The 121896-nt window shown below is 40.5% G+C and overlaps 1 protein-coding gene across 7 annotated transcripts; it reads left to right on the plus strand.

Moving 5' to 3' along the window:
* The first annotated feature begins 19879 nt into the window (after window positions 1-19879).
* A1cf (APOBEC1 complementation factor) lies at window positions 19880-112996 on the plus strand. Of its 7 annotated transcripts, XM_087603131.1 has the most exons (13): window positions 19921-20020; window positions 46322-46465; window positions 49868-50012; window positions 62271-62405; window positions 67919-68049; window positions 75196-75434; window positions 77934-78098; window positions 84382-84479; window positions 89375-89645; window positions 91617-91798; window positions 95919-96055; window positions 96762-96913; window positions 105856-112996. In XM_087603131.1, the coding sequence occupies exons 3-13, from the start codon at window positions 49992-49994 to the stop codon at window positions 106005-106007; spliced, it is 1683 nt and encodes a 560-aa protein (XP_087459257.1). In that variant the 5' UTR covers window positions 19921-20020; window positions 46322-46465; window positions 49868-49991; the 3' UTR covers window positions 106008-112996.
* Window positions 112997-121896: the final 8900 nt, after the last annotated feature.

Genomic DNA, 121896 nt, shown 5'->3' on the forward strand with positions numbered 1-121896 from the left:
ATTGTATTAGATAGTGGCTTGATTCTTCTTAAGAGAACTTCCAAAAGCTAAGGACCTTCCAAATGCTTACTTAATCAAGATTTTTGGTTTTTCAGCCCACAAAACTTCAAGCTGAGGAAAAACCAAGTTGCTGTGTAAAGGCATTAAGATGAGGAAAATAAATCCTAGAAATTATTTTTGGCCTGTCTGACATAGGATCAACATTACTACCTACAGCCCAGCTAGAATACATTTTGAAGCTCTTGAAGCTACTCAAGTACAGATGTTTTTACTCAGAAGTGATGAATAGACACTTCCTACAGAGAGCGTTAGAAGGAATCATGTCCTCCCTGACCTTCTGTCCCCTCTCCTTGTGCTGTCCTGATGTTCTGGCTGCCTCCCAGGCTACCTGATTTAATCAGAACCTAAATTTGTCACTGACCTCTTTTTACACCACTGCTGGAGTCAGCTACTGTGAGTCTAGTGCCCTGTGAGGGGGGGTGGTGTGTGAAACCAGTTTAGCCTATTCTTCTTTTCACATCCGAACTTTGTGAATGGTGGCCTGTGCTTCTAGTTACTGCCAGAGATGGCAACAGCCTATAATGTAAGCTTGAAGGAAAACTATGAGAGAGTCAAGATACTTTTCTGTGAATGTCTTCAAAACCATGCTACTCCAGATTCCTGCTGAGGGCACAGTAGGCTGAGAACAACCGGAAAATATAGAATAGACCTAATTCCATTCAATGCTTCTGAAATATCAGCACTATACTGATGAGGACAAGTTTTGCCACAGCTGGAATATTATTCTGATATCTTCTGACTGAGATTCAATGCCTAGAATTCTAGAACAAGGATACAAATAAAAGCATATATTAGTTCTTAGCCTCAGGTTAAGAAATGGTCTGGTAGAAAGGGAACAATTGAGCATATTTATAAGATGGATCAATAAATGCTATGATGGGGACCAGTCTATGTGTTTTAGGAGTCAGACAACTGGGCGTCCCATCCAAATAGTTGGGCTTAAGAGCTAAGAGGGAGTCATGGGGGAAGGAGAGGGACACTATGCAAGATCCAGTGATTTCTTGTGGTCCAGTAATTATCTTACATTCCTTCATTTCCTTGGTAGATAAGATTTAAGGAAACATGAAGATGTTCCTGGTGCTCCTTGAATTCACGAGATGTACTCTTCTGCCCAGCCACATCAAGAGGGGGAAACTTCGTAGGACCATGAGCTTTCCATGGTTTGCACAAATGCAACTGGAAGATACTGTGTAATGAGTCAGACACAGAAAGATAGGCATTGCACACTCTCACTTACATGTGGAAGACAAGTTAATCTCAAAGATACAGAGAATAGACGAGAGCCTAGAAGGGTCTTGGATAGAGCAGAGGGGATGGAGAGGAGAGTTAAAGAGTGTTAGAATACACTGACAGAAGTTCAGAAGAGTTCAAGGGTATTCCTAATAGGAGTTCAAATGTTGTCAACGCAGAGGGTTGATGCACATCTGAGTGACAGACGTGCCAGTTATTCTGATCTCATCGTCATACTTGGTATACATGTATCACGTTAGGTCCCATAAGTAGCTATAGTCACTGAATGTCAGCTTTAAAAGATATTAATAAAATAGGGCAAAAGAAAAAATGAAAGCAAAATCTTATTTATTAAAATGTTCATCAGCCCTGCACTAAGAATTTCCTGTGTACTATGTACTTAGTAGTAAGCACTATTTGAAAGCCAGATGGTACTGCAAAGCAGCAGGGCCACACACAGCAGTGTTTTGCATGCTTAAAACCTGCTAAAGCTTTATGCTGAGGTCCTTAATCCACTTGGACTTGGGCTTTGTGCAAGGTGACAAATAAGGATCTATTTTCATTTTTGTACATACTGAATGCCAGTTACACCAACACCACTTATTGAAAATGTTTTCTTTTTTCCTCTGTATGATTCTGGCTTCTTTGTCAAAGATCAAGTGACCATTGGTGTATGAGTTTACTTCTGGGTCTTCAATTCTATTCCATTGATCGCCTTTTCTGTCTTTGTACCAATTCATGTGGTTTTTATCACTACTGCTTTGTAGTACAACTTGAGCTCAGGCATGGCGATTCCCTTGGAAGTTCTTTTATTGTTGAAAACTGTTTTGGCTATCCTGAGGTTTTTTTCTCTTTCTGTATGGAGCTGAAAATTGCTCTTTCCATGTCTGTGAAGAATTATGTTGGAATTTTTATGAGGATTGCATTGAATCTGTAGATTACTTCTGGTAAAATAGTCATTTTCACTATGTTAATCCCACCAATCCATGAGCATGGGAGATCTTTCCATCTTCTGGTGTCTTATTCAATTTCATTTTTTAAGGATTTGAAGTTGTTGTACAGATCTTTCACTTGCTTGGTAAGAGTTACACCAAGATATTTTACACCATTTGTGGCTATTGTGAAGGATGTTGTTTTCCAAATTTCTTTCTCAACCTGTTTATCCTTTATATAAAAGAAGGCTACTGGCTTGTTTGGATTAATTTTATATTCTGACAATTCGCTGAAGTTGATTATCTCAACTTCAAATTCTCTGGTGGAATTTTGGGGGTCACTTATGCATACTATCATATCATCTGCAAATAGCAATGCCTTGACTTCTTTGCTAATTTGTATCTCTTTGATCTCCTTTTGTTGTCTAATTGCTCTGGCTAGAACTTTTTGAGTACTATATTGAGTAGATAGGGAGAGAGTGGGCAGCCTTGTCCTGTTCCTGATTTTAGTGGGATTGCTTATAGTTTAACACATTACCAATAACAAAACAAAACACACAATGGACACTGCTTTCCCTGATTAAATTTACCATATTTCTACAAAGTCGCTTTTGGCTTTTCTATCGTGCCTCCCTTTAGAGCTAGTGCAGCTGTGGCTTCAATGAGTCCATCCTCACTGCCTCTCACAATGACACTTTTTCTGCCTGGTCTTGTGCTTGCACTACGCCATCCCGATTACATATCTGGTTACCATTTCCTAAGTGCAGATACGATCGGGGCTTCTAAGCTCCACAGGGTCTTGAAGCCCCTATGAAAGCACTTCTTCAGTGTTTGGACCCAAGTCTGTATTACACAGCAGTCAAACAGATCGTCTACACAGTCTTCTTGGAAAGAGGGACTTTATCTTTGTTGCTTTGGCAGATGTTGCTACATTTTAAGTTTTTATTTAATATTATAAGTGTGTGGTAAATATTGAAGCAGTATAATATGTGCTCCCAGCCTCCCAGAAGGAAAACAGTGCCACCAACTTCAGAGAGATTTACTGTGTCCATTGAAAATAAGCAGTAATAGACTTTGCAGCTTTCTGTACTTAACCTTTGTCACCTAACTTTTCAGAGGTTTCTCATTATTTTAGAAACTCTAAATATTCCATTATAAAACAACTCCACCAGCATTTATTAATAACTAGGTTTGTTAGCCCAATTCCTCGGCTAATAAAATGGTTCATGTAAATATTTCAAGATCCATAGAACTTTGATCAACATCTGGGTGCCCTATACATTTTGTGTGATAGCAAGATTGACGTGTGTGTCTATTTTGCATTTTGATGAAATTACTGAATTCCAGAATCTGATTCGTGATGTAGGCTGATGAAAAACCCCACTTCCTGAGAGCTGCCTCGCCTCCTACTGGCTCTCTAATAAGATGTATACTTGTGTGGCTTACATTAAATATTCAGGCACCTGTCTTAAGCGTCTGCTGTAAGTACCCTAAAGATGGGATTCAGGTGTCTGTCTCCTGTTCTACCCAGTGCCTAAAAAGGAACCTTTTATAAAACAGACACCAAGGGGTTGGGGATTTGGCTCAGTGGTAGAGCGCTTGCCTAGGAAGCGCAAGGCCCTGGGTTCGGTCCCCAGCTCCGGAAAAAAAAAAAAAAAAAAAAAAAACCAGACACCAAGTATGTATTGAATCTGTTCAATTCACTTTTATATGATGGATAATCAGCTAATAAAATACTTACTGGGTGACTAAATCAGCCACTTCAGCATCCCCTTAAGTATGACCTGAATTTGGAATCTGTCCATGAGATACAATTTCTGACAACTTTGCAAGTTTAATGGCTCTTCTTCTGTCATTAAATTCCTTTAGAATACAGCAGTGGCCTAAGGCCAAATCCCTAATTTATTCTCTTTCCATCTTTACCAGGTAATATTAAGACACAGGTGTTACAGTCCAAATACAGCCTTGCAAAGAAATGGAATACAGAAATATGAATCCTAAACGTTGCTCATGTATATGTGTGCATATGTATGTGTATATGTGTATATGTGTGCATGTACGTGTGTGTTTGTGTGTATGTGTGTTTATGTGTAAGTGTGTTTGTATATTGTGTATGTGTGCTTGTCTGTGTTTGTGTGTATGTGTTTGTATATGTGTATGTACACATGTGTATATGTTTGTGTATTTGTGTATGTATGTGTATATTTGAGTGTGTCTGTGTGTGTCCATTCAAGTTCATGTATATGTTTGTGTGTCTGGGTGTAATATGTGTGTGTGTTTGTGTGTTTATATGTATATGTGTGTGAGTGTATGTATGTGTGTCTGTGTCTGTGTATGTGTTTACCTATAATGAAGGGTCAATTACTTTGTCACACATGTGTATTTCATTTGACAGGAATAATTAGTTCTTTACAAAAAGCAGTGATCAGTGCTAGAAAAACTGTGCGTGTTGCTTACCAAAAAGTCCTGAGGCCCTCAGAAGGTGCCAAGGCATGTAAATTTTAAGTTGAATGAGACACATAATTTCTCATTTGAAATGTGAAGTCTAGTAATGGTGGGATCAATGCTGAAGGTATCATTTTTCCTTCATCTAAGTAAAAATTCCTGTTTTCCATGGAGAATCCCAGCTCTGAGTCAGCACTGTCCTGCATTAATCTTCACCTCACTGACTCTCCCTTGAGAGACACTGAATTCCAGTTCTACTGATCCCTTCATGCCTCTAACTTCTCTATGTTTTTTTGCTCGTTATTCTCAGCAGTATTTTGACTTTGATATGTGTCCTAGGCACCTAGGAAGCTTGCTCCAGCATATCTTTGTCCTGTTCTTACACTGGTGATTAGCACTTTCTCTCACCCAGTCTTGACAAGAACTGGGTTAGAAAAGCGCAAAGTCAGGCAGCGCCACTGACTCTGCATCCCAGCAGCATCACCAGCAGACTCACATGACATCCAGGCTGGAACCACACACACTAAGCTCTGTCCACTTCTTTCTGTCTCTTCTTTGTCTCCTTGATTATATTCCTTCTTGTCTGCTCAAATACCCACTGCACCCCCAGTCACTTTCCTTTGTTCTTCTTCCTTCACTGGGCCCAAACCATACAAGAGTCAAACAAAACTAACACCCTCAAGTTTACAAAGTCTTCAATAAAACAATGAATGAAACCAATATAGGAAAAAAATGGCAATGGGGTGTGGTTGTTTGAATGGAAACAGTTTCCATTGGCTCATAGGATGGAGAACTTGGTCCCAGCTGAAACTGTTTGAAAGGATTCGGAAGCATGGCCTTGTTGGAGGAGGTGTACTCTTACAGGATACAGGCTTTGAGATTTCAAAAGCCCACTCCATTCCCAACTAGTTCTCTCTGTTTCTTGCCTATGAATAAACTTGTGAGCTCTCAGCTATTGCACTCATGTCATGCCTGCCTACCACTATGCTCCCTACCAAAGTCATAGACTCCAATCCCTTGGAACCACCAGTCCCAAACTACACTCTTTCCTCTATAAGTTACCTGGTTGTTGTTTTCCCTTCAACTGAGAGTAACTAAGACACTGAGATAATTTATTAAAGTAATAAACAGAATAATAAAGAGAAGGTGGGTGTTATTTGGATTGTTGCTATATTCTAAGCATTTCTGGTGGGGAAACTCATCTAGAACAGTTATTCTTCAATGTAGACACAACAAGGCTACTGGCTAGGAAGTAAGATGAAATCTCTAATGCTACATTTCCTTCAAGATGCCACCATTAAGCCATGAAGGAAAACATCATGGGAGAAATGTGCCTCTGTTCAGCACAGCAGCAAGCCACTTAAACAGATTAAGGGAGTGGTGAATTTGGGGCAAGATCCCACCCAGCTAAGTGTAGGTACAGATGTGATGGGTGGTACACACCTCTAGTCCTACAAGACAGAGGCAAGCAGATCTCTGAGTTCAAGGCCAGCCTGGTATAGAGCAAATTAAAGTAGGAAAAAGGCTTAAGTCCAGGTGGTACATGCCTTTGATCTCAACATTCAAGATACAGAGCCTTGTAGATTTTTGAGGTCAAGGTCAATCTACAGAGCAAGTTTCAGGACAGCTAAGGTTAGGCAGTGAAGGAGTTAGAAAACAGAAGGCTGGTGATAACGTAATAGAACAAGGGGGGCATGTTCCAGCTCCAGTTTCAGCCACGTGGTTTGGCTTAAGAGTCACGAACAGGAGACTACTGAGACAATTGATGCTGGTTAGCTGGAGCTAAGAGATTAGTGGTGATTAAGAAGAGACCAGCATCACTGAGGTGAAATCTTCTGGTAAGTGTTTTCTAAAACCAAAAAGAAGCTGTGTTCCAGAGATAACCAAGGTTGTACCTCATGCTGCAGCTGTACTTGGTAATGTGTAAGAGTCACCCAGACGGCACTGGTTTGGAAGACATGCAGAGGTCATAAAGAGCAGCTTAGGCTTGGCACTGTGAGAGGCCATGGGAGGCCATTGGCGAAGGTACAGCCTCAGTTGCAGTTGATGGCCCAGGACTAAAGGGGTCATGCAAAGAAGTTGAGGCTTGGCATCTTGAAGAGAGCCTATGAGAGGCAATTGGTGAAGCCTAGTTGCAGTGAAAGACTCCAATGTACGACAGATGTCAGTACCATGGCATGATCACTAAGAACAGCAGCAGCAGTGGAGTGGAGTCAACCAGAGCCTAGAGGGCTACAGAGGGCGGAGCTGGAGATGGGACCCAAGACCTTTGGAGGAGCCCGGGAGATCACGTGTGGATCCAAGACATTGGAACAAGAAGCTGTGAAGTTGAAGTTGACTTAGAGACCCCAAGATACCGCCAAGAAAAGCTGATAACCGAGAGTAGAACCAGCCCAGGAGAAAGAAGTTTATCACAATCAACAAAAATGAAAAAAGAGTTGAAGATCTGAAGTCTGCTTTCACATCAGACACGGAGTTGCAGAGTTTAAAGTTAGCCCAGCTGGTTTCCTGTCTTTCTTTGGGGCCTACAATTAAGTGATTGGATGAATCTCAGAAGAAACTTTAAACTTTGGGCTTTTAACATTGTTGAGACTTCTATAGACTCGGGGAGCTTTGGAAGCTGAAGTAAATGTACTTTTCATTATGCTATGGCTAGGTATGGCTCCCATATATTTATGTGTTTGAACAAGCCTATGGGGCTAGGGAGTGGAATGTGATGGTTTGAATATGCTTAGCCCAGGGAGTATCCCAGGAGGGTGACCTTGTTGGAGGAAGTGTGTCACTGTAGCAGTGGGCAATGAGTACCCTCTTCCTAACCACATGGGAGCCAGTCTTCTCATAGAGGCCTTCAGATGAAGAGTGCCTGCTTGGAAACTGCCATGCTCTCACCTTGACAATAGTGGACTGAACCTCTGAACCTGTAAGCCAGCCCCAATTAAATGTCTTCCTTGTAACAGTTGCCTTAATCATGGTGTCTATTCACAGTCTTAAAACCCCAACTAAGACACCACTACAGAGTGTATCCCTCCCAAGCTGTCTTCAGGGCACCCTGAATACAGATAAGAAGCCCCCATTTGACAAATGAGAGTGAAATTTTAGAAATGATGACCAGCCCTGCCAGAACTCAGACATAGGATGAAATCTTTCTAATTCTACTTTCATGGCATAAATTATTTCTCTTTTTCTCTGACACCCATCATGGCCTTAATGAGATAAAAAAAATCATTCATGGAATTTCCTTGGTCACAGATACATAGACTGTATAAAGTTCAAAGAATGGGGAAGTTCAAATCTAATTCCTTGCTAAGTATATTTTTTTTTCTTTTAAGGAAGACAAAATAAAACAAGAAAACAAACAAACATAAGCAAACAACTATTGTGTCCTGAAGCCCTCAGTCAGGTGTTTGAACTCAGAGAAAGTAGGTGGTGCTGAATTTCATGTGCTTTAAACTGTGCTTTGCTGGATTGTCCTCTTGTCGCAAACCAATCTATTCAGGCAAAGTTCATTTTTTAAGCTAGTTGAAAGCGCTGGGCTACGCTACAAGATTAGCTGGTTCTATCTGCCCACATTGATAAATCATGAAGCATTAATGAATCAGGAGTAATCTATATAGCCAGGCCAAAAGCTCTCTAGCAACAAAAATCTAGAAGTTCTGTAGCTGGCCGAAGTTCATACGACCTGGATGACATTTTCAACTTTTTTTATTCACTGTTTTATTGGATATTTCTTTATTTCCATGTCAAATGTTATTTCCTTTCCTGGTTTCCTATCCATAAACCCCCTATCCCTTCCTCCTCCCCTTCTTCTATATGTTCTTCTATAAGGGTGTTCCCCTCCACATTCGACATTTTCAACTTTTAAGCTGCCTTTCTCTCCAACTGTCTCACCTCAGGATAAGTCAGACTGGTGGTCATCTTCGTGCTAAGCATGTTATCATGGGGCTAGTCGCACTCTCGTGTGATTTGTGAGCCCTCGTGTGTCTTCTGTGTTTCTAACAAACAACAAAATAAAATGACTTTCTCTTTTCTTCTGTTTTAGTTAGGGGTTTTTATTGTTATCATGAAACACCATGACGAAAAGCAAATTGGTGTGGAAAGGGTTTAATTTGGCTTACACTTCTATATCACTGTTTGTTATTGAAGGAAGTCAGGACAGGAACCCAAACAGAGGCCAGGACCTGGAGGCAGGAGCTGATGCAGAGGCCATGGAGGGGTGCTGCTTACTGGCTCACTCTCCATGGCTTACTAAGGCTGCACCACCTACAGTGGGGTGGGCTGTTCCCCATCAATCACTAATTAAGAAAATGCTCCCTTACCTAGAGGGAGACCTTATGGAGGCCTTTTGAAACTGAGGTTCCCGCCTCTCAGATGACCACAGCTTCTGTCAAGTAGACACAAAACTATCCAGAACACCTTTTTACTAGTATTTCTTTTTCTGGATAATGAAACCATATAATTGTAAGTCATGTTTTTCTTCAATAACCTAGCTAACAGCCATAGTACCCTTTTATGCCAGATGGTAGATTAATTGCTTTTTGTAATTCTATTAATTAATCCTGAAATACTCTATTTTAGAAAAACAGACATTATACATTAAAACTTTGAAAATCTAAATGGCATAGAGTTCAATGATAGGTAACCTACCTAACATGTGCCAGGTCCTAGGTTTACTTTCTAGCACTGCAAAAAGTTGACTATATTATATATAGTCGTGTGTGTGTGTGTGTGTGTGTGTGTGTGTGTGTGTGTGTGCGCGCGCGTGTGCTCATACCACAAAGAGCTGGTAGAATCAGGGGTCTTAGAAATATAATTTCATTAATGAAATTACTATAATATCATTAAGATTTCATCAAGAAGTAGAGAAGGTGAAATTAAATAATCAATAAATCTAGCCTGAAAGGCCAAATGCACCCCAGCTTCCTCACCAGTCTCTTAGCATTGCTACTGCACACAGTATCCCAGTGTGATCTAATTGTAAGCACAAGGGCTAAGGTCTGAAGCCAAATTGAAAGTTGCTTCTTCGTGTTTTGTCATGTCCTTCTTCAAATTGAACCTTCTGTTAACTCTGATTATTTAGCTTCTTTCTGCAACCTAATTTCCTCAGACTGATGTTTCTAAACTTCTCTTCATGTGAACTGGAGCTCCTGTTTCGATGGTTTACATAAAGTCATCCTTTGAGCTTCCTACTTGCCTAGAACTTTAACTCTACCCAGTGTGGGAGCCTCATAGATGCTCATCCCACAGAGAGCTGGTAGAAGGGGGGGGGGTGTGTTGTAGAAAGAAACAGCTATAGGCTTTCACTGCTTGGAGGAAAGTTAATGATTGAAGGGTATAGTGGTCATCCAGTGGTAATAGCAAGTTGTAACAGACAATTGGAAAAGAGGCCAACTGTTCCTGGTGCCATTTTCCCCTAAAGCCAGACAGCACTTAGCTGTGTGTCAAGACATGGAGCCAAACTGTGTTCTTTTGATGCTTAGTTCAGTAGGGCAACATGTGAGGAGGAGACTGATGAAAGTAAGAACTAGGAGAAAAAACTGAGAGGGGATAAGGAGACAGTATACTTAGCCATAAAGTCCATCCGTCGGATTCTCAAAGCCCTCTGCACCATCACTACCCAACCAGTGCATTTTACAGCCAGAGACTCTCACTGCATTCTTCACACCATACTTGGACCAAGAAAGGCATGCAGAGAGCCCTCCACAGCTTCCTATCTAGACCCATTTCTAAGTCAGCATATTCAGTTCAATCTCATTAAGAATCTCACTACAAGCCCCATCTATTGCCACACAGTTTTAATCACAAGTGCATTGTATAGCTATACAAACATAGTGTCCATATTTCCTTTCTGTAGATATTCCCCTATGGAAAAAATTATTTTAAATCATTTGTTACAAAAATATATATATATATACATAAACCACAGAGAGACAGAGACAGGGAGGGAGGGAGAGACGGAGGGAGGGAGAGAGAGAGAGAGAGAGAGAGAGAGAGAGAGAGAGAGAGAGATCCATCATATCACTTCCACCTTCTTCTCATCCTGTCTCATTAAAAGGCTCTCAGGGGTGCTCTGCTTCATATCTGAAAATGCTCAAAGGTCTATGCTATTGAAAGCTTCATCCCTAGCTTATGGGACTATTGATATATTTATGTGAAAGAGGAGAAGAGATAATATGGACTCTATGGACCTGAGCCCCAGCTCAGGATGCTAGGACCTAGAGGATGCTAGGTCACTTGGGTGTACCCCCAGAGGAGATGTGGGACCTGAGGTCCTCCTCTCTCCCTGTGCTTCAGCTGTGTCCTATGCCATGCACTGCCATTGGCATTCATTGTGCCACTCTGCGTTGAAAGCAACCAGAACACATGACCAAGAACTAAACTTTCGAAATGATAAAACAGAATAAGCGTTTTCTATGAAAAGGTTGACTGTGTGGGGTTATTTGGTCACAGTAATGGAAGGCTGACTCGCATACCTGAAGCTGTCATCTCTTCTAGAAAACTGCCAAAGGGACCAGCCTGAGGCTGTTGTCCAAGTAACATCTGTTAAATAAGTACAAAGCAATATCCACTAAAATCATGGCAAAAGTGGTCTAAGAATTAGTCACTGTTATTTTACTCACAGCCAATAATTATGAGTACTGTAATGGTTCTCTGTGTTAAGTGACAGGAGAGTCCAGCTTATCTTTACCAATGTCTCTTCAAATCCACGAAGCATCAAGCTATAATATCACAATGGCTATGGAATCATTTGCCAATGGGGATTTTTATATTTTCCTTTTAATCTTCCAGGCCCACCACTGGACATTTAATGTGTCACTGACCAAATATGATATGGCTGTGCTTAGACGTGGCTTTCTCCCAGAGTTCCCCACCATTTCTAAACAATGCACCTTTTTTTGCCAACATTCACTAAAATTAACTCAAAGAAAAAGATAACCGTGTGAGGAAGAGGAATATTATGGGAAAACTCCTCAAGAAGGTCCCTGAAAACCAAGATAGGCTTTCCGGTGGGCTTATTTTCTTTCTTTCTTTATTAATTAATTATTTCATTTATTTACATCCCAGATGTTGCTCCCCTCCTGATCCCTCCTTGAGAGTTCTTCTCCCATCCCCCATCCCTTTCACCTAGAAGAGGGTGCCCCCACCCTTGATATTCCTAACCCTGAGGCATTAACATTGCTACAGGATTAGGTACATCCTCTCCCACTGAGGCCAGACAAGACAGCTCTCTGCTACATAAGTGCCAGGGGCCTCCGATCAGTCCCAGTATGCTCCTTGACTGGTGGCTCAGTCTCTGGGAGCTCCCACGGATAGGGGAGGCTACCAGGACTCAATGTGGGTAACCTTAGCCAAAATACCCAACAGTGAGGATATGGAACCTGAAGAGGGCACTTCCAGTAGTTAGAGAAGACCTCCCAACCCCCAGTAGAGGGACGGGAATATCAAGCCATCTACAAACCTTCTGACCCAAAATTGCTCCTGTCTAAATGGGACACAAATGGAGCAGAGACTAATGGAATGGTCAACCAGTAACCAACCCAATTCAGGATCCATCCCATGGGCAGGCACCAGTCCCTGTCACTATTACTGATGCCATGTTGTGCTTGCAGACAGGAACCTAGCTTGGCTGTCCTCTGAGAGGCTCTACCAGCAGCTGACTGAGACAGACGCAGATACTTACAGCCAACCATTGAACTGAGGTCAGGGACCCTATGGAAGAGTTGGGGGAAAGATTGAAGGGATTGAAGTGGATGGCAATCTCATAGGAAGACCAACAGTATCAACTAACCTGGCCTTATTTTCTTTATTGTAAAGGGAACAGGTAATGGTACATATGTCTAAAAATGCAACTCAGTGTTCAGTATACTAAAAAAAATAAGAAAATCAAATGCAAATGTCTTACAGAGAGAGAGAGAGAGAGAGAGAGAGAGAGAGAGAGAAAGAGAGAGAGAGATTAAAGAAGTACATAGGTTAAAGACCCAGGGACATGTATTTTCTGATATTACCAGAAGAAAATAACAGATTTGTTAACTAGATATGTTTCTAAAGTTTATTTTACAAAACTCAGTATCTATTTTTGAACCTACTGATTTCATAAAGTACATTTTAAAAAAGTGACATAAGGGCCAGCTATCTGACTCATCAGGGAAAGGTACTTGCTTAGAAAGCCTGATTACATGAGTTCAGTCCCTGGATCCCACAGTGGAAGGAGAGAGCCAACTCACAAAAATTATTCTCTGACCTCCACATGCATGCTACTCTACACACACACACAAACACACACACACACACACACACACACACTAATTAAAAAGTAATATCTTTAACAATAAAGATTGTCTAAAGGAAATAAATGTTCTTCAATGTGGGTGACATTAAGCCTCTAAATCTGAGAACATTTGTTAGCCAGAGGAGTGAGTGACCATACGAAGGAGCAATGATGAACAGGAACAAGATTTTTTAACTTGGGTTTAAAAGACAAGATTCTCAGAGCTCCCACTCGCTGCCATGCATTCTATATGTAGTGTAGACTTCAGATACATCCTCATTTACTCCTCAATTTTGTGACAATGAAATGCTATTACAACACGGTGGGTGAACCCAATGCAGCTAGGGGTGTGTGTGGAGAGCACAGTGAGTGTGTTTTTAGTCAACTGGACACTAGATGGCTGTAGCTACAAAATCACTAGTTTTTCAAAACTCTAAAATCCTGTCCCAAACTACTCTGAAAACAGATGGATTCCAACCCACTCAACTGAACTGTTATCTTCAAAAGCCTGGCAGGCATCAAGAAGAGCATGGAGACTTCACGTCTGAACCGTTATAAGTTTCCAAAAAGCAAGCCCAAATCCTGGAAGTCACAGATTTTGCATTGACAGAGCCTGGCAGGAAGCACACATAACCTGCTTCAAAGTAATTCAACTCTATACTTGTATTGTGTTCTTTTCAAGTTATGGGCCTATAGCCAATTTATTTGACAAATTATTGAGATTAATTATTGTGATGATTATGATGACCCATCTGTGAGGAAGATGGAGACATTTTTCCTCACTAAAGCCAGGATACTATGACTCTGAGAAGGGGCAGAAACATTATAGAGCCCCTAAGTCATATGGTCTGGATGGGAATGCCAAGTCTAACTCTTGAGTTCTGCACCCTTTCTATGTAGTAAACAAAGAAATGAGCTAAGTTCCTGCCCCACATTGTATATCTGACTCAGCACTTCTATCCTTCAGAATGCTTCTGGTTAATTATATACCCACACCCACCTTTCACACAATCCAAAACTGAATGTCAACTTCCTAGAAAGCTGAAACAAATGAAGAAAGATTTCACTGAGATGAGAGTCAGGGGAAAGGGATGCTGGCAGGGAAAGGAGATTTCTTATATTGATAGCTGGTAAACTTTGGGTTTTAGATCATGTTTCAGGTTTTCCAAAGCTTTATGCTTTATTTTTGCCAGTGAGAAAAAAAATCAATGATTTTTCAGTATAAATGTAATCAAATAATGAGATCAGGATTTAATAAAACATGAGCCAAGTGATGGCTGCATGAGAGCCTGAAGACAGTGGTTACGTAAGGAGCTTACCTGATTCAGCCCACCTTTGCCAGTTCGTACTTCTGTGAACATCACCATCTCAGCAAATATCTCCATCCAGCAATTTGGAAGTTCTTCTCCAAGGTCCCAGGTATCCCTCCCTTGTCCCATGTCCTTTTTATGCCTCAGTGCCCCCACATTGGACTGAACCTCATGAATTTCATGTCCAATTCAATCACCTTCGCCTCAGCTGTCACCTCTCCTCTGACTGGTCTTTGATGTCTTCATCTCTGAAATCTAGAAAATAAAGTATCTGAATAAATTCATAAACAAAATAATTCTAAAGCAACTGAAAGGGTTGTCTGAAGCCAATTTCTATTGCTGTAGTAATCTATCTGGCAAGAGGCAACTTAGGGTGGGAAAGTATGTTAGCTCACAATTCAAAGTAACAGTCAATCGTAACAGAGAAATCAAGACAGCAGGAAGTTTAAATAGCTATCACATCCCATTCACTGTGAAATGAGAGCATGCGTGTTCATGGCTTAGCTAGCTTTCTCTACTCTTACACAATCCACAGCCTCAAACCAGAGAATGTTGCCACCCACTGTCAGGGTGGATCTTACATCAATTAAAGTAGTCAAAACAATCTGACAGAGACATGACATGACCATGCTCAGCCTGATCTAGAAAATCCCTTATAGTCTAGGTTGTGTCAAGTGGACAATTTAAACAGTGGAGAGGAGTGGGATGGTGTTTTCCACAACAATTTTTTCTTTACTTTACAATCACAGTATGAACCATACAGTTGACTGCATTCGTTCCAACCCTCCTGGAACTTCCCATTGTAACAGAGTAACACTGGAAATTGGTGAGAATCTTAAACGTGACCAGCTTTGACTCTGTCACCAACTCCAGTCTCTTTCTCCTACTTCCTTTCCCTCCAGTATTTCCAAATGACTCCGTTCATCATTTGAATGTGTTCAACTCAACCAGACTCCACCTGTGCTGTTTGTACCAGCTAGAAAGGACACACACACACACACACACACACACACACACACACACACACACACACACACACACCTACCTACATATCTATCAAATCCAAAGGAAATACCTTGTATTCTAAAGAGTTCCTCTGAGTTACCTTAGTCACCCATCCCTACCCTGCATGTGATTCTAATGTTTTAAGTACTGTTTAGCATTCTATGCTTCTCCTTCATAACATTTATTATAATGATGTATTCACTTTATGGGTCTGGTTTGTTAGCCATGAAACCTCTAAAGCTAGCAGAGTATTTTGCAAATTTAAAAGAAAATGGTCAATGATCGGAAATAAGTTTAAATCATAATCAGCACACATATACTTACTTGATAGTTATATTTCTGCCTGAGAAATCTCCCTAGACCATCACTTCTCATTTGAAGTAAGGTATTACCCACCTTACATGAAAAAGAAAGTTCTTATAGGTATTAATTACCCTTCCTGATTGTTAGAATGTTTGATATAATATTAGTTCTACAACCTACTAATAGACTTATCACTCTCTGCATCTCTCTTTCTGTCTGACTTGCTTCTGTCTCTCTGTCTCTGTCCCCCCCACCCCATTCCATTTCTCTCTCTCTCTCTCTCTCTCTCTCTCTCTCTCTCTCTCTCTCTCTCTCTCTCCCACATTTGGGTATGCATACATGTGTATGCAACCATGTTTGGAGGTCAGAGGTCAACACCAGAGTGTCTTTCTGTATGACTCTTCTTTATTTTTTGAGACAGGGTCTCTCACTAAACACAGAGCTCACTGACTGGCTAAAGTAACTCTGGGGATCTACCTTTCTCCTCTTCCCAACTACTAGGATTGCAGTCATGTGTCCAAATTTCCACAAAGGTTCTGGGGGTTGAAACTCAGATCCTGATGATTGTACAACAGGTACCTCACTGTTTGAGCCATATCACCAGTCTAACACCACTCACTTTAAATCGTTGTTATATCATGAAAGCTCCTAAAAAAATAGTTCTCCAGTAATTTGTAAGATAAACCAGTGGGAAATTGGTATTTTTCCAAGCAATGCTTAAACTGGGGCTGTTTTAACAAAACAAAGGCAAATGTTGTTATTGTGACGATAGTGAACTTCCATGGTTAGACAGATGGAATCAAGGTCACACACTGAGCCCATTCTGGTGGATTCTTTGTCTGAGGACTGATCCACTATGAGTGAGGCTGCTTGGCTGTGTGTTGCTCTATTTCTGGTCAATAAATCCCTATTGTTAAAATAAAATGGTTTGGAAAATAAAAATAAATAACCTAACAATGGTATCCAATTCATTACTGCCACGGGCCCTCATGAATAAAATGAATTCATTATTGCCATTGGCCCTCGTGAATTAAATGTAGATTATGGTTTAACACAAACATATCTTGCCATGTGAAGTGCCAGGCCTTTTCTAAGACAATGGACTTTTATGTGAAACCATTGGAAATGAAATGTTTGCTTTCTTTCTAAATTTCATGTTAAAACACTAAGCATCAATTCAATGGCATTTGGAAATAGGTTCTTTTGAAGGTAAATGGGTTAGAGCAGGTTGAGGTGGAAACTTAAGGGTTCTTTGGAAAGTCTGTTGGATGGTGTTTTGCTGGGGTAAACATGTGAGGGAACATTTAGCTGAAGCAGACATAGGTGAAAGGATGTTCTGCTGAAGCAAGCATGTCAAAGGACATGTGACGAAGGATTCTTTGCTAATAATACCCATGTATTGGTCTGCATTACATTGCATAGTTGAGCTGCACTTGTCAGGACTCCATAGAGAGAAGCACACCAAAAAACTTCTGGCGGTGTGCAGTAGCTGTTTTTTGTCATTTCCATGAACATGGACTAACTGGCAGAATCAGCTAAGACAAGACACATGTTGGGGCAAGACATGCGGAGGACATATGATGTTTTGCAGGGTCTAAGTAGAACTTGATGGGGGCTGAGCTAGGCTTGCTTATAGAACTAACTCTGCAATGCTGGGTCTTGTGTCTCCTATGATCTTTGCTTTGCTGGGAGAGGCATAGCTGAGAACTTCTCCTGGGGTTCCTCCGGGTCCCTCCTGCTGATTCAAGTCAAGGCTGAGGCCTGGCTGTCTCTGCTAGGTCATGTCACTGCTGTTGCTAACCCTATTCTCCCAAACTGGACTGCTGGTGTATCTGTGAAGTGTTTTTGAGTGGATCAAGCTGCTACTGCTAACCTGTGAACTCAACTGCCGATTTCCAGACAATACAGATGGGAGTTGCTCCAAAGAACCTTTCTAAACAGGTTCACTCCTCCAACCCTGTATCCTTTCTTTCCTACTACCTCTTGTGGGTGTTGGGCTAAAAGGGAAGTTAAAGCATTTAAGAATCATCATTAAAAATAGGTTTTGAAGCTCAAATCACTCAATATACAATCCACAGATCACATGAAGCTCAAGAAGAAAGATGACCAAAGTGTGAATGCTTCACTCCTTCTTAAAAGGGGGAACAAAAATATTCATAGGAGGAGATATGGAGGCAGAGTTTAGAGCAGAAACTAAAGGAACAGCCATTCAGAGCCTGCCCAATGTGTGCACCATATATATACAGTCACCAAGATTAGGTAAGATTGATGAAGCTAAGAAGGGCATACTGACAGGAACCGGATATAGGTGTCTCCTGAGAGACACATCCAGAGCATGTCAAATACAGAGTCAAATGCTAGCAGCAAACCACTAAACTGAGAACGGGACCCCCGCTGAAGGAATTAGAGAAAGGACTGAAAGAGCTGAAGGGGTTTGCAAACCCATAAGAACAACAATACCAACCAACCAGAGCTTTCAGGTACTAAACCACTACCCAAAGACTATACATGGACTGACCCATGACTGCATATGTAGCAGAGGATGGCCTTGTAGGGAACCAATGGAGGGAGAAGCCCTCGGTCCTGCCAAGGTTGACCCCAGGAGAAGCCCTTAGTCCTGCCAAGGTTGAACCCCCAGTGTAGGAGAATGTCGGGGGCGGGGAAGGAAGGGGAGATGGATGGGGCGGGGAACACTCTTATAGAAGAAGTTAGCCAAAGGAAGTGCACTTTAAACTTGGAATACTTTCAACTAAAGAGGGGGGTGTAAAGAAATCATCTCATCTATCTATCTATCTTTCTTTCTATCATCTTTCTTTTTTCTATCTCTTCTCCTCTCTTCTTTTTCTTCTCTCTCTCTCTCTCAGTGTACGTGTGTGTGTGTGTGTGTGTGTGTGTGTGTGTGTGTGTGTTATGTTTTTCTGTCTCCACCAACTTCCTAAGAGGTCCTGCTTTCCTTTTTATATTTCCTCAGATACTTATCACAGCCCAGCCACCTACCACACTATGAGGACTCCCTGCTGCCAGGACCCTCAGCCTCTCAATATCAACAATTCTGTGTAGGAACAGAGTCAAAGTAAGAATTCCTTACTCACTGGGGAGCCAGACAAGCCTTGTTTGAGCTTCTCCTGGGAAAACTAATAAGGTTCTTGGTGACCAGATCCATTCCCTAAAAGAAATAGAGACATTTAGCTTTGAACATCCGTAGGTGAGAGTGGGTGACTGGTAGCTATAGCTGTCTCTCCATAAGCACAATTCCAGGGCAAATCAATTCTAGAGGTGTTTGTTAGACCAGGTATGTAACTCACTGGGACAAATGTAAGTCAACCAAGAATCACGCTATAGGCAGAATGACTACTGCAATAAATAGATCTTTAATCTCTTTACTCAGAGGCACTCATCGATGGTAGCATCCCTTGCTCATTTGCATTTTGCTATAGATTTTAAAAAAAATGCCCAAAGTTGGCTTCTGGGAAATTAAACCCTTCTTACGTGACCTAAAGCCAAGGGAATCTATTCCTTAATTCCAGTTTTACAGCCTGTGTTTCACAAGCCTTAAATGAAATAAATAAATAAATAAATAAATAAATAAATAAATAAATAACTCAAAAATAGGGGATTTTGTTCTTTTTATCTTGTAAATAGATTTTTAAAAATTCTTTAAGGTATATATATATATACATACATATATGTATGTATGTATGTATGTATACTGCTCATGCTGCATGTTTTAAAATTAGACTTTACATCTTTACAAAATACGAGTTCTCTATTCTTTAAGGAGCACAGTGAGTACTGCACTTTCAAGCAATGAACAGCAGCACTGGGTCTTACATAAGGGCAAGCTCCCTCTTGAAATCTGAATGAGCAGCTCCTACCAAGTGAAATGGTTTCCAAGCCTGATCTGGCCTGAATTCAGTTACTTTGTTATATAAATGCCTTTTTGTATTTTCCATTTGAAAGCCAGCATTTATCTACCATACTTGACCTAAAACTCTACACTCTACTCCATGCAAAAATCGCAATAGAAAAAGTGGGGCGACAACAACATGTTCTCCTAGATTACCTTGCCCAGTATATCACTTTGACATAGCAAATAAATAAGGCGGGCTTAGTTACCTAAAATGGAACGAATTCAACATTAAAATTTATGTTCATAAGCTAGGTTCAAAATAGTATGGATCCTCGTCGTTGTAATATGAAATAAATACATTTTCATTTTGTAAACAAGATGGGAAGACAGTTTTGTAGCTTCTGTTCAGGCCATAGTGACCCAATTACCTGGTCAAAGGGCTGAGTGAATGCAAGAGGAGGGTGAGTTAAAGTTTAACTCCCAGGAATTGTAAACCAAACCTACAGCCACTGAACCTTTGGAGTTTGATACGATGATTAGAATATAACTAACGTGGTGTGCAGAATTCACCATAATCAAGAAACCTTTTCCGGGTGGGGGAACCTCAGAAATTACTCAGGTATGGCCCATGCTTTTTTCGTATTTTCTGTTTCAATCCTGTGCTTTTGTGTCAGTTAGAATGCATGAAAACAACTCGTGCTCTCTCCTATCCCTGAGCCTAATCCGGAGAGCTGTTCTTTGAGTCTTTTACTAATGAAACTATCTGAAAATCAAAGCAATGTCTTGGACTTGCTCTGTCTTCTCAAGCGGAGATAAAATTCCACGAGATACTTCTTGATCGGGTATGTTTCCAAGGCTTGGGGAAAGTGGAGTCATCACTGTGGGTTCGCAAGTGGAACTCATGTGCTGCAAACTTAACCTCCAGCTGGCCATCAGGGAGACCTGGGTTTCACTGTCTGTCCCGCTCTTAGGTCCTGGAAACAGAAAGGTGATTAACAAAAGACATAGTTTCCCTTCTCCAACAGCCTCCGGAGTTGTGTGTATCAGTCCCAAGTCCTATCATACTTTACACTCAACCTATTCAATTAACTCCTATGTACTACCACCCTAAAAAAGAAAAAAAAAACAATCAGGATGGATTCTTGCTATTTCTTCTGCTATTAGCCTGCTAACCAAAATAATATCCTAAGATATTTGCTTTTCCTTCTAGCAAGGAAAGAAAAATGTTATGGAAAAGTGGTTGTTTTTGAGTACGTTAAATCTATTTATTAGATCGCTTTCATAGACTAAGCAAACAGCACAGTCCACATATTTTCATAGTACCATTTTTCTCAGCCCTAAAACATAGCTAAAAACCACAGTACAATGTCTCTAAAGAGGGAAATAGATCAGGGCATTTTCTGTCCTATCAGAAATCTCAACTTTGTGCCTGAAGAATCGTTGCTTCACTATCAGAAAAGTAAGCCATGGAACGGCCCCATTGAACACATCTCTATAGTAGTGAAAGTACAGATGGAGGTCTCCAAGGGATGAAAACTGAGAAATCATTTAATGCACGCTCTAGAAGATTAATGTTTTGAAAGCCAAATATTAGTAAGTTTCCACTCAAGTTGTAATTTAGGAGAGTGGAAATGAGTTGTTCTAGCTTGAAACCCTAAAGTCCTAAGCACAAGGCACTGTCAGAGAACAGAATCTGGAGATAAAAGTGAAGTCACTTACTTGTCCAAACAATTAGGGGTTCCCCTGCTGACATGGAGTAGATGCACCTTGTTTATTTTTAAAACCGTTGTTTCTGGAATAAGAGTGGTTTTTCTCAGCTTAAAAAAATGCATACATCTTGCTATTCCGATTTACTGTGCATTAAATATAGGGGAAAGATAAAAGACAGTTGGCAAGAAACAGGTTGTTTTAAGTGACACTCACAGAATGCTACAGTGGATCCAAAACCATGAGAAGCGGTTTTTAACTAGACAAGTTAATCTGTGATGTTTCAATATCAACATTACCCGCACTGCACTCTGGGGACATAGGGACTCACAAACACGTGTCTCCCACAGGCAATCAAATGAGCCAAGTAAGACAGCAGAAAGGAGGTCTTCTTACCAGTTGGGTGGTCTTCAATATAACTAATGGTTGTTAGGTATTAGATTTTCAAGCACATTTCTAACCACCTGCTACAAATTTAATCTCATGTTTTCTTAGAGTACCCATATGAGGCCAATACTGTCATCATTCTATTCTACCATGTATTGTATTGTTACTTGATTGAGGAGCAGACAAGTTACTTAACAGGCTTGTTGTTAAAGGCAAGTGACATGGCCGGGTTATGCAGCTGCACATGGGGGCCCTGTACTAAGTCACTAGGATTTACCATGTGATGTGTATCCTATGTGTATTACTATGTGGGTGTTTATCGTTGGGACTAGCCAAAGGAACAGGTAATGTAGATTCCTACCCTTCCTTTATAGAAAACTCCTTCTTCCAGGAACATTTGTCCACCAGCATCTCTCCAAATTTTTATTTGTTAGGCAACAGGCTAAGGGTAAAATACTTTCATACCCCATGCCTGTTATTCACAACAACCAGATCACCTGAAATCACCATGTTTGGATCGGTCTCGGTCAAACCTTCCAAGAGCTCCCAGGCTTTCACAATCCTCCACCAAACAAAGCCAAGCCCAGGTTAAAGGCTTTAAAATTAATCCCAGCAAGAGTGCCAGATTCTTCTACAGGCTTCATCAGGCTCGAACACTCACTCCAAACCTCCCTGGCCCGAGAAGCTGTGCACATTATTTGAGTTCCCGAGATCTCAGATTCTTCAGATGGGAAATGGATGTGTGTCTACCCATGGAACATTATAAAGTTCCATGTACCGGTGCTTAGGAACCCACTTGACCCCTTCTACCATGCTCCCATTAATAACAATTCTTTTTTTCCAGAAAAACTTACTTTCCAAACTTACCACCCACTAGCTTTCTCAAAACAATTCCATTAAGATAGAAAACTATATAAATAGACACTGATTATTTATATAAGCCATTGCACTTCTTTGGAACTTGTACACACACACACACACACACACACACACACACACACACACACACCAACTACAAACAAGATGAATTTTATTTTAGAGACTATTTCTCAAAACTGCTATTAAAAACTCAACATGTCTATATTGGCACCCATAGTTTCCCACTCTGACATTCTGACACTGTGTATGTTAACTTTATTACACAGACAGATGGGTTAAAACCTATTTCAGTAACTAAAAACTCTGGTATCCCCTAGAATGCTGGTTAATACTCTGGGTACTATTGCCCAATGGCTTTCATTACCACATGTGTCTGTACATGACTCAGAAAGTTCAAACAAGATAGTATCGATCGATGGAGGATAAACATCGCTTTATCTTATCCATAGACACAGTAACTAGGTTTCTCTCAAGTGCATCTCTAACAGTCCAAACTCCCCCAGGAAAGGCAGTTGGAAGAGAAGCCTCACTCCTGCAGTGACCATGCATATTCAACAGCTAAAACCCATCTGTTCCTTAGCTTAAAACTGCAAATCTTGTCAGTTATCATTAACAAATATTTACTGCCAAACGAATCAGGAAAATTGATTTATCATTTTAAGCCATCAGCCCTATTCCAACCAGGCTATAAGCTTTTAAGGTTATTTAGAATTTTGTTTTTCTAATTGCTTCATTTTCTCCCTTCCCTTCCTTCCTCCCAACCCTTCCTATGTACCTCCCACTGCTCCTTCTCAAATACATGACTTGTGTGTGTGTGTGTGTGTGTGTGTGTGTGTGAGTGTGTGTGTGTGCGCGCGCGCGCGCATGCACGCGCAGTTTGGGAAGATAGAAAGATAATTAGATAGATATTCTTAAATATATAAGTACAACCTACTCAGACCATATGATGTTACTTGCATAAATTTAGGATTGATCATTTTAATTTAATACAACCGAAGTTTTGTGTTGAATATTTTTGACCTCTTCAAATAAAAGGCTAAAATATAGTCATACATTGATAATTGGTTTCAGGGATTAGGCCCAGGACCTCGGTGGTACCCAAATCCTCATATACTCGTCTCCTATAGAAAAACAGTTCTGCGTTTGCATATAACATATACACATCCTTTTACACACTCTAAGCTCTCCCTGGACTACTTCCTGTCCCTTGCACATTGTAAACACTATTAAAGAGTTTCATGTTGCATTGTTTATATCTTATTCAAGATAAATGCCTGTTTATGTTCGAGACAGATGTATTTCTTTCAAATATTTTTAGTTTTTTAAAGAATTACTTATGTATGTATGTATGTACATTGTAGTGGTCTTCAGTCACAGCAGAAGAGAGCATCAGATCCCATTACAGATGGTTGTGAGCCACATGTGGTTGCTGAGAATTGAACTCAGGAACCCTGGAAAAGCAGTCAGTGCTCATAATGACTTAGTCAGCTCTCCAGCCCCATCTTTCAAATATTTTAATCTGTGGTTGGCTGAATCTATGGATAGAGAACCTAAAAATTCAGATGTCCATGTATGTTTGCACTTGTAGAAATGACTGTCTTCACTAAACTATGTTGACATCCTCACTCTCTATCTTGACAGTTTGAAAGATATCTAAGGAAAGTGTATTCTTTATGGATTTGTAGAGGAAATTTTATGTGCATTGATATTCACAATCATGTGAACACATCCCAGGCTTGCTTGTTCTACTGGGGATTATTTTCTAGCAATACTGAGAGGACATAGTCATAAAGATATGATAGCTCCCTGGTTTGCAGAGTGTTCTACGTCAATAAATAATATGTCTAGTGAGAATTAGCACTCGACAGTTTAACCAGACTATCTAAATAAGCAAATTCAATAATAATTCTATAAAATCCTATTTTTCAATTTGGTAGTAATGACTTTACTTCTTCCAACAATTAGGAAATATTAATCGGTTGGGATGCTCTATTGATTTAAAGAACACTAGGGATGAATATGGGGATTACTTACCCTTGTATCTTATTACCATGGCACAGTCTAGTTTATAAATGTATTTCAGGGCCAGAAAGATAGCTCAGCAGGTAAAAGCAATCACTGTGCAAGCCAGAAACACAAATTCAATTCCCAGAACCCATAATGAAAAGCAAGTACTAACGTCCCAAATTTCTCCTCTGGTATATATACACATCCACACTCATACCCATACATCGTACATATGCATGCATATAATAATCAACAATTAATAACAATGTTAATAATAATAAATTTTATGGATTAAATTTGTTCTTTGACATTTGTGTGTGTGTGTGTGTGTGATTGCTTTCAACATAACCTCTCTATTGAAAAATATTAGTGTTAATTCTTTGAAAATTTTACACACTACATTTTGATCACATTTACTCCCAACTTCTCTATGATCCATCCTCACCTTCGCGGGACCCTCACCCTCAGGTCTTCAATTTTTTTTTCTTTTTTTTTTTTTTTTGTTTTCGGAGCTGGGGACCGAACCCAGGGCCTTGCGCTTGCTAGGCAAGCGCTCTACCACTGAGCTAAATCCCCAACCCCTTCAATTTTTAATTAAATAGCTAACCCATCAAATCAAATATGTGCTGTCTATACACATCTCGGTATGAGACTATCTGCAGAAGTTGGCCTATCAGAAGCCGTATCTCCTTTTTTCACAATTTTATTCGTGCATTTATTTAGATATTTTTGAGAATTTCACAAATACTGTTAGACATCATTTACCTTTCCAACCATCATTTGAAGTCCTCCCCATGGCCCCCGCAACTTCCTATTGAAGTCATGACTTCCTGTTTCATAATGATTTTAGTTAGACACACACACACACACACACACACACACACACACACACACACACACACATTTACAAATCCGAGCTGCTGGGTCCCTTAGTGTTGCCCATATGTACATGTGTTCAGGGCTGACCACTTTGAACTGGATGAGCCATTGGGGATTTGATCCCTGGAGAAGACTGACTCTACCTCATTTGCCATTACTTGCCTATAGCTCTTCATCTACGCATGCAGCCTTGTGAGATTCCCACAATCCACATAGGCATGTCAATTCTGCTCTTGTTCAGATGCCATATTTTTGAGATTTATGTATCCATGAGATACATAAGCAATCCCATCCATCAGACGATTGACTAGTCCTCTGAGGACCCACATTCTAAAACAAACAAACAAACACAAAACAAAACAAACTGCCTCTGTAAGAAGCTATCAACTGTACATACCTTCTCTGTCAAGGACGAGAGGCTCATGAAGCCCTTCTCACTTCATGCTAGAGCACTGGCTGGTTTGATCTTGTGCAGTGTGCGGGTCTTCTGTATGTCTTATTCAGGCATCTACAACTGCTGTGAGTTAATAAAATCTATCATGTCACTTTTTCATTTTGATCTATCTCAACCACCTTCTCTTACAATTCTTCTTCCCCTCTTCTTGAATGGTCCCCAAGTAATGAGTGAATGTGATATAAATGCCATAATTGTAGCTGACACCCTCTGGTTACTTATACTCTGTACTGTCACCAGATATGAGTTTCTACACAAACTACTGTCCAATCATAACAAAACAGAACTTTTCTGACTTGTTCTGTGACCGGCACTAATCAACGAGTGGAAAGAGATGAATTTAGAGGGAAGCTTGATACTATGTCAGAATAGTAGTGTCAGATTCAACCCTCAGGCTTATGAGTTCCCTAATCATGGGTTCTTTTGGCCAGGTGTGTAGTACAAAGCATGAGTTTCATTCTGTGGGGAGGCCTTAACTCCATTCAGAAAGCAGCTGGTTACACCTATAACATTTGTCCCACTACTGTACCATGTCTTACCATTCCAGACACCAATGGATCCAGTTCAAGGATTCCAAGCTAAAGTAAGACTGTGGATGACTTTCCCTCAGTAGGCTGCATAGCGCCTTCCAGTAGTGTGAAAGCATTTCAACTGGGAGGAGGCTTCCTAGTTAGTATTGCCTTGATTTCTGTATGTTCTGTATACAGTCTATATGATGTTGATGGCAAAAAAAATATATCCATTTCTGGTGGGCAACGAAGAGCAATGTCAAAAGCCTGTATTATTTGTGAAGTCTATGGGTTACCTCTGGCCAAGAACTCAAGGCAAGGTATCCCACCTAGCACTAAACTTTGGAGCCTGTGGCTTTTGAGAGAGCAGCATCCTCTTCATCCTCTGTGTAAGGTAACTCCAATTTGAGGACCTTATATGACTATATGGATGTGTGAAGGTTATAAAATGGATTCCTATATGGCCTTTTCAAACATCTCTAATGTTAACTATCCTTCTGCCAACCTCCTCATTGTCCCTACCCCTTTATGTCTCTCTCACCCTTGTTCCAATAATCTTTTTGTCACATTCAAGGCACTTTGTTTTGTTTGTGAGCCACTGAGTTTGCCCACTGGGCAGTTGTGATGATGATGATGAGTTTGGAAATAACCATTGGAACCTAGTAGGTTCAGAAATAAGGGCACAACTGAAAACAATGGTTCTCACTCTCCCAGAATCCATCAGTTAAGATATAAGGAATAATCTTCTTTCTATGAGCTTCTTCCCCATCCATTACTGGTTACTGGCAAAGCTTGTCTTATGAAGGCCCAGTGCAAGTAACTATAGCTGCCGTGACTAGAGAATAGCATTTTGCTGTTCTCTTCCCTATCTTCTGGCTTCTATATTCATCCCATTCCTTCTTCCAGAATGATCCCCTGAGGCACAGATGGATCACTAGAAGCTCTTGCTGAGGCATGAGCCTGCAACCTATCATTCTCAAAATCTTGGACAGTCATGAGTCTCTTCATTCACTGCTATTCACGGAAAAGAGAAGCTTCTCTCCTTAGAACCAAGAATAGAATTTGTCTATTTGTATAAACATACATGTGCAGAACGCAGTATGGTGGTATGCCTATTTATCTAAAGATCGGAAGTATGTTGGACTCTAGGATCTATGACCTCCCTAGACATGGTAGCGTTGTTTTCCTATTTTATTTTATTTTATTTTATTTTATCTTATCTTATCTTATCTTATCTTATCTTATTAGATTTTTCTTTACTTGCATTTCAAATGTTATCCCCTTTCCAGGTTTCCCCTCCAGAAATCCCCTATCCCATCCCCTTACCCCCGGCTTCTATGAGATTGCTCCCCACCCACCCACTCCCTCCTGCCTCCCCACCCTGACATTCCCCTACACTGTGGGGATCCAGCCTTGGCAGAACCAAGGGCCTCTCCTCCCATTGATGCCTGACAAGACCATCCTCTGCTACATATGTAGCTGGAGCCATGGGTCTGCCCATATGTACCTTTTGGTTGGTGGTTTGGTCCCTGGGGGCTCTGGGGTGTCTGGTTGGTTGATATTGTCCTTCCTATGGGGTTGCAAACCCCTTCAACTCCTCAATCATTTCTCTAACTCCTCCACTGGGGACCCTGTTCTCAGTCCAATGGTTGGCTTCAAGTATCGGCTCCTGTATTGGTCAGGCTCTGGCAGAGCCTCTCAGGAGACAGCTATATCAGGCTCCTGTCAGTATGCTTCTTGGCATCCACAATAGTGTCTGGGTTTGGTGGCTGCATATGGGATGCGACAGTCTCTGGATGTCCTTTCTGTCAGTCTCTGCTCCAAGTTTACAACACCAAGCACGAATTCCCTCTAATAGGGCAGGGCCCACAATGCATTCTGGGAGTGCTTGGTCAGCCCCATAACAGTCATGTCTCTATTGTGTATGTGAGCATAGTTTTGATAGGTTGATATACTAGTTCATTTGGTAGATAGCTGAGTAAGACCAATGATATATTATCTCCCCTTGTAGTCTAAGTAGCAGTTTCTGGCACCTTTAAGATTCAGCAGAATAGAAGTATCTAGTTCAATTCCAGCTTAATATACATACATACATACATACATGCATACATACATACACATACACAAACACACACACACACACACATATTACAATCAAGGTATGTATTGTCATCAGGAATGAAGGAGTCATATCATCTAGGTCTGGTGGGCAACCAAGATTAAAGATAGGAACTTGAACTGTTTGAGGAGACTTCTAGTGGCTTACTAACCAGCAATTCCTGAAAAAGTATCCCACATGGGATGGTGCATCCTACTGCTTCTGCAACTAGCAATAACAAGTAAATGTTTTAAAAATACTTCATACCTAAGAATTTAAATAAGTTAATATCAAACTTCTTCATGCTCATTTTAGTATGCTCTGGTTTAAAGTAAATGAATTATGATTCATCATTCCATGGGTTCAAGATGGCTAAAGAAGATTTTCTCTGTCTGTGTAGAGTGCTAATGATTCAGGGGTCTTCAGCTATTCTAGCAGATGTCAACTGACTTATCAATCAGTCAGAGGCTAACAACACAGTTAGGATACATCAAGGTGAATGAAAAGTCAGTTCCAAAGAGGCTCTAGAAGAAAGCAGCCCTAAAACAAACTGAACCATTCCGTTACTGTAGAAGAATGCAGTGAGAGAAATGGAGGTATAGACAATCATAAAATCTCCTAATAGACTGTTGGGAGAGTGTGAAGCATCACAGACAGACGCAATTGCTTTCTGTTTGTAGCAGTGTTAATAATCTTCCCTTTGGCTGTTTTACTGGGCTTCTGCATAGCACTCACCTACTCCGCTGGGGCTATTAGCATGAAGCACACAGGCTTATTAGATGTACTCAAACCCTATTGCTTCTGATTATTTGTTCTGGAAGTCAGGAATCTAAATCTGATACCATGGGGGAATGAACAATGTTGGCAGAAGAATCGTCTAATTCTCTTTCTCGGAGCCACATAACAGCACCCACACACACACTCCTGGTAGGATGCACACATTTACTCCTAACCAATTAGGACTTACAAGCTGTAATTATGAGAATAGCAGTATTATTAACAAGTTAACTTTAACATTCTCCCATGGCTCTCCCACATGCTAGGCACTTTGGTGAGCCGATTTAAGCCTTCTGCAAAATAGATACGATTACTATATCATTTCTCCAATCAAGAAATTAAAGCTTAGGAACATAAAGCAACCAGAACAAGCCATGCCACATGCCTCAGCTTGCAAACTAAGAGCAGATGGGTGATTCTAAAAGGTATTGCAGCTTAGGAAACTGATATCTCTTTACAGAGAAAAACTAACTGAATATCCCAAGAATGGAGAATGTCTTTCTAAAACAGTAATCAAAATTCAAAACTCTAGCCTTCTAGCGGGCCATTGCTTTGTATTACTACCCACTGCACACATCTGTAATTCAGCCTGGTTCTCTGCAAATTCTAGGAGGCAGAGGAATAGGTCCTCCAATGTCAATAAGGACCTATCTCTTCATTAAGTCTCATCTTCCTCTCTATGATCACATTCATAGACAGAGATTCAGTTAAAGGAAACTCAAATGTGACTTATGGACCTAGAGGTTCAACTTACAGAAGAAATCCATGTGTGCAAAGGTATAGTTAACACAGTGGTAGGGCCAGCCATAGAGCTATCACTGAACACATGAAGCAATTGCTATAAAGGACTTGGCTGCCTCACATCCAAATTCTTGTAATATCTGGAAGATAACAAATTATCTCCTAGGATACACATCCTTAACCCAGTAGGAAAACTAACTAGCTCTGTGTGTATACAGGGAGTCCTAGATAAGACCACGTTCATTTGGGACTTTAAATGAAGATTTAAATGGTCCTAAATATGACTTCACCAGCCTGAATAGATTATGATTTATTTAGCATTAGAGTGAATGTTTTTCATATGTTTTCTTGAAAAGTAAATTAGTTGGAAGGTAGACTGTGCGTTCTAGCACTCAAAGCCTAGATAAGACCAAGTATTACATAGCTAGGTAGGAATGGTAAGTAAGTAAGGGGGAGTTGAATAGTGAAGGAGAGAAGGCATGGAGGGGAGACTAAAATGATGGACTTGAAGTAGGTGTCTGTGTGAAAAGTTAAACTTATTAAACAATTCTGACTTCTTATTAGTCAAGGGAGCATCATATAGACTGGACACTGACCCCAGCGTGTCCCTCACTCCCTCGCTGTGTAAGAAACACTGTTGCATGTGCAGTGATAGGAACTGGAATCACCCTGAGAATGTTATTATATGATCCTTTAAGAAAAAAAAGACAAAACAAAATACCTGAGTGGGAATCCCTAAAATGCGGCTGGCAAGAGCTCTTGTGGGCTGGACTGATTACATGAATTGGATGTCCACATCCTGATAATCATCCTGACTTCACGCACATATGTACACCTAATACCTAGACACACACTAACACACAGAGATGTACAGAGAGACACATCTGTACACATGCATGCACACAGACACTAAATATATAAATTAAATTCAAAAGGCTATAATGAGGCTAGAGAACTGGCTCAGGAAAGAACACTGGCTGTTCCTCCTGATGACCGATTCAACTTCCAGCACCCACACAGCAGCTCACAATCACCTGTAACATTGGTCTAGTAAATCCAAAACCTCTCTCTTCTGGCCTGTGTGGACACCAGGCACTCACATAGTGTGCAAATATATATGCTTGAAAAATACTCATAAATATAAAATTTAAATTAAAAACAACCTGTAATGTCTACAAACTCATTTTCATTTACCTTTCAGAGATAACACATAAAATTAAATATGTTCCATAATAACAATACTCTTTATTATCTCAGAATTTCAAAGAATGAGATAAAGCCCGATAATATCTGGTACTGACATAGCAGAAAGAAATATTATGTTAAAACAAAATATTCTAGTCTGAGAATGCCAAGATTCGTAGCCTAGCTCGACCAACTGACTTTGGGTCAATTACTTAACTTCTACTAAAATCAAGATAATTTTTCAAAGGAGAACAGAATTTCTATGTGACCTGCTTCAGACAACACCAAGCAAGGGTCAGCCAACCTTAGATTGTACAACCATGATTCTTCTTTGGTTCTTTTTTTTTTTTTTTTTTTTTCGGAGCTGGGGACCGAACCCAGGGCCTTGTGCTTCCTAGGTAAGCGCTCTACCACTGAGCTAAATCCCCAGCCCCACAACCATGATTCTTATCACATTTCTATGCTGAGAACAAAATGCTTTAGAAGAAGAAAATGATTAGGAGAGAGATGGACCATGAGCTGAAACATTGAGAGTGGTTTTTAGGATGCAAAGAGACTGAGAAATTAACAGAATTCTCACCCCCAGTTTGAAAATGTGAGCTTGGCACCCCCTCGCCCGCAGCTCTGTGGCAGTTTTCCCAAGGGATAGATATTCTCTATCACTGACAGGACCTTCTGTGTTTTGGGTTGTTTTTTGTTTGTTTGCTCTGTTTTGTTTTGTTTGGTTTTTTGGTTTTCTTGTGGGTTTTTTTTCTTGTTTGTTTGTTTGTTTGTTTTGTTGTTGTTGTTGTTGTTGTTGTTGTTGTTGTTGGTCTAAAATGACTTGAAGGATCTTGGGCAATCATTAAAGCAAGCGAAGTGGAAGGCTGAATCTTTACACTACGGTACAAATCTCTCAGGCTTTGTTATTGACATAGTTACAGCCAGAGAAACCCAAACCACTCAGCACTCAAGGCCGCTTCGAAAACTCCAGGTGACTGTTTAAAGAGATGACTGCTAGTCACCCAATGTTAGTGTGTCAAAAATGCAAGCATTCAGTACATTATCCAGCCTCAAATCCCCTGCACAAGTGTAGAAACTTCACGATGAGTATATCCCAGAGGAGAAAATTAAATATAGAGGATAGGGTAGGGAGAGGGCTAAGTGAATCAGCAAGACTGCATCGAAAGAATTCCAGACCTGTATCCACTAAGGGACACCAAGAAAATGCTTCCTTCTATGTGGGACAGGGAGGTGCCCTTCTGTTACCAAGAATTCTAGCAGTTTGGGTTTTTTGCAACAGTCCTCAGCACCGTCCTAAGCAATCTGCACTCCATTTCTAGCTCCACATCAGTTAGCAGCTGACCATTCTCGTGACCAAGAATCTGTGGCGGATCCTCCCGTCTCAAGTGATATGTTGATGCCAACTTCCCTGTTGGGTCTGGATGCTGGACTCACCCATGAAGAAGTTGGAGCTATTACAACTTACACACTGAGAACTGACTTAATCACGTGTGCCAGCGCTTCCTCATAGAAGCCTGTCTTTTTCTAAATGCAGTGTTGAATCAAGGATGGTGCTGTCTCTAAAATCAAAGAAGTTGGAGAACCATCTCACACAAACTGAGATTAAAGGATCATCCTTTTTCCCCCCAAAGTTTCTTAGTTTCCAAAAAAATAAAATAAAATAAAATAAAATAAAATAATCTGTATCCCTATTAACTGTAGTAAGCTGGTGGTTTCCTAAAGGCAGAAAAGTTATTCTATTCTTTTTTAAGTTACAACTTTGCTCATTCATAGAATGAAAGAATTATCTCGCTAGAAAGATGAAGGAGAAAAGTCAAGAAAGCTTCGAGTACCTTTGGTTAAACTCCGTGCTGGGTAGACATACTCTCCGGCCTGCTGACTTGCTACTGTGCCTCTGTGGAGGAGACATCCCTAACCCAAACTCAGAATGAAGAACCAGCTTAATTAACCTGACCCAGGCTTGCGTAGTGTTAAGTGGCAAAACTGCAGCCTTCAAGCATCAGTCAAGGAGGATGACATCATAAGCATGAATAATAATCAATATTGGATGAGAGGCTCTGGGTTTTAATATCATACAGCACAATTGTAAAATTATGTAAAGCAGAGCATATTGTGTCTGGAATAATTTGAAAAATTAGTAATTGTAAAAATTGATGATTATTCAGCTGTGGAAATGCTGAATTAGGATATTTGCAGTAAAATGGATAAGGAAGGGAACATAAAGAGAAACGCTTATTCTTATTTATATGTGAATCGCAGCCTGTAACGTGGACATACATAGAAGCAGACAGGTGGGTATAATAGCATTTAAAAAGGAGGCCACGGAAGGGTGAGAGTAGAGGGTAAGGAAGGACAGATTGCAGGCACAAGGACACACATGTCACGAAAGAAGACATAAAGGCAATTGTTCCTACAGCTTCCACTGTCAGAGTTGTTTTCTTTTATGGATGGCGGATAAACATATAAAGATATAATTGATGGGGACGTGTGAAGCACGAAATGCAGCTCTGTGCCATCGGAAGAGCCATTCTAACTGAACGGAAGTTTATTGAGATGTAGAGCTTGGAAATAGGCAAGTGTTAATCTGAATTGCTATGGGACGTTTTCACTCATGAGTTCATTATAATAAATGACGTCAGTAAATGAAAACAATAATAAGGTATGGGCATTAACTATGCATGTAATTCCAGCATAGGGAGACTGAGGCAGAGAAATTACAGGTTGAACGACTAGATTCCATCTCAGAGCAATACTGAATTAACAAATAAAGCTTTTTGAATTGTCATCTCTGTAACAAGCCACATGACTTGACCCATACAATTAACTGCAGGATAAACTTAAAGGAAATAGAAAGATCCTTATGCTTTTTGAACCTAAAATTCTCTTAGGTCCAATTATTCACCCCAACTTCCTTACAAAAGACATGCAGTTTTCATCTGTTAACATTTTCTGAACTCATTTCTTGGACTAAAATTTTTTAAAAAGCCACCATTCCTTTTTTAATTTTTAATGTTGAAAGAACAGCAGTCATGTTTGAATGTCTTCATTTCATTGTTTCTTATCTTCCCGTCGTGCTGTCTAAGAGATTTTTGTTTCTAGGCTAGTCATAAAAGAAAGGAGAAATAAACAGCACTGGCCACCAGGGCTTCATTTGCCCTTGTGTATAGACATCCACAGTCACCATCGCAAGTCTTTGAGCATATACCTACTCACAACACCTTATGGAGTGGGTATGACCTTGTTTTAGCCATACCCTGTGAGAAAGGACAACATCCAGTAAGAATACGTGTACATGGACGTCAAGAATAGTTAGGACCTAGGCTCCCTGAACCCCCCTATCCAGGATATTGTGCTACGTAGATTGTTAAAAGCCTCTAAGGTAGGACTCCGCAGAATTACTTGGCTATTTTCTGTCCTTTCAAACTCACGTGAAAGTTTCTTGACTTGACCTAATCATTCTCTCTTCATAGCTGTTTCCTTCCCTCTAAACACCACTACAAATTATCATTTTTGTACAGCTAATATTAATATCTTTTTAAGGTATTAATAAAAATACTTCTTGGCTGGACTTCATTAAGACTAAGTTCAACCCAAATCAACTGAGCCAGATCTAGTAATGATACAGGAGAATGAGATCCTTTTAAGAAACAATTATCCATTGAAGGTCATGAGTATGTCAACAGCAAATTATTTAAGAAAATGCGGGCTCGTTTTCTCTTCTGTCATCTAGTTTCTTCCTTCCTTCATAGTCTTTTCTTCTTTTCAATACATTTTTATGTGTCTACCCTATTTGACAGTATGTATTCAATTGTTCTCTCTTACTTTGTTTGAACACATATGGTGTTTATATTAGAGCTCCAGTGAGCTATCATTAACTCTATCGCATAGTGCTGTTACCAAGGGTCCACTTATATCATGTCCTGGTCTTCACTAGGGATGAATTGAATCACAAACTCACACATAGAGAACACATCACACACACACACACACACACACACACACACACACACACACACACACACACACACCACAAATACATACCACACACACCTTGAGAAGGAATAGCACCTAAGAGGAGCTGACTCCAAACAGGCGTCTGTTCTTTCTTCAGAGGTCCCCACCATCTCGGATGTGTTATCAGCTGGCTCTACTGAGGCTGCTCTCTGGTGAATAGTAAAGAACAGTACACATAATGTGTAATTAATGGTTCAAGTAACTAAAGCCACAGTTAAGGACTCCACTCAGGCTGGACACAAGCTCTGTGTGAGCAGATGACTACAGTGATGCTATTCTAGAGTAAGACAAAGGAAGGGGAGCGTGAGATTCGGTGTTGTGAGTGGCACTTGCTAACCTTTAGGCACACAGTTAAATCTCAAACGCCCTGCTTTGAGATGTAGAGAAGCTAACAGTTCCTCTTCTTCTCTTCTCTTGTATGGTTTAGTTTCCAGCTAAATAAATCCCAGGGATTTAAAGGGCTTCTCTTTAACAGCTAAAGGAAGTTTCAAGCAGATAAGTGGTAAAATGTCTTTGAAGCGGAAAAGGCCTATCTCTGTATGCCTATCTCTGTATCACCTGTTTTAATGAGACTATCACTTAGCTAGAAGCATTTCCAGTGAACCAGACTATAGAATTTTAATCAGATTTTTAAATAAAAATGGATGATTCTAATTAACTACAGTTTATCCTCAAACAAAAAACATATCTATATATCAAGATTGTTTTGCAAATTTGTGATCAATTCACCATCTGATTATGTTTAAATTTTCTCAAGAGTGCTGGTAATGTTTTGGAATTAGATTGTACCTTAGTAAAAAAATATTTTGACCCAATAAAAAAGTTAAATAAATTTCCTCTTCACTATGCATGCTTTAATCTCTTGACTTAGAACAAATTTAAATGAATGAATTAGTGAATATATATATACATATATACATCCATATACTTGTGTGTATGTGGTATAAAACATATACAAAATATCGTGTTTATGAGATATCTGCTTATTATTTTTCTCTAATGAACTCTAAGTCAATAGCTCCAGTGGTTCCCCTCATATAGTTATTTTTCTGAAGATATTTTATTACTGTGCAATTTCTCAGGATTTTGGGTTTGTTAGCTCAAGTTACTATAGGTAAGACCCCAGATGACTCCAAATCAGATGGGGTGGATTCTAAGCACAAGCAATGACCGAAGTGATTAATGATGGCTCAAAACACCTTTACAAAAGCTCTTCCTTTAGAAAGTTGTGCCTTTCAGCTTTGCCCTCCAAAAAATAATGACATGCTATCAGCAACTTCTGAGTCATGAGAATCATCAAAGAAGCTGTAGCAAGAAGTAGGGTAAGGGTGAGGGATTACAACTGAGCAGACAGGACAAGACCCTATGCTCAGGGCACTCATGTTTAGTGTTGTACAAGGTTCCATAGTTTCAAGACCCGACATCTCACTATCCCATCAGGCATTTGGTCCATATTTGACTTCCTTCTGTCTGACTTCCTATAGTCTAGAAGAGCCAAAGAGCTATGGATGAAACTTACTGCTTTAATTCACATTGAAGAATAAAAATAAGTACAACGTCATGTTATATCCTGCCAAATGATATGGCCCAGGGTAAGCCATGAAAATGCTACGCTCTGCTGGAGAATTTGAATGAGAACTGACCGGGGTATAACACAGAGCTGACAATGACCACATGTTTACATTGGACCACAGGCAAAGGAAGTCAGGACCTGGTCCATGGGTACCATCCCACAATCCACTAGGCCTAGTCAACAGATTTAGTGAGATAGATATTTCCAGTCCAGACGAGAGACTAAACTGTGTACTGCTCTAGTTAAACAAACCTGTGGGTGAGAATGCAAATTCACAGCACTGCCCTTTCTGACTTCCCACTGCATCCTGTGTTCCTCACAGCAATACTCTGACAGAATCAAAGGATATCTGCAATCTCTTCAACCCTCACCCACGTCCTTTAGAAGGAAAACAGAGTCAATTAGGGAAAATTTAGTGATTAAAGGCACAGATCTGACCCTCAGGATGTTTACATTCAGATCGTCTGTCTGTTACTTGTTACCCACAGTATGTTGGGCATGTGAACTAACTTCTCTTTCTGGCCTTACTGCTTTCACCACAAATCATAGAAATGCTAGCACCTACTTCCTGGGATTCTTATGGGGATAAAAATCAGCCATGTTTAAATGTGAAGCATAGCTTGGAATATATGCTTAGTACATGCTGATTTGTTTATTATTCTTACTTATCATTTTAAATTTTGCCAATTAACAGCCAAAAAGCAGTAACAGCATTTTAACTTGGTCACTAAAGGTTGTCATGTGTGAGCCTAGTGGTGGTGACAGCATGCGCCTTGAATCCCAGCACTTGGGAGGCAGAGACACACAGATAATCTCTATGAGTTCCAGGCCAGAGTGAGTTCCAGGACCACCAGGGCTACATAGAGAGACCCTGTCTCAAAAGAACCATAATAATAATGATAATAAATAATAATAATTGTGGTTTACATGGTTACAATTATTATAAAAATATCATCACCATCACCACCGCCACCACCATCATCATTATCATCATCATCATCACCACCACCACCATCATCATCATCATCATCATGTGGGAAACCCAAGTTTTTAAGTTATTTTTATTCCTTTTGACCCACTCTGCCCTCTGATTATCTGTCCACTGATGTGTGAGTCTCTCTGTTAATGATTTAAACATGGGTGGTATTTGTTTTTGTTTTTTGCATTTTACAGATATCATTCTTAACTCTTACTTATCTGTCAGTCATTTATTTCAGTCTCTGCCAAGGTTACATTACAATTACATGTGCTTGTGATTTTTATGCAGTTAAATCTGGCAGTCTTTTCATTGTGGATTTTTACACTTCCTTTCAAAGACTCCATGCCACAAGAGTATGAGAATGTTCTCCTGTGTTCTAAGAGTTACGTAATGCTTTTAAAGGTTATCTCTTTTTATCCTCTTAGAATTTGGACATAGGTTATTAGGTGATAGTCCAACTTTATCTATTTCTCAAATTGTCCACAAACTCCCTAGGATCTGAAATAACACCCCTTGGCAAGCACCAATCTCAAAGCAGCTATGGATCAAGGCCTTTGATTCTGTGACATGGATTTTCTGTTCTTGGGAGTGTTTCATTTCTTGCTGTTGGTTAAGCTGGCTCCAGGTCATTCCATGAGCTTGATAAATCTTGTGGCAACTATCAAATGTATTTTTGCTGCCAGAAGAATCACGGGGTTAATTTCTTGAGTTTCAAAATGATAGAATCTAAGTTAGAATGGCAATACTTGATAAATGTGGAAGAACAGATTTCGTTACTTAATAGGCTTTTCACTTGAACAGTTCATTAGGGCTTTCTGTTGAATTTTATCATTTTCTTCACATGATTTCAGGCACTTCGTATGTTTATTCTTATTCTATCCTTTTATTGGTCAGATTTTCCTCCTGGAGTCTCGTTTGTCCTCTTGGTGGACATTTAGACTTACCCTTGAAGCGCTCTTTGACAAGCTGCAAAACAGTGTCATTGAACTGACTTACATATTCTGAATGATAATGGACAGTTGACTTCCCTGATGTGACAGTGTTCCCAGGCCTTTATCGCTAGGAGGGTATTGAGTTCTATTCCTAACTCACTGAAAAACATCAGTATCTCTAAGCTAATATGGATATCATTTTACTTAGTAGCACTTCTTTATTCACTATAAAAATCGTGCATGTTTTTATTAGCAAAGAGAATGAAATTTATAGAGTCCCTAATACTCAATAACCTGTGTTTTATAACCATGCTGTCTTGTAAACTCGGTGCTGTGCTGACAGTCCATATTTAAACTTACCTGTGATTTTTTTTCTACTAGTTTTCTGATTTGTTATATATTTGTGTGGTTCTCATCAAAGATGTGATATGTTCACACACAGTTTCATAAACTTCCATAATTTTCCATTCTTCAAAGGGCTTTCTGTAATAAAAACAACTATTCCTTTCACTTCTCTACATTCATTCTATTATTTATTTATTTATTATTTATTTGTGTGTGTGTGTGTGTGTGTGTGCGTGCATGCATGTGTGCATGTGGTGTGCGTATGAGCACCTACACTGGGAAAAGGGCATCAGATCCCCTGGAGTTAGAAGCATCCTGACATAGGTGCTAGGTACTGAATGATGACCTTCTTGGAAGAGTAGTAAATATTCTTAACCACTGGCCCATCTCTCAAGCCACAGTTACTTGAATAGTGTTTAAAATATGCCTAAACCTTTTTTAAAATAAAAGCACAGTTCAAGTAAACAGTTATTAGGTTATGTAAAACATTAATTTATCCTTGGAACAAATTTGTTAAAAAAAATCATACTTTTCTAAGTAAATATCCAATACACCATTGTATCTACTTTTTAATTATTAGAAGCATATACTCATTAGTGATAAGTCTGGCTTGTGATTATGGTCCCTCCTCTCGTTTGAAGAATTCACATCTCTCTCCCTGGTCATAAGACAGCAGCAGTGGAGTAGACTCTTGTCTCCTGTCACCTCTCACCCAGTAGAACCTTGATTCTAATTCTACTTTGTCTCTGGTTCCTATTGGTCCACTGTGATTCTTTCCTACTGTCTTCTCTTGACTGATATTTTGCAGTGATCTCTGTTTTCAGTAATTCATTTTTTTTTCAGATTAGGATTTTTGACCCAGTTTTATGATGAAAATGCTATTTCACCAAATATTTACAAAGTAACAAAAACTTGAATTTTTATGTTGTAAATTTTAGAAGTCATATGTCATAAAATAAAATAAAATAAATTCACTTATCTACCACCCAGTTTAACCAGTTAGTCTTTTATAATCAACAGCCTTATGAAAATAAATTTAACATGAATTAAATTTAACCACACTCTCTTTTTACAACCTATCTACCAGTTTTGTTCCCCAAAAGTCAGTTGCAACTCCTTTGTCTAGACCATCAGCCAGTGTTATACCACTGTTCATGCAAATATCTCCTTGTTGCTGGCTATTTGGGCAATGTCTAGCTTCCTTACAAGCTCTGTGAGAGTTGGGAGTAAAAAGGAGAAAGAAAAAGACCAGTCTTCAGAGAGTTAAAATCATGGTGAAAGAACAGAAGTTGAAATACCACTGTGTTCTTCTCAACCAATACAGAATTACTACCCAGAAGGTTTTGTGAATTACAATTGCTATTAACACAATCCCTAAAAACAACTTTTATTTCTTTATTTCAAGATGATCTGGGCCCAAATTAATGCGTCATAGATTACCTGATGCCTTAATAACAGGAAGATTGTTCTGATTAATTAATTAATTGAAATATTTTTAAATAAGGTGATACATTAAGACTTTTAAAATACTTTTTAGCTTTTTAGGTTAAAATATAATTACATCATTTCCCTCCTTCTCTTTCCTCCCTAAAATCCTTCTCACTATCTCCCTTTATTCTACCTCCAAATGCATGATGTCTATTTCTTTAATCCGTGTAATCACCACAGCAACCCGTTGGAATGTGTGGATAAGCTTATTCTTTTCTATGCTGACGATGCAAACTCGAATAAGCCATTGCTTTCATTTGTACACATTTTTCTGCTGAGTTTTGCAGCTAACTTATATTTCTTTTATTGAGTAATGCAACGTGTTATTTACTTCACATCATCAAAAGACTTTTAACACGAACCCTACGTTTCTGTAACTCTGTGAAAGTCCCGGGAGATACTTTTAAAAGCTGAATTTCTTTTCAAAACGACTTGTACGTGTTTAATAATGGTTATGAACACCTCACTTATACCATGCAAGACCCGCTCACAATAAAACATTAGCGAAAGATTGATATGATTTAGGGAGTGAAGCCTTTGACGATTTCAAATGCGCATGAGGTCTGCTGTCACCACAGCCCTGAGCTTCCCACTCAACGAGAAGGACCTGTATCCGCTGCTGATGAAGTCACAGTCTCTTTCCCTGTGTAGTCTTCTTGTCCACCCTCTTCCAGAGCATCAAATAAGAGGGTGGCATAGTAAGCAGAGTAACGGAACTAAGCTTTCTAAATTCTAAACTGCCAAAGACAGGAAATTCATCTAGAGGAAAGCAATATTTATTGGACTCTTCATTAAAGTTGAGGATAACTGTTTCATTTTCACTTTGAATCAAGATGCCTGCTGACATCCACTCTCTGCACCTCCCTTTTTGCTCTCTGCCTGTCATTTCTGCTTTTACGTCCCAAGCTCTAGCTTCTTTGCTTTAAACAGGCTTCCCTCTCATGCATTTTGCCAGCTTTGGTCTCTATTGCCCATCTCACATTGTTGAAAGACCTTAGAAATGAAAGTAAAGTTTGCTCCTCTATTTCTTTTGTCTCCCTGGTCGCCACTTTAGGACAAAAAGAAAATCCAAGGGACAATCCCCATCTTCAAACCTGTCCTGATTGTCCTTTGTGACTTGCAACTCTTTGTGGCACCAAATTTCTACTGTCAAAATAAATGTATTTCCTTTCTCTGTGAGAGGCAGGGGTTTAACTGCAGAGCAACATTCGTCTCTACCTGACAGATATCATTTTCTCCACAACACCTTCCCTTCTCTGCATCCTCTCTCCTTCCACCTTCCCTGACCCAAGTCCCACTGCCACCAGAAACCTGACACCCCCCAGCAGTGAACTCTGGTAGACCAGAGAGGTGATAAAAAAGGCCATTCCAATCTTTCCTCAACTTCAAGGGAAGCAGAGATCTTGAAGAACAGTTTCTAGGTCCTGCTGAATCAAATGGAAATGGGTATTACAGATGTAAAAATCATAAATGCGTAGAAAAGAAATCATGTCCATATAAGCTCAGTTTTAATCACTTTGTCATTGAGAAACATATGCTCTTGTCTCTCTCATGATATGGCATGTGCAGAAAACATCAAAACTCAACCTTAAGTTTATTCTAGGGTGGAACTACAGAAAGTTATTGGGAATAATTAGAAATAATGAATACAAGGACATTTAATTTATATGTCTTTTTTGTTTTTTACTTCTGATCAACTACAAGTCACTATAATCTATAAAGTTGTTGGCCCTAAGTCTTCTGTTCATTCCTCATGTGTTTGCTGACCACTTGGCATAACATCAAGCACAAATGACAAGTAGAAGACAGCCCTTCCATGCCTCATGCTTACAGTTCAGTGAGAATGAGAGTCAGGGGAACATTGCAACACTGTGTGGGGCAATGCAGAGCTGTCCAGGCTTTCCTGAGAACACCAAGGAGATGGCATTTAATGGTACCCAGGGAGGCTGTCAAAGAAAGCATCATAGAGCAAACAGGCTTCAAACAAATCTAAGTGGAATCAATGAGACCAAACAGTGACGTTGGAAGACACAGGAAGGGGAAGTGTAAGCGGTGAGCCTGGAGATCTAAGGAAGTATATGGGTGCTAAGAGAAGCGGTGTGTGAAGGATGAGCAAAGGAAAACCAGGATGTGGGACTGAGGAGGATGTGTCATACTGGTGACATGGGACTTTATCTACCACATGGAATTATGTAGAGATATAATAGCCAATGCTGAGCACATGTTAAATGCCAGGGACTATTTTGAGTGTCTAATGATTATCTTAACTAAGAAATAAGATAAACTATTATCCATTTCATATATATAAACACATAGAGGTTCAAAGAGCTTCTACTGGTATGGAAGTAGAATACATGCGAATGCTTTCTTTTTCTTTGAACAGGGGATCTCCTTATGTAGTCCGAGCTAGCCTTGAACTCATGATTCCCCTGCTGCAGCCTCCCAAATAGACTTGGGTAACAGATATGGCCTTCTCACTTGTCTCAGAGTCCATTTTTATGTACTTATATTCTGTGTCATATACAGTCGAGATAAGAGTTTCATTGCTAAGGAAAATATAGCCATAGGGAATATGGAGACATTGACCCGAGACTGCTAAATGGTAGCTAGGCAGTGCTAGTGAAGATCCAGGACATTTTTATATCAAAATGTCCAAATGAATACTGTCCGGGAGTCTGTCCCGGCTAGCTTTTATTGTAGTTTGATGTAACCATTTAACCTGGGAAGAGGGAACCTTCTTTGAAGAACTGCCTCTATCAAACTGCCCTGTAGGCACGTGTGTGAAGCACTTTCTTATTGTTAATTGATATGAGGGGCCAGTCCACTACGGGCAGTACCATTACTAAGCAAGTAGACATGTGCTGTATAGAACAGCTACCTAAGCAGAATTCAGTGAACAAACCAGGAAACTGCAGTCTTCCATTGTTTCTGTTGGAGTTCCTCCCCTGATCTCCCTAAAGGATAATCTATAACCTGTAAGTTAAACACTTTTGTTTCCTAAATTGCTTTTTGGTCATGGTGTTTATTACAGCAACTTTGTACATAAACTAAGACAAGGCCTTTCTGGATTTATTCTGTCGCCCCTGTATCTCACAGATATCCGCCATTATGACTTATTAGCAGAAATACTAAATCGCATTGAATCACATGTGCTAGACCTCGACAAAATACATATGAAGTGTTTTCTCATTCGTCTTCACTGTAGACACTGTGTCCACAGCCTGTTTGACTACAGTTCACAAACAAAAAGCCTGATGTTCAGAGTGGACATGCAAATACAATCTTCCCTCCGATTCTGCCACGACCCTCTTCCAACAACTCCTATTTTTATCTCACTCTTTATCTGCGCTGACAAACACAGCTGTTCCAGGAACCCAACTTCTCATAGCAGAACCTGGGAATTGAAAGTAGAGATGCTTGGTGACTGTCTTGCCTTGCCTTGCCTTGCCTTGCCTGCCTCCACTGACTACTGCTATGATCCTATGCCTAATACTACTCTACAGCACAACCCAGGAGCTTTCCCAATGCTGCCCCAGTATATTGCTCTCCTAAGCCCCGGAGTGACATGGGATATCATTGCTGCAAGTGACACAGTGTTGAGGAGACTGCTGGAGACAACAGTGAAAGGCAAAACGAGAACAAGAAGGCTTTTCCCATATCTGTGTTCCTGCTCAGGCCTCTGCCTAATTAGAGGGCCTTGGGCAGCTGACCTCCCCATTCCCAGACCTCTTTACTTGCTTCTCAACCACTTCAGCATCCTGGTTCTCTTATAGTATTTGATCTAGATCTCCTTTGCTGGATCTCCCTTATCTCTTGGCTTCTAGAAGTTGGAGTTATCTTGAGATCTGCCTTAGATACACACCCTCTTCCTAATCTTTACATGAGCTCATCCAGTCTCAAGACTAAACATCTGTCATACCTCAGCTCCAAGCCAGTGTCTTGGCTGGAACTCTCCCGTGAAATTCAGACTTGGCTATCTGTCTGCCAGCCATTCAGTCTATCTGTGAAAATCAGCACTCCCATAAGCCAACCTCTCCTTCTTCTACAAATTTCCCCAACTCTTTTATTCTTTTGCCTTTTTCATTTGTTTTGTTTTGTTTTATTTTGGGTTGGGTTGGCTTTTGTTTTGGAGTTCTGGTGTCTAAACGTAGGATTTCCAACTTGTTACTCAAATGTTCTGCCACTAGAAAACACACCCAATCCCTGAAGTGTCTTCGGTTGCAAATTGTGAGTTTCACTCTAATGTACTGATTGCAACGGTTTGAGATTTAGATATTGTGAAGGACTTCTCAGAACTTCCCAGTGTAGTCCAGTGGAGCAGGGAGGCCTTTCTGATGTCAAAATTTCCTTAATAACCTCTACTAATTATTAACCCAAACTCAAGGCAGGTTTTGCAAAATATGAACTCATCATGTAACCATGAACTGTTACCTTTTTGATGGAAATGAAGTCTAGCAAAAAACAAACTCTCTTAGCCAACAGACTGTAGAATTTGCCACCGAAGCTATTTTTTTTTAAGAGTAGCTCTCTTCAGACACACCAGAAGAGGGCATTACAGATGGTTGTGAGCCACCATGTGGCTGCTTGGAATTGAACTCAGGACATCTAGAAGAGCAGTCTTAACCGCTGAGCCATCTCTCCAGCCTGTCAAAGCTATTAAGGTATATAGAAATAACCTTATTGTATCCCCCATGTCCGTCCTGGTCCTTCAGGATGAGCTAGGCACAATGGGAGAGTCTGAGAGCTTTCTGATTCAACAATAACTTTAACGATATTTAGTAAATTTAGTGACATTTACATAACATGGGGGATCTGATAAGGTTAGTGAACAGGCACACACACACTCACACACACACACATTGATTAATTTAAATACTTGAAAATAAAAAAAACTTTTCTAACTGTAAACACTGAAATCTTTGTTCTAAATTTTTATATATGTGACTGTATTATATAAAAATGTGAGAAGTGTGTGCGTGCGTGTGTGTGTGTGTGCGTGCGTGTGTGTGTGTGTGCGTGTGTGTGTGTGTGTGCGTGTGTGTGTGCACAAATGATTTTTTAAAATCTTTTAACCAGTCTTGTTTGACTGTGGGACAGACAAGAATCTCTCATGAAACACAGAATAGATGATGAGACTCAAGCTCACAATTTTTACTTCTTACCTCAGGATATTTGATTTAGTGATAGTTCCTTCTTTGTGAATCTATACAGATAAAGCACCATTCCCTCCCCCCTCTCTCCCCCCTCTCTTCTCCTCCCCTCCCTTCCTTTCCTCTCCTCTCTTCTTCTGCCCTCCCAATCTCTCTCTCTCTCTCTCTCTCTCTCTGTGTGTGTGTGTGTGTGTGTGTGTGTGTGTGTGTGTGTGTGTGTGTATTACATGCACAGGTATATGATGAGCAAGTGTACACTTGAAGACATGCGGAACACATCAGGCACCCTGCTCTATCACTCTCTGCCTCACTTCTTAGAAAGGAGGTCTTCTGCTGACCCCAGAGCCAGGCTGGTGGCAAGCAAGCTCCAGGGATGCCACCATGGAGCTAGGGTTACAAGCTTTGTAGGTGGTGCTGGAAATTCAAACTCAGGTCTTTAGGTCTTGAACACCCAGCAGTGTTACCTGCGAAGCCATATCCCTTCACATCTTTTTAAACTGACATGAACTAATTTGTTTGTGTATTTTAGTGACTAGTGACATCTAAAGGCACTGAGAATGAGTGGAGTATGTTTTAATTAGAGAACGGATAAATTCAGTTTTCATTTAAAAGGTTGAACATTTAAAAATTATATATAATTATACAAACATGATTTAAAAAAAAACTGTTGGCCAGTCTTGTTTGAATGTGGCAGTTGGCAGCTCTAACCTTAATGATTCTTGTATAGACCTATCCTAAATTTGCCCTTCACAAGAAGGGCAATGTAGACTTGGCTATAGTAATTTACTTAATTTATCTTAAATTTGGTTTCAGTGAGCAACCCTAATTAACCTGATTTTTTGCTGATAATCACTCTCAATGGAATCAAATCACAAATCCGGGGATGGATTGAGCGGCACCCAGAAGGAAGCAGCACTCCGCGCACTGGTCCAGCGCACAGGATATAGCTTGGTCCAGGTAGGAACTTGTTGTGACGTCTGCTGAGACTCAACACTAAATCCAGAGTCCTGGAAACACTGATGTCCCTTGGTGCAGAAAGCCAGCACCCCTGGTATAACTCCCATACATATGTCTTTCACAGAAAAGAAGGAATAGCATATTTCATTCCGCTCTCAAGGTAACCCAGATTCTTTCTACCTGGATTATCCACTAGACCTTAATGTTTTGCTTGAAAATAGAACCACTAACCACAGTCAGGGAGGCTATGACCATTTCAAAGAAAACATTTTTAGAATACAAAAAGATGGTTAGAATCTCCAGTTCTTAGGGAAGGTGACCTTAGCTAATGGTTTAGGAATCAGTGGAGAACAAACTTCAGGAATAATCACCTGGACTTCCAGAGAGGTCCCTGCAGATAAAGACGGTAACTTTTCTTTTTAGCCTATCTATTCCACTTTGTCCAATCTAGGGGATACAACAATAACGTCTGTCCATGTTGAACGTTTGAAAAGCAAAAATACAAGGATCACAAAAAGACCTAATGTTAGGAATTATTTGCATATGACTCTTGCCATTGTGACAATGCCTTTAGGGAGTATATGGTGCATTAAAGAGCAGTCTAGTAATAGAATCATCAAAACTACCCCACTAGAATACATGACATGCCCTTTGGTAGAACGACAATGTGTTTGAATCCAACAGCCATTGGTTTCCACCTACATACTTTTCCAATAAATTCAAATCTCCCTACTGTTTGAAATACAAACGTCACATGTGAGTAATGACAGAATGTGCCACATCCTAGAGTTGGATTATTGGAAATGCCCTAGATGTTCTTATACTAATGCTATAAATCATGAATGCATTATTATACACAATACAATGCCTCAAGTATTATATTTTTATCCCAATAACAAGTGCTATTCAGGCTTTTTGAATATTTCATGCATTTTTATTATTCTGTAGTGACTTTTTAAAGTTTCATTAAGTCAAAGGAGACACTGAGATATTTGCTCCACTAAAAGCTGAGTTATTTTGAATTAGCGAAGTGTAAATATTTTTAATCTCTAAAATTAATGAATAATTTAAATATTTATGTATCTTTCCACCACACTAAAGTAATCACAGAAAATTGTAAAAAAACTCAGTCTACAGAAGAAATGTATTTAATGAAATTTCTTTTTCATGTGTTGACAGGAACAATTTGTTGTAAAGGTAGTCTTTCTTTTTAAAATGAGATGTTTTTTCTTTTCTCTTTTAGTCAATTCTCTAAATTTTATAAATATTTTGGTCAAATTCTTCCATAAATATTGTTAAAAAAAAGAAAGTGACTTTATCAATTCTTTTCATTTTTGGATTTCGTTAGGCCTGAAACATTTGTTCAGGGGAAGTGACCGTGAAAAGATATTTTAACCTTTTAAGACCTAATGGTCAGTTTTAGGCACATTAGGGGAGTCTACCTAGGCTAGAAGTGTGTAAAAATCTGTCTAGAACAGCAATGAGTGCCTTGCTATCACAAACCTAGGTAGAAGAAAGTAAGGAAATGATTAAATGAATTCTCATAGCCATTGACTTCAACAAACAAAACGCAAGGGGAAAATCCTACAGCATAGAGTGACAGCTTAACCTTATTCTCTATGCGGGCACACCGCGTGCAAGATAGAATTTAGGGTAGGTAAGCCTTATGATGTTTTAGGAACATTCAAGTAAAAACATGGGGTTTCTTGTCGAAATGCTAAGATTTCTATCAAGTACAGTTCTGTAAGTTCAGCTCTCAGTCTCTTTCCTATACACATCAGGGTGGAAGAGAATTTCTTCTGTATTTCCCTGTTTATTCTTTGCTCTGTTAACTGCAAGGTCTTACTTTGCCTTGAAGCAGCAGGATGAATAAAAAAAAAAAGAGAGCAGGGAGGAGGTTATGCTTGAGTAACTGTGGCACAGGGAACTGAGGTACTGAAGCTATTGGGAGCCTCTGTAAGATCACAGACCCTCTCCTGGCCACCCTTTCCTTGATTCGGCTTCTCTCCGTTGAGCTCATTCAGACACTAGCCACCTCATGAGAGGACAGAAGACAAGCCATGGGGCATTTTAGAGAGAGAGGGAGACATTCAAACATCACAGCACTACTTCAGTAATATTTGCTAGCAGAATGATTATTGGATCTGATGTCTCTAATGAGATGGAAGGACAGTATTCCAAAAACTGGGTGCTTAGAGCTAAGTGTTCTAACTAAAGTGATTGTCTGTGTGTGTGTGTATATATGTACATATATACACATACAAACATATACATATATATACATATAATACACTTTATTGTGTTTTAAAATACATACATAATTAAGTGGTTTTGCATTGGCAAATGTGTCCTGCATTGGCCTCAAAATGTGGAACGCGACACAATCAGAAGCTCTGCAGTCTCACCTGCTCCTTATCACATGCAAGACCTTAAGTTTCCTGATTCCTGGAGACGTTAATTTCCCGTAAGGTCAGTAAGGTCCGTCCCCACATTGCTAGCCTTGATCTGTGATCTGAATCACCTCAGTTTACTGGTGGGCAGCCAACGGGGCTGTTTAGGTGGGAGAGTCCACAAAGCCACGGGCTCTATGATTCAGGGATGTCGATGACTAATAGAAAATAAAAGAGAGTCTCGGTTTAAAAAAAAATCTCTGAACAAAACGAAGATGTTGATTACCTTCTGACTTGAAGGATTTGTCTTTCTGTGTTTTTCCAGTGGTATCAAAATTCAAACCACAGAGGTGAAAGATCTGTGCTCTCTTATCACCAGCAGGGCAAACACAGCTATCAAAAATAGAATTTTACAAGTTACTTAATAACATAAGCTAGCCTTTAATGTGGCACTGATGCAACAATGTGTGCTTATGAGAATTAAAAGCCTAAATTGTAACTTCTCTTTTTATGTAACTGAATATCCTTCTGTATTTAACAAACTTTTTTTCAGAAAAGAGATTCAATGCAACCTCCTTAAAACCAAAATACTTAAATAAATATTGCTTCTAAAATATATATATATATATATATAAAGCTAGCAAGTTAAAGTTTAAGGCCCATGGCAGTGCTGCATGAGGTAAAATTTTGGAAATTGTGCGACAGTTTTAAAGTGTAAAAAACTCTTGCCTCTGGGTGGTAAAGCTATTTGAGGATTTTCTTTTTCTACTTTTCCACTCCTAATTACATTCCCTAGCTTTCTAAAGCCAGCAAATATTGTTTTGAGACTCAAAGGAAAAAAAAATCACACAGCATGGAAAAGCGTCTACACCTCAACGGTCAGCTTTAAAACCTGAATGCTTGAAATGACGTGTTAAGAGACTGCATATGCATTATTTTAAAACTGGAAAATAAAATATTCTCTTCCATTAAGTGCACGTTTTCATGCCTGATCTCTGTCTTTATTTTCCAGCCTTTCTGCAGTGACAGGGTTATTTGAAGGGAAAGTATCGTAACGTAGAAACTACCACCATACCTGCTCCATTAGGAAAACTGGGCAATTTTCACAAAGGAGAATTCACTGGCTCAGCTGGGCGATGAGTACCTGGAGTTATTGGGCAAGTCTTTGTGTGTAATGTTTGCTTCTTATTGACAGAGTCTACCCTCCTCTTGGCAGTTAGACAATGGCCCTAGAATTACACACCCACAGTTTGCAAGACAATGATCCGTTGGCCAAGTACAGCTATCACCTGTCCAAACTCAAGGCTGGATGCAAAGTACAATTTAAAGGGTTAATGTTTTGTTTAAAAGTCTAAATTTCAACTATCGGTCCTTTAACAGAAATGAGTTTCCTGATCTCAAATGTTGACCTTAAGCTGGAACCCTGTTTCAGAAGCTAATCCACAACTCTTAAGGAAAGTTTCCAACATAGAAAATTAAGTTTACAAAGACAATAGTGAATGAAAGAAAAGAAATAGAAATAGAAAGGAGGAGGACACGACCCCTCCTGAAGTATGGAGAATATTTTTATTGTAGATACAAGGAAGGATGCAGGTGGAGGGAAGAGTGTAAGCTGAACATGGCCAGCAGACTAAACCAGACCAAGAGAGGAGAGAGGGAGGGAGAGCAAGAGAGGAGCCAGAGACCTACCACGACAGGTGGCCCAGGGTAAAAGGACCGGCATAGCCAAAATGGCTGGACTATATGGAGAACTGCCCTGGCAAATAGCAGCCCAGCCCAGGTGGGATACACCAGCTAAACTCTGTAACAGCTATGGACCAAGGAATGCTGGAAGAAGCTGGCAGCCAGGCCTACTTTGATATGTTAAATAGACACCAGTTTAGCCATTTGTCCTGGGAAATAGATGCAGCCTTCTTTATTTCTGCCATTCTTGCTAACTCGAGCAAGCACTGAGGCTTTAGCCCTCCATGTGTTATTGATGTATGGATTGACTCTGCAAGAGAATTGTAATTTCTACCTTTGTGAAGAATATTCTCCTTGGAAAACAAAAACGAGAAAGAAAAAAATGCAGCAACAATCAAACTCAGGTGCTGAGAGCCTTGGGTTTGATACATAAACCAGGTTCACATGACAAAATGGCAGGTGACCTCCTTCAGACATGATGCCACTGAAGATTTAAGAGATGGAAACAAGCAAACCTGTCAAGGATGCGAGAAGAGACCAACGTTCCAGGCAGAGGAACCATGTCTTAACTGAAATAGTTGTCAAATGCATAACAGCTTTGAGGAAGTAAAGACATTTGTTTCAAAGATTGCCACATTAACCAGGCATGAGCCTGGTTACTTTAACAATCCCCCTCTTTAATTCTCATCCTTAAATTCTATAAATTAAAAGGGTTTCAATGGAATTATATTAACAGATTTATGCTGATTTAATGCCATTCTTTTTACATTACGGCATATATATAATCTATATATACATACATATATATGTATTTGTGTGTTTGCTTAATATTATTTACAAATTAGAATAAAAGCATAAAATTCCATATCCTATTTGGATACCCAATTTGCTTCCCTTTTGAAAGGAAACCCAAAGTAAGATAACTACGTCCTTTTAGTTAGATGTATCAAACTGTCAAGGGTCAGACAAAAAAAGAACTGGAGAGTACACCAACAGAAGAGCGGTAATTGACACAAGAGTCCATTGTGCTGAGCAGTGGAAACCTTACAAGCCGGGAGAGAGTGAATGTATATAGCCAACGTTCTGAAGGAACAAACTGTTGACCAAGAATACTGGATCCAGTAGAAGCAGCATTTAGAAAGAGGTATCAAGAGTGTCCCAAACAAAAGCAGATAGAATTCATCACCACCAGACTTGTCTTAGAAAATAAGTTACAGTGACATCTTCAGGACAAAAAGATACCAAAGAGTTACATGAAAATTGTTGATGGTATAAAAGCACACAGGAGAACATCAAGGCTGGTTCAGAATCCTCTAGAAGATTAATGATGCTATGTAAGTGTTCTAGCTTGGTTTTATGTTGCTTTGATAAACACCATGGCCAAAAGCAACTTGGAGAGGGAAGGGTTTATTTCATCTTACAAGTGACAAGTCCACCCTTGAGAGAAGCCAGGTAGGAATTCCTGCGGGGCAGGAACTTTAAGCTAAAGCTAGGAAAGAACATTACCTACTTTTAGGCTCAGCTCCCTTTCTCATAGAGCCAGCTCCCCAGGCCTAGGGATAGAACCGCCTACAGTGAGCTGGACCCTCCTACACCAAGGAGCAGTCAAGAAAATGCCCAGGGACACATGCATATGATAGTCTAATAGAAGCAATTCCTCCGTTTATGTTCCCTCTTCCCAACTGTGGCATAATGACTCAGAAGATTGGGCATCACATTGAACTGCTTATATCTTTTATGTGACAAACAAAAGATTAAATGATTAGAAAATATAGCAACAGGAACACAGGTAGACCTCAGAGTAAGACTGCTAACATTTGCAAGGTCCCAGATTCCACTTCTAGCTCTGCAAAATAGTAATAGTCCTAGTGATAGTCGTAATAGCAATAGCGTTAGCAAGGAGAGATGTGTTACCACAGGCATGAATTGTAATATCAGTTACTTATAAAAATTTGTGATCCTAGTTATTGGTTAAAAATAATCTAAACTGTAGAATTGTTTTTATGAGCCTCCTGCTAAACTCAAAGTAAAACCTCATTATAGGGAGCTGGCGAGATGGTGGCTCAGTGGTTAAGAGTCATGGAGTTTGATTTCTAGCACCCAAACAGCAGCTAACAAGTATCTGTAATTTCAGCTTGAGAGGATCCAGCATCCATTTCTGGCCTCTGGGTACTAAGCACACACATATTACATACACATGCATGTAGTAAAAAGACCCATGTATGTAGGGTATTTGAGGAGCACATGTAAAATTAAAATTAATCTTTTTGTAAAATCCTCATTACAGCTACATTTTAAAACAAATGAAAATACACTACCAGAGAAGAGTCACTTAACCGAGTGGAAGACAGTAAAAGAAGAAAGGAATAAACAATTTGCAAAGCAACTAAATGGGAATGGTCATTCACCTGGGGATAGGGCATGTGAACTTCAAGTGAAGCAGTAGGAAGTTACTCATGCATACAGAACAAAAAGAAGGTATAAGAAGTTAAGACACCCCTAACACACATGTGAAATAAAAAAGAAGACAAAGGTTATCAAACAACGATAAAGAACTCAGTCGACAAAAGGCTGCAAATGGTGGGATAAAAGCAGTGGGCAGCATGGGGACTGCAGGGGGCATGCAGAGGGGTCTGCAGGGGGACTTCAGGGGTTCTGCAGAGGAGACTAGCTGCTGTCACCTACACTGGCTCAGAAAGAGGCAGGCAGCAAAATCAGAGCAGCTTTAAGTTAGTATTTTCCATCCCTGCACATATATCCTAAAGGGAGAGAAAACAGACTTCATGGTGAAGCACAGTTTCTGGCCCTTTCTCTTCTGTTGTCTCCTCTCACCACCTCTTCCTTCCCAGGCTGTCCAAAAACTTAGATCATGTGTGTCAGGTCTAAGAGCACAGAGTGGGAAGAGTCAAATTCTTGGATACATTCTGCTTCTACAGGCTTGTCCCTCCTGCCACTCAGAGGCCAGTTTTGTTTTAAAGCGCAGAAGGAGCTTCTTCTGACAGAGATGTAATGAAGTAGTGTGGAATCCTCCAAATGAAGGAACAATTCTGTGAGCCCCTTTGTAAGTGGGTCCAACATCATGAGATTGGGAACTCCATCATCCCAGGAAATACATGTGTTCCTGCAACTGTTTTCAAATGGTGATGAATTGATCCTCAAATATCCCCAATAGAAACTTAGCCCAAGAGATTCTAAACAGAAGAATCAGTATCGCCACAAGCTAGCATTATGGTGCCTTCCCTCAGACTAGAAGCAAAGCAGTGTCCTATTTCATCAACTTAAAAATTAGTGTGAGCTTCATTATCCAAATGTGCAGAGGCAGACAGGGGCTTTAACTATGGACTCTTGTTTCCAGGCAAACTCAAGAGTTTCCTAAGAGCTATCCTCTTGTTGATGTTGGCTAGCAAGCAGGGACAAGTGACTCTTCATTTTTAGAATCCAAACTTTAGTCAGAGATAAAAAGCAAAACAGAACAAATAAACAACAGCAATAAAACCCATCAATACATCGTCAAATACAGATCAATGGGGAGATTGATGACTCCAGATTGATGACTCTTTTACAATGTTGACCTAAAAGTACTGGGCAGGGAGCTGAGGCAGTCATACATAGAATGTTATAATAGTATTAAATGAAATTAATCCCATTCAGAATTATTCCATTTTCAATTCATTCAGGCATTTTGGTAAGGAAAGTTGGAGTCATGTCTTAATCCTTCAGCCCTGATAATCATTCAAACAGAGAGAGCAGGACAAATGATTTGAGCTCTCGGTACATGAATGGCTCCAACCAATAACATGATCATGATTTCCTTGTTTTGTAAATATCATTATATCTGTCTTGATTTATGCTACACACACACACACACACACACACACACACACACACATATATATATACATATATACATAATCTTCTTTAGGTATCGAAGTGGTACAGTTCAAAGGAAGTTATTATGGAACTAACAGAATAGCTATGTGTGTGCAACTGGAAATCCACTGTCTTTTTAACTGAAAGAATAGTACTTGTAAGGCCTCCACTGATTGGCTCACATTCATCCTGTAAACATTTTTCACACATTCCAATACCGCATCAAAACTCCCTTCCAAAAACATCCTGACACTCCCACAAGACTACTACAATTACCTAGCAAAGGCTACTTTTTAATAGCTTAAAGGCAAGAAAAACTGACTGACCACTGTCTTGCCAAGTCCCTTGGCTTTCAAAGAATCAAGGTTCACAAGGGTGGGATAAAGAGAATAAAGATACTGTGGAATGTCTTACACACCTAAAACCAGCTTCATTAAAGAAGACAGACCTTGACATGCATGAAAACAGGGACAGACAGAAGAGTAATTATCCAAACCCAATCTCCCTTACCATGTCCATCTACACATGGGCAGTTCGTGTCGTTTGTCTAGATCTGTAGCTGCTACTCTATTAGTCAATTTTAAAAGTTATACCTAACTTAAGAGTCTTTTAACATTTTTCTATTCATAACCCCCCTTTGCCTAGTAAGCTTTCATGCATTCCTATGTATATGGGTATATAAAATAGCTATACAAATCAAGCATTTGTTGATAATAAGTCAGAGTAAATTTATCTTAAAAAGTCTCCTTTGATATACCCATGGCTTTATCATTGACCCAAAACGGAAGCAAACATAATACTCAGAGCTAACGCGCTTGATTTGCATGAAGAATTAAATCTTGGCTGCACGTTTGTTTGTACTGAAAGGCTCAGAACATCATTGATGGTTTTCAGAATTGATTGATATTTTGATCTTATAATCGATGATGCTGATAGTAGCTCATCATATACACACATAGTACAGACCAAAAGAGGCTGGCCCATTTCAGAAACTGTTGGAAACTGTCCCAAAAATAAGCCAAAATTCATCTGATGATTATCTAACTCAAGTCAGTAATTCAAGCAAAACTTGAAAAAAGTCAATCATCCTAACATAATAAAACCCAAAGGTGTACTAATTTAACGATGATATGCTGAGGGGTAAGAGTAAGAAAATGGTCATTTCCCATAATTAAACCATTATGCTTCTGTCAAACCAGAAAATGTTATATGTAAGTAAAAAAACACTATAATTTGTGAAATAGGATAGTTTTGAGTTGGAGCCCTGGTGTATTAATAGCACTCACTGGCATGGGGTGGGCCAATGAAGCAGCTCACATGCTGTGTGTTTACAACCAAGGCTCCAGCAAAGTTGCAGTGCAGGTGAGCGCCCCCAGAAACACCAAGGATTCATCACGCTTTTGATTTAATACCTTTTTGGTTGTTGAGTGTTGCAAAACTTATTGGTACCAAAATTTTCAGGACTCCACGTTTATTGACACAACCCCACATGGAAGACATTGCCTGGAGTTTAACAAGCTGAGCCTACTGGCTAAATGACACACTGTAAAAGCCCAAAACACATGAGAGTGTCAGCCAAGCTCTTCCCCATTCATATCTAAAGTTTGACAGGCACCTAGATATTGGAACGATGCATCAAGATTCATCAAGAATGGGCAAAGCACAGAGATCCCAGGACTCAGCAGGGAAACACATGATTGACAGTCCATCTTTATGCAAACTGCTTTACAAGACGTGAGCTGGTCTCTGAAGCCAGTTGGCACTTTACATGTTCTCTTATGTAGAAACAAATATACATGCTCAGAATATGTATTCTGACTTCTGATGTCATCTCTGCTTGAATTTAGTATCCTTGCTGATGTATTAAAAAAACATTTTTTAATGAAAGTTGCTTTTGAATGTTTCAAACATTAAGATACCGATTCCCTGAAAAGTTTGCAACACATGCTCCTCAAAGATAAAGAAGTATCAAGAGATTTTATTAGAGACTCCATTTGCTATTTTAAAACTGTCTTCTTCTTTATGATACTATTAATAACTTAAAATGAAGATGGGACTATGTACCAAAGCAACTGACCTTCAATAGCCTTCAGGCAAATAATGTTTTACATAACTATAGCTTATACCTTGAATGGATTATAAAAAACAGAACTAATAAGGATAACACCAACACTGAGAGTATGTACAAAAGAAGAGTAACAAAAACCTTCCAAATCTAGTCAGGTATGGTGGTACACACCTCTTATCCCAGTATTCAGAAGGATGAAACCCTAGCCTGGACTACCTGGTAATACCTGTGTCTCACTAAATGAATAAATAAACTATGCCCAAAATGATTCTTTGTGTAGAATTAAGAAGAGAAATGTTCACTATAGCGTTGTTGTAGAAGGCAAAAAGTCTACATTTTAGTATATCTTAATTCGGGCCTATGAGACTTGCCTGTCATATAATGGGAGAGATGTAATGTAGGCAGAATATAAAAGAAATACTATTTAAATAAAATCTTTTAGTCAATCTTGCAAATTGATAGCTGGGAAAATATACTGAGGACTCATGAACTTTCATAGACACAACCTAGACACGTGTTCCCAATGCATTGGTGCTGATGCTGAGAACTGTGCAGAGGTATTCACCCTAAAACCATTTTTCTGCCTATAGCAGGCTTATGGGAACTAGAAATGCTACCACAAAGTGATCCATTGGCCAGCATCTGTGTATAAACAAGGTAGAGGATAAAGTCAGGATCCTAAAGCAGTCAATTTGGAAAGATGCATAATTTCTTCTCTTTTTGAGAGGAGACAGAAATACAAAGCACCAAAAAGGACCAGAAAAATTATTACAAACTTAATATAAAAAATCTCCAGTCATCAAAAGAATTAAAATGAATAAAAACCAGGTGAGGGTCATTAATTAATGATCTCCATTTTTATAAACGAACTCACACACAGGAAGAAACCGCCATCTGGTCTACCCATTTGGTGAAATTGGGAAGAAAGTAAGCATAGTAGCCCAGAGAGCAAATGGTTAATTAGCCTGAGAATAAAATAAGCAAAAAAAAAGGTTTGAGTAATAAATTTGTCATAAATCTCACTTGATTGAGACCCATGAGATCTTCAGTATAGTGTGTTCTGCAATAAGTTGAACTGCTAGGGTTTTAGACAGTTTATGTAATTTCTCTGAGCCCTGTTTTTCCCATAAAATAAGTATATATGGGCAAATACTGTATGAACCGTGGAAACCAATGTTGTAACTAAAAGCCTGGTCTTGGGATCCCCTTGTCTTTGCCATTAATACTATGTACATGCATTTAGGTGCATTCTGTGTCTTTGATTCCTCATCTTCACAAGTGGGGAAGATTATGTGAGTCGATACATTTGAGCCTTGCAGTGCCTAACTCAATTACACAGCACTGGTGTTTTACTGACAGTGGCTGTTGTTGTTGTTGTTGTTCACTTTTTTTTTATTATTGCCATTTGGGTAATTGTTTTCAATTTAATCCCTTTTTATTTGATATTTTATGTATTTACATTTCAAATATTATCCCCGTTTCCTGGTTCCCCTGCTCCCATTTCCCCTCCCCCTGCTTCTATGAGGGTGCTCCCTCTCCCACCCACCTCACTGCCCTGGCATTCCCCTACCCTGGGGGAACAAGCCTTCACAGGACAACAGAAGTTAATTTTGACTAGTTTAACAGAAAAATCTTGTGTTTAAAAAGTATCGTATCTTAAAATTTTTAGTTTTTAATTCAGTATTTTGAGAATTTCATAAATGAGAACCATATTGACATCATTCTATCCTTTTCTTTCCCCCTCTCATGTCTCTCTCTCTCTCTCCTTCTTCTTTTTCTTCTTCTTCTTTTTCTTCTTTTTCTTCTTCTTCTTCTTCTTCTTCTTCTTCTTCTTCTTCTTCTTCTTCTTCTTCTTCTTTTTCTTTTTCTTCTTCTCCTGCTCTCTTCTTTGGCATTGTTAGTGATGATATATATATGATATATATATATATATATATATATATAACATAGTGTGTCGATTTAGTGCTGTTCATATGTACATGTATTTATATTTCAAAAGTTTAAACTGAAAACCAGGCTAAAGGGAAACTCTTTTGTATGAAAGGCAAAAGCACATCTCAGGTTTATAATTATGAGGAAATTAACCACCATTCTCAAGTGCTCAACACTGAAGTGTGAGCTATTAAAATTTTGTGCCATAATTCACTTTTATCACTAATAAAACCATGGCTATCCTATTTGCAAAGTAAGCTAGAAAAGCAAATGTCTGACATTTTTAAAACCTCAAGAAGGTATTTTTTTTCCAAAGTGTACAAAAAGTTCCAATGTGTTGTGGACAAAATAAACTTTTAGCATTAATTCTAAAACTTATTACCCATCATGATCTATTAAACAAAATTATCTGGTTTTATGCAGGGTCAAGAAGGTGGTAGCCATAATTTCATTAAGAAAAACTTGAAATATCTGAGGAGGAGGAAATTCCAAACACTCTTGACATAAACCAAGTTATGAGGCAGCCTTGGCATGCAATGCACAAAAAAGAAACAGGGTTTGTAGCTAGAATTGAGTCTTTTATTTTTAATTGGACAGCTAGAAGTTTTCTACCTATTTATGTGGGTGAAGAAACAGAAAAGATTTTAAAAACTTGATTATAAGGAAAGGTAAAAGTTCCCAGAATTGAATAACATCCTCTCACTTACAAAAAAACAAAACAACAAAAAAAAAACCCTCTAAGAAAATATCTCTACCTTGTTTCCCTAAACTATCAATATGTCTGGGTTGCTGAGGAGAATAAGGCCCAGAGGATACAAGCCAAAAGGGAAAAGCACAGTTCTAGTCTGGCTTTACCTATTTTAAACTCCTCAACTATAAAAATAGGGCCTGAAATATCAGCCCACTGTCCTTTCAGAGTAATGGACAGCTATTCTGACCCCGTGACTAATGCCCAAGGCCTGCTTCAATTTGCTCTGAACTTCTACTGCTGCTGCTGCTGCTGCTGCTGCATTCCAAGCCTAGTGGGTGGTTCCCAGGGCAAATGCTCCCCATTGCATGAACTTCAGGGCATCTCTAAACCGGTCAGACTCTGCAATCCCCAGAACTATTATTGGGCATTTTTTTCATGTGTTTATAGAAACCACAAAAACACAGTGCATAAGCCTCTGAAGCACATGAGCAAATGGAGCTCTCGTAGCCGTACCGTACATCAGTGTTTTTAGTAACTACAGCAGTCAAGACAACAGAAATGGGACTTCAAAAGGTCAATTTGCTCATTGCTTGTTATTTTCAAGTCAAAGGAATCTTGGGAAATTGAGGATTTCACCTTGCCATTAGAGAATATGAATTTGATTTCCTCAATCTGAGGGGTAAAAATATTAGTCAAATTCATATTGTGTATTCTAATGATTAGTTGGGTGTTACAAATATCTGAAATGCTCAGGAAACATTATAGCAGGGACAGCCATCACCCAAGTAGCGAGATTTGGCCCAGAGAGGGAACGGTGATCAACATTAATAATTTTGTTAATAATAATCCATACACAGTCAGTATAAGATATGCTCTCCACAGAATTTTGTGTAATTGAGTGACTAGAAATTGAAGACTGTTAAGTGAGGCAGGGCACTTTCTGCTTTAGTGACAGGACATTTTCAAATGTTGAGTTTAATGTCTATGTTGGTTGTAAGTCCCTAGGCTTTCCAATATTATGTCATACATATATTGTATAATTATGTAATATAGGTAAGAATTAAGCTGATAAACTCAGGCTGACTTCCAGTGTTCAAACTGCCTTCTCTGCATAACAGCCTTATGACATCAACAAATTACTCTCTGACCTTGAATCTTCTGTAAAATGGGACACTATGGCTTTGGACCAAACATTGCTCTGAGGCCAGGATCTTATGTGGCATATAGGTATTAGCTGAGTAACCAGAAAAGAAAACTTTGAATAAAACTTCACAAATGTCAAATTGATATGTTGAGAAAACTCTCGGTTAAGCTATAGATCCCACATTCTTGGCAGATGTATACGTTTGTTGTCTTAGTAAATGAATAAAGTACAGACTTCTGCTGGTTTGTTAGTGATATCAAGGTTTAGCTGCTAGGGCAAGACGATAGGGTAAGAAATTACAAGCACTCCATGGGTGAAGCTTTAAAGGTTTAGTAAGACAAAGCCTGCCCAATGTCTTGAAGCAAAGATATAACCAGGCAACCTTGTGTCTTATTATTTAAAGCAGCATCAGATGCAATGCTAAGAATGTAGAGGTGAACCTGACGACAGACATCTTTTAAAATACTGCCATCCAAAGAGCATTAGGGCAAACTCTGCCAAATGATGGCTGACGGTCGTATACGCTGAGAGTAAAGGTGGCATTACAAGCTGGTTTGTTTTTATTTTAAACAATAAACAGTCACCTCACAAAACAATATCTGTAAACTAAAACACACCTTTTTAAAGTATACACACAAAACATTTGGAAAGGGAGACTGAAGTTCCAGCCCGCAATTACTGTTGAGGACAGGTGGAGTGATACGTGGGTGTTTTTCTTTCTAGCCTGTGCATTACATTTGATACACAACACCGTGCATCGTGGCACAAAACCGCCTAATGTATTAATGGTGACTTTTGTGATGAACGCTAACATTTGGCCCCTTTAGTAGTCATGATACAATGGTCTAGAGTTCTGACTGCGCTGGTGTGCAGTGTAGCTTGTCTATCTTCCCCACCCGCTCCATCAAATGAACTGCAGCATCAAGCAGCAAAGCTCAAGCTTTGCTCTCTAACCCCTAGGAAAGCAGAGAGTTGGCACTGGAGGAAAATGCCAGTGTCATTCTTCTCCAAAAAGAACCTCCATTAGGTCAAGAGAGAAAAATAGAAGTCAGAGCTATTTGGACTGAGAGCATCGTTACTCCTCACATGAGAGACAATATTAGGAAACATATCCTACTATCCTGTCATCTTTGGAAACATACTTAAATCCCCCAGCAGCTATCCCCAAAATTAGCCAGTCCCCAACTCCAAGTGTTGATCTTCATGTTTTTCTATTTAGAGGGTTTCTCCACTGCCTGGCTTGACTTACGGAAGAAGGGAAAAGAGGAATTAGTAACAGCTGAGTATTGGGCCAAGAGCCAAGCCTTGCCTAGTTGATGTAGGTTACCCTCTCGACAAAGGCTGCTGATGCCACTACTCTGTACATGAGAAAACCAAGATGCTGAGAGACCAAGTCGTTTACCTAGAGTCCCACAGCTAGTGAATAATGGAGTCAAAACAGTCCATTCAAGCAGTGCTGCCACTTCACATGACTCTAACATTAAGTCAGAGCCCAGATATCAATTATGATTGATCACTTGATAATCTTTCTTTGAGACATCCTTACAACAACAATAGGACAAACTATGTCCTTAATTGCTAAGAATCTAGGACTCAGTTAAGTGCTCTAACAGAGGAAAATGAAATGACAAAGATAGTAATTTCCTAAAAGATGAAACACAGAGCCACAGATTTTGGCTCTTTCTCTAGACCTGTGGTGGGTTCTGAATCACACCTCTTTATTAGGGTGCATACTCCACTCACTGTAACTGATCATGTAAACATATCTTTGAATAATTTCTATTGTTCAGCACTTGCAAATGTCAGCTATGCTTATCTTGAGCAAACTTTTGAAGCAGAGAAGTGCTGCCTTGAGGCATAAATGGATCTTTAATTTTTATCTTCTAGATAATCAACTATTTTTACTTGACAATCTCAATTCCCCCAAATAGTCCTTAACTGAAATGATTTTTTAAATGAGAAAAGCAAACTAAAGACTTTGTTGCGTTCTTTTCTCCCTCATACACCATTCTTCCCTGAACACACAGGAAAATGGACAAAGAAAATATGGTGGTCCTCCACCAGGCTGGGATACTACACCCCCAGAAAGGGGCTGCGAGATTTTCATTGGGAAACTTCCCCGGGACCTTTTTGAGGATGAACTCATACCATTGTGTGAAAAAGTGAGTACAAATTTAATTTCTTCTTTCAGGAGAAAAATACCTACCATTCTCTCTAGTTTGCTTTTACTTTTTGTTTGCCTTTCTTTAAATCTCTGTGTATAATGCATGTGTACAATGTGTGTGTGTGTGTGTGTGTGTGTGTGTGTGTGTGTGTGTGTGTGTGTGTGAATATGGATGAAAGCCTCATCCATATGTGTGGAAGCCAGAAGACGGCACCAGTATCTGTCTTCACTTTCTGTTTGATTTGAGTCGGGGTCTCTTAGTGTTCACTGCTGCACGTGCAAGGCTAGCTGGCTCACGAACTTCCCAATTTCCCATTTCAGCATCCCAGCTTATTGTAGAAGCCCTGGGATTACAGATGTGTGCTATCGCAACTGGCTTTACATATACCCTTGTACTTGTATGGCAAGCACTTTGCCCAGTGTGCCATCTCTCCAGTGCCCAGTTTGATGGTTCGTTCCCAAGTTGCACACATCAAATATAGACAGTGTTAAAATCTTCCTGTCCCCTTACTATTAGTGCCTTTGCCCAGCTCTTTGTCTTGTTGAATTAAAAAATTGAAAGACCACTGTTGACAACTCAAATTCGTATCTCTTCCCCCAGCCTCAGAATTAGCAGCTAAATCACTGCAAATCCGATGTATCTAACAGTACAGAGCAGCCAGTGATAAGATATTGCTCCAATTTGATCTCTTACTATGACTTCATAAAGAACAGCATTTCATATAAGAAATTATGGATGCTTGTCATGGCTTAAATATGTATCCATATGCATTGACATGAATAAAATTTTCTTCTATAAGTAGAATTAACTGTCTTACTTAGTGCACTGAACAGCTTAAGGACATGGTTACTCAATATCCTTAAGAACATGGTTATCGATGTCCTTATATGACTACTAGTGAATCCATTTCCCTAGGTCCAAATCGCAACTTGAGACTAAACTCAAAATTAGAAAGGACAAAATCTGAAACTTAATTTGTAACACTTTACCAAGTATATTTTTCGGCACACACATTTAATACAAGAATGTGGCTCTTCCCCTACATGATAAAAATCAATTGGTAGCAAGTGTAGTCTCTGAACCAGTGCCCCTGGTTTTATATACAGAGTTCCAGCTGGCATACTAAAATTCCTGAAAATGGCAGGCACATGGAACAGGTAAAAACTGTGCTCATCCTTCATGAAGGAGAAATAGATCCTTTTCAATGAGTCCTTTGGAGTTTAGTAGAGAAAGGCAAAGCAGAAAGCACCCAATCACAGGATATAGATGTCTCCTGAGAGACTCTGCCAGAACTTGTCAAATACAGAGGAGGTGAATGCTAGCAGCAAACCACTGAACTGAGAATGGGACCCCTGTTGGAGGAGTTAAAGAAAGGATTGAAAGAGCGGAAGGGACTTGCAACCCCATAAGAATAACAATGCCAACCAATCAGAGCTCCCAGGGACTAAACCACTACCCAAAGACTGACCCATGGCTCCAGCTGCATATGTAGCAGAGGATGGCCTTGTTGGGCACCCAAGGAAGGGGAAGCTCTTTAGCCCTGCCAAGGTTGGACCCCCAGTGTAGGGGAATGTGGGGGCAAGGAGGTGGCTAAGGAGGAGAACACCCTTATAGAAGAAGGGGAGGCAGAGGGGATAGGGAGCTTATGGACAGGAAACCAGGAACAGGAATAATATTTGAAATGTCAATAAAAAATATATCCAACACTGTGGTTAGGACAAAACGGCAACCAACAGATTGGGAAAAGATCTTTACCAATCCTATAACAGATAGAGGCCTTATATCCAAAATATACAAAGAACTCAAGAAGTTAGACCGCAGGGAAACAAATAACCCTATTAAAAAATGGGGTTCAGAGCTAAACAAAGAATTCACAGCTGAGGAATGCCGAATGGCTGAGAAACACCTAAAGAAATGTTCAACATCTTTAGTCATAAGGGAAATGCAAATCAAAACAACCCTGAGATTTCACCTCACACCAGTGAGAATGGCTAAGATCAAAAACTCAGGTGACAGCAGATGCTGGCGAGGATGTGGAGAAAGAGGAACACTCCTCCATTGTTGGTGGGATTGCAGACTGGTAAAACCATTCTGGAAAGCAGTCTGGAGGTTCCTCAGAAAATTGGACATTGAACTGCCTGAGGATCCAGCCATACCTCTCTTGGGCATATACCCAAAAGATGCCTCAACATATAAAAGAGACACGTGCTCCACTATGTTCATCGCAGCCTTATTTATAATAGCCAGAAACTGGAAAGAACCCAGATGCCCTTCAACAGAGGAATGGATACAGAAAATGTGGCACATCTACACAATGGAATATTACTCAGCTATCAAAAACAACGAGTTTATGAAATTCGTAGGCAAATGGTTGGAACTGGAAAATATCATCCTGAGTGAGCTAACCCAATCACAGAAAGACATACATGGTATGCACTCATTGATAAGTGGCTATTAGCCCAAATGCTTGAATTACCCTAGATCCCTAGAACAAAGGAAACTCAAGACGGATGATCAAAATGTGAATGCTTCACTCCTTCTTTAAATGAGGAAAAAGAATACCCTTGGCAGGGAAGGGAGAGGCAAAGATTAAAACAGAGACTGAAGGAACACCCATTCAGAGCCTGCCCCACAGGTGGCCCATACATATACAGCCACCCAATTAGACAAGATGGATGAAGCAAAGAAGTGCAGGCCGACAGGAGCCGGATGTAGATCGCTCCTGAGAGACACAGCCAGAATACAGCAAATACAGAGGCGAACGCCAGCAGCAAACCACTGAACTGAGAATAGGTCCCCCGTTGAAGGAATCAGAGAAAGAACTGGAAGAGCTTGAAGGTGCTCGAGACCCCAAAAGTACAACAATGTCAAGCAACCAGAGCTTCCAGGGACTAAGCCACTACCTAAAGACTATACATGGACTGACCCTGGGCTCTGACCCCATAGGTAGCAATGAATATCCTAGTAAGAGCACCAGTGGAAGGGGAAGCCCTGGGTCCTGCTAAGACTGAACCCCCAGTGAACTAGACTATGCGGGGAGGGTGGCAATGGGGGGTTTGGGAGGGGAACACCCATAAGGAGGGGGAGGGGGGAGGGTGATGTTTGCCCGGAAACCGGGAAAGGGAATAACACTTGAAATGTATATAAGAAATACTCAAGTTAATAAAAATAAAAAATATATTTATAGAAATGAAACACCCAAAAAAAAATTTTTTGCCAATGAAAATTACCTAGATGCAGCCTAGAATACAGAATTTAAAAGATAAAGGATTGCGTGGGAACAGCAAATATTACAAGATTTCTGATAGGCAAGGTTTAAAGAGGGGATAATTAACATAGTAAAGGAAGGTATTTATATATTTGAGAATTTATTTTTCTTTATTCTCTTTTCTGGCAGAAATGTATTACATAGAGTTTTGTATGCTATCATCTAAAATTATAAAAATATCATGTTATATCACATGTATATACACACACATATGTAAGGGCTCACATGCATGCATGCGTGCGCACACTTACACACACACACACACACACACACACACACGGGGTGGGGAGAGGAGAGAGAGAGAAAGAGAGAGAGAGAGAATTTAAAGCTGCTAGTATTTTTCTCATGAAGTCTCACAAAGAAATCATCAAAGAATCAAAGATTCCTTCATAATTTATTCAAGGTAATTATCTATATTGTGACATCCTCTGGCATATTTACCACCTAATATAATTCCCACAATGGAGTTCCAGAGTCTCCTAAGCTTAAATTGCCCACAAATTTAAATATTTATGTGAGACAGAAAATAAGAGAGGACCAACTACTTGATGGCTTGATCACCCAGTCCTCAAATGTATAGAAAACAGACACATGTATGGGTGCTGTCCACATGTTCCACAGTGACCAATGGACCGGCTACTCTGTTCTTCTTTGGTGAGAGAAGACATGGATTAAGGGCTAGCTACCATGATGTTGAAGGAACTGAAATTCGTGTTTTCTTCTCTTAGTCTTCAGGTGAGAAAAAAGATAGAGATTTTACTTTACAGAGTGAAGCTTATTTTCAACTAGTTGTTTTCTTGAAAATACATGCTCTCTTTTTGGATCAAGTTTTTCATCAAAAAGACTCACATATATCCTTTAACACTATGTGCCCCTAATATTGAACTGTTTGATTTTTTCCTTAGATTGGGGTACGGAGATTACAGTGTAGACAGTACCAGAGCTAGTTAGGACAATGTGCATCTTACCTTTCCCGTGCATGGAAGGAAGATGGTTTGTATAAATTACTTCTTAAAGAACAATATCATTCATCACCCATAAATTGAAAATTCCTTATTGATTGTGGCAATTTCACTTGCTTGCTTTCTTTAACATTATTTTTTTGTTCTTTTCACTATATTTTAATCTGGTGTCTTGCTTACTTGTTATAGGATAACTCTTAGCGTTGGGGGTTGATCTGGTGCTGTTTTTTCAAATGCTAAATACTGACCCCCAAGATCTGGTTGCCCCCTGATTAGCAGATCTTCACTTACACCAAATAAATAAATAAATTTAATAATTGGTTAAATAAAAAAATATATCCAAAAAAATTTTTAAAAAAAGAAAGCATCCAAGCATTGAAGTAATGCTTAATGGCATCTCTTCCCATATACCATTGTATGTATTTGGACCACCCTGCTTGCAAAAGCTAGGGGTAATCAACTGCTTAGCCCGCATTACTCACAACAGTTGGAGTACAGAGGGAGAGTAAGGGCAAGCTGGGTGGACAGAGAACAAGTACTGTTTTCTATGCGGTTCTGATCCTCTATCAGTTGGATTGAGGCGAACATTCCTTTTCATCCTGAAAACTGCTAAAATAAGAGCATTCCCCAGGCCACCTATGAAATACGATGTATTCATTCTGACATCATAGCAGTGGGGAAAAGACAGCCAGGAAGTTAGCTTTGCAAAGTCCCAAATGAGCACCCTCATTTCCTGTTATAAATGTCAGTGACAGAACATAGCCAAGTAAAGGTCAAAGCACGGAGAAGTTAAGAGAACGACTCAGAAGGCATGGGCAAATCTACCAGGAAACTGTGCTTCTGATGACAAATGCATTTTTGGGTCCCCAAGACAGTACATAAATTTCCAGATACTTGTATGACAAAGGTCATTTGCTCAGCCAAAAGTACATTCTGTTAGCGGAGGCTGAAATGCCATTTGTCTATATTTTCTTTATTTAACTCGGCTTTTCCCATGAGTTAGATAATTAATCTAAAGCCGGCATAAAAGAATGCAAGCCATTCCCCATGGATATAAATGCCAAACATGGTAGGGGGCAGTTCAGCAAGTATCACTTGGGCCTGTGTGTGTGTGAGTGTGTGTGTGTGTGTGTGTGTGTGTGTGTGTGTGTCTGTGTGTGTGAGTGTGTGTGTATGTATGTGTGTGGTGTGTGTGTGAGTGTGTGTGTGTGTGTGTGTGTGTACAGTACATTTGGGAATATAATATGTAGATAAGAATGCTCTGTTTCTATTCACTGCAGATTGGTAAAATTTATGAAATGAGAATGATGATGGATTTCAATGGGAACAACAGAGGCTATGCATTTGTAACCTTCTCAAATAAGCAGGAAGCCAAGAATGCAATCAAGCAACTTAATAATTATGAAATTCGGTAAGTTCCTCATCTGCCAGATGCAAGCTGACTCTAAAACTGCTCCTGCATCTGTTCCCTATCAAGATAGTGTATGTGTGTAAGCTAGCCAAACTAGGAGTGAAATGTTAGGTCTTTCTTCGGTAAAAGTGATCTGGTTAAACATTTATTTAATCTCATTTCTGTATGAGGTATAAAGTCCACAGAGATAAAATTTATTAATTAACCAATTACATTAATATGTACTGAATACTCTTCAAGATATTAGAAATGTATCAAGATATCCTCTGTTCCCATAGAACACAAATATAAAAGGTTAAATCAATAACTTGCAAACAAAAAAACCAAGAAGCAGAAAGGTTGTGTAGAGAGAATGCTATTTGAATTTGGTGGTTTTAAGAAAATAAATCCTATGAAAAGGTGAAATTTGATCTGATATTTGGATAAAAATTTCAGGCAAGATAGTCAGACCCTAAACAAGGTTACTCAAAGAAAAGAAAAAGCAGCAAACTGCAAGAAAAAAAATTCCTAAAATTGAAACAAAATTGATGTTTGATGTGTTTAAAAGACAGGAAGAAAAGACAGGGGAAAAAGAAAAGAAATGGTTAAAGGCAGGACGGTTGGAGAACATTGTCCCTGCTGAAAAATCTGAACTTACTTATACAAAGACTTGGAACTGGAGGAGAATTTTAGATGGCTCTGTGGATTGTAAAGCATTGCTACAGCTGTTGAGTAGACAGCCATCTACGGTAGAGCAGGACCGGAAAGACGGAAACCTTGTCAAAGGCTGAGGCACATCCTAGGAATAAGTGATTCAACGAGTGGTCACAAGCAAAAGGGACAAAAAGGGGTCAGAACTAGACACACTGGGGAAGCCAGAGGAGGGGAAACATGATGACTTGATATCACATGTGATATGGGGCAAATATCATGGGATTTGATTCCAAGTGTCTGTGAGAGTGGGTGAGCCATTGGGAAAGAGAGACGAGGGGAGAAGCAGGAAGCATGTGACACCTCAGGAAAGATGTAGGGCAACTGTACGAGAGTAGAGGCAGGAGAGGGCTCACATTTACAGCATTTCTACAGCATTTTAAACCATGAGATCACGGGAGGGTAAAATTGAAGATGTATAACCAATAATATGATTTCATAAGACTGTCTTTCTAAAAATGTCACCTGGGATTAAAATCTTCCATAAATCCTTTCTTAAAGAAACCCTGGGCCGCCTGGGAGGGCGAGCAACAGGGGCAGCCAAGCTTCACTTAAGGGGCAGCGAGTAGGTGCTTCTTTATGACTTGATTTCATGTGTTTAAGGTTTACTTTATTTTTAAGTATGTGTGTGTTTATGTACTTGTATGTATATGTGTGTGAGTGTTCATATGTGTGTGCATGTACGTGTGTGCCTGCATAATCCAGAAGAGGGCACCTGATTTCCTGTGACTGTACATAACGGGTGGTTTTGAGCTGCCCTACATGGATACTGGGAACCAAATTGGGTCCTTTGCAAGAGCAATGCATGCTTCAACCACTGACCCATCTTTCAGCCCCAGCTTTCATCTATAAAGTGGAGAGTATATCCATTTCCCGGGTTTGATTGTAAAGATAAGTCAAAGAGTTTTGAAAACTTAATGTGATGTTTAGGACATAGTAGCCAACAGATAGCAAAGGTTACCACAGTTCAACTCCAAAATTCGGTTTCCATATTTATCCCTTTTCTGTAATGCAGACAAACCTTAAGATTAGTGGAATCTTACCTTTGTTGACCACAGACAGAGTGGCCTGCTGCCTAGTATTTTCCTACTTTGTATAAGAAAGTATGTTGCATCACAAAGCATCCTAGCAATCCTGGGAAGAAATTAAAAACTAGCTCAATTTTCTTCAACTCTTTAGCTACATGAAGAATGACTGGGTGTGGCAATCTTTACCGCCTAAGCTGGTCAGTTCCACACAAGCCTCTACAGAGCTAAAAAGAAATCTGTGTGATGTGCAGAAAACCAGACCCCCAATCAGGAGACCCGAGGTCATTTTTTCCCCTTTGGTAAAACCTTCAACTTCTTGGAACATCACCTTTATCTCTGTACTTGATTATATCACACAGCGATGCTATAAATATCGGACAAAAATAATATATACTGACAAATGAGGAGACGGCTTTGCAAAACCGTCATTTTACTTGCTTTATAAAGAGATCACTTTATAATAATGAAATCACAAATAAAAACATACAGGGGCTGGAGAAATAGTTCAGTGGTTAGGAGCCCCTGAAGCTGTTACAGAAGACCTGGGTTCAGTTCCCGTCATCCTCATGGAGGAAAATAACTGTCTGTAACTCAATTCCAGGGGCTCTGACCTCATCTTATGTTCTCTCAGGTACCGGGTACAGGCATGGCACACGGGCACACATGGAGGTACCCATACATACACGTAAAACTAAATAAGTGATTATCTTTTAAAAATAATGTTTAAAATTATACCAATTTAAAAAGCATTCACCTAGACTAAGGCAGCCATTCCAACAACGTATGTATTCTAGTTATATGATTCCAGGAATGAGAGGACTCTGCATCTCCGAGTCTTCTCTGAAACATAGACGTCATATTGGTAAGGGCAATCCTAAGGCAGTTTTTGATTTGCAACGTGTGGAATGGACTGTGCAGGAGATTGACAGCTAGTTGTATCTATTCGACCCGAGGTTACTCAGCGAGGCCTGACCACGCTATTGAAAACAGAGAAGATGTGAAATAAATGCCACCATGCTACAGGGTGATAGTTCATTGACAGTCTCCTCCGTGAATCCAACTGTCTTTTCTGTAAAACAGATTTAAAAATTATTTCTATCTTGTAGGGTGTCGTACAAATAACAAAGGTAAGGTACTTAGATCTCTGGCACTCAAAGGATTGGGTGTTCTGTAAGTTGACTGGCAATTGTGGGGGTGACTGGTGAGGAGGGCAGAGAAAGAGGGGGGGAAATAATAATTTGGAAAGAGAAAGTGTCCGGGAATAGCCAAATCTCCATTTGGAAGCCAGATGCAAGGTAAAGGCACAGAGAACCTTTAAAAATTAGGGAGTGGGATAAACTCAACATGAACTACTCAAGAGGAGACCTTCACAACCTCCACTCTTCTATGGTCAATCTGCCAGAGAGAGAAAAACCTTCCTTCCAGAAAGGAACAATAACCTTTACTTTGCTGTCAGCCACCATTTCTCAAGGGATGGATGAGGCTGTTACCCAGGAAAGAGCTGCAGTTATCACATCATCTTCCTCCCCATCAAATATTCACTGAGCATCCTCTAAATGCCTGGCTTCTGGAGACATTAAAGTCATGTCCTTGGCTTGTGAGAAAGTGAATTTTATCTCCAGGCAGTTCTGGGAAAGGATGTTGAGCAGACACACACATTTAGAAATTCTAGACTCTCTCCTGCTGGCAACTGATACCAGAACAGCCCACTAACCATAAAAAAAAAAAAAAAAAAAACCAAAAAACAACAAAACAACAACAAAACCAGAGTATCTCTAAGTAAGTGAGAGAGATATTTATACTTTCTTAAGTAAAATTTAAAGCACACATAACTAGGGGCTAGAGGTGCAATGTATATGATAGAGTCCTGGCCTAGCATGCACAAAGCCTGGGTTTTAATCCAGGAATCTCATAAGCCTGTATGGTAGTATACAATTGCAATCTTAGCTCTTGAGAGAGGGAGAGAGAAGAATTGGGAGTTCAAGGCCATAGCTGGCTATATAGCGAATTTGGAATCAGCTTGAGACATGAGAGCTCCTGACTAAATAAAGTTGAAAGAAATAATTCAACAAACAAACCAAGAAACCAGCAGGAAGATCACTTTGTCAGTCCCCACTTTCCCCAAGACACCACATTCTCTGGGGATTGCCGCAAGAGTGAGAGAGACTCGTGAATTCTCACTCCTGCCCTTGGTTCTTTGGCAAAGGAGAAGCAATGACCAGTGACCAGACAGATCAGAACAACCGTTCCCCAACCACGAGCCACTGGTTCCAAGAAAAATCAGAATGGTCTCCTTCCCACTTGCCTAGAGGAGACCTTTAACTCATGACGAACATGAGTTTTGGTTAATGAGGCCTCACTGTTTTCATTTGTAAAATGAATTCATTATTTATAAAATCCAGCCTAATACTCTTTCCCCACAATCTCAAAAAAGGCAGGGATTTATTGATTAGAACACCAATAACCACGAAATAAATTGGGAATCGACAAATGGGAGTACTTTATAGTAAAAGCTTATGAGGAACAAAGAAAATATCATCAAAATGCAGAGACCCTCTGAGGAGTAGGAGAAAAATTTGAAAATTGTTCAGAGAGTAGATGAATTTTAAAAGAAACTTTCTAACATCAAAAGAAAAAAATCAATAAACATAGGCAAATGATTAAAAGGGGTCCTTCTCAATACACATAGTCTATAATTATACGAAAAGCTTTTAATGATCTTAGCTATCAGAAAAGTTCAATTCAAAATATGTCAATATGCCAGCATAATCCAGTTATCACGAATATTATAAAATTAAAATAGTCAATGCTCCTACAGACATCATGGAAACATTTATGCATTTATTGTAGTCAGAAATGTCATACGATACCAATATGAAAAACGCAAATAAGGTTCTTCATATAAATAACATTAATATAATATGTACAGTTCTGCCACTCTTTGGTGATATCTGAGGGAAATAGTTGCAAGGGGAAAATCTACACAGTAATGTTACTACATCACTACTCACATGCCCCAAGCACAGAATTAGCTGAGATGTTCTTCAACTGGTAAATATGTAATGAATTGTTGGTAAATAGACATAATTGTATTCTCTCAGATAGTAGTAAACATATTATCAGTATGTAATTTCAGGAAAATGGCTATTGTTTAGTGGACACCATGTTAAGCAATAAGTTGGACACAGAAATATTAATGTTGTTGTCTCTTGAATGTGGAGGCTACAAAGGCAAAAACAAAGTATCAGCCAAATCTAAATGGAGAAAGGCACCAGGAAGGGGAGAGGGGAAGAAGGAAGGAGCAGTGTGGGGAACTTCTTCATCCGGTTCCAGGAGGAAGTCCCAGCCTAATACCTAACACAGAAAATATCGAAAGGCAAATGGCACGAAAGTTAAAACTGTTCAACCACAACCCTGACACCTAAAATACTGTGTTGACCTTTGATTATCTTTCGAGATTTTCTATACATTAAAAAAAAGAATGACCTTACACACTAATTCTCACATTCTAAAACACAAACAAAACAAAAAACCAAACTCTGAGTGTAATGAAAAGTGTCTCCTGATTGCTTCATGTTCTTCTGTCTTGCTATTGTTAACGGCTGTAGAGTATCTTTCAGTGGAAAAGCCTGTCCGTCGTTTGCTAGAAATTCTCAGTCAGAAGCGACACTATCCATTCTTTAGATACATTTAGAAAGGAGAAGGCATTTTTGGAAGACCTGACAATTGTCCATTGACAGAAAGTGGTCAAGAACCAGGGGTGGTGGTCTGGAGAGATGGCTTGGGAGTTAAAGGCACTTGCTGCTCTTACAGATGATCTAGATTTGGTCCCCAGCACCCACAGGATGGTATACGACTGTCCCAAAGCATCCAAAACCCTCTTCTGCATACATGCATGTGATACACATACATGCACATGGGCAAAATACTCATACACATAAAAAGAGGAAAGCATTTTAAAAGAACAAGGATAATATACTGTGGTACACAGTGGGCCAATGTCCAGGTACAAGAATATGCCATTTCAACAAAGCTGCCTCAAGGATTGTATTGTCACGCAGTGTAGTGCAGGGCAGCGTAGTGACCATCTGCATGTTATGGCTTGGACCTCACCTCTGTTTGCTAGCGTCTATTCCAGAAGGGCACTGTTTGGTTGACACTTATGCACACTTGTCAATCATCTGTACCAGTGTGGGCCCCCTTCGTCTTACTAAGAGGTAGCTCTGCAAAGTAGAATAGACAGAGGCCCCAGGGCCGGTTGCACTTCTCAGAATCAATAAGGCCTTACACAAGTCACTTAATTTCTTGGACTCTCAAGTTCATTGTCTAGAAAATAGAATAGAAATAACACCTAATTTGCTCATCTTGCAGACTCTTTTGTATGGGACAAATAATATAAGAAAATCTGTATTAGACAAGAAACTATTTCTACTTTATTTTATTTATTCTGTGTGTGTCACATACACCATGAGTATGGTGGTCAAAGGACAACTTGTGGGAATTCGGTCTAGCCTCCCACCATGTGAGTCCAGAGAGAGAACACAGATCATCACATTTACAAACCCGCGCCTTTACCCACTGAGCCATACTGCTGGCTCTTTGTAATTTTGGGATTGGGGGGTGTGGTGGTTTGTATATGCTTGGCCCGGGGAGTCGCTCTATTAGGAGGTGTGGCCTTGTTGGAGTAGGCGTGTCACTGTGGCTGTAGGCTTAAGACCCTTCACTCTAGCTGCCTATAAGTGAGTCTTCCACTAGCAGTCTTCAGATGAAGATGTTGAACGCTCAGCGATGCGCGCACCATGCATGCCTGGATGCAGCCATACTCCCACCTTGAAGATAATAAACTAAACCTGTAAGCCAGCCCCGATTAAATGTTGTCCTTTATAAGACTTGTCATGGTCATGGTGTCTGTTCACAGCAGTTAAACCCTAACTAAGATGGGGGGGGGTGCGTTTTTAACAGTAATCATATCAGAACAGCTCCTCGACTTGGCAATAACGTGCATGCATCATGAGAAGCAGCAAAACCTCAGTAGCAGAGGGTGAGTAGGCAAAGTAAGGAGCAGGGCCCGGTATGGATGCCTTGGCGCTGGGACATCAGGATGCGAAGAAAATGGATGGCAAGTGGTAAACCTACATCTAGTCTAAAGAGACCGAGTACCAATCAGCCCTTCATCTAGTTTTTCTTCTTAAAAAGTTCAGAGGTCAAGACTGGGTATACATAGGAGGTCAGTGGCAGAATCTGTGCGCACATGCAAAGATCCTGGTACCACAAAAGAAAAGAGGGGAGGGGTGTCAGTCTATATTGAAAGATCTTTCCTCTAAAGAAACCACATTGTCTTCGAAAGTTTTATACATTGGCAACCTCTGCCACCGCCCTCCATTACACACAGATTCTCACCTGTGAACATTGCTTTTCCCCCATTTAGGAATGGCCGTCTCCTGGGCGTCTGTGCCAGTGTGGACAACTGCCGGTTGTTTGTGGGGGGAATCCCCAAAACCAAAAAGAGAGAAGAAATCTTGTCAGAGATGAAAAAGGTCACTGAAGGAGTTGTTGATGTCATTGTCTACCCAAGCGCTGCCGATAAAACCAAAAACCGGGGGTTTGCCTTTGTGGAATATGAGAGTCACCGCGCAGCCGCCATGGCTAGGCGGAGGCTGCTGCCAGGTAAGCCTCGTTCCTGACCAGGGTGTCCCGCAGCAGACCTCGCAAGAGCTTCCCTGTCGCCTTTCAGCTCTTCATCTTGTTCATTTCAGTTCCGTAACGTTTTTACAGATGTGTTCTGGAAATTCACACATCTGCGCATGAGGAGAAAGAACACTGACCAATAGCAGTCCTACAGAGGATCCTCGGCGAAGACACTTTTTAAGATTAAACAAACCCATCATGGATATAGCTGCATGTAGATTAGTTCACAGGCTAGTTAGAATTGGACAGTATTATCTTTCACAGCATAGACACTCACCAGCCCAAGGATAACCACCAGACATGCTTTCAATGTGTTTCCCAATTTCTAATCATTTCCATCTAATTGGAGATAAGAAACACGTTCTTCCCATACATCTCTCTTTAGGCACTCCAGACACACATGAGCACCAAGCCTCAATTCATGAGTTTAACAACATGCCAACACTGCCTGGGTCAGAACAATGCAGGCAAGCATTCAAAGTTCCTTGGCTTTCTGTAAAAAATTCACTAAAACATAGTCAAGTGCTAATATGAATTCATATTAATGGAAAAACCTATCTAGACCAGTGGTTCTCAACTTTCATAATACTGACTCTTTAACACAGGTCCTTATTTTGTGGTGACCCCGTCCATAAAATATTTCATTACTACTTCATAACTGTAATTTTCTTACTGTTATCACTCAATGTCTAGCACGAAGGATATCTGACACCTGACCCACAGGTTGAGAACCAGTGATCTAGTGTGGTAAAAAGCTTTACACTAGGGTCCACGCTCATAAAAACTGTGAGAGATGAGGACAGGTGGAACGGCTCAAAACTCTGAATTTATTTCGGCTTCATATAGTCCTTCTTGACTGCACTTTTGGTTTTTAATGGGGCTGTTGACTGAACAGAGGGTCTTGAGCAACTTAGGCCAGCATTCGAACGTTCCGCTAGGTTCTAGCTCTGCATCTACTCTTTATAAGTTAGCATTGAGACATTTTCAGTGTTCTAGTAGACTCTCTTCCCCATCATCTTCTTTACCTCCTCTGAGTCCCAATTAGTTGTGAGCCATTCGTAGGTTTTCAGAATTGAAATGAAGTCAGCTAGAGGGGCAGCTAATGCTCCCAAAAGTGGTGATACCTCTCCAGCACCCATTACTGTTTTTCACAGTTTAGGATAGAGATCTGATTTCTATATGTGGATTAGGATACCCACTTTTTGCAGAATTTTTTAAAATATTACTTAGGACTGCCTGACCTCAAACTTGAGCTCCTCTGCCCTCTGCCCCTCGAGTACCACTATGCCCAATGCCCCCTAGTGCTATTTATTAAAGAGATTACACTTGGGTTTGTATGCTCCTGGAATGTTCGGTCAAAGATTATGATTGATTTGTAAGAAATGAAAGGGTGGATATTTGATCCCCCTATGTAATAATTGCACCCATGAATCCTTCTTCCGAACACTGACAATTCCTGATTTTGTTCTGTCTAGTTCTGTGCGCCCTACAAGATACAGCTTGCTTCTAATCAGTGAATTAAACACATAACCCAGATTTTCCCTACGATGTGGAAACTGAGTTGACTTCTCACCTTATCCCACCGCTTCAACATGGAGCCTCCAGGGATATATATGGTGGGTGGGATATATAGTGATGGGGAATTCCTGTTGGGTGACAATCTTTGAAGCTGGCAACTTGGGTGCTGTCCCCCTTCCACAAGATCATGATGAGAGAGAAGTGGGAGGCTCATGGGAAACACACAGTGTAGAAGGAAACATCCAGTAGGTTGCCACTGTAGGGTACAGAAAGCTGTGCTGACTTGGGTAACACCCACTCTTTTAAGACGAGTTAATTTTTTATCCTCAACTGCCTTCTTAGTCCTCTCTGAATTGGGATTTTTTTAAAAAATAAGTTTTCTCCGCGTTCTCACATTGCCTGTATTCAGGCTGAGGACGCGGAAGGCACACAGTTGGTCTGAGCCCTGGATCAAATATGAGGGGCTGAGAACAAAGAATGTTTGGTCCCATCCACCAACCCTGGCTCATTTGTGTATGTCTCAGTGGTGGTGTCCGGCTAATAGACAACACATTCCAACTGCGGCGGATGCTGTCCAAGTGACCTCTTAATGCTTCACAGAGTCAAGACTCTGTGTCTGAGCCCTAAATCTGCTCCTTCTCCCCCTTTATTATCTCACCTTAAAGCCTACCTCCCCCTTGTAAAAGCTGTCCTGCGAGTCAAATGTGCCTACCACTTCTCCATTTCAAACCACATCCTGCTTCTCTATACATTCACTCATTACGATAAGCCACTAGTCACACTAAAGACTCTCCCATCCAACTCCTGCTTTATTCGAATGTCTTAAAAAAATCAATAATAATCTTTTTTAGTGGTCTTGGTCACTAAAGACCTTAACGGTCAGTTCAATTTAAAAGACCATCAGCGTGAGCTGAGAGGATGCCACGACTTCTAAATAATTCATCGCTCTTCTGTCAACAGGAAGAATTCAGTTGTGGGGACATCCTATCGCAGTAGACTGGGCAGAGCCAGAAGTCGAAGTTGACGAAGACACAATGTCTTCCGTGAAAATCCTGTACGTAAGGAACCTTATGCTGTCTACCTCGGAAGAGATGATTGAGAAGGAATTCAACAGTATTAAACCAGGTGGGCCACGTGAGCTATTAATTCTTCAAAATGTGCTTTAAAAACACTTATGCCGGAGGCCGTAACCCACAATGCTAAAGAAAATAGCTTTTATTCTCCTGATCGGTTGTATATTGTTCAGGTATTTCACCATTTTGGGGCTCTGAAAGAGACATACAGTCCTACAGCACTTAGGAATATTATAGTATATATTTATCTGTGTAGTTATTTAATGAATACGCATCACCTCTGCTAAACCAAATTCTGTGAGTTCTTCTCCTTCTAATTAGCTCCTCTGTCCCTAGACTCAGACTGAGAACAAAGTAAATATTTACTGTGTTAATGATGCCCAGCTCTTACTGGATGTCTACCCTGTAACACAGGTTTCCCAACCTCTTTGCTCCTGACACTTCGGAGCAAATCATTCTTGGTAGATTGCAGGGTATTGAACAACATGCAAGGTCCATGCCTACCCCTGCCAACTATAGCAATCTGCCCCGGACGACAACCATAAGCATCTCCTGACATTTTCAGTCATATGTCTGAAATATACTTAGTCATACCAGCCTGTGTCCATCACAGAAACATCTTCCCACAACTGAGAATTTCTTGGGCTTCAGGCAATTTCTATAGGATGCTAACAAGCACGGGCCATGGTGCTCTTGTATTAAGCCTCCTGACAGTATTCCCACCCCGAGATTGTGTTTCCCACTGTAAGTGGATATGATGTCACATGTATAATAGGATGGTAAGCATATAATCTGCTCTATAGATAATTGTGAAGGATACTATTTTTTTTCCTTTTACAGATTTCTCAAGCATAAACTTCCCTCACCCTCACGAGCTCTGCCTTCCCTGATATTTAGTATCATGGCGTGGTTGCATACCAACAGCTGTGAATCCACAGTTACTACAGAAACTGAAAAAAAATCCACTAGAATTAGAGTGGGCGTGCTCACATCACATGCCACTTATCAGCACAGTGCCCTATCCTGGAGGTCCCTTCATGGCATCTCCTATTTCCTATAATGTGAAAAACAGAGCCCAGAGTAGTTAAATCGTCACACAGCTAGCAGCTGGCAGACCCCAGATTTAACAACCTCCTGAACCCTCACACCAGCCCTCATTCCAGTCACACAGCCATTCATGCAGCTGCTGCTCCATCAGTGGCTTCAGCATGCCACATACTGGGGGAGGAATTAGCAGATGTGGGCTGTGTGTGGAAGGAATTTATAAAGAAGTCACAGCTAAACCATCCTGCTCTCGGCATGCAGAGCCAAGTCCTAAGTGGTGAACCCCAATTGGTTGTGCCAGTCTGGGAACTAGTACATGCGTGTATATGTTCTGTCCACTCCGGGTTGGGATTTGTTTCTCCCAGAGTGAATAATACTTACATTCCCTCCCAGTTAAAATGGCGCTTTTGTTTTGAAAGGGGTTAGAATGAGAAACTGTTGAAAGACTGACTTTTTTTAAATTAATTGTGAATGATTATCACAGAATTAATATGTGGATGTCCAGTCTGCACATTTAAGATAGATACGCCTAGACTCTAGTGCCTTAGAAGCTGTAAGAAAATAATGAAGGAATCAGAGAAAGAACTGGAAGAGCTTGAAGGGGCTCGAGACCCCATATGTACAACAATGCCAAGCAACCAGAGCTTCCAGGGACTAAGCCACTACCCAAAGACTATACATGGACTGACCCTGGACTCTGACCTCATAGGTAGCAATGAATATCCTAGTAAGAGCACCAGTGGAAGGGGAAGCCCTGGGTCCTGCTAAGACTGAACCCCCAGTGAACTAGACTGTTGGGGGGAGGGCGGCAATGGGGGGAGGGTTGGGAGGGGAACACCCATAAGGAAGGGGAGGAGGGAGGGGGATGTTTGCCCGGAAACCAAAGAATTATTATTAAGTATTAAATAAATTAAAAAAAAAGAAAATAATGAATGCCAACTTGTTCCTTCTTTCCTCTTTCTCTCTCTTCCCCCCCTCCTCCCATGACTTCAGCTACAACCACCCCCAGCATAGTACTATAATATCCTTGTTTTCAGCCGAAACATTCCCAGCAATTCTGGGGCACTTCTTAGGCCAGTGGCACAACGCTCAGGGCTCTATAATGTTGCGTGTGATGCATAAAAGAATATGAACAACTGGCAGATATTGAACCTGTGGAGAGAGAGAGAAAAAACATATCCACAAATTTCTTCTCCAGTGCAACAATATAATGTATCACGACTGTATTAGAAAATTTTGTGGAAGGAGAAAAATAACATTAAATTTTTCTTTCTAAAGATTTGGGTTTTGGAGAAACCTCATTATCCATTGAGAAATCTGACTTTGTATATCATTTGAACCCCAAATAACCTAGGAAAATACTGCATCAATACTCTGGAAAACAACAGTCATCACAGAAACACTGTGCCATTGATATTTAGTTCCCATGAAGTCTAGGGTATCTGCTATAGTGCTAGGTACGGTATTCTTTAAGAATCTGCTCCCTTAAACAGTTCAACAGTAGCAGAGACACCTGCAGGGCTGCTACAAGCAGATTGCTTACCCCATCTGGTTGAGTCCACAAATTTGTATTTCTTAAGTTCCCAGGTGCAGCTGATGTTACTGAGTAAAGAACTACACTTTGAGTGTGTTTTTCTAATCTCTGTGTTCGGATCACAGGTCTGGTTTTTTGCTGATGGACAACCCATGAATAATGGTAGCAAACACTGAGAAGGAATCTATTAAAGTGGCATGTGGCCTTTGCTATTCTACAGAAGCAAGTCAACCCTGAACATAACCCTGAATGTGGTGGCTCTTGTTTGGTCTCTAAGTAGGGTTAGGCCAGGGTAGTATTTAGATGGGAGAAATCCATGTCGTATTATTCAAACCCCTACTTTCTAATTTACTTTCTATGCTCAGATTTTTCACAAATGAAGCTTTCCATAAGCAAAGTCTGAATATTGCTGCTCAAAACAAAAGTGTAATGATTTCAATATTAGCAAGAACTTGAGAACACCCAAAGCCATTATCAACATAAATGCTACATAATTCACATGACTGATGGGGTATATGGAAATTGATTGATAATATGTTGGCTCTGTGTGTTTACTGAGAGACCAGCTCTTGTATCCTTGACACGAAGGAAGAGCTAGGTGAAGATAACATTTTGTGCAGCTAAAGCAAGCATTTCCCTCTGCCTTGGGAAACTATAGATCAAAAGAGCAGAGTGGAGGGGAAGGATGGGAGCCATCCTGGATGGTGCCTTGGTTCTCTTTGACCAAAACAAGCTGTGGGATGAAGCCATTCTCACCATTCCATCCAACCCTGAAGGACCAAGGAGACTGATCTAAAATCTCAGTTAATTATATGCCCTGGGCTTCATGGGCTCACATGCCTTTATTTCATTTTCTCAGTCTGGCCAGATAATTTCGCTCTGTGTAATTATTGTCATGAGACACTAGGGCTTTTCATGATACTCGAGATACCAAAGTTAAAGAGAAGTGCTGCAATAGTTTAAAATTATCCTTAGATTATATGTCTCCCATTGCTCCAAAGGAAGGTAATTCATAGTCATCGAACCATGCATAGAGTATGAGCTCTAAATGTTTCAGTGACCCCGAATCTGAGAGAGCAACTGAACTCTGATAGGGAAAGGATTTTCTTCTCTTCCTGTTCTTCTTCAGACTGGTGCTGCATCTTGTTGTCTCTGAGAAGAAAGCCTAGCCGTTCAAAATGACAGATTAGCTAACATGCTCAAGTGGTAGGGAGGCAAATTTCCCCTTAACCGTCCACTAAAGAAAACATTTGTCTAGAATACTGAGTGGGCAAACATATGTCTAAAAGATAACACTAAGCATCTCTGCACAACTACTTCTTTAACCTCTTATCATCAGTATGTATAGCGGTCTTTCTACATAAAAATAGGGTAAGTTGTTTTCTGGATTTTTTTTTTCATCTTTATTAACTTGGGTATTTCTTATTTATATTTCATTGTTATTCCCTTTCCCGGTTTCCGGGGCCAACAGCCCCCTAACCCCTCCCCCTCCCCTTCTCTATGGGTGTTTCCCTCCCCATCCTCCCCCCATTGCCGCCCTCCCCCCAACAATCACATTCACTGGGGGTTCAGTCTTGGCAGGGCCAAGGACTTCCCCTTCCACTGGTGCCCTTACTAGGCTATTCATTGCTACCTATGAGGTTGGAGCCCAGGGTCAGTCTATGTATAATCTTTAGGTAGTGGCTTAGTCCCTGGAAGCTCTGGTTGGTTGGCATTGTTGTTCATATGGGGTCTCAAGCCCCTTCAAGCTCTTTCAGTCCTTTCTAAGATTCCTTCAACGGGGATCCTGTTCTCAGTTCAGTGGTTTAATGATGACATTCTCCTATATATTTGCTGTATTCTGGCTGTGTCTCTCAGGAGAGATCTACATCCAGTTCCTGTCAGCCTGCACTTCTTTGCTTCGTCCATAAAAACATGTCAGTTAAAATGTTTTCATGCATGGGGCTGGAAAAGCTTGCACTGTCCTTGTAGAAGACCCCAATTCAGTTACTAGCATCCATGTCAGCTGGCTCACAAACGCCTGTAACTTGAGCTCCATGGGATCTAACACCACCTTTTGGCCTCCACAGGCCACTGTACTCACATGCTCATAACTACACAGACACATACACACATATGCATGTAATTAAAAATAGAACGAATATCTACAATGTTTTCACCTTCCCCAACACTTTTCTCCATTCCTGAAGTAACCGTGCTTAGCAGTTTGATATCCACCTTTCCAGATATCTCTGGATGTAGATATATGTGGGTTTGTGTTTATTTATGTATGGGTTTAGATATTTACAACAGATACACTTTATCCCATAATAAATTTCAGAAACAGACTATAGGGTTTGGATCCCTCCACATGAGTACATGTAATCCTACTCTAATCTCTTTAAAGGCTCAATGGAGTTTGTACAAATGTGTCAAATTTAATAATTTCTGAGAAAATAGATCTTGCTATATTTTGCTATTTCTACAGTGGCATAACTGTTATCTTTATAGAAAATGGTTGTGCGTAGGCAGATATGTAATGTTTTCCAATTTTTCAAATACTATAGGCAGAAATTATTTTAGATTTCAGATGGTCTTTCAGAAGCAACATTTCTTAACTTAAAGATATTAATTAATGGTTTAGGGCATATGGCTCTAGACCTTAGTTAGCTGTGTGCTGTGTAAATTATAAACACACCTCTGTTAGAATGATAGCTTCCTCGTATTTATATGAAAGTAAAATAAAATTAATTAAACAGAAATTAGCATGCCACATTGTAAAGTCTCCCCTAATTCCAGATTTCTTTTATAGACAAAAAAATAGGGTATTCGGAGCAGAGTGAGTGTGGTGTTTCTAATGGTTGTGAGTTGAGTCTTTCCCATAGGCTTCTACAGTGTCCTGAATCACACTTCACTGACATCATGATCACTTACCAGTAAATGACCTTGTGGAAAGCCTTTGAACACTGTGCTTCTGCCATCTTTGAACTAAGGAAGACAGTACTGAACTTTGAAGGGTGTGTCACAGACACACCATCACGTTCTTGTGACATTGGCTATCTGCATGACCCGAGTTTCCTTCTCTTCCCAGCAGACATGGATGCATAGGAAGGACACAGGATCAAGCACTCCATGGAATCACACTAACCCAGATTAGAAGGTGGGAGGGAAAATGGAGCAGCGAACACTCCCAGGGTGAAATTTGACCAATGGGAATAGGATGGGAAATTGTGACTTCTCTCCCACCCATGGATCATTGCACAGTATTGTTTCTTCTCCATAACAGAGACTGGGGAAAGACTTCAGCACCCATCTCTCCTCTCCAAGGCTGCATGCAGTAGTTCCCTGTTCATCCTCTTGCTCTAGCTGCAATTGCATTTTCTTACTTCCTTACCTTGTTTTGGACCTCCACGATACAAGAGTATTTTGAAGTAAATGAGTTAAATATATGTGTACAAGATGACTAATATCAAGTCAGTTTAGTAACATGTTACCTTGGATAGAATATTATCGTTTCTATTTCTTACCTTTTATATTTTTATATCTCCTTACCAAGATGTCATTCTTATCTTTAAATTTCTTATAATCTATGAATTAAAAACATAATTCATAACTATTTGTAATAAATCAGATCATAAGCATCTTTATGGCAAATAAAAGCTTACATTGGTTATACAAAATTCTAAACCTAGACACACAAAGGATGCTTACACTCTTGGAAGCTAGTCACATCACTCTCTCAAGTTTGTTAATGGTGTTGCTGACATTCTATCTACAGGTGCTGTGGAACGGGTGAAGAAGATCCGAGACTATGCTTTTGTGCATTTCAGTAACCGAGAAGATGCAGTTGAAGCCATGAAGGCTTTGAATGGCAAGGTAATTAATGTAAGAGAGAAGAAAACGCACACAAATTCCATCCAAGCTCGATGTGGGCGTGCTCTACCAAAGCGTAATCTCTGGAGTCCATCTAAGCCCAGCTCTTTCCCCATCACTGACCCAGAAACTGCAGTCCTTTGGGGATGTACAATAGAGAAATGGCAGAAAAAGATACAGAGAACGAGGAGGTGGCTAGGTAGCTAATCCCAACTCTTCTTTTTATGACTTGAACAAGTTGCTGACTTCAATTTTTGTGTGAAGAAGGGATTAAAGTATTCCAGATGTTTCCCCAGTCCTTGCTGGTGTTCTGTTGCTGTGAAGAAGCACCATGACCAAGGCAACTTTTATAAAAGGAATCATTTAATTAGGGTCTCGTTTACAGTTTCAGAGGTGAGCCCATTATCATCATGACAGAAAATATGCAGTGGCAGGCAGGCAGAGTATCTGACAGCTTCACATCCCAGTCTGCAGGCATCTGGCAGAGAGAGACAGTTGGCCTGGTATGGGCTTTAAATCCCAGGGACACACCTATTCCAACAAGGCCACACCTCCTAATTTTTCCAAACAGGTCATCAACTGGGAACTAAACATGCAAACCTCATTCAAAGCACTAAATCCCCTAAGTTCTAATTATTTCTAATCATTGCACTTTATAATACAGTAATTTAAGGAACATTAGCCAGAAAATGTCAAGATAGCTGTCATTCTGATCTCAGTATTTGATCTTTCCAACATGGAGGCTTAGAATTCCTTTCCTTGCCAAGAGTGGAGCCTGAGGTAAAATCAACTTCTGTATCCCTACTATATATTTGCCTACAAAAACTTTTATAGTATTTGGCTCAATCAAATAAATACCAAAACCCATCTATGGACCATTAATCTGTTAGTAATGTCCAGGATGGAAAATTAATCAAAGCAAACATGCTTGTTAAGGAGTTAAGAGTCTAGAGAACTAGGGGCCACAAACACCTCTGCAAGGTAGCCAGCTCAATGTTATTAGAAGACATTTAAAAGTAAGACGTTCAAGTGAAGAAGTTGGTCACCAACATTCAGAAAACCACCCTGGATGAGAAGATATTATGCAAAAGAACCTATGGAAGTTGGATATACTTTCAAAGGGTAATCATGGCCAGGGGAGTCTGTCTTAAAGGCAGAATTTGAAATATCAAGAGAAAATCTGAGAACAGCAAATTGGGGCAGAGCGCAGTACACAGGAGACTTGCTCTGTCCGTTGAGTCTTCTAACAGTTCAGGTTCCAGTAGAAGATGAGTAGAAAGAAATTCACTCCACAGTTGTGAGAAAAGGGGATTTAAAACCACAATGTCAGAAGCTAGCACTCACAGATTTCTGGCAGTAAAGGCACAAGGAAGGAGCAGATGAGAAATGCCCTAGCAAGCTCATCTAAACACAGCTGCAAGCTCCTTTAACTCTCCATCCATGCCCCATTGGTCCCAAGAAAGCATCTCTTCCTTTTTTTGTCTTTGATGTCATATTTTTGGATTATTAATCACTCCATTTGTTTACATCTCAAATGATATGCTACTTCCCAGTTACCCCTGCACATCCGCCCTCTCCTCCCTCCCCTTTGCCTGTATGAGGGTGTTCTTCCACTCACACCATGTTTCACCCCACCACTCCAGCATCTCCCTATGCTGAGACATCAAAGGATCAAGAGCCTCCCCTCCCACTGATGTCAGACAAGGCCGTCCTCTGCTGCATAGGTATCTGGAGCCATGGGTCCTTCGCTGTACACCCAATTGGCTGGAATTGTCTGTGCCAGCAATCCTTGGTCTCTCAGGCAGTCCTCAATTAGGTCCTCCTGCAAGAGAGACTTTCGTGGTTGCTCAGCCTCTGGCATTTACATAAAGGTGCCATCACCACTCCTCCTACAGGAGCTGAAGAATTAATTAGTAGAAAACCAAAATGAGAGCTAGCTGTGGAGAGCAGACCCCTTGGAAAAGAACACTGACCTACCCTAAGGCTGTTGGGTCTTCTCTGAAAGCTCTTTGGTCAAAGAATACAGTGGGTCCAAGAAGACATCTCAGGGAGGAAGCCAGGAACAAAAACACTCTATATTCACTGTCTCATCCTGTCCTCATATCCAAGGTTCTTTGTTGGCCAAACTCAATGACAAAGCAGAGGGCCCAGGAGCCCGAAGAGGAACTTATATAGAATAATCACCGGAATAGACTGCAGACTATTGGTGGGAACTGGATCTGAAGGACAAGGGAAAGTCTTAGCACAGATTCCTCCAAACGTGGGGAAGCCTAGGGCACATGCAGCCTCAGGGACCTTCACCATTCTTAAGTCTTATAGGGAAGAATGAGGTCACTCATTGAGGTCACTCAAGTCTTAAAAAAATTATAAAGTGGCGCAAGTCCTCCGAAGAGACTGTGTGCCCGCAGGTACCTGTGTTTTCCAATAAGCCCTCTTGCTGATTGCATCCGAGTGGACTCGGCTCGGTCATTGGGCGCTTGGGACTCCTCCTGAGGGAAAGGTCCTCTCCGGGGGTCTTTCATTGTGGGGGCTCGCCCCGGGATTTGGAGACCCTCCGCCCAGAGATCACCGACCACCCACCGGGAGGTAAGCTGGCCGGCGTTTGTCTTGTCTGTTGTGTCTTGTCCTGTGAACGATCGATCAATAGGCTCAGATCTGGGGACTATCTGGGCGGGCCAGAGAAGGAGCTGACGAGCTCGGACTTCTCCCCCGCAGCCCTGGAAGACGTTCCAAGGGTGGTTGGAGGAGAGGGAGATCCGGATCCGTGGCACCTCCGTCCGTTTTCGGAGGGATCCGCACCCTTGATGACTCCGTCTGAATTTTATTGGAGTAGAGGATCCAAGACCCTCGCTGACTCCGTCTGAATTTTTGGTTTCAGTTTGGTACCGAAGCCGCGCGGCGCGTCTGCTTGTTACTTGTTTGACTGTTGGAATTGTTTGTCTTCTTTGTGACCTGACTGTGGTTTTCTGGACGTGTTGTGTCTGTTAGTGTCTTTTTGACTTTTGTTTCGTGTTTGAATTTGGACTGACGACTGTGTTTAAAATCTTGGACCGACGACTGTGTTTGAAATCATGAAACTGTTTGCTTTGTTCGTCGAAGAGTTTTACTTGGTCCCCTAAAAAAAAAGAAAAAAAAAGAAAAGAAAAAAATTATAAAGTAAAATCAATTGATATTTAAATGTAGCATATAGCCAAAACATTACTTCTTCATTGATTACTACATTAGCATCATAGAAATGATACTAGTTCAAAAGCAATGTTTAAGGTAGCTTTCTCTTGATAAACATGCCTGAATGTAGATGTTATCTACTGAGAAAGACCAGCAATCATAAATGCTAAATAATAAATACACTGGAATAGTCCCAGTAGAAAAAAAATGCTCAAGTTATTTGCATTTTTAAGGAAGGAAGGCTTTGTTTGGCTTAAATTTTAAGAGATAGTCCATCATGGTGGGGAGGGATGGGGATGAGCTAGTCCAATTCTTTCCTGACTTACTGACAGAAACAATGGCATTCACTAGAACAGTCTCTATGCCAAGACTAAATATAGCTCAAGTGGTCGCATTATGTTGGAATGTTTTAATAAGTCCATACTGAACATTATGAATCTATAGGAAAATATCAATAAACATGCAACTATAAATAGTTTAAATTGCTTTCATACTTATCAATTCCCTTATATGTACTGCTTTCTTCCAAAGGAGCTGGAGACAGTGACAAGAACATGGGGTGACTAGTCACATGGTATCCATTCAGGAAGCTCAGTTATTATTTGTGCCTAGACACTTCTATAACAATGTTTACAAATATGTAGCTAAATATGTGTTTAATATTACTAGTGAATACTATTAACTGCTATGTTTAAGCATAATATAAAATATACAAGTTTTCCTAAGCTGCTTATTATACCCTATGGGTATTTATATTTATTAGAAAAAATTAGGCTTTGGGGATCTTTTGTAAGATGGTGATCATACTATAATTAAGAAGACCAGTGAATTGGCACAGGGTGGATAGCAAGATCTCTCCTTTCCTTTTTCTTTTTTAAGATTAATTATTTAACTAATTAATTTGGGTATTTAAGAAGGAGGGCATGTATCTCTTTGTAGTCTGGACTTTCTGGAAACTCACTATATAGATCAGGCTGGCCACCAGCTCACAGAGATCCTACTGTCTACCTCCCTAGTGCTGCTATTAAAGGTGTATGCCACCTGTCCGACTATTGCAATAATTCTTACGAGCATGTTTAAGTGGTACATGACGTTAGAGTTCTCAGTATCCCTCTCACCTATAACCCAACCCTTGCCATCCCTGTTTAGAATCTTCTAACTTCTCAGCAGGGCAAGCAATTGCTTTATGTGAACAATGCACCAACAGTCCACTAGGTTCCGCTGCCTTGAGTAGGATCTACCTAGGCTCCTCTCCATTCCCTAGCAAACATCTATTGTGTATCTGCCCTAATGAGCCATTTGTTGAGCTTGGCAGGACTTGTTCTCCATGGTGTTAATAAATGCTATATTTACTGGTTTCTATCACCTTCATTTTATCATGCCCCATAACCTGTATTTCACCCCTAAAGATCCCCAACGTATTAGACTTGAATAACTATGTAATTTTAAACACAAGTACCACACTTAATAGAAAATGTTGCATAATTTTATGTCTCAGTAACTGCCTCTATATTATAAATTCAGTGGTCAAAATGGCATTGTTAAGCCTGTCGGCGTCTTGTGCAATTATCAACAAGACTACTCAGAGAATAGTCAATTGAAACAGAATCATGAACCTGGTAAGGGACAAAACCATTAAGAATTTCAAGTCAGCAAATGGTAGACATGTTTTATGATCCCCAGTTGTCAGATGGCTTCTCAGCTTGGCTTTTCCTCGCTCTCTAAAACAGGTGCTGGATGGTTCCCCAATAGAAGTGACCTTGGCCAAGCCAGTGGACAAGGACAGTTACGTTAGGTACACCCGGGGCACCGGGGGCAGGAACACCATGCTGCAAGAATACACCTACCCTCTGAGCCATGTTTATGACCCTACCACAACCTACCTTGGAGCTCCTGTCTTCTATACTCCCCAAGCCTACGCAGCCATTCCAAGTCTTCATTTCCCAGCTACCAAAGGACATCTCAGCAACAGAGCTCTCATCCGGACCCCTTCTGTCAGAGGTAACATTAGCTAGCTCTTGTCTCTCCATAACTCCAAATTTCAAATGACTAATAAACGAGTTTAATGAACTATAAACTATACTTCAGTAGCCTTAAATAGATTGGATGGAATTACTGGGAGAAAAAAAAAAGTAGAAAACTGTTAAAAAATCAACTATATCAGTATCTCTTGTCATATAGGAATCTATTTTTTTCACATTACAACTGGTTATTGAAAAATACTTGTCAGAACGTGGTATGAATGAGCCCAGTCCATAAGTGAGATTCTTTTAGTATATAAATTGGATCCACAAAATATGCACACAATATAACCTTGCTCTTATAACCATTGCCTCTTCCTCCTTATTAAACCAACTAGACCAGTTACAGAACTTTCAAGGGAGAGCATTGGGGCCTAATGGGACCTGCCTCAAATGAGGCATTCTCATATAACCTCTCTCCCGGATATGTGTGCTATACCTTTGCTAGCCCATGTGTTTGTCTGTATGTTGGTGACAAGGGCTTACTATATATTCCAGGCTGCTCAAGAACTCCCAGCATCTACCTTTGCTTCCTGACTGCTGTACATGCAGGTGTGCACCACATCCATGTGCAGTAACTTTGAAAAAACAAATCAAACAAGGAGATTAATATTGCTTTAGCATAATGGAAACCAAATAAATTAAAAATAGAAAAACAAACTCAATCTCACTGCCAGACTGTGTTTTATGTTTAAATCTTACACAGATTCACTGCTTGAGAAGGTTTCCGAGCTCAGTAAATTTAGTAAATTATAAAGATAGTTTGTCTCTGCCTTGTGGTATCTTTTCCTACAGTTTTTTCTTGGCTATAGCCAACATTATCTGGATCCCAATCCTGTTTTCCTGCATATGACAGCAATCTGGAAAATGGGAACAAACGATGTGTTTAAATCCACTCTCAGGTGTAACTTAGAATAGGCCCATCCAGATTACTATAGAAACAATTCCCTTACTGTGTTGCATTATTTTTCATGGAAAAAAAATGAATTGAGCATCTTAAGAACTCTTCAATGGCTCCTGAGCTCCTGAGCTCCTGAGCTCCTGAGCTCCTGAGCTCCTGAGCCCCTACAAAAATTGTAATGTAAAAGTAATAATGAAGATTTTATTCAAAATACTTTCTACATATCATAACAAATTATGCATCTACCTAACATATCATTAATCAGTCCATACATCTTACGTATTATCAACCAGTTGTGATGTAGAAAAAAAAAACACAACAAACTCCATTCCAAGGGAAAATAACACATAGCATTAACAAAAACATAATCAGTGAATGATATTTATGGGCATAGAGTGATCCACTTAATGGTTTATTCCTTCATGTCACCAATAGGAAATCAATATGAAATTATGGCAAAACAAAAATCAGAAGGAATCTATGTATGAAACTCAACAGAAATTAAGCCTCACCTCAACAATGAATGAGAGAGTGGTGAACTTAAAGAAAAGGTGCTTTCCAAATGTCTGCCTGATGACCCACCAGGGATGTGACAGTCAAATTCATTCCTGCCTGACTGGTAGAATGGCATTCACTCTGATAGTCTCTATCCCAGACTAACTATAACTCAAGTGGTCCTATTATATTGGGATGTGTCAGTAAGTACATACTGAACCTTAGTGAATCTCCCCCCAAAACTTAACAAAACAGTAGCTAAAAAATACTTTTCTTTCTGACAAACTTATAAGTGGTGTTGTACTTATCAATCTCTTAGAAGGGACTGCTTTCTTCCGGAGGAGCTTTAAGAAAGCCAGAGTCTATTGTGAGCCTTACCTGATGTTGAGTTTCATTCCATTAGAATCTTAGGTTATCTATCCATCCTCGGGGCAGTAATCAATGTGACTTGGGCTAACTTTTCCATTACAGTAAGATTCAGGGTGATTTTCTGGTGGTTTGATTCAGTTTAATGCCTTCTTACATTCCTAGAAATTTACATGAATGTCCCTGTAGGGGCTGCGGGCGTGAGAGGACTGGGCGGCCGTGGGTATTTGGCATATACAGGCCTGGGTCGAGGATACCAGGTCAAAGGAGACAAGAGACAAGACAAACTCTATGACCTTCTGCCTGGGATGGAGCTCACCCCGATGAATACTATCTCTTTAAAACCACAAGGAGTTAAACTTGCTCCTCAGGTAAGCTCGCTCCAGAGGTAGTTAAGTTGGGCCAGGGACCATTGTTCAAGTGATTAGACTTGATTTTCTTTTGATTGATTATTTTGTGTGTTTACATTTCAAATGTTATCCCATCCCCCCCCTTCTACTTCCCTCCCCCTGCTTCTATGACAATGTTCCCACTCCCACCCTCCCACTCCCACATCAACACCCTGGCATTCCCCTAAACTGGGAAAATGAACCTTCACAGGACCAAGGGCTTCTCCTCCTATTGATGCCTAACAATGCCATCCTCTGCTACATATGTGGCAGGAGCCATGGGTCCCTCCATGTGTACTCTTTGGTTAGTAATTTAGTCCCTGCAAGCTCTGCTGAGTCTGGTTGGTTGATATTGTTGTTCTTCCTATGGGGTGGCAAACCCCTTCAGCTCCTTCAGTCCTTTCTCTAACTCCTCCACTGGGGTCCCCGTGCTCAGTCTGATGTTTGGCTGCAAGCGTCCTCATCTGTATCAATAAGTCTCTGGCTGAGCCTCCCAGGAGACATCCATATCAGGCTCCTATCAGCAAGCACTTCTTGGCATTAGCAATAGTGTCTGGGTTTGGTGTTTGTATAGGATGGATCCCTAGGTGAGGCAGTCTCTGGATGGCCTTTCCTTCAGTCTCTGCTCCACACTTTCATTTAGGCTACCGTTCTGTGGCAAGCAGCTTAGCAGACTCCAAGGGGCTGCTGAGACCGACTGCCATTCTGGCACTAAATGGACCTTCATCATGACCCAGCAAAATTTTTAAAAATCCTGAAAAGTAATGTCAACCAAAATCTTAAATGAAAATGAAACAAGGCAGAGAGCCCCAGCTCAGAATAAATGTCCATTAAAGTGCATTGGCTGACCACTGCAGAGAAGGGGCCCCACAGCCGGATCCCTGTGTATAATCTTCAGAACTCCTCTTGGAAACACCCCATTAACGGAATGACACAAATAGACATGCCACAGTGGATGGGTAACGTCCCATAGACCCCAACCTCCATAAGTAACTATAGCAATCGAGTAACTATAGCCAAGCAGAGAGCGGGAAAGGTAGCCTTTCCTCGAGAAGAGCACACCGATTGGTTTGTCCGGTGCCAAATGGTCAGCCCCGAAGTGTACATACAAGTAACATCGCGCAAACAAAATGGCTTATTTAGATATGTATATGCATATGATATGTATAGGCATTAACAATTAACCTCAAAAGAGGCAACGAATTTGAAGGCGAGTGTGAGGGGCAGGCGGGAGGCTTTGGAGAAAGGGAGGGGAAGGGAGACATGTTGGAATCCCGGTAAATTCTTAACTGTGTAAAGTCATATAAAGTCTTCTACAGTGCTCTCTACTGGGGACAGTGTTATAGTGGTAATTGTTTCATGATGGTAATTGCTATTTGCTTTCACTTAATAGTCTGTGTTTCTATGTTTCTGTGTGACTGTGCTTTAATTAGCGGAAACTGAAAGTTACAATTATTATTCCAATAGGGAAGCTACATTCCATGTTTGATAAATTAAAACAAAAAAGACTCGATCCCTGTTAAGCCCGGGTTCTCCCTTTAGTGTGCATCACCTGCTCTCCCTCTGAAGCCACTTCGGCCAAATCGCTATAGTTATGGGCTGTGAATTATACAGGAATCATCCCTGCTCTCAGGAGGAAAACAGAACTCCGATTTAAGGGAAAAAGTAGCATCAGGACTGCAAACCAGAGGCAAACATGGTGTGTAGAAGCTTGACCAGAGAATGAGGCAGGTGTATTGTCAATGTTTTTCTGTTATGTAACATTTCAGTAATTTTTCTTCAGATTCTATTCAGGCAATCAGAAAAAATAAATAAGTAAACAAAAGAATATCTATTCCAGTGACAAACAGGGATTATTTGTTTCAGAAATAACATCTATTGAGCTTCTCTGGTGTAACATGTTTGTTAGATACTAAAGAGGCAAAAATGAATATAAGAAAAGTCCTTGCAATCATAACTCAGGTGGCACCCCATAGAATAATGTTGACACATGAACAGGTAACTACAATGAAATCAGGCAAGCGTCATCATGAAAATAGCCGTTGTGAGCAAAGCTCTCTGCTTATACATTAAACCTAGGGGAGAGGTGGGCCATGGTGAGAGATAGTTAACTAGGATGTCTCTGAATTTTTTCAAATAGATTTGAAAAATTGAAGGCCATGCCACCCCAGCCAATGTGGCTGGAGGCTAATCCCCCATTGGAGGTAGGAATTGCCAACCAGTAGGGATCAAGAGGTGCCCTGCCCAACCGGCAGCTGCAGAGAACATGCTTCTCCGTGTGTTTGTTTGTTCAACTGGCATAAATGGGCAGACAGCCATCTGACAGGAAAAGCTGACTGACATTACTCAGGAACTTAGAGCATGCTTACAAACTATGGGAGATGTTACTAAGTGCTTTTTAATAATGGTAAAAATAAGCTCAATCTTCAAATTAATAAACTGGAAAATGTCCTGGGAGACAGCAGCTGGGTTAATGTGAGAACAATGAGCCAAGAGGCTCCAGAGAACAGAGGTGGGGGGCATTGTTCCTTACACCGTTCTTTTGACACAGATACTGAATCTGCTGTGTGAATAAAGGATCAGGACCTCAGTACCATAGTAAAGTAAGGATGAATTTGGGGGGGGGGGATTTACAGAAATAAAAAGTAAATATGCAGATGGGTAATAAAAACAGGTTCTCGTAAAAATAACTAAAAGTGGCACATTGCCAACCGAATTAAAAAAAAAAAATCACCACTGCTGTGAATGCCTTTTAATGTTTATCCATAAATAATAAATACTGCCCCCAAAAGATGGAAAGATGGCTAAGTAGTTAAAAACGTTTGATGCTCTTGAAAGGACACAGTCAGATTCCCAACAGCAGCCATAGATAGTGGCTAACTACTGTAACTCAAGTTCTAGATTGGTGCCCTCTGCTGGCCTCTGTGGGTACATACATGTGATGCACATACATCCGAGCAAAACACGCATACATATAAAACAAAACAAATGAAATAGGTTAGAAAATAAATGTTGACCCATAAGACCTCCTGATTTTTTTAAAAAGCAGTTAAAAAATTGATGAATGGTAAGAAGTAAAGATATGTTCTCAGGTTAACTGTTCTAACTCTAACCCTAACCATAACCATAACCATAACTATAACCATAACCCTAATCATAGCTATAATAAGCAGAACTCTAACTCTAAACATAACTATAACCCTAACCCTCACCCTCATCCTAACCATAACCATAACCATAACTATAACCCTAATCATAGCAATATTAAACAGAACTCTAACCCTAAGCCTAACCCTAACCATAACCCCAACCATAGCCATAACCATAACCATAGCCATAACCATAACCATAACTATAACCATAACCATACCCCTAATCATAGCCATAATAAACAGAACTCTAACCATAACCATAACCATAACCCTAACCCTCACCCTAATCCTCACTCTAACCATAACCATAACCATAACTTTAACTATAACCATAACCCTAATCATAGCCATAATAAGTAGAACTCTAACCCTAAGCATAACCCTAGCCATAACTATAACCATAACCCTAATCATAGCCATAATAAATAGAACTCTAACACTAACCCTAACCATAACCATAACTATAACCATAACCCTAATCATAGCCATAATAAGCAGAACTCTAACCCTAAGCATAACCCTATGAACAAGGGCTTAAGTAGAGATAAGAGAGAATCCATCTACAAACTGCTACAACCACAATTTCCTAAAAACTGGAATAAATACAGAGAGAGAGAGAGAGAGAGAGAGAGAGAGAGAGAGAGAGAGAGAGAGAGAGAGAGAGAGAGAGAAAATGAAGTTAAGCTCTTGGTAGTAGACATTCATATATATGGACTAAACTAAAACTATTAGAGTAAATGATGTGGAAATGGTTTTATGAACTATAATAAATGTTCACAGTTCAAACAGAGTCCAGATTGAGTTCAACTTAAATTTTATGAGTCATTACACCGCATGACATTTTCTCTCTTCTATTAGTTGAATCTGAAGTTCAGAGCTCAGAGTTTAACATCTCGAGAAGCAATGCAAATGTGGCATTTGAGGGAGAAACCGTTGTTTTTCTCTTGTAGATATTAGAAGAAATCTGTCAGAAAAATAACTGGGGACAGCCAGTGTACCAGCTGCACTCTGCCATTGGACAAGACCAAAGACAGTTATTCCTATACAAAGTAACTATCCCAGCGCTGGCCAGCCAGAATCCTGCGATGTGGGTATCTTCTCCAAGCGCCTAGTAACAGAAATTTTAGATAAGATTAGCCTGGGTATTAACTGTATGTGATCATCACTCCAGAAACATACTCAACCTACTCCCTTGTAACTAAACAAAGCAGCAGGCACTCAGCTGGGATATATGCTCCAGCTGTTAGACTGCCATCTAAAAGCCACATGGTTTCATACATTGGGAAGACTCTCCAGGATAACTGGCTAATGGTTAGATGGTTACAGACTGTAAGTGGTTCCTTCCTGCAGTGTTTAGATTGACGTAGGTGATCTGTGCAAAGTTGCCACTTCACTACATAACCCGCTCTCCCACCTCGTAATTTCACATCAAAGACCTGATCAGTAGAAGATATCAGCTTCTGGATTTTTACCTCCAGGCTGCATTTGTATACTTTAGGAACCATCTTTACTTTAGAAGAGTCATAAAATTATATGAGTTCCCAGGAATCCCATCTGCTAACAAAGTGATAGATCAATTCACAAATATGCCCGTGTAGGCTTCTATGTAGAAGCTTTTTACAACAAACAAGAAAAAAATACGCCGCCACCCCACCCACCCAACACCACCCCCCCACCCTCCCGCTACACAAAATCCCACCATCCAATCATCTTTAAAAGCTAAAAATGTCCTTGATTTTTCACCTGAGTACTCAAATTTCTAAATAATTAACATGAATGACTGTCCTTTCCAGCCACCCTTTCACACCCCCAAAGCTAAGCGCCTACGTGGATGAAGCAAAGAGGTACGCCGCAGAGCACACCCTACAGACACTAGGCATCCCCACAGAAGGAGGGGACGCTGGGACTACAGCACCCACTGCCACATCCGCCACTGTGTTTCCAGGTACTGGGGAGCGGGGATCAGTCAAGCCAGAAACTGCAGGCTGCAGAATGTCTGGGGGTGGGGGTCGGGGTTGCTTCTTTGTAGGACCTCGACTACATGCAGACAAAAAAGAGATTTGAGAAACTGAACCAGAGCAGCCTACCTGGTCGGCATCTGCTTCTTCTTTAAATGATGGGATCCTGAATGAGTCAACATCCCTGAGTCCGGGTTGGTGTGGATTGGCTTTTACTCTTAATAGAAGACCTTGATATTTTTATTTGCTGGTATTTACCTGAGTTCTAGCTATGATCTGGTCATTCACTGAAGTACTCAGCAAGCTTTTATACTCCCCCCAATGACCCTTATAGCACTTAACAGTTGTCTTAGAATCCAATCCCTTCGTATTACAAATAAAGAAGTTTAGGACTGGGAAGATTAAGCATTTTGACCACTATTGATTAACTTTTAGTTGTTGTTTGGGTTTTTTCAACTTTTTAAAAAATATTTATGTTTGTATGCCTATGTGTGCATATATGTGTGTATGTCTGTGTTATATATATATATATATATATTCATGTATGTATGTATTATTTATGTTTGTGTGAATGCAAGTGTATATGTGGAGCCTAGAAGTCAGGATCACCTGCTTTGCTCCCTCACATTCTACCTCATCTTTTTAAAATAAAGTATGCATGTGGGCTGTGTGCATATGTGTGTGTGTGTGTGTGTGTGTGTGTGTGTGTGTGTGTAGTGTGTGTGTGTGTGTGTGTGTGTGTGTGAGAGAGAGAGAGAGAGAGAGAGAGAGAGAGAGAGAGAGAGAGAGTGTTTACATGAGTGCAACCCCCTGAAGAGGCCACAGATGTTAGATCCACTGAAGCTGGAGTTTCGAGCAGTTGGGCAGTCAATATGACTGCTGATCCTCTGTGAGAGCAGTATGTATGTATTGAACCACAAGCCGTCTCTCCAATCCCTGCATGTCATCCTTTGAGAAAGTCTCTCACTGAACCTGGTGTTACCAGAAAGACTGGGATCTCTTTCAAGGATTCTTAGACTGTTTAATACAAAATTTTAAATGGATTAAAAGAAGCTTGAGGGCAGTTAAATTATAGGGATAAACAGTCAGACAGACAGATGATGGATGGAAGATAGATAGATAGATAGATAGATAGATAGATAGATAGATAGATACATACATACATACATACATAGGTACATACATAACAGGTAAGCAAGCAATGAGTCTTGGCAGAAGGGCAATAGAGGAGGAGAGAAAGGAAGCCATGCTGTTTGCCCTGGAGATCCACAAAAGCCACATGACCAAAGGAAGTGGGTGGGACTTCTTCAGAGAAAGTAAGAAAGCCCAGAGTACCAGGGAAAGCATGTGTAGCTTTTATCCAAAAACTAGAGAAAGAAAAGGTAACTTTTCTGTTGGTTAAATGGGAGAGCTTTTACAGTTCCCCATGTATCCATCCATAGGAGGCTGCTACCATTGGTCACTGAACTTTTAAGACTGGTATTATAACATTACAACAAAGTTTTGTGCCAAGTTCGAAGACATTTACAGTGTGATTTGTGGTATTTTTCTAAAGAATACCAAAAGCTTAGTTCTCCGGGTTCTACTGCCTCCATTAGCAGCATTTGATGGGGAATCTTTTATGCATTTGCAATAGATAAAAATAAACCAGATGGCAGTGTTTGATAAAATATATCTTTTTAAAGAATCATTTCTTTTTACGGTGATACATTAAGATGCTCCAAAACAGAACAGTATCTCATCTAGTAGAATACCTTGTCTCTATTTGTTCTACTTGTATGAAAGCTGTTTTTAATTTTTTGAGACATGGTCTCTGTCTCTCTCTTGGCCTGACAGTCCTGGAACTCTCTATGTAGACCAAACTCACAAAGATCCTCCTGCTACTGTCTCCATGCTATTCCCTGGCATGCTGGGATTAAAGGCATGAACCAGGATGCCTTGAAATTTTATTTTTTTTTATTTTTATTATTTTTGGGTGTTCCCCTCCCAACCCTCCCCCCATTGCCGCCCTCCCCCCATAGTCTAGTTCACTGGGGGTTCAGTCTTAGCAGGACCCAGGGCTTCCCCTTCCACTGGTGCTCATACTAGGATGTTCATTGCTACCTATGGGGTCAGAGTCCAGGGTCAGTCCATGTATAGTCTTTAGGTAGTGGCTTAGTCCCTGGAAGCTCTGGTTGCTTGACATTGTTGTACTTTTGGGGTCTCGAGCACCTTCAACCTCTTCCAGTTCTTTCTCTGATTCCTTCAACGGGGGACCTATTCTCAGTTCAGTGGTTTGCTGCTGGCATTCGCCTCTGTATTTGCTGTATTCTGGCTGTGTCTCTCAGGAGCGATCTACATCCCGCTCCTGTCGGTCTGCACTTCTTTGCTTCATCCATCTTGTCTAATTGGGTGGCTGTATATGTATGGGCCACATGTGGGGCAGGCTCTGAATGGGTGTTCCTTCAGTCTCTGTTTTAATCTTTGCCTCTCCCTTCCCTGCCAAGGGTATTCTTTTTCCTCATTTAAAGAAGGAGTGAAGCATTCACATTTTAATCATCCGTCTTGAGTTTCGTTTGTTCTAGGGATCTAGGGTAACTCAAGCATTTGGGCTAATAGCCACTTATCAATGAGTGCATACCATGTATGTCTTTCTGTGATTGGGTTAGCTCACGCAGGATGATATTTTCCAGTTCCAACCATTTGCCTACGAATTTCATAAACTCGTTGTTTTTGATAGCTGAGTAATATTCCATTGTGTAGATGTACCACATTTTCTGTATCCATTCCTCTGTTGAAGGGGATCTGGGTTCTTTCCAGTTTCTGGCTATTATAAATAAGGCTGCGATGAACATAGTGGATCACGTGTCTCTTTTATATGTTGAGGCATCTTTTGGGTATATGCCCAAGAGAGGTATAGCTGGATCCTCAGGCAGTTCAATGTCCAATTTTCTGAGGAACCTCCAGACTGATTTCCAGAATGGTTTTACCAGTCTGCAATCCCACCAACAATGGAGGAGTGTTCCTCTTTCTCCACATCCTCGCCAGCATCTGCTGTCACCTGAGTTTTTGATCTTAGCCATTCTCACCGGTGTGAGGTGAAATCTCAGGGTTGTTTTGATTTGCATTTCCCTTATGACTAAAGATGTTGAACATTTCTTTAGGTGTTTCTCAGCCATTCGGCATTCCTCAGCTGTGAATTCTTTGTTTAGCTCTGAACCCCATTTTTTAATAGGGTTATTTGTCTCCCTGCGGTCTAACTTCTTGAGTTCTTTGTATATTTTGGATATAAGGCCTCTATCTGTTGTAGGATTGGTAAAGATCTTTTCCCAATCTGTTGGTTGCCGTTTTGTCCTAACCACAGTGTCCTTTGCCTTACAGAAGCTTTGCAGTTTTATGAGATCCCATTTGTCGATTCTTGATCTTAGAGCATAAGCCATTGGTGTTTTGTTCAGGAAATTTTTTCCAGTGCCCACGTGTTCCAGATGCTTCCCTAGTTTTTCTTCTATTAGTTTGAGTGTGTCTGGTTTGATGTGGAGGTCCTTGATCCACTTGGACTTAAGCTTTGTACAGGGTGATAAGGATGGATCGATCTGCATTCTTCTACATGTTGCCCTCCAGTTGAACCAGCACCATTTGCTGAAAATGCTATCTTTTTTCCATTGGATGGTTTTGGCTCCTTTGTCAAAAATCAAGTGACCATAGGTGTGTGGGTTCATTTCTGGGTCTTCAATTCTATTCCATTGGTCTATCTGTCTGTCTCTGTACCAATACCATGCAGTTTTTATCACTATTGCTCTGTAATACTGCTTGAGTTCAGGGATAGTGATTCCCCCTGAAGTCCTTTTATTGTTGAGGATAGCTTTAGCTATCCTGGGTTTTTTGTTATTCCAGATGAATTTGCAAATTGTTCTGTCTAACTCTTTGAAGAATTGGATTGGTATTTTGATGGGGATTGCATTGAATCTGTAGATTGCTTTTGGTAAAATGGCCATTTTTACTATATTAATCCTGCCAATCCATGAGCATGGGAGATCTTTCCATCTTCTGAGGTCTTCTTCAATTTCTTTCCTCAGTGTCTTGAAGTTCTTATTGTACAGATCTTTTACTTGCTTGGTTAAAGTCACACCGAGGTACTTTATATTATTTGGGTCTATTATGAAGGGTGTCGTTTCCCTAATTTCTTTCTCGGCTTGTTTCTCTTTTGTATAGAGGAAGGCAACTGATTTATTTGAGTTAATTTTATACCCAGCCACTTTGCTGAAGTTGTTTATCAGCTTTAGTAGTTCTCTGGTGGAACTTTTGGGATCACTTAAATATACTATCATGTCGTCTGCAAATAGTGATATTTTGACCTCTTCTTTTCCGATCTGTATCCCCTTGATCTCCTTTTGTTGTCTGATTGCTCTGGCTAGAACTTCAAGAACTATATTGAATAAGTAGGGAGAGAGTGGGCAGCCTTGTCTAGTCCCTGATTTTAGTGGGATTGCTTCAAGTTTCTCTCCATTTAGTTTAATGTTAGCAACTGGTTTGCTGTATATGGCTTTTACTATGTTTAGGTATGGGCCTTGAATTCCTATTCTTTCCAGGACTTTTATCATGAAGGGGTGTTGAATTTTGTCAAATGCTTTCTCAGCATCTAATGAAATGATCATGTGGTTCTGTTCTTTCATTTTGTTTATATGATGGATCACGTTGATGGTTTTCCGTATATTAAACCATCCCTGCATGCCTGGGATGAAGCCTACTTGATCATGGTGGATGATTGTTTTGATGTGCTCTTGAATTCGGTTTGCCAGAATTTTATTGAGTATTTTTGCGTCGATATTCATAAGGGAAATTGGTCTGAAGTTCTCTTTCTTTGTTGGGTCTTTGTGTGGTTTAGGTATAAGAGTAATTGTGGCTTCGTAGAAGGAATTCGGTAGGGCTCCATCTGTTTCAATTTTGTGGAATAGTTTGGATAATATTGGTATGAGGTCTTCTATGAAGGTTTGATAGAATTCTGCACTAAACCCGTCTGGACCTGGGCTCTTTTTGGTTGGGAGACCTTTAATGACTGCTTCTATTTCCTTAGGAGTTATGGGGTTGTTTAACTGGTTTATCTGTTCCTGATTTAACTTCGATACCTGGTATCTGTCTAGGAAATTGTCCATTTCCTGAAGATTTTCAAGTTTTGTTGAATATAGGTTTTTATAGTAAGATCTGATGATTTTTTGAATTTCCTCTGAATCTGTAGTTATGTCTCCCTTTTCATTTCTGATTTTGTTAATTTGGACGCACTCTCTGTGTCCTCTCGTTAGTCTGGCTAAGGGTTTATCTATCTTGTTGATTTTCTCAAAGAACCAACTTTTGGTTCTGTTGATTCTTTCTATGGTCCTTTTTGTTTCTACTTGGTTGATTTCAGCTCTGAGTTTGATTATTTCCTGCCTTCTACTCCTCCTGGGTGTATTTGCTTCTTTTTGTTCTAGAGCTTTTAGGTGTGCTGTCAAGCTGCTGACATATGCTCTTTCCTGTTTCTTTCTGCAGGCACTCAGCGCTATGAGTTTTCCTCTTAGCACAGCTTTCATTGTGTCCCATAAGTTTGGGTATGTTGTACCTTCATTTTCATTAAATTCTAAAAAGTTTTTAATTTCTTTCTTTATTTCTTCCTTGACCAGGTTATCATTGAGTAGAGCATTGTTCAATTTCCACGTATATGTGGGCATTCTTCCCTTATTGTTATTGAAGACCAGTTTTAGGCCGTGGTGGTCCGATAGCACGCATGGGATTATTTCTATCTTTCTGTACCTGTTGAGGCCCGTTTTTTGACCAATTATATGGTCAATTTTGGAGAAAGTACCATGAGGAGCTGAGAAGAAGGTATATCCTTTTGCTTTAGGATAGAATGTTCTATAAATATCCGTTAAGTCCATTTGGCTCATGACTTCTCTTAGTCTGTCGACATCACTGTTTAATTTCTGTTTACATGATCTGTCCATTGATGAGAGTGGGGTGTTGAAATCTCCCACTATTATTGTGTGAGGTGCAATGTGTGTTTTGAGCTTTAGTAAGGTTTCTTTTACGTATGTAGGTGCCCTTGTATTTGGGGCATAGATATTTAGGATTGAGAGTTCATCTTGGTGGATTTTTCCTTTGATGAATATGAAGTGTCCTTCCTTATCTTTTTTGATGACTTTTAGTTGGAAATTGATTTTATTTGATATTAGAATGGCTACTCCAGCTTGCTTCTTCTGACCATTTGCTTGGAAAGTTGTTTTCCAGCCTTTCACTCTGAGGTAGTGTCTGTCTTTGTCTCTGAGGTGTGTTTCCTGTAGGCAGCAGAATGCAGGGTCCTCGTTGCGTATCCAGTTTGTTAATCTATGTCTTTTTATTGGGGAGTTGAGGCCATTGATATTGAGAGATATTAAGGAATAGTGATTATTGCTTCCCGTTATATTCATATTTGGATGTGAGGTTATGTTTGTGTGCTTTCATACTCTTTGTTTTGTTGCCAAGACGATTAGTTTCTTGCTTCTTCTAGGGTATAGCTTGCCTCCTTATGTTGGGCTTTACCCTTTATTATCCTTTGTAGTGCTGGATTTGTAGAAAGATATTGTGTAAATTTGGTTTTGTCATGGAATATCTTGGTTTCTCCATCAATGTTAATTGAGAGTTTTGCTGGATACAGTAACCTGGGCTGGCATTTGTGTTCTCTTAGGGTCTGTATGACATCAGTCCAGGATCTTCTGGCCTTCATAGTTTCTGGCGAGAAGTCTGGTGTGATTCTGATAGGTCTGCCTTTATATGTTACTTGACCTTTTGCCCTTACTGCTTTTAATATTCTTTCTTTATTTTGTGCGTTTGGTGTTTTGACAATTATGTGACGGGAGGTGTTTCTTTTCTGGTCCAATCTATTTGGAGTTCTGTAGGCTTCTTGTATGTCTATGGGTATCTCTTTTTTTAGGTTAGGGAAGTTTTCTTCTATGATTTTGTTGAAGATATTTACTGGTCCTTTGAGCTGGGAGTCTTCACTCTCTTCTATACCTATTATCCTTAGGTTTGATCTTCTCATTGAGTCCTGGATTTCCTGTATGTTTTGGACCAGTAGCTTTTTCCGCTTTACATTATCTTTGACAGTTGAGTCAATGATTTCTATGGAGTCTTCTGCTCCTGAGATTCTCTCTTCCATCTCTTGTATTCTGTTGGTGAAGCTTGTATCTACAGCTCCTTGTCTCTTCTTTTGGTTTTCTATATCCAGGGTTGTTTCCATGTGTTCTTTCTTGATTGCTTCTATTTCCATTTTTAATTCCTTCAACTGTTTGATTGTGTTTTCCTGGAATTCTTTCAGGGATTTTTGTGTCTCCTCTCTATGGGCTTCTACTTGTTTATTTATGTTTTCCTGGAATTCTTTCAGGCATTTTTGCGATTCCTCTCTGTAGGCTTCTACTTGTTCTCTAAGGGAGTTCTTCACGTCTTTCTTGAAGTCCTCCAGCATCATGATCAAAAATGATTTTGAAACTAGATCTTGCTTTTCTGGTGTGTTTGGATATTCCATGTTTGTTTTGATGGGAGAATTGGGCTCCGATGGTGCCATGTAATCTTGGTTTCTGTTGTTTGGGTTCCTGCGCTTGCCTCTCGCCATTACTTTGTTCTGCTATTTCTGACAGTGGCTAGACTGTCCTATAAGCCTGTGTGTCAGGAGTGCTGTAGACCTGTTTTCCTCTCTTTCAGTCAGTTATGGGGACAGAGTGTTCTGCTTTCGGGCGTGTAGTTTTTCCTCTCTACAGGTCTTCAGCTGCTCCTGTGGGCCTGTGTCTTGAGTTCACCAGGCAGCTTTCTTGCAGCAGAAAAGTTGGTCTTACCTGTGGTCCCGAGGCTCAAGTTCGCTCGTGGGGTGCTGCCCATGGGCTCTCTGCAGCGGCAGCAACCAGGAAGACCTGTGCCGCCCCTTCCCGGAGCTTCAGTGCACCAGGGTTCCAGATGGTCTTTGGCTTTTTCCTCTGGCGTCCGAGATGTGTGTGCAGAGAGCAGTCTCTTCTGGTTTCCCAGGCTTGTCTGCCTCTCTGAAGGTTTAGCTCTCCCTCCCACGGGATTTGGGTGCAGAGAACTGTTTATCCGGTCTGTTTCCTTCAGGGTCCGTTGGTGTCTCTGGCAGGGGTCCTGCCGCTCCTGGGCCCTCCCCCACGGGAGCCCAGAGACCTTATACAGTTTCCTCTTGGGCCAGGGATGTGGGCAGGGGTGAGCAGTGTTGGTGGTCTCTTCCGCTCTGCAGCCTCAGGAGTGCCCACCTGACCAGGCGGTTGGGTCTCTCTCTCTCACGGGGTCTGGGAGCAGAGAGCTGCTGCGGGCCGGGATCCGCGGGTCGAAATTTTATTTTTTTAAGTGTGAGGCTTTAGACCAATGTAGTGTCCAGCAGAACTAGATCCATAGATCTCACTGCTACCATGGCAACTCCCCAACATCTTGGCTCTCATTCCTGCATGTACACCTCTGGCAAAGTTCTGTATTGCAAGCTGGAAACAGAAGGTCCCTTTCCGTTTTCCGGACCCTCTCTCCCATGTCTCTACTTGCTAGGGTGAAGTAAGCCTCACACAAGGAAGTTGGTTCCCTCTGGGAAATGTCATATTCACTCAGAATGCTATTCCAGCTGGATGTGATGGTATCACCCTTTAATGTCAGCCCCGGAGAGGCAGAGGCAGGTGGATCTCTATGAGGTACAGATCTACATATAAGTTCCAGGATAGCTAGCTAAGACATTCAAGGAGCAAAACCAAAAATGGACAAATAAAACCAATGCTATTCTACCCAATTAAGCTCACATACTGTATCTCCTCAGAGCACATTTTCACCATACATACTCGCTTGCTTTAAGCAATATGCTAATTTTTAGTATTGTTAAGAGAAAGCAATGTGCCAAAGAGGGAGGAAATCTGAATTCCTTTCATAAAATTTTCTCTGCCTCCTCCTCCAGGATACGCTGTCCCCAGTGCCACCGCTCCTGTGTCTACAGCCCAGCTCAAGCAAGCAGTGACACTTGGACAAGACTTAGCAGCATATACAACCTATGAGGTCTACCCTACTTTTGCAGTGACCACCCGAGGTGATGCATATGGCGCCTTCTGAAGATCCCTTTCCTCTAAGAATAAGCCTTTACAGGAGGCTCTGTAGAAGACACAAACCTCTAACCAGATCCCTCATGATCATAAGTCTGCCTTCCCCAAAGCAATGCCTTCCCTGAGACCACATGACTTATTTATCGTATTTCTCACAAAATGTGAATTTTACTCTTCAACAAAATCAAAGGTGAAGGAGCCTTTTACTTAACAGAAACCTGAAGACCCGCGGACAGCAAAAGTTCTTCCAAGAAGCCTGGATGTCTCAGGAAGAGGATAACACCCTGACAAGTTGGTGTATGCTGTTGGACCGAGAGCTGGGCAGTCAGTAGCAAGGCACAGTCAGTAAAATCCCCATCTCAGTCGCCGGCTCACAGCTGCTTCATCATTCACAGAATGTAGACACCAGAGGAAACCAGGAAGCTTTGTAAGAGGCCTTCAGCATTGTGTGTGGGGTATGACCAGGCTGAGTTCAGCAAAACTGTCTGAAACGTTATAGATCCCTTGTTACTTTTGGTCTGAAAGTTCCATACCTTTTATCTATCATAGGTCGGCACCTTCCTGTCCCTGCAACCTCTGGGGACTTTCTAAGTAATCAATACCATGTGTTTCAGATATGCTTGAGGCAAATCCAAGCCATGTATTTATTCAACCCCTTAAGGCACTGTTTTCCTTTAGAATTCTTACCCTGCTCAAGGACTGCCAAATCACAGACACCATGCCAGGACCAAGCTCTAGAGTGAAAGATGACTCGTTTGTCTGGAAAGTCCGGCTTGTCCATATTAATTTGCTTTCATCTCAGACTCATTCTTCGGCTGATTTCAAACACTACAAAGTGAATCAGATCTACATACAAATCACATGATATTTTCATAATCAAAGTTGACCAAAAAGTCATCTCAAAGAGAAAAGTGAACTTGGTTGACTTTTGTCTCACTGTGTAGCCCAGGCTGGCCTCCATCTTGTGATCTCCCTGCCTCTATCCCCACCCCATGCTGGTGTTGTTGCTACACCACCATACTCACCTCCAAGCAGTCATGTTAAAATTGAGGTTACCTTTGAATTCTCTGCCCAGTTCATGTTAGTCTAGCAAGAGGCATTGTCTTTCCCATTTTTTTTTAATTCTCTTTCAATGTGTGCAGCTGGCTCTACCATGGCTGAGTCCCTGAAACTATTTCAGGAAAGCCTTACACCCATCATGGTTGCTTAGAGACCATCCCGTCATTGTTCAGTAAAAGTGTTCCTGAGTATTTGGACCATCTGGTAGTGACCAGGGGAGGGAAGCTGCATACAGGTAAAAAGGGTGGAATGTTCTGAAACAAATTAGATATAACTCCAGCCTTATTAGTGATTTTTTTAGGAGATAAGCTGCTTGAATCTCCATTAAAAAAAAAAAAAGCTTTTGGCTCCTGTGAAAGTCTGGAGAATTCAAGAGAAAACAAAGACAATGGTACAGAAAATATTGTCAACTCCTTCTTGGAATACTGGAATCTAAAATCAGGCCAAATTTCATCCAATCAAATGCTAACCAGAGATGATTACCTCATAACCTTTGGGTTCAGCTGAACACCCTAAACAGAGAACCTCCAGCGGAAGCTGAAAGGCTCTGGATTTTCTGGACATGCCTTCCTTCTCAGATTCTTGTCCTAAGCACAGGAACTCCCAAACTTGGCAACACATCCAAAACACCTGAAGAGCTTCCAATACGTTAAGGCCAAGCTCATGTGTTAGAAATCGTGTTAGAGAGTCTTGGCGTGAGGGCCTGATGTCAGTGTTTTGAGAAGATTCCTGGGTGATTCGAATGTGTAGCTTGGTGTGGGACTGTAAAGAGTCTTGTAGAGCCACTCCTCTTCTTTCATTCTTTCCCTTATAATTCAACTTGCACCAAATACGCAATGCATATACATTGTTTTAGTCAAATCAAATGATCAGATAGCCGCCATTTATAGTCATCTGACACATGCTCTGAGCTTGAATGAAGTTCATGTTGGCATCAAACTAATTCTTAAGTCAAACTTTAAAAGGAAAATTGAATGTCCCTTAAAGCAATTCTTGTATTCAAATTTACACTTGCCATAATCTCTAGAGAAAGAGAGAGAAAGAGAGACAGAGACAGAGACAGAGACAGAGAGATTACATTGACACACAAATGTCCTCAGGCCAGGCAAAATTCTCCCCAGCCTGAAAAGACATTTCAAATCTACCTGAGAAAGTTTTACATTTCTTTAAAAATCCTCAAAAATAAATAGGAGAGGGCTCACTACATGTTTTCTCAAGATAGAAGATGCAGTAGAAGATGGAAATCCATTTAAAAGGAAAAGATAAGTGCTTGATAACATTGTCCACTGAAGAGATTAGCAACATAATACCAAAGGCTACAAAAAGAGAATGGAAGTGTCAAGAAAAGGACCAGTGGGATGCCACACGCTTACTTTTGAGAGAAAACACAACTAATTAATGGCATCTGCCTCCCTGGGGCTGTTCTACATACTATTAAGTAGATGGATGGATGGAATAGCTGCTGCTGCTGCTGCTGCTTTTCTTCTTCTTCTTCTTCTTCTTCTTCTTCTTCTTCTTCTTCTTCTTCTTCTTCTTCTTCTTCTTTTTCTTCTTCTTCTTCTTCTTCTTCTTCTTCTTCTTCTTCTTCTTCTTCTTCTTCTGCTGCTGCTGCTGCTTCTGCTTCTGCTTCTTCTTTTGCTTCTTCTTCTTCCTCCTCCTCTTCCTCCTCTTCCTCCTCCCCCTCCTCCCCCTCTTCCCCTTTCTCCTCTTCCTCCTCTTCCTCCTCTTTTTGGAGGAGTGACTCTGAAATTTTACTTTATTTAGTAATATATAGAGAAGAATTTGAGTTCCATTGTAAAATATTCACAGACAGTGTCAGTGTGTTACTACAGTGACAGGCCAAATTTTGGTGTACTGGGTTTGAATCTAGGGAGAAAACGAGTTGCTATTTGGGCTCGAGGTGTTGTTATTGGGTTTAGATTTGTTGTGCTTTGTTTTGTTTTTTACATTTTAAAGACATATTCTCCCTATGCAGCTCAGGCTGGCCTCAAACTCTTCAACCTCCTCTCCCTTCCTCCTAAGTGCCAGACTCATGGACTTGTACCACCATGAGTTTATTTCAAGATAAACTTTGAGAACATCAAGTGTCAAATAAAAGGTTAGTTTTGCATAGTGCTTATATTTTAGATTTAGCAAATTAGCACTAATACCTCCTGACCTTATGAACCATATTCCATCTTCTTCTCCCTTCCCTGAGTGCCTCTTAGCTCTTCATAGAAAAACTTAAAATCACCAGAACAACCAAATGATATTGACAGACACCCTGAGCAATCACTTAGAAGCCTCTGCCAACTTAGAATTTGATTTCTAAAGTCTGTCACTTGATAGGTTGTTGATGAAATCAGCTGGGTGTTAGTTAGAACAGAGAAAAATGGAAACAGGTGGGATATGGTCTCATTTTCCTTGCCCGTCAACTGTTGTCCTTCCTCAAAGGGCTACTCTTCTTGCCAATACCTAAGCAAACCAAGGAGATTATCTCCAACTGCAGCAAACAAAATGCTCCTGAATGACTTACGGTGTTTCCACAGCCAGCACAGGATCGTGCTGAACAGCACTCGATACACTGCTGGCAAACTACCTTGAGTAACAAAACAGTGACATCGAAAATATCTGACAAGGAGGGTCATGAATTAAACACATAAAATTAGTTTTTGTTTCACTTTAAAGGTTTTTTAAGTTCTTTCAGTCACATAGAAAAGCAAAATGCTTTATCTGGGATTTTCAAATTGTGTTCATTTTCAGTATATTTTACATAGCTCTAAGAATTCTTGGTTAACTGAGCCATGACTGAAATCCCTGTTAGAGGGGAGATGCACCATTTTGTCCTTTGTGGAGGAAGGGCCAAAAATGAAGTTTATATTTGGGAATACAATTTCTTTAATTCAGATGAAATTGGTGAAGTTTCTTAGTGTTGAGCAACTCGGCCCTACACAAGATTTCTTAAAAGTAATGTATAAGAAAAAGGGGGAACACAGAATACTCAATTGTCACATGTAGTTGTCACCAAGGATCAGCTCCTTGAACTCATGTAAAAGTTGAGGAAAAGGGCATTGTAAAAAATTAACCTGGAGACTTGGCGCATTCTCTATCTTATGAATACACTTTAAATATTACATATAAAATTTAAACTTAAAATACAGAGTGATAAGCAATTGTGTCATAAATAGTTAGAAAAGAAAACATGGGCATTATGTCATGAGTTTTTATACAGCTTGGACAGATGAAGGAAATGAGGAGGTGCTCATTGCCACTTGGTGGGTGTGACACCATCTCCATAGCTTTACCCAGCTCTCAAACTCAGTGATGAAGCTTCCCTTTATCCTAGCGCTGTCTTGGAAAAACCCTTCCAGGCCTTAAATTTATGTCAGTCTTGGAACAAAGTGCATCATGTTGTCAGGAGTAAAGCTATTAGGAAAATGATAGCATTTCTATCGTATCTCTTTTCTTGCGAAGTGAAACATTGCATTTTTATCAAATAAGAAGTTAGTATAGAATATTCTAGAAACCCCTATGACCAATATTTTCAAGCGCTAGGTTTGTTTGGAAATGTTTATACAAAGGGCAGTGCCACAATGTACATCTTGAACACCCAGCATCATTCATGGCAAACTGTAAATCTCTGGTCCCAGTTCACCTCGATTTTGTGGTAATGAATTTATAACTAATCTAAAAGTGAAAGAAGTTACAAACCAAAAGCCTTCATTCTTTCAAATATGTTTGGGGTAAAGGCTGGAAGGCTACACTGTTTCTCCCAACAGACATTTCTCCATTTTGAGAGAGAAATCAAGAGGAAGAACAAAGCTCCTCGCTTCTCTCTTATGCCCTGTTTAATAGAAAGGGAGATAACAAGACCCAGCCCCTTAGAAAAGAAAGTCACTGGAACGTTTTGGAGACTGAAGAATATTTCCCTGCTCAGGGATTAGCAATGTTTCTCTATGGGTAACAATACATCCTGTTAGGCAGGGCAGCCCTAGCTATGACTGAACCCCACAGGACTGTACCCCTTCTTAATCTCAAATATCTCCCCACACCAACCCTTTCCCCCACTGACTCCTTGTTGTCCTATGATGGTTTGGTTCTCGGTCTTGCAACTGCAATATCTGCTCTTCTGAGAGGCAGGTGCAGCTTGAACTAACGGACTCAGCTGCAAATCAGTGCAGGAGCTCAGTGATCTGAAGGAATGCATCCCCTCTTGGCCAAGTCACCTCTGCCACCCTCTCTCTAGCTCTCCCTCTCACTATTTTGTGTCTGTTCCTTTTTTTTCCTCTCAGTCTCCCTGGACTGCAGACCTAGCTTCCACCTTTATTTGGCAGAGCCAGTATAATCTAGGCCAGACTGGACAGGGAACAAGATGTGGCACTTGGGGATGTCGGCTTATCCTACCAAACGTATCCTTATTTACAGAGGACTAGGAGAGTCTCAGAGTTTTTGCTGCTTCTCTCCTTCCTTCAGCTAAGCTAGTGATACCTCAAACTCAAAAGGATTTCTGTGTAAATGTGTTTGCCCTTTCCTTTCATTTAACAGATGCCTGCCAAGGTAATTTCCTCTGCATTTAACTTCTCTGTTCCCATTGCTCTTCAGCTTCCTCACCCAAATGCTTCACATTCTCCCAATCAAGGCTTTCATCGCTTCCTAGTGGGAAGTAGCAACAATGGCTTATGCTCCCCTTCATGAACTTCCTGCCTATCACTTATTGCCTTTCCTAATTAATGTTGAGAATTTTACAAGCCGTATTGATTGACCCACCTGTTCATCCATGGCAGAATGACGCGTCTTTGTCTACTGTCTTCTTTGTTTACTATATGCCCAAGGTTATTCCAGACATGGGAAATACAGACACACATGTTTCTGTTCCTCTCTGTGATGGGCACACAATCCAAGGAGCACATCCTGCACTTTTCAAAACTGAACATAACTAGATCAGCTGGTGACTTTGTCACTTGGCTGAAATCCCCAGAATAAGCCAATTCCATCCTAACCTTTGCATATCCAGTACGACTACCCAACATTGAAGAACAATGATTGTTCTTAGAGTCTAATGAATTTTCAAGTATTTCTTACCCGAAAAATACCAAGAACTATGCAAAAATGGAAAACAAAGGTTTAGTTACTTACAAGCTTTAAACTTATGGATGTAAGGAATGTGTACCTGATTTAAGATGGTGATGAGCCCACACTAGGCTTATTTACTTGAAAACATTTTAGTCATCATGTATTTCCGGTTGCTAAATGTGCTTGTGTTTATAAAATTCAAAACTCTATTTACCAAGCCTTAACCATATCTCCATGTTCTCACCGGAAGTGATTTACACTGTAGTCTTTGTCTCTTTTACAAATATACAATTTTATGTTCACACTTGTTATTTTGTAATATAATTCCTAGGAGATGTTTCAGAGTTCAAACTGCAAATATGCCCATTTAATAATGATTATTGCATCATTATCTTGCTTTAACTATTTAATCACTGGTATTTTTAGTGGTATTTTCTCACAGAAATCTCTTCTTTTAACCAATTTTTGTGACTGCTATACGGTCAGATATTACTTTATCTTTTATCTTTTATTGAAAACAAACCATATTTCCAGTTCCCAGGGTTAACACTCTTGGTTCTTTTCTTTTTATTGTTATTTATATGGATTTATCTAGAGTACCAAAAGAAAGTTATATTAAAAGAACAGTATTAAAGAATTGCCTAAAGCATTATTTTTGTACTTACAGTACAATGTTTTATAGAGCTGTATGATCTAACTATATTAAGTAAAATTATATCATTCTATTATTAGGAACATGATGATTGCTTTAGAAAATACAAATATACTGGTCACCTTAGAATCATACATCAAAATGAAATGCGAAATGACACAATTTTGTGAGATTTCAGGACGGTGATATGGGTTTAATTATGTTTTCAAGTTCCATAATAAAATTTTATCAACGTGGCTTGCTAATTTTTCTTTCCTGAAAACTATAATTGTTTTTGTTTGGGTTTTTCTTACTAAGCATCTGAGCATGAATGGTGCACACCTGCAATGTGCACCATTTCCTTATAGCATACCCTCCGAGAGTACATATCATTTCCAAGTCAACAAGAAGGCAAAAGAAACCCAGAAACTAAAAATAAAGACAAAAAACACTTCAGACAGGTTAATGTGATGTCAAGGGTTGCCTGGGAGCATCTGCTAATCCTTAGAGAAAAGGAAAACTCATCAATAAATGGTCCCCTGGCAATAAATCCTGTCTGTTGATCCCTCCGCTAAAAATTGTTTCTATTTGTAAAAGAGCTTAGAGAAGAATGTTTTGTTGTTTGTTTTATAACAAATATTTTAAAAGATGTTTAGGAAAAATTATTAAAAAGCAAGAATTTGTGGTTATCAACAATTATACTTGGATAGCAAAGTCTAAAGTTTTTCCTTTCTTATTGGGAAAATTGGAGTCCCCTTTCAGGGCTTTTAATCACCTCAATAAAAGAGGGGGCTCAGTGAGGATTGTGTGAGAGCTCAAGAGAAATAGCAGCCCAGGCAAGCTGCAAATCATACCAGATGCCAGGAGCAAGAAAAGGGAGAAAGGGAAGAGGAGGTCATGTCTTTTGAGCTGGTCCAAGAAAACGGGCAAGTCATCAGCAGAGGTCCCTATGAGGCCCCATGGCAAGAGGAGGGGGCTTCAGAGAAAGACAGAGAAAGCTGAAAAGTACCAGGAGACGTGTGTTAAGACTTGGGGCAGTATCTGTCAGAAATGGAGATAGAAAAGAGAGAGAAAAAGTATACTTTTCTAAGTTAGCTCTCAGAAAACTGGATAGGCTCCAATGGTGCTCCCTTGATAGTGCTCGGTGATGGAAGCTGCAAGTGTCGGCAGGAAGGGAGGGGCTATGGAAAGTGTCAGCAGGAAGGGAGGGGCTATGGAAAGTGTCAGCAGGAAGGGAGGGGCTATGGAAAGTGTCAGCAGGAAGGGAGGGGCTATGGAAAGTGTCAGCAGGAAGGGAGGGGCTATGGAAAGTGTCAGCAGGAAGGGAGGGGCTATGGAAAGTGTCAGCAGGAAGGGAGGGGCTATGGAAAGTGTCAGCAGGAAGGGAGGGGCTATGGAAAGTGTCAGCAGGAAGGGAGGGGCTATGGAAAGTGTCAGCAGGAAGGGAGGGGCTATGGAAAATGTCAGCAGGAAGGGAGGGGCTATGGAAAGTGTCAGCAGGAAGGGAGGGGCTATGGAAAATGTCAGCAGGAAGGGAGGGGCTATGGAAAGTGTCAGCAGGAAGGGAGGGGCTATGGAAAGTGTCAGCAGGAAGGGAGGGGCTATGGAAAGTGTCAACAGGAAGGGAGGGGCTATGGAAAGTGTCAACAGGAAGGGAGGGGCTATGGAAAGTGTCAACAGGAAGGGAGGGGCTGTGGAAAGGATACTACGTGGGATCGTCCGTCCTCCCCTCTACTTAGCATGTCTTCAGAAGAAGCAGTTTTCCTAGAGGTAGACTTCTGTTCGTAGGATTAACAACCTCAGCTAGATTAAGTGTTTAAAAGGAGAGGGCAATAGCAAGGAACACGTTGAGTATCTGAGAATGTCAGGTTTCCCCTGAGCCAGATATAACATTTGAATTCTATTATTTTGACTAGACAGAAGTAGTTTTGCCCTAATGGCCCCAACCAAGTCCAGATACCTCCAACTTTTTGTACCATAATTTAAATCCTAAGGAGGGGCTTCCCTTTTTAATGTTACAGAGGAATAGGAAATATAAGCCAAACTTGACTCCCCAAAACTGGGTCTTTCCTTAATGGCATTCAAGTTCCATCATGCCTGCCTGGTTCTCTAACCCCCTCAAAAGCTGAGACCCTAAAATCACTAAGTAATTGGGGAAAACCTGGGTGATATACATAACTCACTCCTCCATTGCTTGTGGGACTGCAAGCTAGTAAAAGCACTTTGGAAATCAGTCTAGTAGTTCCTGAGAAAATTGGAAGTATTTCGACCTCAGACCCAGCTATACCACTACTGAGCATATACTCAAAAAAAAAAAAATGCTCCAACATATAACAAGGACACATGCTCCACTATGTTCATAGCAGCCTTGTTTACAATAGCCAGAAGCTGGAAAGAACCCAGATGTCCCTCAACAGAAGAATGGATACAGAAAATGTGGTACATTTACATAATGGAGTACTACGCAGCTATTAAAAACAATGACTTCATGAGATTCACAGAAAAATGGATGGAACTAGAAAATATACGAAGTGAGGTAACCCAGACACAAAAGAACACACATGGTATGTACTCACTGATAAGTGGATATTAATTCAAAAGCTCACAATGTCCACGATACAATCCACAGACCATATGGAACTTAGAAGGAACGAAGACCAGGATGTCCTGCATTGAGGGGGAAACAGGATGATCATAGGAGGTAAAGGGAGAGGGGGACCTGGAAGAGAGAGAGATGAGGGGTAGGAAATAAGGGTGGCAATATCAGGAACTGGTACAGAGGGTCAGGAAATCAAACAAAAATATGTAGCAGGTGGGGATGAGGAACTGGGGATAGCCACCAGAGGGTCCCAGACACCAGGGAAATGTGAAGCTCCCAGGATCCAATGGGGATGATTTCAGTCAGAATGTGCAGAGAAGGGGGAGATAGGCACAGCCCCAGTCGAGAGATGGGGACACCCATCCATCTCAAAGTTTTTAACCCAGTAATGTTTCTGTCCAAAGGAAGAATAGGGACAAAAAATGTAACAGAGACTAAAGGAAGGGCCAACCGGGGACTGCCCCACCTGGGGATCCATCATGTCTGCAGACATCAAACCCAACACTGTTGCTGTGGTCAAGAGGCACTTGCTGACAGGAACCTGGTGTGGCAGTTCCTTAGGAGGTCAGGCCAGCAACTGGCCATTGCAGATGTGGATGCTTGGAGCCAACCATCAGACTGAGCTTAGGGAACCTGGTGGGGGAGCTAGTGAAAGGACCGGAGGAGCCGAGGGATATTGCAACCCCATTGGAAGAACAGAGCTGCCCTGACTACCTAGTTCTCCCAAGACTAGACCACCAAGCAAGGAGTGTACCTGGAGGGATCCATGGCTCCAGATACCTATGTAGGAAAGGATGGCCTTGTCTGACAGCAATAGGAGGGAAGGCCATTTGTCCCAGGGAGGTTTGATGCCCCAGTATAGGGAAATGTCGGAGCAGTGGGGCAAGAAAGTGTGGTTGGGTGGAGGAGCACTCTCATACAGGCAAATGGGAGGGGGAGGGCAGATATGGGATGGGGGTTGTAGAGGGGTAACCAGGAAGTGAGATAGAATTCGAGATGGAAATGAATGGAATGATTAATAAAAAAATAGAAACAACAAATATTAGAGGATATTTAAAAATTGAGCAAATTTCCTGCAGATCAACATGAACATGAATTTTCATGATTTAAGGCTTTAAATGAATTAATGACTTCTTTGTTTGATTCAAATAATTTCAGGAAGAAAATTTAAGTAGATGGTCTTAGTTGTTATGCCAGAAAGATGTAATAAAGTTAGAATCAAGGAAGGAATGTACCCCTCCTCATAAAGTAAAGGCTGCATAATAAGGAATACAATGAGTTTTCATAAATTACACTAAGAAGAAAAATAGGCTTGGGACAGATTTGTGATCAAGGAAAAACATTCATTCTAGATCAGGTCCAAGGATGCAGTCACAGATATGCCCTGTGATAAAGCAAGGTCATGTGAAACTGTTGCTCTGAACTTATAATGAGCTGATAGAATGAAGCACTGCTTTGAACTTACTATCAACATCCTTCAGTAACTCTCCTTTTGTGTAACATTTTATTATATGGTAATTTTATAAATAACTTTTCTTTAAGAAGGTATAAATTGCCAGAGAAGAAATAAAGTTTGATGTGTGTGTGTTCGTCTATTTTATATATATATATATGTCTATATGCATGTGCATACATATGTATGTAGGTATATGTGTATGTATATAAATATGTATGTGCACTTATAAAATTGATGAAATAGATGGTCAGGCCCAGGCAGAGGGGGGTGGGGGAGAAGGGTGCATCTGACTTTCTTTCTTTCTTTTCTTTCTCTGTGAAATTGCCAAAAGTCATCAGCTATTGGCCCCAGAATAGTAAGAGTTAAATAGCCAGAACAGTAAAAAGTCCTCAGCCTTTGGCCTTCATTCAGTGCTGTGTCCCACCTCAGTACCTGAATGCTGGAGCTGAGCCCCAGCAGAGAAAACACTCATGTTCCATTATTTTTATTTTAAAAAATATATTTTTTATTTTTAATTATGTATATGGGGGGGGCATGAACATGAGTGGCCTTGGATACCAGAAAACACTATTGGATTCCCCTGACACTGGAGTTACAGGTATTGTGAAAGCTGTTCCACATGACTGGTGGGAACTAAACTTGACCCAAGTTCTCAGCAAGAACTCTGCATGTTCTTAATGGCTGATCAAGCCATCTCTCTAGCCTATCACAGTCCATCCTTTTGACCAGCAATTAGAGTCCTACAATGTCATTCTTGCTTTCCCAAGCTGCTAATTACAAAGAGGCCCATCCTCAGTGACCTGCCAAGCTTGCTAATACCTGGATACCCAACAGTACACATTTAAGTAAGCCCCAGAAGGGACAGGAGGAAGAATGACGCTGGGCACACATTCACAGCATTTAAACACAGATTCCCTCTTGTTAACTTATTTATGTTGTTTCAACATCTAGGATTTATATTCCAAATAGAAGAATGAAGGGGGTTTAAAGAGGAACAAAAGTCACCTCCCAGTATTTCCTAGAGAGAGTTATTGGAAGCTGCTACAACACTGAGGTCTGGGTTGAACTTTAGCTTCTGACCACTCCCTGCCACAAGAGCAACTGAGAAATGCAGTCTTTAGATAACCATAATAGTCATGTGACAAAGACTAGCACATGAATATTGAGGAAAAACTAGCTGTCTGCCACAGATACACCACAAGAAGTTTATGAAAATCAAACTCGAGGAGTGCACAGGATCTCATCAGGAATGTGCCTGGATATATGGTCAAAAACTTGTGGCCCCTGCTCCCCTTTCATTCTGCTTTCATCAGCTAAGAGGAGATTGTTACCCTGGAGTTTCTTAAAGTATTGTTACCTACTGAACAGAGGACAGTAGTAGAGAGGATTGCAGTGACCTGTACCTACCTACGGGCATCCACAGCAGCACGAAAGCTCCTACTGAGTAAAGCCTGGATCTGGTGGCTTAACTTTGCCAGTAAAGTTGGCAGACGTAACCATGTATCATTCCCAAGCATGGGTTCTAGAGAGACATCATTTCCATCTCCCTAGCACTGCTTGCTTGGTCCCGATGAGGAAGAAAACTTCTATTGTGCACAGGAATGGATCCTGTGGTAAAGAACTAATAGCAGTCTGAAGCCCAGAACCTGAAACACTGAGTCCTGCCAGCAACCATGACCAGAGCTCAGCACCCTCAGCTGAGCCTTGAGGGGACATGAGGCCTGACTAATGCATTGGGTGCAGCTGATGGGAGTCTCTGAAGCAGAGGACAGAGCCTCAGGGTCATCAAAATTACAACCATCCCTGGAAATTGCATTTTTCTGGAAAATTTTTTATGAGTCCATAAACTGACACAACCAACACAAGTTGTAAAAATAATAATGAATTCAAATGTGTTTGCTGTCTAAGAATCACGGCAACAGATAAAGACTTGCTGCTGATGTACGTGGGAGTATGCGGTCTACCTCCAAAAAGATAAAAACCAAGGAAATATCTACACATGAAAAAGTGGGTGCCTAAGCATAAAAGGAATGAGTGAAGGAGGAGGGTACAGGTGGAGAGGAAGGGAGAAAGGGATGAGGCAGTCAGGGAAAGACCAAGTGGATTGGAAAAGACAGGGGTGTAAAAGGGGAGGGAAGAATAGAGAAGAATGGAAGAAACAGAAAAGTACAGGGGTGGGGGACAATCTAATTTCCATTTTCTGAGCATTTCACAGTAGGAACCACTTTAGATCCAGGAAGTTTTACCAAAAGGGAAATAACCTTCCCATATGAAAACTAAGGATATGTAAGTCCCTGTGAAGAATGGATATGCTGAGCCAAGAGTCCAGAATCTCTGCCCTAGTGGTACCTTTGACCTGACTGGGATTTCAGAAACTGTGACAGAAAATAAAGACCCAAACATGTGATGACCATGGTGGTTAGGTCAATATTTGGTTTCGTTGGTTGGCGTTTTTGAGACAGGGTTTCTCTGTGTAGCCCCATCGGTCCTGGAACTCACTGTAAACCAGGCTGGTCTCAAACTCAGAGATCCACCTGCCTCTGCCTCCTGAGTGCTGGGATTAAAGGTGTGCACCACACTACCCAGCTGGGTCAATGCCTTTTAAAGCTTCCTATCGTGAATGTATTATGATCACAATGCCTGCTTCCTTGGTACACTAAATTTCTGTTTCCTTTGAATGTCCCTAAGGAGCAACAAAATGATAATGCAGAAGGAGGCCTAGCCATTCGGAGCATACTGGCAGCCAAGCCCCTCCCCGGCCCTTTGGCAAACATTGAAGCTGACTCAGCTGGTCTCTGTTGACCTTTGAAATAACCTCAATTATATATATCTCAGGTCTTCACATAGTCACAAGAAGTCATGCAATGTAATAGTACTTCAGAATAATGGTGCTTTCTAGGCTGTGGAGACAGTAGTTAGTAAAGTGCTTATTGTAGAAGAAAGAGGACTGGAATTTGATGCCCAGACCCACAAGACATAGCCAGGTACAATTCTCATTTGTAATCCTGACACTGAGGAGACAAAAAGAATAGATTACGGGGATCAGTGGCCAGCCAGCCTGGCTGACTCAACAAATTCTAGGCCAATGAGAGATCCTGTCTCTCTAATACATACATACATACGTACATGCATACATGCATGCATACTTACATGTATACATACATGCATACAGACATACATGCATACAGACAGACAGACATGTATACATACATACAGACATGCATGCATACAGACATATAGACATGCATGCATACATATATGCATGCATACAGACATACAGGAAGACATACATGAATGCATACATACATGCATATATGCATGCATGCAGACATACATGCATACAGACAGACATACATGCATACAGACAGACAGATATGTGTGCATACATACAGGCATCCATGACAACAGACATACAGGCAGACATACATGCATACATACAGACATACATACATACATGCATACATGCATGCGTGCATACAGACATGCATACAGATATACGGTACGATGCTTGAGGATAGCACCTAAGGCCAGTCTGTTGGCATCACACTCCTCTCCCCGCTTACCCACAATGCTATCTTCACTAAGAATTGCATTCTCCTTTACTTCCTTAAACCATCCCTCTCCAAGCTTTGACATTGCAACATGCTATTGTCATTTACAAATTTTCAGAAGACATACAATTGAGTCACACACACACACACACACACACAGTTTTTGTCTTTACTCCCAGGAAACTAAGTTATTATTAGCAAAACTACTTACAGACAGCTTATTTTAAAAAATAACACCTCTCTGCAGACAGTAATCAAAGTGTTGGTTTCCTAAACTCAATACAGATGTCTTCACTTGTAGCCAAATATTTTGGGTAATAACTTACTTCTGTTCTCACCATATTTTCTCAGCAAGTTCATCTGTCCATCTTTGCTTCTGTAAAAGTACCTGCCAAATATGAAATGTTCTGACTGTGTTTTACCAAAAGTCTTAGTAGCTAAAATAATTTACAGTGTCCTGATAGGTGTGTCCCAGTTCACAGACTGTACATTCAGAATAGCTAAGAATAAGGCCCAATACAAAATTTTAACAACTTATAGAATTAAGGTTTTTTCTCACGGTGTTGTTCTCTCTCTCTCTCTCTCTCTCTCTCTCTCTCTCTCTCTCTCTCTCTCTCTTTGTGTGTGTATGTGTGTGTATGTATGTGTGTGCATGCACGCACACATGCTCACACACACGCACACACAAAGTGTGAGAGAGACAGAGACACAGACAGACAGACAGACAGACTCAGTTATATGGTTCTCCGGCAGGAGGGTTATAGACAACAACAGCATGCCCACCTGGTGTCAGAGCTTGGGCATGTCTGATAGGAAGAGTAAAAAGAGAGAGAAAGTAACTCATAATTAAGACACAGTATCATAGAAAAGCAATGAGAGGAATGTGTGGTCCTGGAGCTAAAGCAAGATGGAGCTGGGGAAAGAAAAAAATATGAATGTAAGGAACCAAGCACACGGGGATTGAAATCCTGCTTCCAAGCAGAGCCAACGAGGCGGCGGCCGGATTCAGAACAACTGCAAAGTGAGTTGGAACAGCCCAAGAATGTGCCCATGCCCTAAACATGACAGAGACTTCCCAAGGAGAGTAAAGGCGGTGACGGGGACAGAGACTTGATCATCTCAGAAGCTGGAAGACCACTGTTAGAATTTCAACCCCCCCGGGGTGACAGGGTGACTCCTGGTGATTTTCATTTTCATCCTCACAGATCAGTCAAAAAATAGCCATAGAAAAATTACGTGATTTTTTTTCTTTTTTGTTTGTATACTGAAACCTTCCACTCTAACACCCACCTCAACAGAGCTCCAAGTTGGTCTTTTGCTTCTCAGGCTTCAGCATGGACTGGCACAAGCATAGATTTGCGATCAGTCAGAATTGGATTTGTCCTGACCATCCCCGCTTCTGTTTCCTCACCTGTTAGTCTTGTGCAAGAGCGAGAAGTCTCTTCATCACTGAGTCATCTCCCCAGATCCATGCTCATTGCCTGATAGGGTGACATTTCCATAGATAGTGTCAAAACATTAATTTATGCAATTGAAATATGCAACATATGT

The sequence above is a fragment of the Rattus norvegicus genome, chromosome 1, assembly GCF_021556685.1.
Source record: "Rattus norvegicus strain SHRSP/BbbUtx chromosome 1, alternate assembly SHRSP_T2T, whole genome shotgun sequence".
NCBI classification, from domain to species: domain Eukaryota; kingdom Metazoa; phylum Chordata; class Mammalia; order Rodentia; family Muridae; genus Rattus; species Rattus norvegicus.

What these genes read in the sequence shown, in the direction of transcription:
- A1cf (XM_087603125.1), top strand. Translation starts at nt 46,367, where the DNA reads ATGGAATCAAATCACAAATCCGGGGATGGATTGAGCGGCACCCAGAAG. An exon ending in CTTAATAATTATGAAATTCG is followed by an intron (nt 68,050 to 75,195) that starts GTAAGTTCCTCA and finishes TCCCCCATTTAG; the next exon opens with GAATGGCCGTCTCCTGGGCG. An exon ending in GAGTTAAACTTGCTCCTCAG is followed by an intron (nt 91,799 to 95,918) that starts GTAAGCTCGCTC and finishes TTTCTCTTGTAG; the next exon opens with ATATTAGAAGAAATCTGTCA.